The sequence below is a fragment of the Heteronotia binoei genome, chromosome 3, assembly GCF_032191835.1.
Source record: "Heteronotia binoei isolate CCM8104 ecotype False Entrance Well chromosome 3, APGP_CSIRO_Hbin_v1, whole genome shotgun sequence".
In the NCBI taxonomy this organism is placed as follows: Eukaryota; Metazoa; Chordata; class Lepidosauria; order Squamata; family Gekkonidae; genus Heteronotia; species Heteronotia binoei.
In genome coordinates this window covers 72,036,483-72,174,536 of record NC_083225.1, presented here as the reverse complement: position 1 = coordinate 72,174,536, position 138,054 = coordinate 72,036,483, and the positions used below count along the sequence as shown (strand labels likewise).

At 40.5% G+C, this 138,054-nt stretch overlaps 1 protein-coding gene across 2 annotated transcripts; it reads right to left on the bottom strand.

The window, feature by feature from the left end:
• Window positions 1–16,782: 16,782 nt before the first annotated feature.
• Window positions 16,783–126,092, bottom strand: CDKL5 (cyclin dependent kinase like 5). 2 transcript variants are annotated; one of them, XM_060234027.1, is made up of 18 exons: window positions 125,916–126,092; window positions 68,960–69,170; window positions 66,393–66,427; window positions 60,935–60,980; window positions 58,596–58,732; window positions 55,554–55,674; window positions 54,464–54,523; window positions 50,431–50,521; window positions 45,753–45,942; window positions 44,484–44,564; window positions 43,872–44,023; window positions 42,081–43,107; window positions 38,085–38,190; window positions 32,233–32,356; window positions 27,495–27,591; window positions 21,888–22,010; window positions 20,860–20,979; window positions 16,783–18,491 (listed from the first exon to the last, which is right to left on the bottom strand). In XM_060234027.1, the coding sequence occupies exons 2-18, from the start codon at window positions 69,021–69,023 to the stop codon at window positions 18,108–18,110; spliced, it is 2,958 nt and encodes a 985-aa protein (XP_060090010.1). In that variant the 5' UTR covers window positions 69,024–69,170; window positions 125,916–126,092; the 3' UTR covers window positions 16,783–18,107. The 2 variants fall into 2 exon arrangements, with proteins under 2 accessions (XP_060090010.1, XP_060090011.1); XM_060234028.1 differs by lacking the exon at window positions 21,888–22,010 and having other exon boundaries at window positions 125,916–126,012.
• Between the last annotated feature and the right edge of the window lie 11,962 nt (window positions 126,093–138,054).

The window sequence follows — 138,054 nt, the reverse complement described above, 5'->3', positions numbered from 1 at the left end:
GTACTTATTAGCTCTGAGGATATGTCCAGTATGAAGTAATGTATATGACTTAGAACACTCCAGAGAGTCATATACCTTACTCATACCCATGAGCTCCCTGGTTTCACATACTTGGTATGAGGTAACAGCAGAACACCCCTTCAAAAAATTTCTGTAGTGGTAGGGAGTGTGAGGAAGTCTTTGCATCGATACACTGCCATCATATTTGTTCCAACTCATATAAGATAGATGGACATCTATCTGATTTTTATCTAAGGAGTTTAGGGAAATATACATGATTAGTTTTTCTTCCCTTTTATCCTCACAACATCCTCTGAGGTATGTTAGGCTGTGACTGGATGAAGCACCCAGTGGATTCCATGGATGAATTTTCTTCTGCAACTGTGCAATATGGAATATTGGGCATGTTCCAAGTAAGTCCACAGTTCCCAGAGTTTGCCTTGCAGCAATCCTTTCATGATGTTCGATATTAATGGGGTACCTATATTAGTTGTAACAGCAATAACAAAAGAATAGTCTTGTAGCTCCTTAAAGACTATTTATGCATTTAGAAAATGTATATACTGCCTCTCCAGGACATACTCAAGGTGGATCACAAAATAAATATTACAATAAAATAATAACACAGCATTAAAACAACAGTATGTAGCCTAGATATCTTACCCATAAAACTAGCCAACCAATTTATCATTGCCTAAATTTCCATGCACTTCATCCCATTTTGTCAAATGCATTTGGGATTTTAATTCTATCGAAAGGAGACATAGTAAGAAACCAAACAGAGGTTTACTGGAGCAATAAGGAAATTAATGCAGTTTTTTTAAAAAATGTCTGTTTTGATTTTAATGGCAGTGACTGAAGCAAAATAGTTGAATGCCAGGCTCTCTGGCATCAAAGGCAATGAATAATGAATATGAACTGGAACAGCACATATTCTTCAAGCTCCAGTTCCTACAGTTTCTCCCTGTATATTACTAGGGTCAATGAATCCATTGAATGCTGCTGTAAGAGTCTTTACATCTCCTTCCTTTAATGTTGGAACTATGATACATTCATACTTATTAGCATCTCTGGGAAAGTAATTATGTCTAAATTAAAAAAAAAGTTTATGTTGTCACTTAAATTTGATATGGTAAATTGGAACAATCCTGAATATAACTGTTTCACTGTTATTTACTTCATTTGCTTTCAAGAGTTTTGGCCATTTTATCTCCCAACAAACCTGTGAGGAGAATTAAGCTGAAAGGACTGGCTCAGGGTCTCCCATGAGTCTTCACAGAGATTTGAAACCCCTGTGTCTTGGCCTGATTAGCAAAACCTACACCAAAGCCTGAATCCTATTTAAGTCCATGATGGTTACAGTGCTTATTCTCCCTGAAACATAAGGTAGAGGTAGTGTTTGCAGCTTTTTTTCTTTCTAGAACTGGATATTGCTTGATGAGTATAGTGGTGTCTCTCATTTGTCAAGCAGGCCCCAATTAAATTAGCACTGTGTATGGAAGGAAAGTGTACTTGTGCAGCATGCCAGGCAGACAGTTTCACATTTAAATGGCACCCTCAGATGCTATTCCTGTAGCCCACTGGCCCATTGCTTTCTAATGCTGTGCACCCAAATGAAAAGCTAGCTGTATGGAATACGGCATGAGTAAGGGTTTTGGTTTCCCCTTTTATATTGTAATTCATACCAGGCCTTAGAAATAAGTCAGTAATGAAACCAATTAATTATTGCTATCACTGCAATAGGAGATACACATTTCTGACCATCCAGACAAATATACATAGAGAGAGAATGTGTTTATAAGTTCCTAAGTCATCTAATTACATTCCTGGCTCCTCCCCTGACCTGTGCGAGCTGACGTGTGCTGTGAGTTCTGTGCAGAGAACTCAGTTCCAAGATGATGTGGGGGAATGTTTGGATCAGAATTGAGGTGTGTGGAAAGACTCCTGTACCATTTTTCCAACCTGAAAGGTCCTTGAGGCTATTTGCTCCACTATACATTCTATGTGTACTAATGCGGAACATGAAGGTTTCCTAACTGTGGCAAATATCAGCCACCTGAGGAAGTTTTATGTCAGGAAAAACAACACTGAGAGAAAGGCATGTTCTCTATTGTCTTTATGTGCTTTGGCCCCAGTTCAAATCAGACCCCCCACATGCCTAGGAATGAAGTTCCCAGCATAGAACTCATACCATAGCAGATCAGATCACAAGGACACAGTGGTCGTTTTCGCACTTAGCGTTTGCTCCCCTTATTCCTCGGTGCAATTATGTCCGGATCATTTTCCTCGTTTTCGCACATTGCCTCTTTAGTGGAGTCGCTTTCCATGAAGCCCCGGCTCAAATCGTTTTTGCACTAGCATCGACTTGAGTTCGATGCCCTGTCAATCATTTTTTTTTAAGCGCAAGTCTAATTGCGTAACAATGTAACAACGTGACAACGTAAACCACATCACGTGTGCCGCTTCTGCTTATGGAGTGCCTGCAGCTGTAGTATCCTCCACAGCCCTTTATGTATTAACAGAAGCATTCACAGTGGAGAATCCCAGCACTAGATTCCCCCCCCAACACAAATTCCAGAGTTGTGTGTGTGTGTGTGTATGTGGCAGCTTCTTCCTTTCCCAGCCTCGCTCCCTCCCGGGTGGTGAAGCTGGGATTTCCTCCGCGCTCTTCCCCCTCCCCGGCTGGCGCTTGCAGCCGCAACGGGGACCTGACTGACTCCTGCTGCCAGAGCTCCCCCCCCGCCCCATTCTCTCCTTCCCCTTCTGTGGTGTGTGTGAAGAGCGACCTCGCGTCTATTTTCCGGAGTTGCGAAATATCGCAATAACGAAGAGAGAGAAATGGAGGGGGTTTTGTGTGTGTGTGTGTGGCAGCTTCTTCCCTTCCCAGCCTCGATCCCTCTCGGGTGGCGAAGCTGGCATTTCCTCCGCGCTCTTCCCCCTCCCCGGCTGGCGCTTGCAGCTGCAACGGGGACCTGACTGACTCCTGCTGCCAGAGCTCCCCCCCCGCCCCATTCTCTCCTTCCCCTTCTGTGGCGCGTGTGAAGAGCGAGCTCGCGTCTGTTTTCTAACCGAGCGGAATGTAGCCAGGGAGGAGAATGCAGGACTCCAACTTCCCATTTTATACATGGCGATTTTGTGCAGGTCCAGAAATGCTGGTGGCACAGCTGAGGGAGGCATTGCCTTTTTAAACACACACACATGAACGCTTTGGCCCACGCCGGCACTAGATTCCCCCCCCCCAACAATGTATAATGTATAATGCAATTTCGAAGTTGCGAAATAACGCAACAGCGGAAAAGCAACCTCACATACCTGCCGCTTCAGGAGGGTTTTTTTTTTCTATTTGTTAATTTCGAAATATCGCTATTACGCAAGAAAGATGAAGTTTAAAAAAAAAATGGCCGTGCGGGCACTTTTGGGAAGCGCCGTGAACGGCTGATGATTGGCCAAGGGGGTGGATGGGGTGGGAGGACGGAAAGGGAGAGGGTGACGCCCACAAAGCAGTCGATCCGGTGTGGATGGATTTCCCACAGCAAACTCCGAGGAGTGGATCCGGTGTGGATCCGGAGGTTTTCAAAAACTCCGGAAGGAGCTGGATCTAGATACTCCGGCGTGAAACCCCTGCAGCACCGGAGCAAGACGCAGCGCCGGAGCAACAGGTGCGAAAACCAGGAAAAGATCCGGAGGTAAATGGGGTGCTACGCCGGAGTAAACGCTAGTGCGAAAACGGCCAATGTTTTCACTGGCCGTTTTCGCACTAGCGTTTACTCCGGCGTAGCACCCCATTTACCTCCGGATCTTTTCCTGGTTTTCGCACCTGTTGCTCCGGCGCTGCGTCTTGCTCTGGTGCTGCAGGGGTTTCACGCCAGAGTATCTAGATCCACCTCCTTCCGGAGTTTTTGAAAACCTCCGGATCCACACCGGATCCACTCCTCGGAGTTTGCTGTGGGAAATCCATCCACGCCGGATTGACTGCTTTGTGGGCGTCACCCTCTCCCTTTCCGTCCTCCCACCCCATCCACCCCCTTGGCCAATCGCGTGCTTCCCAAAAGTGCCCGCACGGCCATTTTTTTTTTAAACTTCATCTTTCTTGCGTAATAGCGACATTTCAAAATTAACAAATAGAAAAAAAAACCCTTCTGAAGCGGCGGGTATGTGAGGTTGCTTTTCCGCTGTTGCGTTATTTCGCAACTTCGAAATTGCATTATACATTATACATTGTTGGGGGGGGGGAAATCTAGTGCCGGCGTGGGCCAAAGCGTTCATGTGTGTGTGTTTTAAAAAGGCAATGCCTCCCTCAGCTGTGCCACCAGCATTTCTGGACCTGCACAAAATCGCCATGTATAAAATGGGAAGTTGGAGTCCTGCATTCTCCTCCCTGGCTACATTCCACTCGGTTAGAAAACAGACGCGAGCTCGCTCTTCACACGCGCCACAGAAGGGGAAGGAGAGAATGGGGCGGGGGGGGGAGCTCTGGCAGCAGGAGTCAGTCAGGTCCCCGTTGCAGCTGCAAGCGCCAGCCGGGGAGGGGGAAGAGCGCGGAGGAAATGCCAGCTTCGCCACCCGAGAGGGATCGAGGCTGGGAAGGGAAGAAGCTGCCACACACACACACACACAAAAACCCCTCCATTTCTCTCTCTTCGTTATTGCGATATTTCGCAACTCCGGAAAATAGACGCGAGGTCGCTCTTCACACACGCCACAGAAGGGGAAGAAGAGAATGGGGCGGGGGGGGGGAGCTCTGGCAGCAGGAGTCAGTCAGGTCCCCGTTGCGGCTGCAAGCGCCAGCCGGGGAGGGGGAAGAGCGCGGAGGAAATCCCAGCTTCACCACCCGGGAGGGAGCGAGGCTGGGAAAGGAAGAAGCTGCCACATACACACACACACACACACGCAACTCTGGAATTTGTGTTGGGGGGGGGGGAATCTAGTGCTGGGATTCTCCACTGTGAATGCTTCTGTTAATACATAAAGGGCTGTGGAGGATACTACAGCTGCAGCCACTCCATAAGCAGAAGCGGCACACGTGATGCGGTTTACGTTGTCACGTTGTTACGTTGTTACGCAATTAGACTTGCGCTTAAAAAAAAAACGATTGACAGGGCATCGAACTCAAGTCGATGCTAGTGCAAAAACGATTTGAGCCGGGGCTTCATGGAAAGCGACTCCACTAAAGAGGCAATGTGCGAAAACGAGGGATATGATCCGGACATAATTGCGCCGAGGAATAAGGGGAGCAAACGCTAAGTGCGAAAATGACCATTATGTGTAGTTAGCCCATCTGATAAGTGAGAAGGGAAAACTAAGAGAAAGACAATGGACAGTAAATAAAAAGTTGATTAATTGCTTCTACAGATGTTTATCCTATTAAAATACACATGCCTACAATGTGCATGTGCACACACACACACAGTATAAATACAGGAAAGAATTTTGCTAGTAGTAAGGATCTTTTTTTATTAATTTAGAGCAGCATGAAAGGTTTTTGGCTCTGTCTCATTTGAACACATTAATAAATTGTTTAAAAGAGAACATCTCTTCTGGCAGGACAATGGAATTTTGCTTTTGCATAGCAAGAGGTTGACAACAGCAGTTTTTCTAATGTTAACCAAATATGGAGTGTTCTGCCAATTTCTCCTTGCTTTCTTTTTCAATGAATGAATTATCTTTTGATTTGCATGGCAAACCCAGCTCTTTAGTAAAACATTAAAAAGCCTTCTCCCACCAGTATAGTTTCCTGTGTTGTGAGCTATGGGTTATAAAGTAGGGCTTGAATCCTAAGTTCCATTTCCACTCAAACTTCATATAGAAAGAGGGCTATAGAAAACAAGAAGGGCAAAGGAATCCCTCCAGTCATTGCAGTCTCCCACTGAATTAACCCCTATGGTGTCTGGATGGGTAGGTGGTGACCTATGAAGTACACTTTTGGGTAACATCAAAAGACTGCAGCAGGATGAGTGGATGGGAAAGTTCCACACATTCAGTAGGATTAAATATGCATTTTAAGCAGAGTTTTTATTGATGTCAATTAATCAGAGCTTATATATATGTATTTGTCAAACCAGGGCCTATGTGCATTGGCACCTAAATAGGTCCTCTAGCACAATCTCTTCGTTCAACAAGGGTGGAGGTGAAGCATAGACAAGGCACAGTGCACAGAGATGTATTTGTATATGCTTATTAAAAGTACAGTGGGCAGGGCCAGTCCTTCCACTAGGTGACTTAGGTGATTGCCTAGGGTGCTGCTGGTCCAGGTGCACAGAATTGGAACCTCCCAGACTGGTGGGCTTTCTTCCTGCTTTTGCACACTTCTTTAGCATCACATCCCGGTGTGCAAAAGCAGGAAAAAGATCTCTCCTCCCCCTAATGCTTACCGGAGACTCTGAGAAGTGCGAGCTTGTGGGGCAACCCTTTCTCTGGGGTCAGGCCACAGCAGCATTCTATCCCATGGGCCCATAGGATGGAATGGAGAGATCAGGCTGCTGCTGTGGCATAATCCTCCTCTAGCATCATGCTGTAGAAGTGGCCCGATCTGTCCATTCTGCCTTATGGCCCATAGGATAGAATTGACTCCTTTCTATCCTATGAGCCCATAGGATAGCATTGGTTAGTGCAGGGGCGGGGTGGGACACAAATAGTTAGCCTTGCCTAGGGTGTCAAACAGTCTAGGTCCGGCCCTGACAGTGGGAGTGGATATAAAACATAATTCCTTACAGGTTGCAGAACATACACAATGGGACTATATAGGACTGGACCATGAGCATTCTTTCTGAAGTGGAACTGTTGCCATGAACTAATTTTGTCCTATGGAAAGAAATTTACAGAAAAATAGGTAATATTAATATACAAGCTTTCTGTAGCAAAATGTCTTCCGTATAAATCAAGTATACTATACTAAATATGTGTGTGGGAGGGAGGTCCTGAACAGCTGACTTTCCCCTCTACCAGGTCAACTAGCAGTTTAGGGGGGCAAATTCTGTCAGAGAATGGGCACTGGGGGAAACTGACACTCTCTATCCCAGGCCACAGCTCCAATTCAGATGGTCCCATACATATTGTTACTTTTGAGCTTGTTAATTGTTTGGAGATCTGATGGCAGATTTGTCAACTTTTTCTCATGGTTAACTTGCTCTTCTTCCACGGAGCTCAATGACTAATTTCTCCTGCACATAATTGTCCAAACAACCTTGTAGTTGATGCTGAGAGAGTGTGACTTGAATTAGGTTGAGGTTCATGGTTAGGGAATGCAGACCTCTCCAGTCCTAGCCCACCCCATTAATACCTACACATGCCAGGCTCCAGCCAGCAACATGTATTGCTCAGCCCTCACTGAACTGAGAGCCACATTACTTTGAAATGGGTACTGCTTTTCAAAGGCTTGCTAACTTCCTCTCAAGTTTGTGTTTATTCATACCATATGATACATCTTCAGCCTATATCAGCCAATCCCTGCTCTGCTTCTGGTTAAGAGCAAATGGCTCTATGGAAAATGAGAAAAGAGGCTAAAATAGCTGGCAGCCCATAAAGCTTCAAAACAGCATATGTGAGAGGAAATCTAGGAACAGAACACAGCTTGCTGAAAATGTCAAAAGTGCTGCTGCAAAGTTGTAGGGAAATGGCATTTTCATGCTGGTGTCAGAAGGTATCGTTCCAGTGAGTGGCAAAGCAGAAATGGTGTGATATGGAGGCTAATTAAAAAGCATGCAACTCGCAGTCAATTTATGTATGAGGGAAAGCACAAGCTCATATCAAAAGAAAATGCCCAGGTCTCAGTTTATTTCAGAAGAGAACTTTAGAAAAAGGTGTTTTGTTTGAAAAAGACTCCCCTACCCAGTGGTGGAATTCTGCTAAAGCCTTGTAAGCACTTGGAGGATTGGCTACATTAGGCCTAATATGCAAAGGAGCTCCTGCTATTCCATCCCTGCCTCTACTACATGTGAATAAATGAGAGCCAAAAACAAACAGCAATCTTGTGGCATATATATATATATATATATATATATATATATATATATATATATATATATATATATATATATATATATATATATATATATATATATCAGCATAGAATTTTGTGAATTTGTGCTCACTTCATCAGATACAGTGAAAACATCACAGATAGCTATTTTAGCAGCTGACACAAGAGTCTTTCTTAACTGAGAAGTCAGCTTCTTCATCTTTTAACTTTGCTTTATGATGTTTCTCTTACTATCTTTGTGGCGTAATTGCACACTTTAGTTCACTTTGCTTTAAATACCTGGATGCTAATCCATGTACTGAAGCAAGTTGAATCCATGTGTGGAGACCTGGGTTTGAATTCCCACTCTGCCATGGTAAGTTGCTGGGCGACCTTGGGCCAGTCACACTTTCTCAGCCTAACTTACCTCACACTTATGAGGATAAAATGGAGGAGAGGAGAAAGATGTAAGCTACTTTGGGTTTCCATTGAGGAGAACGGCAGAATATAAAATAAATAAACATTTAGCGGAAACCACTATTATCATTACCTCAGACATATTAATTGCATGCCTCTAAATTAGCTTAAAATACAATTTAAAAACTTTCTGAATAATTTTACTCATTATCATATTGTTTTCCAATTCACTGGCACAGACTGTGGACCATTAAAACCAAACTGGCAAGCAAAATCTCAAACAGGAGGAAAAAGATTAAGAAATAGTGAGAAGTTGCTGGTGATCATCATGTGAATAGATTGTTCTGGATGACTAGCTGAATTAAGGAAGGAGAGAGAGAATCTCCATATTTGGATCCTAAACTGTTGAAAGATGATGCAGTCTTTGTTGACAATTCAGAAAGAAAAAGGTAACTACTGAAAATTGTCCTAGGTCAATTCATAGCGGCTTGTAACACACACATACACCCACACACATTTAAAAAGTAACAGCAGGAACAGCAGAATAAAAAATGAACCAAAGTAAGCAAAAACTCTGAAGAAATACCTGCTATAAGAAACTGATTATTAACAATGAAGTATTGTTTTATAAAATCCTTAAATTGGGTTGGTTAGTATTATAACCCAACAAGGATTTGATGCAACCCTGTACTACCATCACATAAGCAAGTAACTTTCTTGGATTTCACGTAACAGACATTGCAGTCCAAAGACTATCTCTTTGGTTCTAGATTTAAGAAAAATAAGGCCAAACTACCTAACTTGGATACACACCTTAACATGATGAGAAGGTTTGTGCGTTTCAGTGAAGCTGAAACTCTCTGACAAAAATCTAAAGTCCTAGTAGAGTTATTTAAGGTGGAATGGTCACGGCTGAGAAAACAGACTAAGAGGCAGTCACCCTATTCAAGAATCAACAGTGAGATTAGTGGAAGAGAACTGACAGCTCCGGTGGTGATGGGTACCTTCATAGGCAATGACAGTGATACTCCAACTAACCCTGGTTAGTGCGATGTAGAACAAGATAGTGGTAACCAATTCTGATCATTTCATACCTTGAAAGCCCTATGGTGAGAAAATCTGAAATAAAAGTTATAGTGCTGAAAGACAAAACTGACTGTTGTGGGAAGTATAACCAACAACAAAATGGCTGCCACAAGAGGTGGAGCTAACCAGATTGTCAGGGAGTAAGATCATGCTTAAATTTAACAGTGACTCTTTAACATTTCAAGGAGCTCTGCTCAACAGGATACCCTTTAAAATGAGTGTATTGTTTTAAAATATTTTCTTGCAAACACACAGCTTACTTAGTTGCACTCTGAAGATCCTTGTGCTTTGGAAACAGTTGCTGCTGAAGCAATATATTTTTTAAAAAAATTGCACAAAAATTTTGTTTCAATCAGAAGATATACTGGACAAAATCCTCATTCTGTAAAACCTCTTGGTAGACTCCAGCAATTAGATAGCACAGGCTAGCCCAATCTTGTCAGATCTCGGAAGTTAGGCAGGGCTGGCCCTAATTAGTATTTGGATGGGAGACCACCAAGGAATTCCAGGGTTGAAACAAAGAGGCAAGCAATGGCAAATTACTTCTGAAAGTTTCTTGCTTTCCACGGGGTCACCATAAGTTGGCGGGTGCCATGACACTCCATTGGGGATCCCTGCTCTACAAGATGGAGCCTTCTACATGACAACTGCTGCTAAAAGGATTACAAGGATGAAGAGTTTGTAGATAGTGTTGTTCTGTAGAAACATTCCAAACACATTTCATTAGGGCTAGACAACATCACAGAACAGCACATCTCACTACCTTGCCTAGTCAAAGACATTACACAGCCAGTATTCAGACTGCAGACTAAGGGTCCTGAAAAATATTTCTTCTCTTATCCCCTCCAACCCTCATCTTCCTCTTTTAAAAAACTTTCGTATTGAACATTCAAGCTAATAAAGAATTATAGCAAAGCCAAAAGATTAGTCATCATTATGTGGTATTTTGGTTGCACAATTAAATTACTTTATAGTCAAATAATATACATGTCTCAGAGAAGTTAGTTATTCCTTCACAAGTGCATTTATGTCTTTCTCAAGAACCCATTTCTAAATACCCTAAAACAGAACTGTAAGCAATGTATCAAGTCAGCAAGTCTGAAGCAAAGTTAATATGAATGTGCAACATATTTTAGTACATTAGGGATGACAATATCAGTTTTCTAGTGCAAAACCTGCTTTTTTTTTTTTATTAAAGACACTTTGGAAGGCCCATTCCAAAATACATTGTGCTCAGTAAAAATGAATAATTCCCATGCTGATAATCAAAGGTTAAACACAGGATAGTTTCTCTCTCATACTTGTTTACATATTAAAAATTATACAGAAGTTAAATACATGCCTGAAAACAAGGTAAAATAACAACATGATAATAATAAGTCTAGTAACACTTTATGATGATTTAACTTGCAGTAAAAATATCTTCAAACACCCAACAGATGTTAGTATTTTAATTCAAAGATTAAAAATGTTACCACATAACAACTCTTCAACAGAATGCAGGTAGATGTAAGAGGCTGTATGTCTGAGAATTTCTGAAAAAGAAAATATGGGTAATTTTCAGAGGTCTGGGGTGCTGCTATCAGAACTGGACCATTTTGATTATTTTCTTCTTTGTAAAATTTACCAAGTTTTCAAAACGTATTCTCTCCTCAGGTTTTTTTAATACTTTAAAAATCAATATTTTGACAAAAGACATTTAAGCAGTTCTGGATTTTTCCTTGAAAATTTTGATCTGCCTCCCCCCCCCCCCTTCCATAGAGAACCCAGTTTGATTGCACTCCACCCACCATCATTCTGTACAGCAGCACAGGCAGAAAAATTGTGTGTATATGTGGAAGATTTACAATCCTTGCTCTCTTAAGAACGTCCAACCAAACTTTATTCATTTAATTTACAATTTTGCTATTTTATGTATCAGATTATCTTACTTTTATAATTTTTGTATTTTATACATTTTAGACTACATCCTTATATTTAAATGGTTCTTCTGAAAGGAGAAATAATTATGTCTTGAGTTTTGTTTAGTATTTAGTTTGATGGTAGTGCTTCCCAAAAACCTGACAGCCTTTCCTTTAGTCACAGGACTGCCATTACTGGGCTTTTAGTTCCTAAATGAATCCAAAAGAGGAAGCAGAAAGTTCCTCTGTGTAAAATGTCCCAGGAAAATAATTCAAAATTTTTATACTGCATTCTTGCAATGTTTTGTGCTAGAGTGCTGTACAAGCATCGCGAGAGAATGCCAATTTAAATGGAACACCTTGTTAAGGATAGACTGTGGAATAATCTATCATATTGGCAGTGGCTTTAGTTCCTAAAAAGACGGCTGTGGAAAAACTGACTTCAATGGTTAATGAGAATTTCTTTTGAAAAATGAAATAGGAGTCAGCTAGCACATATACTAGATGCTTAGAACTAAGGCCAGGAAATCATACCAATCTTTCAGGTTCTAATAAGCTTTTATGTACAGCAATTGTAATAAAATCAAGCAGTTCTTGACAAATTCAGGTTAATATTGTTTATAGGGGACCATGTATGTGTGTCTGCACACATGCACCTGTCTGGCGGTGGTGGGGATATTTTTGCAATGTTTTCAGAACAGCTGAGCGTAAAGGAATAAGCCTGAAAACAGAGCAGACTAATTAGGTACTGCAAAATGAAGAGCCATGACTATGACTGATTTTGCACTAAGCTTGTTCTGGGTGGAGAGCCTTTTTGCGCTGGGTATTTCTCTCTGTTTTTGCACAAGCTGCCGCAGAGCTGCGAGTTGGTGCACCACTTTCCCACAGCAAGCAGGAGAATGGCATGCCAACTCGCTGCTCTGCAGCAGCTTGTTCAAAAACGGAGAGAAGCACCAGGCGCAAAAGGGCTCTCCACTCAGAACAAGCTTAGTGCAAAATCGGTATGTTTACTCGCAAAGACACTTGTATTAAAAATTATTTGAAAATCTGCTAAGTTATGTCCTAGACAAGAAAAATGGCTTTTGACCTAATTTGCTACAAATTCTGATACATGAGGGCCAAACTAGATGTTACGATAATCATGGGTTTGACTTGTAGACACTATCACCATTCTAGAGCAGGGGTGCCAAACTCATTTGTTATGAGGGCCGGATCTGACATAAATGAGACCTTGAGGGGCCGGGCCATGTTGGGTTGGGCCGAGCCATGTAGGGCCAGGCCATGTGTTAAGATTAGGTAGCACAGAACACAAACACAAATATATATTTTTAAAAAACTTAAAACATGCTTAAAATGTTAGCACTCATCGGTCTTAGGGATGCTTTCTTTTTATTTCTCCCATGGGATCCAGGGAACTCGGCAAAGGAAGCTCTGGCTCTTTCCTTCCTTCCTCAGAGGACGGGGGGGGGGGGCGGTTCAGCGAATAGAAGGAAGAGAGGTTTGGCTCAGTAACTCTGCTGTGCAACTGAGCAAGCCTTGCAAAGCAAGCTATGATGCAGATGGAAGTAAAAAAGAGGGAGAAGGAAGCAGATGATAGCCAGTTGCTCAGGGACCTGATAGGAGCCCTCTGGAGGCCTAATTTGGCCCCCAAAGTGAATGTTCAACACCCCTGTTCTAGAGAATACTACAAGGACCTGATACATGGCAGGACTTGGTAATCTTGAAAATGAGAGCAGGGAAACAAATGCCCAAATTCCCTTTCCCCTGACGTTGGACCCCATAACATATAGTCTGGCCCTGAGTCACTATTAGAGAAGATGGAATTTGAAGAAGAAAGGCACCAGATCCTGCAGTCTAGACTATTTTTAAAAAATAAATGAATGCTGAAAAATGTTCCTTGAAGACTACTGTACCACTTGTCCCTTGCTACATACACAAAGCTTATTAAGATTATGGCTGCAAAACTAAACACACTTCCTCAGGTGTAAGTCCCACTGAACTCAATCAGATATACATGTTTATGATTGCACTTTAAGTGTACTACAGACATTTCAGTGCAATAAAAGATATATCTTTGGGGAATACATACTGCTTGTCCATGGAACTTGATAAATTATTTCTACTACCAAGAAAAACCTCACAGCATTATGGGCATGCAACCATAAGCCTGAACAAACACACTGAACATGTTTTAGAAAACTGACCAAGTTTCATAATTCTATCAAAGCACCACTTGAATTTTGACATACTGACATATCTGTATTCTGCCAATTCCACATTTGTTTACAATTGTAAAATACTGTAGGCTAACTTGTCTTCTGATTCCTGGTTCTGGTTCTGCGTTGGTTTTTTTTTTACAGTATTTTCAAAAGACCAGAAACAATATTTGAATCCAGCTGGTGGTAAGATCTTGTCTGTTGCTCAAAATATAGTGTTAATGAGCTCAAGGGCAGAGCTATCTTTGGGGAAAATCTTTTCTGAAAAATCTATTAAATATCATGTTTCCATTTTCACTATTGCAGCTCTCAACTAGGGCAAAAATACAGTAAACAAAAAGCTGAAATTATTTAAGGCAACTTGAGACTGTGAATGACCACTGCAGTTTGCTAATACTTTGTATAATCTTTTTTTTTTAGCAGGAATGCACAGGAATGCAATTCCAGCTGGCTTTGCACCAGGGGTGTGTGGCCTAATATGCAAATGAGTTTCTGCTGGACTTTTTTGTAGAAAAAGCCCTGCTCTTTGGGTGTGGGGGAGAGATCTACATTCAACTACATTCTCAATAAGATTATCTACAGAAAATCCAAACGAACTATTAAAATTTCACCAAGTTGTATCTTTACATCTCTTCTAGGATGTAAGTTACCTAGGATTTCCAAAAAAGCCAGTTAAGAAAAGAGAACAAAATGTTGGTCCCCAAATTTTCAATAGATTGATAATAATAGAAATGGGAGAAATTTGAAATATATAAAATCGGTGGGAGGGGGAGAATTCATGAAAATCTTAAATTCAGACTTTGTAAACTAAGTAGCAAAGCTGTAGGAGAAAGTGTCTGTAACAGAATAATGTTAGTTCCAAGAAACCAGAAGCAGCTCTCACTATTTTCCCCTAAGTGGTAAGATCTTGTCTGTTGCTCAAAATATAGTTTTAATGAGCTCAAGGGCAGAGCTATCTTTGGGGAAACTTTTCTGAAAAATCTATTAAATATCATGTTTCCATTTTCACTATTGCAGCTCTCAACTAGGGCCTATAGATCTCAGAAACAGGTTCTATTTTCAAGAAACTATTTATCAAGCATGTTTGTACTTCATGGGAATTTGTGTACTTTTGAGATCTTTATTATATCTTAGGACAATTTTTCAGAAGTGCAAAGCAAGTGCAGTGGTAGAAGTGATGCTATGCATCTTTCAGAAGTGCACTGGTAGAAGTGATGCTGATGTAACAAGCAGGTAGGGTAATTTCTTCTGCATTTCCCTGCTCAGTGCAGCAGCCTGTACTGTGTAACTATCCATACACACAGTGGGATTCACTTCCATCAGCATCTTCTACTGCATAAAATCCTGCCCCTGAATTTTATATCACAAATAACTTCAATTGGATTAATTATAATAAATCATGGATTTGGGTCTAAAAGGGGAACTTCAACCTATGGTAGAACTTCTTTCATGAGTGGAAAGGGCATCTTTGGATCCAGTCAATTAAAGGATTCATCTGCCCATGGATATAAAAAGAAATCTAAAATCTCATTGGAAAACATACTATTACATAAACATAATCCCCTAGTGTATTCTTTTGTAATATCAGTATCATCCAAAAAGCAAAAATAACTAGGGTTAACTGCTCTTTCCTTGGCATTGCTACTGAGTACAGCAAATTACTTCTCTAATCTCAGTGAAGTTAAAAGCTCAAACTTGAATAAGAGGTTAATAGGCTTTTCCCCTCTTACAAAGCCAGCAAATCTCCATTAGCCTAATAAGATTTTTTTTTTGATATCTTAGCAGATTTACAAGACTTCTATGTTACAAAATTGGCTATATGCTGTTACCAACGCTTAAGAAAAAGATTTATATTCAAGAATAATGTGCCACTCAAATTTAAGTTTAACTAAATAGAATTATTTACAAAACATGAGGAAAGCATGCTTTCTTGTAATTTGGATCTCACGGGGGGGGGGGGGGGAGAGCACACATTTTCAGTTTCACACCACAAAATGATAATACTCATTTAAAACATTTGAAAGTACAATTAGTGATCTCTCCAGTGTCATTAATTAGATACTGAAAATTTCCAATTGGAAGCTTCCATAAATAAGAATAAATAAAATCATGCGAATTACCAGCTAGGTAGGACGCATACTCATTCACAGAAATCAGAGTCAACTAAAAAGCTGTATCTTGCAACATTCATACAGTACTGCTTAGAGTCCAAGTCTCAAAATTAATATTGGATCACTGAATCATTGGGGTAAATACAAGAGATCAGCTGTCAGAGGTCAGCTGTCTCTGTTCATTCTTAACATGGCTTTTGTATATAGGTTTCAAGATCTCCAGCACAGCCCCTTCTTGGCGAGTTAATTTTTCTGGTCAGCAGAAACTGGTTGAATCTAACCTTATCTTATAGAAGATCTCTAACAGACATCCATAGACATCCCATGATTGAAACACCCCATGACTCTAGATACTACAAAGTCCCATCATGCTCTCACTTCCTGTGCTTACCATAGATAATGCATCTGCTTATTATTTCATATATTGCTCAAGTACCTTAATTTCTCAAAAGCAAAACAGACATATACACTATTCTTGCAGTGGAAGAAATACTGGATTTGACTACGAACCCTGCTAAAATGGTTAGGGTGATTTTTTAAAAAAACTTAATTGACTATATTTGTAACTTTGCTGTATTGTAAATCTCAGCTTACATACCTCTGGAGTTCTGGCACACATTTTGTTGCTTTCAGAACTAGCCATGGTTATTATATCCCTGTGTGCTACTAAGTAGTAAAGTACTACCAGTTTTCTCCAGCCTCATTTTTGAGGGAAAAACAGAAAAGTGTTAGGAAAACATAAAAGATGGAGGCTAAATTATACATCCAGGAGCTGCGTAAATTTAATGAGTTAGAATGTGTTATTTTGACACTCCATGGCTCTTCATTTATACTAGATTTATAATGCAGTATGCATTTTTCAATTGTCTTTCCTGAGATATAATAAATTGTAAGCAAGAGGATTAATAGGTCCAACATATACTAAATTATAAAACCATCTTTTATAAAGTAATTATTCCAATAATTTCTGTAGATTAAAAAAAATCCAGCACTTTGAAGACAGTGAAGTTTTAATGTCCACAGAAATATTCTTATGAGAGGCTTAGAAGAAAGTTAAGCTTCAGAAGAAAACTATTTTTTCCAACATTCAAATATCAACATTACAAGTTGTATTACATCCTGGAAACAAATGAAAGTGCCACAGCCTCTCATACATTTAAATACAATATTTTACTTTCTGGTTAGTACAATTTCAAACAAAGTGCAAAGAATATACATAGGCCTAAAATCTTATACCATGATTTACAGTGCCGTGTCATGCCACTTTTGGCTCACCACCTGCAATTCATGCTGTGGCTCTTTGGTCTTCACCACAAGTATTGGAGTAGAAAAGCACCTGCTTTAATTCCTTTTTACCAGTCAGTTTTCTTGTACGGAATATTGCAAGCAATATCAGGATTCTGCCATCTTAATGCAGATGCTCTTCTCTCATTACCAGCAGTGGGGAAAGCGAAGCGCCCATTTATGGGAAATATTTTACGGTTTCATCATTTGATATATTTAAGCCATTACCTCCAGAGAAAAGGCCTATAACAAAGTTTGACAATTTTGTATTCTTTGTTATCAGTTTCACTGTGTCTAGTAGTAGCTGAGCAAAATTCATATTGTTACAGTCACACTTCTATTCACATTCAGTTCCCTTTTATTACAAGTATAATACTGCACTTTATATCACAAATGTATAAAAATATGGCATAGTGTCATAACAATACTTTTCTTTTAAATGAGTATATTTTTAAAAAAGACAATTATTTACCACTTTTTATATATATATATATATATTCATTTATGTGTGTGTATGTATATAATAAAATACTCCTAATGCAATATATGTTTGTTTTTATAGAAACTATGGTAGCTGTTGTACTGCCATCACAATGTTTCAAACGGCTCAAAATAACTTTACGTTGTAACATAAGATATGATTATAACAATAGATCATAAATAAATATTACAAATCCTATCAAATATGGAAATTTAAAAAACAAATAAAAGACAACCGAACTTTAAACCCCTATTAGGGATACAGGCGTTATCACATAAACCCCACTTTAAAAATTTAAATCTAGGCAGCAAGAATTTTCCTAAGGGCATAGGTCTAAAGACACATTTTTTAACCCCCAAAAGTGCCTACACATCTTTCAGACAGTTATGTGCACTAAGCTGGAATGTAAATTAAGAGAAAAGGGCAATGTTCATTTTCCCTGAAGTGCACATTCTGTTGACATGGGATTAGATGAATGGCAATTAAATAAAGTTCATTTCACTGTATGATCTCTATTGATGTGGTACTGAACAGTAGCTCGATGTATTCAATATTGCACATCTTTTATAAAGCTGGTCTTTCAGTCACTAACACAATCACCAGTACCATCATACCCCTTGATAAATCCCTGCCATAGTGTTTTTAGGAGTATTATTACAAGGCAGTCTCTTTTAAATCATTCAGATTTGGCATTCGAGATCGGTTTGTTCGGTTATACGTATGCCCATTCTGCCCACTTTTAGAAGGCATTTGGTCAGGGTATGAAGTCCCATCACTGGCACTCCTGTTCACTGGGGAAACATGCCAGCTTGGTTCCATCTGGCCTGGGATCTGGAGCATTGTTCTGCCTTTGGACTGGGACTCTTGCCGTATGTTGCTGCTGGTGGAACCCTGATTTATAGGGTGAATCCGAACTTCAGAAAAGGAAGCTTTAGCTGGCTGACTTGGTAAAGGCTGGAATCGGGGTTCAGAAGAAATTGAATGATTTGATGATGAGGAAAGGTGTAATAGTTTGCGAAGGGATTTTAACGGTTGGCTCTGAAACAAAAAGAATAAGCAAACAAATGATCATTTCCTGAATAACAATTGCATTGTTGTCACATTATTATTAAACAGGTGTTTTTTATTAAAAAATCATTTTCTGGTTTTCAAATGCACAGGTAACCTAATAACAAACAACCTGAATTATCATAATTCAAAAGTACAACACATACACAAATTTGACTTTTGATCATTTTAAAGAAAAATGCATTGTTTCCTTGCAGAAGATTCTCTGCTTTCTACAAAATGATCCAATTTTTGTTGTAAAGAACACAATTTCTCCTTCAGAAGGACACTACACCAACCTGCTTTTCAAACAGCAAGACTGAGTACTCCACCCCCCCAAACTCATAATTCTCTGTAAATTCTAAGTCCACTCCATACAAATGAAGTGAATTTACTCTTTCTAAGGGTTTAGCCCTTCTGACCAATGTTTTCTCTGTCTTGGATTCAGCTTCAGCTTGTTCTGCCTTAGTAACTGGACCACAGTCTCAAAACACTGCTTCAAAATTGAGACAGATGCATCTTGAATAAAGAGCTGCATGTCATCTGTGTACTGATGATAGTCAACCCCATGGGTTTGGATGATTAAATTCAGCAGCCCCACATAAAATGGTGAAAAGCACGGGTTACAAAATATAACCCTGAGACACTCTGCAAGAAGATCCCAATCCATTGATCCTGGTCTTCTAGCTGAAATCTTTGCAACTGGTCAGACAAAACAGACTGAAAGCATTGAGCTACTCTGATACGAATCCCATATTCCAACCAATGAATAATGATGGAGTGACAGATCTAACAAATATCCTCTGTTTTGAGCTGTAATCACACACACTAAATAATGCACGTTCAATCCACTTTCAATGCACTTTCCAACTGAATTTTACTGTGTGAACTGGCAAAACCCAGTTGGAAATGTATTGAAAGTGGAATGAAAGTGCTTATTCAGGTGTGTGTGATCACAGGATAGGTGAATATCATTCACCAAGCTGGTAACCAGACAAATATATGAAGGGCAGGTATATCATCCAAGATCCCTGGAGCTGCTCTGCCAGAATAAGTTGTATCACCTTCATCCCAAATGACAAACTGGAAATAAACATCTAATAGACCACAGATTAAGTGGCTAATTAATGATTTTTAAACAGAGGTCTAATAACTTATTTCTGCAAAGATTAAGGGATAGCCCCCTCAGTCAGCAAATCTTTACCAAATGCAGCAAAAGGCTCAAACATTTTCCCAGTATGATTTTAAAATCAGAATGCGCATGTATCAAGAGAGACCACAGTAGCTCTCATATGCCTAGAGACTATGTTAGCATCCATTTACAAGATCAGTCTGAATCTGTCCACAGAAAAAAGCATCTTCGGTGCTTTTGACACATCATCTTGGCCTTCAAGCCAGAAAGAATGAGGGATATTTTATCAGCAAAAAACATGGCCTGGGACTCATGTACTTGAAGGACCATTAAACCAAAGCTTTCCTTTTTGCTGAGGTTTTTAACGAAGAGTTTTTATCTTTTAAATGTTTTGTGGTCTGCTTTGGGCCTCAAGATCATTTTATTTACATCAATTTATGCTGTGCGGTATGCTCCACCATGACAGTTTTGATAATTAGTGCAGGGTCTTCTGCAGGAGGAAGTCAAATATCCCAAAACAGCTAGTGAATGAACAGTTTCACAAACCAGGTACAAATAAACTGTTATTCAATCACTTTTGTTTTAATTTTTAAACATACTTGTTTTAAGTAATTAAAATAAAGAGTTTTTAAGTTAAAATAATAATTATTTCTAGTTAAATATCCCAAAACAGCTAGTGAATGAACAGTTTCACAGATCAGGTATAAATAATGCACTTTATTTATTCCTGTCATCTTATCTGGACAATTTTAGAACTGCGGGGCAGAATGGGATGCAGAAATAACAAATCTACCTAAGCTAAAGAGAAGCCCCTGTGTAGGTGGTTCTCCCGTCCCTCCTCACTGTTGCTGTTAATCAGCAGACTGCTACTTCTCTTCATGGCTACACTGGTGGCACTCATGGGAAAATGGTTCTCCAGATTGCTATTTCAGCATCCCTCACCATTACAGATTCTACAGTCCATCTTCTGTTTGTCTCCTGTGTGGCATCATTTACTAACTATGTTAGCATACTTGCTAGAGCAAGTGGGAGAGAAGGATGGACTAAGAGGGGGGAAATGGGGAGAAGAAGCCACACTTACTTCGTCTCCCAACTCTGTAGTGGTTTAAAGTACATAGTTGTTTGGTTTACAATCCAGCCACCACCTCTCTAATTCACTGCAGGATGAATCATCTGCCAAGACATCACAGTGACCTTAAAATGGAATGAAGCAGTAACTTCACTTACATGACTTTGGATTTCTGTCATTTTGTCAGAATGCCAATCCTTCTGCCTGCTAGCTGGATGATTAGATGAGTGAATAGCTTTCTGTAATGCCAAAAGATCCTGACTATCACTTCCCGGCATCTGGAACACATATAAAAATTGGATGCTGATACGTTTCTAAGAAGAAATGTGCTTTGCTGCCTCCCTTCTCCTTGCCACCCAGATCCAAGCAATGCAAATTAAGCCCATTATTGCAACTGAATTGCAATATTCTTAATATCTTTAATAATCATCATATTTATAGATGTCATGCAGATTTGTTATAACCTCCACCCTTAAAGCATTCACATGCTGTTAGTCAAGTCACTGTAAGGAAGAGAGAGCAGTTAAATAAGTGCCTTGCTGTATTTATTCCTCATTTTAATAGCATTCCAAACAGCTGTTAAGTACATGAGCCACTTCCACAAAAACAAGGAAAAATGAGATTAAAAGAATGAATGAAGTTGGTGGATATTTAGCATTATATACACATTGAATGCTCTAACTCTCCTTCAGCACAAAGGAAGGAAACTTTAGGCAAAACAAAATCTAATCAGAAACAGTTTTTTGGCAATTTTTTTTGCAATTTATTCAACCACAGTCTCCTGCCCCCCTTCCATCAGTTAGCTTTTTAGCTAACTGATGGAAGGGGGGCAGGAGACTGTGGTTGAATAAATTGCAATGAATTTACTGAACTTCCTTGGAAGGAAGGAGGAGGTTCACTATGGCCTTTATCAGAATATAAATGTAGAAACTTGTTCCACCATTAAATAAAAAGGGCTTAGTCTTTGTTCTCCCAGCTAAAAGTAAAGAGATAATCAGAAAATTGAGTTAATAATGATTGTTTCTGAAATCAAAGAACAATTTCATTTGTGGAAAGGGCTCGGGATACTTAACATCTATGAATAGATTGTGACCCCACCCCTGGAAAAAAATACATGCTGCTGTGGTCAGTGAAAAAAAAATTACTGGAGTGTATTTTCAGTGTTACCATTCTTAAATATTAATACCATGGGTAGAGTGACTACAGGAATCTTTTTCAAAGAAGAGCTATGCTTTAAGTGATTCTTTGAATTAAAAAGAGGAAAGAGAGATTTCTTGATGCTTGGATTCTCCGCCTTGGTGGATTCTGTCTGCAATATAAGATACAAAAACTAATTGCATAAATAATTCTAATTCAGGAGAACTGCCCTTGCCTCTTAACCAACATATATACTAACAGATATTTTCATATTATATCTACCTTTTCATAACTGTGGCAAGATCAGATAAATTGTTCTGCTGAATTAGAACTCTTTAATATAAACACCATCTTCGCCCCCATTATATTTAAAGAAGATACATATCAAAGTCTGGGCCCTCCAAATGGGCAAGATCAACAATTGCCCATACAGGTCCCTTTTCTGTAGTGCTTCCCCTGGAATGGCTTGCCTGAAGAGGTCAGAAAGGTTCCCACATATCTGGTATTTGGCAAAATACGTAACTTAACTGATCAGGAGGGATCAGTTCCTTTTACAAAGGAAGATGGGCTACATCATCACAGATTGGTCCAGTATTGTGTTTCTGCTTATGTAGTACCATGTTCTGCATTGTTTAATATGTCATTTAGTTAGTACTCAAGCTTTGTTCAGATTATAGCTGTTTCAAATTTCTACAATTCTAGCTTTACAACATTCTTTATGAGTTGCATCATCTTATTAATTGCACTGATTTACACTGTGCAATCTGCCTTCAGGATCAGTGAGAAAGGCAGACTATAAATACTGAAAATAAATAAATGAATGTGATTTTGGATGCAAGAGAAATGCACATGTATACATTTTACTTTCATAAAGTGGGATTTAAGAGTCATAAAAGAAAAATGACATATGGGGTCCAAATTCAACAACTTGCAAGAAGCCACATACTGAGCTGTAGCTGATGTGAAATTGCTGCTGGAGACACTCTGTGTCCCTCTTTTTTGAAAATTGTGTAAAGAATCTATATAATTGAATCAATATTGGTCCCAGGTCTGATGAAGACTGGAGAGAAACAAGTACTTAATGGATTGGCTTGTCACCACACTACTTTGGGACTTGAATATACATGTTTTGGACATTTGGACTGATTTTTTATATGCTTAATAAATTGGTCACTAGCTTGCATTTTTTGTTGTGTGAACAGAGACATATCAAGGGCCATGTACAAAGTCTGGAGCAAATGAAATATGTAGCTACATGATATTGCTAAGCTCCAATTCTTATTTTAAGGAAAATGGCCAAAGAAAATACCTCTACTAACTGGAATTTCACACCGTGGAGAATTCCTACTACCTGGATACCTTGAAAGAATTTTAATAGATTGAAAGTACAAACTTGATGATCTAGTAAAATCTTGCTAATGACAACCTAGTTGTCTTACTTTTTAAGATATACAACAGACAAGTAAATGCCTTAATATTATGAAATCCTCAAACTATATACAAAATAATTTAGGTGTTACCACCCTTAGTACCTAGTTGAAGAAGGGGTAGTTTGCAGGTTTCAAAAACAGTTGCTAACAGGGCTGGCCCTAGGGTGCATAGCGCCCCAGGCAGCCTACCACCCTGCCACACACCCCCACGGCGCTTCCTCCTCCCTCCTCTCTTCACAATTTTAATGCCCAGAACATGCGGTGAAGTTCCTGGGCTCCTTAAAGGCTGCCCCCCCGATCAGCTGATCAACGGGGAGGCTGGTGGCTCCTATGCCCCTCCAGTGTGCTCACAATCAGCACTGAGCAGCAGCGGCAAACAAGCCGCTGAAAGAGCGGCGCCACCTTTGCCTCCTCCCCACTTCCTTCCTGGATGTCGGAAGGAAGTGGGGAGGAGACAAAGGCAGTGCCACTCTATCAGTGGCTCGCTCGCTGTTGCTGCCCCCAGCGCTGATTGTGAGTGCGCTGGAGGGGCATAGGAGCTGCTAGCCTCCTGCTGATCAACTGATCATGGGGAGGTCGGCCTTTAAGGAGCCCAGGAACATGGTGCTTCACCGCCTGTTTTGGGCATTAAAATTGTGAAGAAGGGAAAGCTGGGGAGGTAAACCAGGATTTGTCTGGGGGATGGGGCAAGGGTGGGGTGAGGCCAAATCAGGTGCCCCCACCCTGCCAGCACCCTAGGAAAATGCCTAGTTTGCCTAGTAGGTGGGCCGTCCCTGGTTGCTAAACCCCTAGAACAAGCAATAGTTTAAAAATCTTAGGAAACATTTTCACATTTGGAAATGTCTGTTTTACCACATTATTACACAAATAGTTGAGTAAATAATCTAAATGTAGTTGAATAAATAATTATTATTTGCAATCCTTTTTTCATATCAGTGAGAAAGGACTCAAGGCCAAAATTTCAGGGGAGAGTTGTTGAGAACCTTGAGCTAAGTCTGTGGCTATATATATTAGTGTCAACAACTCTTTTCTTTTTTAAAAAAAAACATCATCTAGTTAGATATGTGTTCAAGGTAACAGTGTCAGCTAGAATACATGGAAAAAGCTAGTGAGAAATATTCTGATTTAGTCTTTACTGAAAATGAAGCATTCTACTATAATAACAAATCCACTCCAATTGTATTGCCATCAATTTGTACGAGTGTACCTATAGCAGCATTCTGGATACTAATATATTGCAATCAGCTGTAGCCTCATCATAATGGCCTTTAACAATGTTTTGGTATGTTGGTTTGTACTAACTAGGCAGCTCTGCTATGGTCAAGAAGTCCAACTCACAGCCTCCAATCCTACATGAGTCACATCACCTCTGTTCCCATTTCTGTGTTTTATAACAACTATGCACAATGTATATCATTATGGGTGGCAGTAGCATTAATCCATAGTGTGTCACTAACACAACAGCTCAAACTGAGTCAAGGGGCTGCCTCAAAATTAACAGCTTTAGTCAGCGGAGCAGCTCATTGTCTCAGGCTGTGAAGTTGTGGTATTACTGACACTTACACGAAGTTAGGCAATCTTTACAGGCTGAATGCAATTCAATTTTCCTGACAATTCAGGCAGCACCTTTCCTTTAAAAATGCCTATTTGAATTTTGCCTGTTTGTCTTGATTTTCTTTTAATTCGGCATATGCACATGTTTTCATACTTATAACTACACTGCATAACATGTTTTTAGCCTTATAAACAGGGTTTTTTGTTTTTTTAAAAATGAAGATATTCTGGTGAAAAAGAGCAAAAACATCATGACTGAAATGCAAGTTTAATAGAAAAATTGCTTTAAACATGAGAATGTAACTATCACAGCAACAGATAACATTCATTCATGTGAACATCACATTAAGCACATTCATTTAAAAGCATGATGAATTTCATAACAGCTCAGTAAGTATTTTGAAACTGCATTATGTAATCTGTTTTATCCAAACATTAGCAGCAGGAGAGATGGTTTAATATTCAAATAGGAAAAAGTTCAATAGAATTTTATTATAGCTATGTCCAGGGTTATGTCTTGAAAGGGAAAGAATGAACTGGTAAAACTTAAATAAAACACTTTTATATTAGAAACATAATCATTATCTTGAGATACATTTTTTTTCTCCATGATGCCAGTAAGCATGACAACAATGTAAAAAATTAATTCTCAGTTTATTTCTAGTATAGCTACAAATTCCAACTACACATTGCCAACATAGTCATTCTTTTACTCTAAAGGCAATCAGCATATGTGCATGCATGCAGACAGATACATACATGCTGTGTTCAGATGTCACAACACACCTGTTTGTCCAGAACTGGTATAAACACAGCTTAATGCCAATTTAGAGTTTCAGATTTTGAGAAAGAAACAAATTCCACTTTGCCCAACAAATTCCAAAATGCCCAATTTGGCATTTGACTGAAGGCTTCAACAGTAGGAAGCCTCCAAGCATGCTCTGTGAATGAAGCAGAGGGTGGGCAGAGAAAAAGGAACACACAAGCATGGCAACAAACAATGTTTGTGCCCTTTACAGACAAACCAAAGGTTAGTTGTGCTTTCTGAATGCAATCACACACTTAATATGCTTTGTCAGATAACTGGTTTACTTTGCAAAAGCACTAAGTTTACTTTGCAAAAGCACTAAGTACTTGTAGTGGAAAATGCTGTTGAGTTGCAGCTGACCTGCAGGGTTTCAAGGTGAGAGATGAACAGAGGTAGTTTGCCATCATCTGACCCGGCAGAACCACCCTGGACTTCCTTGATGTCTCCCATCCAAGTACTAACTAGGGCCATTCCTACTTAGTTTCTGAGATCTGATGAAATCAGGCCAGTCTGGACCTCCACGTAAGGGCAAATTCATCTACTGCTCCATAACATTTAAATAAAATTGCACTATAAATCTCCTCACTATAAAACTCGTCTCATTCCAAGCATTTGTACAAATAAGTATTGGACAGACTAACCCATACTAAAACATATTATCTAAAGGAATGTCTTTGTCTTTAGGCTAGCCATATACTCACCGCAGCTTCCTGAGGTGAACAAACAAAAGATCCATTTTTAAACAGGCTCAATTCAAATATGAGAATATAATGGGACACACGTCTTTACAACCTTGTTTTAATTGGTTGCTGCACTTGTGGCCTTTGAACTAGTGCTTTAGTTTCATTGTTTCCTTGCTGAATGGCTTTTTTATTTTATTTTGAGCAAACTGACCCGAGTCTTATGAAAATGGTCAGCAATCAGACATATAATTTTTAGAAACTTTTCCTTATAGGTAATCTTTTTTTTAAATTTTTTTTATTATGTTCCTTATAGGTAATCTTAAGAACATAAGAGAAGCCATGCTGGATCAGGCCAACGGCCCATCAAGTCCAACACTCTGTGTCACACAGTGGCAAAAAATTTTATATACACACATACACTGTGGCTAATAGCCACTGATGGACCTGTGCTCCATATTTTTATCTAAACCCTTCTTGAAGGTGGCTATACTTGTGACCGCCGCCACCTCCTGTGGCAGTGAATTCCACATGTTAATCACCCTTTGGGTGAAGAAGTACTTCCTTTTATCCGTTTTAACCTGTCTGCTCAGCAATTTCATCGAATGCCCACGAGTTCTTGTATTGTGAGAAAGGGAGAAAAGTACTTCTTTCTCTACTTTCTCCATCCCATGCATTATCTTGTAAACCTCTATCATGTCACCCCGCAGTCGACGTTTCTCCAAGCTAAAGAGTCCCAAGCGTTTCAACCTTTCTTCATAGGGAAAGTGCTCCAGCCCTTTAATCATTCTAGTTGCCCTTCTCTGGACTTTCTCCAATGCTATAATATCCTTTTTGAGGTGCGGCGACCAGAATCTTCAACATATCTGCCACAGAAATTAATCTACTCTGTCAATATTATGCATGGAAGAGTGCAACGCCACAGGAACTTATCCTTTGCAGACGGTGCACTCCAAAATGACTGGCATGTTATCGTTCTTTGATATAATATTCTGGTGTAGCTCTTATGTCCTGTCTTAACTACTAGCATGCTGGTGCAGAAGGCTATATTAGAGATACTAGACAAAATTAAATTTCTACATTTAAAAAGTTATGACAAGACAGTGAAAAAAAATCTAAAGCTGCAGTTCTACTTTAAAAAAGAAAAAAAATACACACTAATTTTAGGGAAAAAAGCTACTTACAGACTGAGACTTCTTTTTCTTCTTTTTTATTGCCCTGAAAAACCCTTGCTTTTCTTTTTCCTTTAGTTGTTCAGAATGAGCATTTTCAGGACTTTGCCTAAACATAGAGGAAAAAATTAAAATGTTATAGCACTTTGCGCAAGCATTATGATAAACATCAGGACAAAAAAAAAATCATCAACCCATTTAGACTGTAAACTTTCAGGAAGCTCTAAAATGCATAAGGCTTGCTCCAAATGGGGGACAATTTATGACAGGCTTTAATGTTCATGAAATAATTCAGGGATGCTTCCCAGCATGCACACTGAGCTTAGACAGGGCTGCCAAACCACTGGGACCATAAAAGACTGGGCAGAGATGTCCAGGCATAAGTGCAGATTGACAGTATTTGCCACCACCTGGACTCAAAGGCTTTGCACAACCGGCACCAACTGCATTCTACCTGCTACTTAATCTGCTGCCAAGAAGCTACCAGCATGGCTACCAGCATCACCCCACATAATGTCTATTTACTTCATTTTATACCCTGCCTTTTCCCTTCGGGGGTATGTAAAGTGACCAACATATTTCTAACCTCCCATTTTATTAACACAACAACCATGTGAAGTTAAGTATACACTCTCATGCACAATTGGCCAAAGGTCATCCAGAAAGCTTCCATGAATCTGGGTCTCTCAGATCCTATACTCTAACCACAGCATCATACTGGCTTCTACAGAACTTATGCCTACAGGATCCAACATATTAAGAAATATACAGCAATAAATCTCCAATAAATAAAGCTGTAGATTTTGATAAAATACAGAAATTGGTCTTGAAACTTCCGAGCAAATTCAATTGTATGTAACTATTCAGCTTTTCTCCTGTATCTTTGGCTCTCTCATAAGGTATAACGTCATAGGCTCATTTTATCTGCTGGGGTGTAAATAATGTTAAAAATTACATTATAATAATCTTTAGATTGAAACTAAAGTAGTAATCTTCTTATAAGAGGAAATAATTATTGTCAATTCTCCCTCCCACTATAGATTATCTGGATCACATCCCACACAGTTCATATTTCCTCTGTCCTCAGGATCAGCATTTCAGGGCATACAACAGGAAGTAAGAGACAGGAAAGATCTGTTCCATGAGCATGGCCCTTTGGATCCAATAAGACCAGAAAAGATAAAGAGCAAAGGCTAAGCAAATTACATTAACAAGCTAACTAAAATCTTAGCTAGAAATTCAAAACGTAAAGAAATAAGATGTATTAATTCAGATTATAGCAAGCCTCTAATCAAAAATTTAACATCCACACTGGCCAAAAGGCAGTTATCCAAGCACTACATAAAAAAGCATTGTTTCAGAAAAATGAGGCCAGTTATCACCCAATCTCTAATCTGCCCTTTCAGGGCAAAATGAAAGAGCAGTAGAAGACCAACTCCAGGGCTTCCTGAAAAACTCATTTATTCTGGAAACTTTTCAGTCTGGATTCAGGCCAGACTATGGGATAGACAGCTCAGGTAGCTTTAGCAGATGACCACCATGACACTCTTTTGGGATTTAACTGCAGCTTTTGATACAGTGCCATCTTGTTTGGGTGTTTGGTGGCAGAAGCAGGTACTGGGGATGTATTCTGGACTGGTTCAAATTATTCCTCAGAAAGTCAGGAAGCAGGAGATCTTGACAGACATTGTGCTTCCCATATTCACTGGGGGTTCAGCTAACCCTTGCTTACTTGGTTATATGCAAAGGGATTAGGACGGATTCAGCATTACTGCTAAAGAAGCAAGTTAACACAGCTTTTTTAAAAAACATTTTCTTCCAATTCAGTTTGGCCCAGAAGATGGCCCCCTACCACGACTTGACCTGGATTCATACGGCAACTTTGAAACTAGACTAATATGCTCTAAATGTCTCCCGTTGCAGCCAACTCAGAGACTCCCAGCTGGCACAGAATGCTCAGAAGCTAGGCAGATTATGCATATTACTTCCATTCTGCAGTCACTCAATTGGCTGCCCATTAGTTACTGAGTTCAATTCAAGATAATGGCTATCACATACAAATGTGATATGGCCTTGGACCCTCTTATCTGTAGGTCCGCTTCTCCTCCCATGCTATGCCATGACACCCCCACCTGTCTGAGAAGGGTCATTTTGCAAATGTGAAAGATCAACAACTGCCTACAGAAGTGTATTCTCTGTTGTGGCTTCCACCTTAAGGAATGGCAGACCCGTAGTTATGAGGGAGCCCGTGGGGGCTCTGCCCCGACTTCTGGGCAGGGACCCTGATTTGGGGCCTCCAACCTGTGGCCTATGTTCCCTGCTGCAACCGCAGGCCTCACATGGGCGCTCTCCTGATCACGCAGCCACTGGCTTCTCCATCCATTTAAAAAGCCCATCGCCCAGCTGGTTGGCAGGGTCTTTAAATTGCTTGGTGATGTGTGTGACTGCTCCTGTCACTCTTTCCGCGCAATCTGAATCATCAGTGAGGGTGGGGCAGCCTTCAATCCACAGCAGTGGAGAGTGAAGGCCAGTGGGCTCTTTAAATGGAGGAGAAGGCCAGTGGCTGCTGTTCATTTCCTTAGAATGAGTATTTAGTTCATAGTAAAGTTAATAGAACGAAAATCACTTCGCTGCATTAGACCAAAGGCTACTGAATCAAGACTTTCCAACTGCATTCTGAAAGGCAAGACTGTGAATGTCTTCCCAGCTCTTTATACAAAATATCTTGTATACAATCTCTTTACTTGAACTAATACAGCTTAAACCATTGATGCGACCATGCTTTTTAAAACTGTCAAAGAGAAGTCATTCCCTGCAGCAGTGAATTTCCTAAATTAAACAGTCTCAGGGCAATGTCAGTCTGCAATAGAACAGTTAGATTTAAGTTAGATTTAAGCAGCTAAGAGACCAACAACATTTTGGGAGCGTAAGCTTTCAAAAGTCCAAGCTCCCTTCATCACCCCTCCCAAATGTTGTTGATCTCTAAAGTGCTACTGGACTCAAATCTAGCTGTTCCTAAATTAAAATATGCACTGTATGAAGAATTCCTTTTGCCAATACTGAATTTAAGGCCAATCAATTACCCAGATTTTATTCCCCAACTTCTCTATGGTGACACAGAATTTATTATGGGAGAGAAAAATGTTTCTTTATTCACTTTCTCCACCTTCCTGACAACTATATTAATCACAAAATATCCTAAATTATACATGGAAAGATGCATTTTCATCTCTTTTCAATAGCTGAGGTAGTTTTCTTAAAAATACCAGGACTCTACAAACAGCTTTAATGCCCCTAAAAAGCTATTTCTCTAGGCTAGCCACCCACACAGCACACATTCACACTATGTTATACTGCTAACATATGTTTAGGTAGAAGAAACAGTCAAAATTAAGTTTTTAACATCTTTATTCCCTGCATTTGCCTCATCTGGTGCCCAGAGAATGGTAATTCAAAACTGTACAAGAGGATTAAAGTTACTGTATGTACCTTGTAGTACTGGACATATACTAGGACATTCCCATTTTATGCAACTGCCAATTAAACTTAATTTAATTTTAACTTAACCTTGTAGTACTGGACATATACTAGGACATTTCTATTTTATGCAACTGCCAATTAAATTTAATTTCTCCTTCAACAGTCAGTAGTAGATAGAAGGAAACTAGACTTGTTTTTATGCAACTGCCAATTAAACTTCATTTTTACTTTAACTGTCCATAGTGGATAGATGAAAGCTAGACTTATTTTTTATCAAGTGACCCAAACTCTATTCCAAATACATTGCAGCCAAGAAAAACAGGAAAGATTGCTCAGACCACACCACAACAAACAAAGATTTTAAGAATGAGGAAATGTCCCACTTAATCTGATATTATATTTTTTAAAAGAAGACTAGGATTAACATTATGAACATATGAAGCTGCCTTATACTGAATCAGACCCTCGGTCCATCAAAGTCAGTATTGTCTTCTCAGACTGGCAGTGGCTCTCCAGGGTCTCAAGCTGAGGTTTTTCACACCTACTTGTCTGGACCCTTTTTTGGAGATGCCAGGGATTGAACCTGGGACCTTCTGCTTCCCAAGCAGATGCTCTACCACTGAGCCACCGTCCCACCTGGCAAACATATGAAGCTGCCTTATACTGAATCAGACTCTAGGTCTATCAAAGTCAGTATTGTCTACTCAGACTGGCAACGGCTCTCCAGGGTCTCAAGCTGAGGTTTTTCACACCTATTTGCCTGGACCCTTTTTTGGAGATGCCAGGGATTGAACCTGGGACCTTCTGCTTACCAAGCAGATGCTCTACCACTGAGCCACCATCCCTCCCCTAACATTAGAAAGTAGGCAAGAACAAACATTTGATTCTTACATTTCAAGGAACTGAACCTTCAATTTTGGAAACTACAAAATGCTTCAACTTTAGTTTGAGCAAACCAAAGAAATGGACAGGGCATAAGGTGCCTAAGGAACATATAAAGCTTATAACAGAATCAGACCATTGATTCATCTAGTTCAGTGTTGACTATTCAAAATGATTATTGTCCTCAAGAATCTCCAGCAGAAAGATGTCTTTTCTAACACCTGCTACCTGAGGTCCTTTGACTAAAGACTTAGGGACTATTTCTATTCTGTGAGCAAAATGTTTGCTCTGTCACTGAGACATAGTCCCTTCCCAAGTGCCATAAACACCTTTCCTATTACCACCCTTCCCCCCCACCGTTATTTCATGAAGATACCATTACTCTCACCAGGGATCAAAAGCAGTTTGTCTCTTTGAGTGACTCGTTATATTGCTGCTCTCTGCTGGTAGTGCAGGAATTCTGTTAGAGGCACTGTTATCTAGGAATGTTCCTTCTGGGCGTGGAGATGGAACTGTAATAAAAAAATACCAAGTTGGTGTTCATCCACTTTCATTTGAACTTCTCTTTTTTCACAATGCAATAAACATGATGGCTTCCTATTCATATTTGTTTGTAACTTAGAGAAAGTAAATACACTTTCCCCAAATGTGATCATCAGAATTATCTTTTTATTTTCTGCACTGTCAGTTTATGAAATACAACATGCTATCAGCAATGGCAACTGTATAACAACAAAGGGACTAGGTCTTAACACGGGAAAAACAGAATCAACTTGGAATCAATTTTTAAAATGATAATTACTTTAATATTCTGATGACATAATTCTCTCAAAAAACATCACAGAACATCCTGCTTACATGACAAATAAAGCTAAGTCTTTTCCGTAGTTAATAAAGCCAGATTGTGGCTGAGAAAATAAGTTTTGACATTATTTTATCATAAAGTAGATGCTCTAAGGAAGCATAACAGCAAATTCTGACGTATGTACAGAAGCACAATATATTTAACATTTTAAACAGTCCCAGCAGACACAAGATAAGTTATCTACTGATGCATGTAAAATTGTTCCTGCTTTTATTTTTTGTTTACAAATGCACATTTAAACACACACAAATCTACTACGCATCTCCCCCAAATATTTTCTCAAAAGCTAACAAAATATAGATATCAAAGAAAGGTAAAATATGCGAGAAAGGTCAAATTATTATCAGTGCTATCTGGACCTAGAAGAGTGTAACTGCTCAGTCAGGATGGCACTTTATGCAGAGAAAGCTGTAGGGAAAGAAAGAATGAGCAGTTGACCGGCCCAGAACTAATGAAAGTACACAAACTTCAGTAGTTACAAATCCACAAACGTATGCCAAATGCAAGTTTTGGTTCAGGGGTCTCCTTTTTACAAGGAATATTTCATAGTGCTCTGTGCATAGTGGAAGATCTCTACACAACGCTCAAGAGTAAACAATGGTAATACCTGCAGTGTTGATATACTAATATTTTTCCGCTAATGAAGTTAAACTCATGTTACCATACTTCGAAACTATTCATAAGAGTAGATTATACTAACAAATTATTAACCCAAACTATCTGGGATCAGGCAGCACACCCTTCCCTATCCTGGCTGTTGTAATAAAGTTCCAGATCAAAACAGCTGGACAACGTATTCTATTCAAAGACAAATACTAAGGACTAGGGCTGTCAATCAAATTTTTTTTTTGGTAATATCTGGAAATATTCGCTAATCCGGATATTTCCAAATAGTGGTATCCGGATATATCCTAATATATTGAGATATCTGGATATTTCTGGATATCTTTGGCTTCATTATACCCTATGGGCCATTGAAGTCAATGGCAACATAGGGTATATTGGAAGCCGCCTGGAAGGAAGGAGGTTTGGGGGAGAGCCCCCAAAATTGCAGCGGAGCTTCAAAGGGCTCTCCTCCAAGAAACCCCGAAGTCCCAAAAAGATTGGACCAGGGGGTCCCATTCTAGGGGCACCCGAAAAGCGTTCCCCTATCCTACCATCATACCCTATGGGCTACTGAAGTCAATGGCACAACATAGGGAATAATGGAAGCCGCCTGGAGAAGAGGGGGTTTGAGGGAGAGCCCCCAAAACTGCAGCAGAGCTTCATGGGACTCTCCCTCAAGGAACCCCCAAGTCCTAAAATGTTTAGACCAGGGGATCCCATTCCAGGGGCACCCGAAGAGGGTGCCCCTATCCCACCATTATACCGTATGGGCCATTGAAGTCAATGGCACAACATAGGGCATAATGGAAGCCACCTGGAGGGGAGGGGGTTTGGGAGAGAGCCCCCCAAAATGGCAGGGCAGCTGCAGACGATTCTCTCCCAAGACCCCAAAAGGCTGGACCTTACTGTGGGCACCCCAAAAGGCTTTACTAAGGCACACACAACTCCAACAAAACCAGAAAAACAGTAAAACACAACCAGCAGTTCAACAGGTCAGGTCACCACCAGGTCTGGCCAAACATGTCTCAGGTGCCAGAGAGGAACAGCCAAGCAAAGGTCAGCACCCAGAAACCAAAAGTAGTCCAAACCACACACATACACCCCAACACAACCAGGAAAAACAGTAAAACACCACCAGCAGTTCAACAGGTCAGTAAGCCACCACAGCCTGGCCAATGGAAAACAGAGGAAGAATCAGACCCCACACACCATGTCAACCAAAGTCTGGCATAATTTTAACAGGCAACTCCAAAAAACAAACAAAAAAATTAACAAGCAATTCCAACATTTTTAAGATTCCAAGAAAGGTTATAAAAATAACACAGATTAAATTAAATACTTTAAGCCAGGTCATGCAAGAGCCACCCCCTCCCCCAAGCAACCAGCCCCCAATAGAAAACCAACCACCCAAAGCAGGAGGAAAACTAAAGGTTTTAAAAAAGTTAAAAATAAACCTGCTTCTAATCTGAACAGAACTCCCCCCCGCCCCAATAAACACACAAAAAAGGGGTCATTTTACCAGATGAAGATCCCCCAGTCAAGCCAGAAACACCAGCAGCTAAGGCCAGGCCACAGAGAGCAGAGCACAGCGAAGGGCACAGAAGCTCACTCACAGTCTCTCTACGATAAGTTAGCAAAACAGCAGCAGCTTTCTTGCTGGAGCACACAACAGCTCCGAGGCATTTGGAAAATGCGTGGTTGTGATTGGATCAGGGGCCTCCCCCTCCTCCTCTCCCCAGACAGAGGTGGGAAAATCCCTGAGCATTGCATTTTGCAATATTAAGCAAATTCCAACGTGCTCTCATCACTAATACTGTCAGACAGGAGGATTTATAAAAATTAAGAATGAGAGCCAATGTCCTCTCATCATATTAAATACAGCCTTATCCCTATCTAACACATTTGAGCATCACAATCTCTGCATTCAGCAACCAATATCTGACTCTTGAGACACATGTTATGGTACTACTCACACAGACTAGGGAGACTGAAACAACCAGCAGCTGTAGCTTAATTTGCTATTGCAGTCTGTGTTATGACACCTCACTCCATCACTACATTTCTTGTCATTAGTTGCTGGCATAAAAAGGCAAAAATTGGCTAGTAAGCCACATGTACTTCTTTTCAGAAGCTAGCAAGGGAAGCTGCCATTGTTATTGTTGTTCAGCCACACAGTTGAGTCCAACTCTTTGCGACCCCCTGGACAAAGTCATACCAGGCCCTCCTGTCTGCCATCATCCTCCAAAGCTGCCATGCATGCATTCATGTAAATCTTCACAAAAAAATTAAGAAATTTGCTGCTGCCACAGCACACAAATGTAATCAAATATATCCACCCAAGTGCCACATCTCTTCAGCCTTCAGGGCGTTCACACATGTTCTTTGGTTGCAAAAGCCAGGCCAAACATTCAGGAATCAGACTCCTTTTTCAGCCTTTGGGTTTTTTTAATTTAAATTTCTAATTACTACCACCACAAATTCTAATCCTAAACTCCTTACTGTTTCTCATATTTCACTAAACCTATGACAGAAGTGTTTAGGATTGCCAGGTCCTACAAAAGAAATAACTGAGGACTTTGGGGGGTGGAGCCAGGAACAAGGGTGTGACAAGGATGACTGAACTCTGAAGGGAGTTCTTGCAAACACATTTAAAGGGACTGTATGCCTTTTAAATGCCTTTCCTCCATTTGAAAAGAATCAAGGATAGGGGCACCTTATTTTCGGATTCATAGAATTGGATCCCTTGGTCCAATCTTTTTGAAACTAGGGAGGTGTTTTGAGGAGTGGCACCAGATGCTATGCCGAAAATAAGGTCACTGATTCAAAGTACACCCCCCCCAAGCCTCAGATATTCATGGATCAATTCTCCATTATATATGGGAATTGGTCTCCATAGGGTATAGTGGAGTGCCCAGCAGACATTTCCTCCACACCCTTGCTTTCTGCTAACCCTGAAGTGGGGGGAGGGTCTCCACACTGGGAGATCTCCTGCCCCCACCTGAGGACTGGCAACCTTAGATGTTTTGCAGTACACAACTTAATATGCAGTATAACATAAAGACTCCCCCCCCCCTTTTTTTGGAAGCCTGGAGTACATCTTTCTGCTATATCTTCCTAACTCTTCTACAGGATAAACATTCTACTCTGCAGAGGCCAGAAAGCAACCTGTAGCTCACAAATTACCTACCGGAGATACCTGACCTAAGTCTTACCTACTCCCCACCCTCTGCCAATTTCTCAAAATTCTATTAAAAAGGCTCAATTTAATTGACTCTTTGAGCCAACACAGAAAGCAAAGTTAGGCAATGAATTTATCTAGCACCATAATGGTGTAATGGTGTAAAAAGAACTTCACAGAGTTGCATTTTTATGCCAAACAACAAAATAGGCATTGTACTTCTACTAAGGATCCCCAAGGGACTCGGTAATAAAACCAATGCTGGTGACTTGAGATTTGTTGAGCACTGTTATACCTGATGCTGGTAGCAGATACTGAACCCTTCCTACTCCACCCTGGTATTTTTATTTGTATGTCCTGGATGCTTTTCACTCCTCGCAAACACTACCTGCCAACCACATACCTAGAATATTTACATACAGAGTCCAAAACCACAACAAAGCCCCTAAAAGAGACTGAACATCCCACAGCAGTTTCAACTCGCATAAAAAGCACACAGCTGATTTATAGTTAATACACTTTACTGAACTGAGAAAACAAATACCAAGTCTCTGTGAAAGCTAACATAGATTGACATAAAATGAAGTGAGAAGGGCACTTAGATAGAGTTTGCAGGAAACACCAGGACAGGTAGGCAGTTGCTTTCCCTCCAGCCAGCCCCAGCCCCCTAACTCCACTATGAATGGGTACGTGTAAACAACTTTGTGGATGAAGAACACATGGTTAAAATAGTCATGGGCTCCACTGGTGTTTCCTTTGCCCTTAGGGATGCACTGAAGGAACCTGCCATGTTGCAGTGTCTTGTTGCTGCTGACAGCAGACTGAGATAGTAACAAATGTTCCCTCTAAACTGCAGAGTCTTGTGAACAAAAATTCCACTTTGTGAGTTACTGGTATTAAAGTTGTGAGGTACCGGCATTAAAGTTGTGAGCCACTGCATAAATCAGTTTGCTCTGGTGCCATTTTTCCTGAGCTAAGACAAAAATCTGTAAGCTGGAGCTAGAGGGAACACTGGTAGTAACAGGAGTCTGTTGCAAGGAAGACTTGGAACTGGTTTCATGAGCCTTTCTTGCCAGCTGATTCTGTAATAAAGTTGGGCATGGAGGATTAGCAGGAAAACCAGGCTTAAACCAGGATACTGCAATTGTACATAATGCAAAATTATAGTCAGGACCAAGTGTGGTTCATAGACTAGTTGCATATCCTGGCTTCAGTTAATCACAGTTATAGGTTCAGATGATCAATTACCTTTGATTATCTTAATTAAATCACAGTTTTGTGTTGTCTGAACTGACTACATTCTGGTTAAGAGAAGACAAGCTCTAAGATCCCACCAAGCCCTGAAACATCTTCCCTCAAGCAGAAGGATAAACTGAAAGGGAGAACAGAACAGGTACATCAGAACAGTGATTCTATCAGACATTTTTAAACCCTGCATATAGTTCCAAAAACAGGCGGCTTTCTCCATATCCCAGTTAAGGATTTCTTTGCCAGGGAGAAGAACAGTAATATTCAATCTATAATTAAATAGTGATCATATTTTATTAGAATAACAGTAGCAATACTGATTCAGTTTTATATGATAAAATACCTCTGTAAAAGCTACCAACTCTCCTTGGTACAGAATCATTATACAGAAGTCTATTTTCTTTCGTGGATGTTCCATCATCTGTGTGCGGATCATGGTATGTTCCACCCTAAATTTAATAAAAAAAATTAGAGCAAACAACTTATTAACTAAAAAGCTTAAATTGTTCTCCAGTGATAGGCAACAGGATAGTAATTAATCTGTGCACTTTGCTTTTAATCAACTGAAGTCCAACACAATGGAAAAAGGATCATGGTATAGGAATCTGAAAGAAAACCGTAAGTATAAAGTGATTCAAACTACAGACTTTTATGCATTGTTAAAGGATTTTGTGATTATTGCATCCATCCCTATTGGTTCAAGCCCCCACTTGGTTCAAAGGCTTGCCCCAAAACGACAGTCACAATCATTAGCTTCAATTTATGCTCAGAGCTTTAGCAAAACAGAAGAAAGTTCTAAGCTAATAAACTGCCTCTGAGCTGCTCTGCTTTCCTAGCGTTCAGACTTGACAGAAAGGCAGCAAACTTTTATTCAGCAGCACCTCTTAGATATCCTGACTGGATTGAGTGGCAAAGTAAGTTTTTAATACACATAGAACCCAAGCAATGGACAACTTTCAGTGGAATTATAAAAACATCTTCCTGAAAGTAAGCCTTGCTGAATAGTAGGATCCTGAGTAGGCCTGCTAATGAAACCACAGCCAGGAGGAACAAGCAGCCATGAGCATTTTCTGGTTAGAAAAGTAGAAAAAAAATGGTAGTTACACATACTGTGACTAATAATCAATATTAAAGCTACAAAAGCATCCAGAATCTTTACAGAGCATTCAGTGACTAAAGAAGTGTGCTTGTAGACAAAAGGTTATACCTTGAGTAAAACTTTTGTCTTAAAGGTGCCAGTGGATTCAAACTTTGTTCTGTTAATTACTCATCATTTACATGCAACAGCACATTTAATGGTATTCATATATATAATGTATATGAATAGCATCTAATATATAAATGTCAATAATAAAGAAACTAGTTAAATTTAACAGTTTGTTTACAGGAATTTACTTTAGTGGTAAAACATTTCACATTGTCCCAGATATTTAAGTAGTATCTTACTTAACTATACTGTACCATGCAATTTATTTTATACAGTTACTTTTTGCTCATTTTTACATAAGTATATGCTTGAACAGAACTCTAATTCAAACTAGGATCAAAATGCAAACCTGTCTGTTTATGCGAATGCAAAGAAAAATATTAGCCCTTACACAAAACATTTCAGAATGTATGAATAATTAAATGGGAGTCAGGAATCATTAAGGGTCTTATCTATTAATAGATTTGTATAATGGCAAAGCAAGAATATAAATCAACCAAATAAATAAAAAAGATTATGGCACAAGAGAGTTTCTTTTTTTCTTGGACTCTTTTCCTTCTGCACTCCAGTAGTGGTGGGGTCTAAGAGTGATTTTTACAAGGTTTCACTTGTTTGCCAACTGCAACAATTACTGGAGAAAGCTACTGTTACATACACTTTGGTAAGTTTTAAATTGCAATACTATATGTGTTTTATCAGTGGTTGCCTTTGATGGAGATTTGGAAACTCCAGATTGTTCAGAATGCAGCAGCCAGAATAGTATTGTGGTGCAATGCACATTATGCACCAACTTTATATCAACTATACTGGCTTCCAGTTTTGTTTTGGACCCAACACAAAATGTTGGTCTTTTAAGCCCCAAAGACCCTAAAGGACTTCCACCTACATATATCTGCTCCTGCACTGACAAAGACCAAAGAGGTGTTGCTATAGAAACTCATTATGTCTGAGTATATCTGATGGGACCAAATGCAAGGCTTCTGGACAACTGCTTCAAGACTTCATAATAGCCTTTACTAGGAATTCCAGTTTCCTCAATTATCACTTTCAAATTGAAGACTTCTAAAACATTTATAGACTGTTCCTTAATAATCATATTAAAATAACTTTTATCCCAGTTTTAGTAACAAATTTCTTCTTGTAGTTTGTATTTGCCTTGGGCATAATTTTATTGAAAAGCAGCACACAAATGCCTAAATAAAAGTTGATAAATGGAAAGAAAAGGAAAGAAAACTTGGTTACATGTGACTTCTATTCTGGAGTTTTCAAAATGTTTACTCTAGGAACAGGAGAAGAACACAAATAAAATACAGTAAGCAAAACACTACCAGAAGCTAAAGGCTCATGCCAAGTGCATGAACTCACTCTTGCCTCCTCTTCCTGCACAGTATGATTAGGCTGAAGACAGAGGTGTTCAACAAATTTTTACTAGCTGTGATACTCAAAAGCAGATTCCTTCACTGACTGCACTTTGCTTTTTCCCCAGTAATTAGGATTCTTAATCAGAATTAGATCTTGGTTAAAAATACCAGCTCCTGGGAAAGAGCCAATTATCAGTTAGTGAATGCAACTGCGTTTAGACATCAATACTAACTAGAGTTACTTGAAGACTTCCATCTTTGATCTTGGACCACCACATGGAAGAGGAAGGAAGAGCAAGGGAGTGTGAGAGCTTGGTAATCAATTTGCATAACCCGATACATATCAAGCAGTATGCAACCAGCAATCATATATGACAGCCCACTGAGACTCAACAGCTACCTGTTTTTCCTGCCTGGAAAGATTGTTAAATTCCACATATGTCACATTATGCAATGTTATGATATTGACTACATGGAAGTATTTATTGGAATACTGAACAAAAGTTATGCAGATTTCATCCATATTTCAAGTATCACCTCCCCAAAAAATAAGACCACCAAAAACCTCTTTTAGAAAAATATCAGTAACTAATATAGCAAAAATTAAACAGTTCTGCTTTATATTAATATATGGTACTTCTGATGGCTTTTAAAAATAAGACTAACCCATGACTGAAGCTAGTGGAAAATATTCTGAGTAAGTCAAGTTTTGATAACTGGAGTTCAATCAGGTTTTTAAAAATGCAAATTTGACTTGTAACTGTTAAATCTAGTCCAAGAAAAGATACCATATTCCCAAAACTCCATGCTTCATTTAAGTTTGACAACCACATTCAAGGAAGGAGATTTCAGACAACTACTGAAGCACTTTTTGTAATTCATCTTACATTTTAATTTTAACCTACATCATCACTTATTCCTAGCTTTAGTAATAGGACAAATTATTCTCTTTATGCAACATAATTTTAAATGCTTGAAAGACTGTCAGGACACTTCTCTTCTCTCTGTCTCTTTTGCCCCAATAGTCTAAACACAATCAGCTCTTTCTGCTTCTTCACAAGATTTATCTTTACAAACTCCTGTATACTTCTTTCTTGAACCCTTTCCAGACTATCAAAATCCCTCTTCCATCATGGTGCCCAAAATTAGATTGTGTACTTCAAGCTATTTTTCTTAAATTCCAAGCAAAATTGTACAAATATTTATTGAGATTTGGAAGCAACACTGCTATTAACGTCACCTAAACAGGCATTAGCCTATTATAACAACACTGGTCCATTTTCAGAAAGTTTTCAACCCTAATCACTGATATAGGAAAACTAATTAAATGTCCAGGGCTTCTTATGTGCTTGCCTGTATCTGAATCAGACCTGACCAAAAGTTATCCAGAACAACTGAAAACAACAACCCTTTAATTTTTCATATGTAAACATGTCTTTCTGTATTCCAATCCAAAATGCCACTCATTGAGAAAAATATGAATAAAAATAATGCTATAAAAGCAGACTAAAAGATGCATGACACACAAAATTCACCATTAAGAAGTCTCTAATTTCTAACATGACCACACACTAGAAATTGCCTATTTTATATAATAAATGCCATAATTCAAACTGAACCATTTAGGCTTTCCAGGAGGGGATCTTAGGTATTATTACAAAAGACAAAAATTCCTTTTCATAATTTGATCATGCATTCAGTCAACAAAGGGGAAGAAATGTTTAATAGACATGGGAAGAAGATTCTGCAACAGCCAACAATTAAAACTAACCCTATTAGGATCTTCTGTACAATCTTCACGTGAAGAACCAACAGATCTTGTAAGTGACTTATGCTGCGCCTGTGGAGATAACAGTTGCAGGCTGTTTGCTCTGGCTGCCATCCCTTGCCCTATGCTTAAGCCACCCTCTGAGCCCTTTGTCCTCACTCTGTCCCGGCTCACATACATAGAATGTCTATGAGGGCGCTGTTGTGAAGAGAAAGGACTTGTGTAACCTAGGCCATAAGAAAAAGATTCATGGGGAGCAGATAAGGAATGTGAATGGCTTCCCTCCATATGATCTGGCAATTTCAACTCCTCCATTGTTTTGGAATGTCTTGTAGATGGTCTTCGTGATTCAAGTGTACCATCACTTCTGTTGTTTCTCCCAGAAGGACTGAGCAAAGTTCTATTGTCTGCATGGCGAGGAGGTGTTGGTGTAGTTGGAGAGTTCAAGTCCAAACAGCTGGATGGAAAGTACCTACTGCTGTTTGAGTCTGCAACTTGAATTCTGGCCTCTGAAAGATTACCCACAGATTTAGAATCTGTCAGAGCCCCATGACTTTTTGATTTTGTCCGATACGAAGGGCTCTTTGAAGACTGAGGAATAGTATCAATGTAGCTGTGACGGCTATGCCTTTCACCTGGTTGCAGTGTGCCAGTTTTGCTCTGAGAACTCTCCATAAATGAGTGGCGGTTATGCTGAGATCTAGAATTTGACTTCAGGTATTTTGTACCTGGACCATCAGACGCTTTGGCTTCTGAACTGAAATCAAATTCAGTTTTTGTCTTTGCTTCCTTTGGACTGAGCAGATGTGGTATGTTGTTATTAGCTATATCTTTGCTGCCAGATCCAGAAGAATTGCTTGGCTTTTTTGACAGCATAGGACTATGTGAAGTTACAGGAAGGTTTCCATTTAGAAAGCTTTCATTTGGTGGAAGTGCCTCTTCTCTTTGGACTCCAACTCCCACATTCTGTATATCTTTGCTGTTTGATCTGTGATGAGACTGCACAGCAGTACTTTTGCTACTTTGATTTCTATAGTATAACAGAAAGAAAACACACATTAGTAATTTCTGTCTTTGCACATAGACTGTTTCAGTAACCCTCTTGCCATTTAATCTACTGCAGATAGAGCATGCACACAGCACGGACTGAGACTTTTGGCCTGAAGGTTGTTTCAGGCAATTGGTAAATTTACAATAAAAACAAAACCTCAAAGCCCAGATTCTTAAGGATCAATAAAGTAGACAGAAAACATGTATTGGATTTTTTGTTCATTCCTACTTTCAAAAACATAAACTAGAAAATGAGAGCTGAAGAAAATAATGGAAGGCCAGCCCCATTCCTTTTTTTCTAATCACCAAGGTCTATGAACCACTAGACTTAGGAAGAAGCATTTCTATTAGATATATAAATAAGTTGGATAAGTTGTTCCGCCAGGATCTACTGCCACTTCAAGAAAGTGACACAGCAACTTTGCTGCTGAGATAACTCCCTCTATTTTCCAGTGTGTCCAACAGGCAATAGGTTTGTAGGAGTAATCACTGGACCAATTTTACTCTATTTACCAGAGATATCACATGGTCTTAGCAGTTGAATGTAAAATACTGTGTGCACAATGGAGGTGGAACCAAATTTACATTACGTTTTATTAGAAAGCCTACCTAAGATATATTTAAACCTACATGTATAACAATGACTAGTATATTTGGAACAACTTCTCATTTCTGTCAGCTTTTTTAACCAGCTGAAATACGTGCTATACTATGACAATGATATAATAAGGTAAAGTAATTTACCTGTTAGATAAAGTGTTACTGTCTCCATGGTAAGGTTTTCTTTTAGTTGATCGTGAAGGTGAACGATCTAAGAGCCTCTGTGTTTGAAATGATGGGTGGTTCAGACACTGCTCTGTTAAATATCTGTCACTTGGATCCAGTTTTAACAAGTTCTTTTGAAAAGAAATTCAATTTTTAAAAATATTGGGCTGTATATAATATAGAAGCAAAACTATTAATCCCACTAAAATTTACATCAAGATATTTGTAACAAATATCATATTCAACTAAAAAGAATTTAAAGCTACTTATATAAAAACAGTTTTAAATAGTCTGTTTAAAAACTGAGTTCTAAAAATCTACTGCTAAAAAATCCAACAAATGTAGATGTTACCTATACAAGAATTTATTTATATTCACCTGTACAAAATCCTAGGTGCTTAAGTGACTTCCGGTGCTCCCAAACTGTGCCTAGCTATGAGTCCATGATACAGATATCAAGAACAATGTTCATTCTGAATCTTCATAAAATCTCATTGACTGTTACATTTTATTTTTTTTTAAATGTATCCCTCTATATTAATTTAAATTTTAGTAAGAATTGTGCTTATAAAACAACATCAATATTCCTACCTTCATAAGGTCAAGTATAACACCACTTAAGATTCCTAAATATCTCCTTTCCAAAGACTGCGGATGGTTGACTGCAGGGAACTGTACAAAAGCGACATACACATATATAATTGTAGTATTTGCAAAAGTCACCAAAATGCTGTTAATATATGATGACGTAAAATTATCCAGAAGCTTAGCTATTAGCTGCTCTCTTGAAGTAATAAGAAAATGACATACAGATAATCACATGAAACACCAAAAGTGCATTTCACAGATTTATAAACACAAAACCTTTTGGCAGTCAAAATAATGGAATCACTATGGTTATGTGAGGGACCATAGGACCTCAATGGACAAAAGGCGCGTGAAACAGGAGCTTCAATTTAGGCAAGAATGAGTGAAAAAGCTGGCTGGATCCAACCTCTATGTGCATATGTGAAATTATGTGTTTCTTGTAAGGTTATTTTTGCCATCGACAATGATGTTCACATGAATTCTGTAGCATAATTTAAAATTTAATAGAATTAAAACTTGATTGATCCTGTTTCTAATGGCAAGTAAATGAAGCTGTTCACCTGTACAGAGCTTACATTTAGGCTACTGGCACATCCTGTCCCAATGTCTCTGCACTTTTACTCCTCTTTTATTTCAGTCAATATTAATATTCAGGGCTTTTTTGCAGAAAAAGCCCAGCAGGAACTCATTTGCATATTAGGCCACACACCAGATGTTGTCATTGTTTAGCGCAGACAAAGATGAAGAACTACTTAACACTGCAATCTATTTGTTCCAAATTTCTTCGTAATGATACAACACTTGGAATGGAAATGGATACAAATGTCCTAAGGATCTTTTGATGGTGGCAACTGTCCTATGCCAAGAAGCATCTCAGAGAGTATGTTAAAATCTTATTTGACTAGCAGTGTTAATAGTTCTGCAAGCTAATGTCATCAATTTATAATAAATAAAGCACATAAATTTTTACCTGCTCTGTTTTTTATCCATACATATACATATTTAATCTACTATACAAACTAAACTACCAAATTTTGTAATCTGCAAATTTCAAGGGAGAAAATCCTAAGAAAATCAGCCCCCCCACATTTTAGAGCATAGTGGCCATTTACCATGAATTTAATTAGGTACCTGTGCATCAATGTTTCATTACTATTTTCCAGTAATTTCTCATCCACTTTCCAGGACAGTACTGAGGAATGTTATTTTGGCAAAAACATTCTGTGCATGCAGTTCACCATCTGAACATGCATAAAACAATTTAAGCATTACCCGCAGCCCATGGAAACGGGGATTGCTGTAGAAAAGCTTCATCTGCTCTGCAGGTAGCGGTCCGAGCACCTTCTGAATTGTATAAAGTTGGTCAATTTCACTTTCTCCAGGAAACAATGGTTGTCCATCACTAAGTTCCCCAAGAATACAGCCTACAGACCACATATCTACGGACTTGCCATATGGGGCTCTGAAAAGAAAGTATATGTATACTATTGCTACTTGCAGATCAATTAACACATTTCAAACAATCTATTATACACATTAACATTTAAGTAATTTTTTCCTGTATTGATCCAAGATCTTTTACCCTTAAAAAAACCCCTTTCAATTTCCCTCTAAATTACTTTATTACAACTACAATAGTATTGTTAGGCCACCAAAGTGGGAAGATTGTTTTTACATGCCTCCATTCAAAAACTGTTTTAGTTTTGCAGTCTAATTTACAGAGGTATACAAACTTTTTACAAGAAATCACATTAGGCTCTTTATTTTCTTTTCTAAAGGGACTTTCAATTGAACTAAACTGAGCTACCTTGGTACAATAAACATTTACGTCAGGATAGTAGTCACAGTTAATCACTTGCTTAAGTTAAAGGAAACTCAATTCTATATTTCAATACCATTTTTATATGAATGTCAATGTGCTGAAAAGCAAAATGATTTTTAAAAGGCAACCTTCCTACTAAAGGGCATGCCAGTCAGAGGATTGGCACATATCATATTTTACGGGAACTATAATGGGAGGCATCTGTAGGTCTAGCATAGTACTGTATTTGTTTCTTATATCACCTACAATAATTTTCATAAGAATACCATATAGTTCCTGACAAATATCTCAATAATACATGATGCTGAACATATTTTTGAGTATATATTCTAGTTGATCCAAAGGTACCAGAAATAGAGGGGAAAGTGCATCACATTTGTATATAGCAGGCAAATGTTTGGCAATCTGTCTCAAATGCACTTTGGTCTCTTTAGCTGAAAGACACAATGGCAATATTTTATCTAGGTGAATTAATAGGAAGTGAGAAATAAAAATTCTTAGGTTTGTGGTGGAATGCTTATTACATTCTAATACTACTGAGAGTAGTACTACATTCATATTTCTATGTTTAAAGCTCAACAGAATTCTTCTTGTTTCCATAACCATTTGGCCAGTCTTCTTATCTTTCCCCTCCTTACCAATTTCTAGTGACTGCAGCCTGTTGCTTTGTTATAAAAATGTAAAACTGTGCTGAAGCAGCCACAGACTTACAAATACCCTTTTTATTTTATGCCTTATGTTCCTTGTAAGGAAAAAGCCCCCTACTTTTCATACACATGGACATCGTAGTCACCCGTCTGGGTGCCAGAGTGCTTGGAGACAGAGCTCTCATACATCTGACAGAAGGACGTGGGTTTGCCTACCAAAATGGAAAGGACGCTAAAGCAGCGCCCAGTGTTCCTGGAAGAGCGCCAGCAAGGAAAGCGGATGGTTTCCAGTCGCTTTGGGCGAACACCATCTCTATCATGGAGCGGAAGAAAAGCGTGCTGTTAGGAGCTAACCAGACCAAGTGGTTTTCGGCCTTGACCATAGAATCCACTTTGGGAGGTTAACACCAGCTATTTTCCAGCAGTACCAAGACTCCATTTCAGGACAACGGGAGGCACATGTACACAACAGATGTGAGCCACCCATGGAACCATCAAGCTTATCCAGGCATGGATCCTGCCAGACCACCCAAGCCTTTGTCCAACGAAACCCAGGACAAAGACTGGTGCCAAGAAGAAGACTAAAGAAGAGGAAGACCATCTTCAGCCAGAGCCAAGTTCCTTTGTGTAAACCGGGTGTTACCTAGGCAATGATTTGGCTCTCTATTGTCACCCTTTTAGATAAGTTTAAGCATCTCCCCACCCAGTAATCTCTCCCATTCTTCTCCCCAACTGTCATTTTGGAGCCTCACCCAGGTCCATTGCAACCTGAAAGTCCAACCAGGTACTATGATTGGTAATTATCACCCTGTTTGTCTACCCATATGTTGTCACTATGTCTCTCTCTATATTTCCTAGGAATGTATGAATGATTTTGAGTATTTTATCTTGTATGCAAGCCTATATTTTTCTGGAATAAATTGTAATTGTTTTACTTAATTAGAGTCCCTAATATTTGTAAGCATTAATTTCTGGACGTGGAATTCTGTATACACAGATAAAAGATCCTGATTAAGCCAGGTGCCCACCTGACAATTCCCCAACCTCGTTTTGAGGGCATTTTGGCTTACATTCTACACTATAAGAAATTTCAATTTTCAGTCCATATTAAATAGAACATTAGGAATCATTGCTTGGATTCCACAAATTATCAGCATAAGGCCCATACAATCTTGGATCTTCCTGGTCTTCCAGCACAGGACAGTTTATTTTTGGGGTGTCAAGGGACTCATGGGAACTAATACCCATGTGGGTCAGGTAACTGTAGTGTGAAGAGAAAAAGGAATGAGGGCACCTTTTCTTCTCCTTGCATGAGCAAACTCTGGTTACAGAACACAAAGAAAGAAAATAAACCCTCTCACACATACACTGTAGTTGCCTGATCTTCAGGGCAATTAATACACACATGTCCCTCAACCTTGGGATCAAAGTTTCTTTAGACTAGAAGGGTTCCTGGGTAAAGGGACAGGGAAGATCCCACAGTCCTTGCACTCACAAATTGTTTCATCCAAACCTATGTGTGTATTTCTCTCTTTTGATGCTGCAAGCTGTACTTGAAAACCACAAGTGAATGCAATTAATATAGTTCTTGTTCTTCATCCACCCAACTAGAACCTGAGCATCATATCTAAATATGCAGCCAGACCTGAGAAGCTACATTTTGCTGACAGAAGCTAGAGCAAAGTCCTCTGAGAATACTTACAGAACAGTATTTGCACAGATGCCATGTCTGACCCAGCAGTGTAAATCTGTTCAAGAATAAGCTTGTTCCCAAGGCTAACCCCCAAACAGATGAATACATACAGAAATCCAACAATCACTGAAAAAATTAGAGGTCTTTTTACAAAGGTAAGAATGAAATATTCTGGTGTCAAATTAGTTATTCAGCAGATTTACCTATTCTTTCAGACATGCATATGGCACTGTTCTACTTCATGAAAAAGCATTAACTACCACATTTTGAAGAAAACAAAACCAGATTCCTCCTGTTGCCTAATAAAGCTAGTCCAGTGTCCTCCTGAAGAAAACAAAGGAGCAGGAAAACCACACAGATTCACAAGTTAAATACCACAGCTTATGTAAACTTGTCTCATCAAAGTAATTGATTAGAATGAAAATTGCTATAGCTCATCCCATAATATGGTGTAAGGTCCACTGAACTTAATGGAATTTATTTCTGAGTATACATACTTAAAAACACCTTATTAATTGATAACAAACTAAACATAATCCAGTTGTGCAATACGGTTCTAAAAAGCCTAATGCAATGTTGAGCTGCACTACCAGAAGCAGAGAGCTCAGAACATGGAACGTTACACCTCAACTCTCTGCACTGGTCAGACCTCATCTGGAGGTACTGTGCCCAGTTTCACATTTGAAGCAGGATGCTGACAAGCTACAGCAGATCTAGGGGAGGAGAGGTGACCAAGATAATGGGTAAAGACTGAAAGACTTGGGAGGCTTCCTTGAGCCTCAAAGAAAGCTGGCATAAATATGAATAAATAAGAATCAGGCATGTTTATTCTGGAAAGGCAGATGAGATTGCTATCTTTAGATATCTGAATGGCTATTGTCTAGAGAAGATAAAGACTTGTTTTCTCTTGCTAGAGAGGAGCAATTAAAAGAAAGCAAATTTTGACTAAAATGACACTGTGCTCTTCTCCCCCACAAAGAAGGCAATAATAAAATACTTTTTGAGACATATCTCAGAGGAAATTATTTCTGAAAATCTTGAAAGAATATGGAGGACGTTGAAGCCAGAGGACCTTCCACCTCAGGGCTTGAAGCAAACATTGTTGTCTGAACTCCACAGATCTCTCTCTCTCTCTCTCACTAATCTCAGATAAGCACCAAAAATGTAAGACAGTACCTCAGATAAATTAGAAATAGTGAAGGAAAAACCACTGAAGAAGCAATAAAGCCAGCAAATGAGAACAGAACAACTCCATCAACGGTGAAGAAGGAACTGAGGGGATGGGGCAATGCTCCCTTGAAGATTGTGACCATTTGGGTGGGAAATATGTTGCAATGGCTCTGAGGGGGAGGGATGCCCCCATGGTAAACTTTTAGCTAGAGAAAAAACTCTTCACAGCAGGCTTTCTCATGCACAGTCTCAATGTGGGACTGCACGGAAATTAGAAGATGAACACATGCATTCCTGGGACACTATGAAGTGTATGAACAGGTCCCTGATGTTTCAAGGTGACCATCTATGCTATGGCAATATTATATTTCTTCCTAATTCAAGTTGGTCAAAAGGTTTACGTAACAGTTTTCTTTCCTAAAGAAATAGTTAAAGAATTATTTTGTAAACACATAATTAAGGTTTAGGAAGAAAACAATCTTAGTTTAGCACTGAGCATCAAAATCAGCCAACTGTCACAAGAAGCAAATTATGACAGGTGCTTACTATGTTTAAATCTACTAAACGTATTAGAATAAATGCACAGAGGTGGTAGTCATCCCTAGAAAGATTACTTACCCAAGTAAGAGTTCAGGTGAACGATACCATCTGGTGGCCACATATTCTGTGTAATTAGCATTACTTCCTTCTGACAAATTCCGAGCAAAACCTGCATCAAAACCATTTGAAAAATTATTTTCTCTCTTACTCCCTTCTCTCTTACCACCCTCTTCTGTAAGCTTCCCCAAGGAGATTCATAGAAACTGATTTTTCTGCCATCTGGAAGTATATGTTCCATTCCTGATGTTTTTAGGGTTTTAATCTAAATTAATTATTGCCCTGCTGCCCTGAGCTCTGCTTGCAGGGAAGGGTGGCTAAGAAGTCCAACCTAATAAATAATAAAATAAATATTATATATTTTACTCATGGAGTCGGAGTCAGTGCATAAAAATTGTGAAGACTGACCAAGGAAGCCCTGATCTGGAAAGCCCAGGCTAGCCCAATCTCATAAGATTTTGGAAGCTATGAAGGACCAACCATAATAAGTTGTTTAAAAGTAGTTTTTGTCCTATAAAACAGCAGATGTACCAGAGTATGAAACACCCCAACATAATAGCCAAGTGCATCTGTCACAATTGGTCTATGCTCATTACTTTTTCTTCTATATTCCTACTAGTAAGATACCACACCCACACAACATGTGTCTAGGCAGTTATAGCACATGATCTTAAGAATTATAACAAGCACAGCATGGCAAACAAGAGACATTCTTATGCACTTTTGTGAAGTTCCTGGATTTTTTTTTGAGACCCAACAAAACCATATGTTTCGAATAATCCTAAGCATATTTACTGAGTCAATGGGACTTACATCCAGATTTCCTGGCAGTCATAACATGCTTTTATTATTACAACTGTACAGCACAGATTTTCTGCGTTTAATGATCCTTTTCCTTGATAAGGAACCTTCAGCACATCAGCCCAGGAACTACAGAGGGTTCAGGATACGTTTTAGAATGCACGTGAGAACATGGCAAGGCCAGCTGAGTTTGAAGTTATTCCACCCTTACCTGTCCTCTAGAACAAACACAACCCTCTCCTGTAGAGTTCTACAGTGCTAATGAACTAAATTAACTGTAAACTGTCTTTTTAAAAAATGCACCCTTCCCCCCAGGTTCACATTCTTAAAAAAAGAAGTAATGTTTAACCTGTCTTTTATAGTTTGTATACCATGAATGACTTATTTACTGGAGAACCCTGATAAGATTATAGGACTCAAAAGATTATAGGAAATTTAGCATTCCTAGAGCAACAGAATAAATGGTATTCATGCAGAGGGAAATTCAAAAAATACATGTGTTTTAAATACTCAAGGCACTAGAAATAAACTAAAAAGAAGATCTGACAAGTAATCATACTATGGTCATTTGTCATTGTAACTGTCTGGGATGCATAGCAAGTGACTTTCTACATTACTGGGATTCTTTCACTAAAAGTAAAGTACATTAAGGGAAAAGTATAAAAGTATAAAGTATTTAAGATGTTCTTAAAAGTATAAAAGTATTTAAGATGTCCTTAAAAGATTACATAAGAACAAGTAGAGACCCATAATACTTGCGGGGGGAAAGATCCTTCCCCTTATTGCTGCCAGTTCTCCACGCTTGATTCCCTCCTTAAGGGGGGAGAGTCATGGGGAAATCCTAACCAAACCAAACCAACCAAACCAGGCACAGGTCCAGGCCGCACCACCTACCACTGATCCCATAATTCTTTGCCGGCAGGCATGGAGTGGCAGCCGGTGTCCTTTGCCGCCCCTGTTGGACCTGAAGTTTTAGCTGGCATCCTTTGACAACATGGTCAAGCCAAAGTGGCTACCAGTGTTGTTCTCTGCAGCTGCTGGCATTCTCCACCGCCACGGCTAGGGCCAGAGTGACTGCCAGCATCTACTGCCAGTCTGGGCTGGAGTGGCTGTGTTCCATTGTGGTAACAGCATCATCTGTTTTACTTTGGTGTGGCCCTGATCCACTAATTTAGGTATCTGAAGATGGGGGGGCCACACATCGCTATTAGTATATCGGTTCATTGAAAAACTTATATTTTATTTAATTTTTTAATAAAGCCTTTTAAACAGATCATTGGCTTTTTAGGATTAATATGTATACAAGGAAACCATCTAAATAAATGTCCTTTTGATATACTGAAAACGTTGCAAGATAATTAAATCCTAAGACCTACAACTCTCTTTTAGATCACTAAATTTGATACACAGAACTGTGGCCTGAGTTCCACTTGTGCAGCAGAATTCCAGCTGCCACCTTTAGATCCCCACCCACTTGTAAGGGCTAGAAGGTCTTCTGGAATTGTATAGAATGCGGTATGGGATTTTGTAGCTGCCAAGGAGGGGGAACAGGATAGAATCATAGAATCACAGAGTTGGAAGGGACTTCCAGGGTCATCTAGTCCAACCCCCTTCACAGTGCAGGAAATTCACAGATACCTCCCCCCCGCCCCCAGTAACCCCTATTCCATGTCCAGAAGATGGCAAAAAACCTCCAAGATCCCTGTCCAAACTGGCCTGGAGAAAAATTGCTTCCTGACCCCAAAGTGGCAACCAGCATTTCCCTGGGCATGTAAGAAAGGGAACAAGAATTAAGCACTGATGCAACCCTTCCTGCCCTCCCTCTAATGATCTGCCTAATTTCACAGAATCAGCATTGTTGCCAGATGGCCATTTAAAAGCTTCCAAAGAAGAAGAGCCCACCTTAAGCAGAACTTTTCACATTGACTGTGGCATAGCAGCCTTCCTAATCTTTACTCATCTTTCACAGCCAACCTTCTCATTGTAAAAGTAACTGTGTCATGGTTGAAGAAAGGTGTGAAGAAATATAGTTTCTCCTGGGAGGCTGGCAAGGAGCAAAGCCTCCACTTTGTGTTTTAACGGGGGTTTTTTAAGGCAGAAGAGGGAGTTAATTTGCTTGTACCTCAGTCCACCTTTATATAAATACTAATGGGTCTAGTCAAAAGAGATGGTCAAGCTTCCCCCTCCCAGCCTTCTTCAGGCAGGGAACAAAGGTGGTGTTAAATTCTAGAGAGACTTGAAGCTCCTGCCACCCCAGCTGATTCTTATGGTATAGCTGAAAATCCTCAAATAAAAGGCACCCCCCCCAAAAAAAAATTGGCTTTTATTCAACTCTATTAGTAGTTGATGAGATTCTTTGTATTTGGTATTTTTCAGGTATTATTTTGGCTTGGTTATTATTTTCAGGTATTGACTTGGTTTATGCTGAATGCACACCCATACCCACAACAGCAACCTTGTGAGGTAGGTGGGGCTGAGCAAGGTCTGAGAAAACTGTAACTGTCCCAAAGTCACTGAACAGATTTCATGTAAAGGAGTGGGGAATCAAACCTGGTTCTGAAGATTAGAGTCTTCATCTCTTAAAACACTACACCATTATACTGCTCCTCTCAAAATGTGTGCAAAAAATGCAAGAGAATGGTGCCAGGTCCTTCAGAAGGCAGCAAAATACTCTGGCTCTCACAGGAGTTTGTCTAACCTCTGGGCTGGGAAATACCTGGGGATTTGGAAAGGGGATGGAGCTTGGGAAGGAATAGACCTCAGTGGGTTATGCCCTCCAAAGCAGCCAGAGGTACTGATCTTGGTCATCTGGTCAATTGGTCATCTGATCAACAGTAATAGCAGGAGATCTCCAGATGCCACCTGAAGGTTGGCAACCCTATGTTGAAGACCAGTGCTCTAGACCACAGCCTCAGGTAATTCAGGAAAACTTAAGGGATCATGTTACACTTGTACAACAAAATTAGAGACTTTCCATTTATGTTTTACGCATATGCATACATCCATATCTATTATTATATAAAATAACTGACTACAAGTATTTTCAGAAACTGAAGTATACTTAGCAAAACAGGTAACATACTGATTCACTTTTAAAAGACACAAAACAAAGGTTAAAATTAGCAATAATGAAGCACCACTATACAAAGTCAAACATAATTTGAACTGTAAATTAAGAGTTCTAACAGATAGCACTTAAAAATAAAACAGTACTGTAAATAAGCATGCACTAAAAGGAGAAAAAATAGCTTACCAAAGTCACACAATTTCAAAACATCATTATGACTTATTAAGAGATTTTCTGGCTTGATATCTAAAATATTAAATAAATATGACATTATGCTTTTTGACACTGACTAGTTTAACAGAATTGCAGAGATTTGTAGTACAATTTAACTGAAATACTGCAAAGTATATTCTAACAAATTTTACTCTCTAAAATAATGTCATAATCAATATGGGGTTTGAAAACCTAGAGCAAGATCAACCACAGTCATGAATTTCAGTGGAAGATTTTATACTGCTCCATGATATCACTTTGACTGGTTTTCTTTTTCTAAATATGTGTACTATTATACACTAAGTAATTCCAGGGAAGTTTATTTTAATGCAAATGGAAAGGTAAGTTCATACTATTCTGTCAATTAATTATGTTCTTACTTTATCCTGGAAAAAAATGTAAACTGTTAATTTTTTAATGCAGTCCAATGAAGATTCCACAGTGCACAAGCTCTCTCCCTTTGTTAATGAAATTTCAATTAGATGTTGTTTAAACTCTATTTCCATTGAAGCTATCCATTAAAATATTTCCACAGAATTATATACTGGAATAAGTAAACACACCCTAAGTACATAAACCTCTCATGCAAAGGATACATGACAAGGGGAAACAAGAACATCTCACCTTATTTCTAAAGGTGAATAAAAATGTTTTAAATAAAGAACATTAATAGCATTCCAAGAGCAAAGGAAGCTACCTTAGACTACTGGTCCCTCAAGGGGAGGGCGGGATATAAACAGAAAGTAAATAAATAAATAAATTTTGCATACAATACTGGCAGGAGCTTTCTCTGAGGTCTCAGAGGTCTTTCACATCTTGTACTAACTGATGCTTTTAACTGGAGATGCTGGGAACTGAACCTGCGACCTTCTGCATCCCCCTCTAAACATGTTTCAAAGAAACACTAAAACTAAAGCATGCATAAATTCCTAATCCTTGTTCCATGTTCATTGTCAAGTTATCCTGTTTTAAGAACACTACAAATGCAATCACTCTGTTTCCTGGTATATTTAAGATGATTCTAAATTTGATACTAAAAGTTTCTCATTTCTATTTTACTCACCTCTATGAACAATGTCATTTTTATGACACCAATGAATTGCTTTAATTAATTGGTAGATATAACTTTTTACTTTTTCAGGTGGAACTCCATTTGGCATTTCTTCTAGCAATTCCAGCATGTTCTAGGATTTTTTTAAAAAGATAGTTATTAGAAGCTAAAAGAAACTTGACCTGGAATATTACTCAAACACTTTGCAGTGACACGATTGTGCAAGTAACAATGTAGTTTATCACCAGGAAGCAACCTCAGAGAAAAATCTACATGCATTTGTTTCTCATCACAACAATGGATACAAATAAGACACCACAAATTAAACTGGGCAAATCTTTGGACTTTTCCCATCACTCATAGCACTGCTGAATTTGCATTTTGATGCTCCAAGCAGCTATAGATTCTAAATGGGCTTGGCTTTAACTGGACAGAAGGAGAAAGATCTATAATGGGATTCATTAAGTCTTTTTCCCAGTTGGCTCACTCAAATAGTGTGATCCGACTTGATTTAGGACAGGCCCTGTTTTTAAAGGATAGTCCAAAATCATGAAAATGTTCAAAGATTGCATTTAGTGGACGAACTGGATATTAATATTTCCTGCTCTAGAGTGTTTAGACTTTTATTTATCTTCTAGACTCCTAGTCCTATCATAAAATAGAGACTGTGTCCTGTAGTTGCTCTAGTCTTGCTTCAGTATTTTAAGGATCAAAGACTGTGTCATTACCAGTTACCAGCAAATCAAGTACTGGGGTGTCAATGAAGACCTGCAATTTATGCTGCTATTGGTAGCTGCTAGACTCTATACAGATATATTTATACTTTTCATCTTTCACATATTTGCATCTACATGTATGAAGTCGGTGTTAGCATATGCAAACAGACATACATTAAAATAAACTTCTGAACCACAAAAAAGTTTAATGTTGGTACCAGGGGTGCCAGGTCTGTGTTGGAAAATACCTGAAGACTTTGGGGGTGGAGCTGGGAGAGAGTGGGGTATGGGGAGGAGAGGGGAGGAGCCTCAGCACGGTACAATGCCATAGAGTCCACCCTTCAAAGCAGCCATTTTCTCCAGGGGAGTTGATCTCTGACAGCTGGAGATCAGTAGTAAAAGTGGGAGATCTCCAGTCCCCACCTGGAGGTTGGCAACCCCAGTTGGTACAAAAGTGATAGCTGTAGTAGTTTGAGAATACAACTGTATTAGGACATTTACAAAAAGACCGAAGTTACTTAACATTTTTGGACAGACAAGCCATAACTATGCTCAATCGCAAGAAGAGTCAACTATACTAATGACAAAACAAATTATTTTTAATTCTGAATACTTGTACTAGTCAATCTACTTTATGAAGATATGCAGATTTACAGTATGGTGTTTTTCCCATTATTCACTAGCAAAGAATAGCAGAGATTGCAAGGGGATAAATTTTTAAAAATCACAGCACAGGGATTTTTAAAAAGATGAGGAAGGGTAAGAAGCTAATATCTTAGAATCTTCCCCCATCCACAAAGGCTACATTCAGATTGTTTTGGTGGACACACATGCAGCACGTCCAGCTGAAAGCTTCCTGGTTTCAAAATGTTTAAATCAAGTACTTAATTCACCATGATAGCTGAATGTAGCTGCCTGACAAAACTGGAATTAAGTTTCTCCTCCACAAACTGCAATTCTAAACTGGAATTAAACTATGATGTAGAATCCTGGTGTGCTGGAGGGGTGGAGAAATAAACTCCAGCTTCTCCAGGCTCCTGAACTTGGAAAGCTTCAATTGGCCTCCATGCAGGACAAAATAAGGAAATACTGAACAAGCCAAAGAAAAACCTGTCCATCATGGATGATTCTGTTTGAGTACAACCAGAAAACAGTTAAAATCTATCAGTCAGTATATACTTGGTGATGATCCTTATAACTCATTTTGTTAAACTGTTTACATAGGGAAAGGATACGATAAAAGCAATCTTTTATTATTTGGAATTTTCACATTATTGCCAGAACTGTTTCATATTACCATGTATATTGGGTTGCATTCAGTAACTTGCTTGTGCAAGGATTGCAATTCTTCCTTGCTTTCCCCTCCCCCAGCAGTCATTTTCATAACCAGGAAAGTTACTTCCTGGAGTGATAGGACTCATTTGGAGTAACAGTTACACAGGTTTATGGGCTGCTATGAGTAGGGTTGCCAAGTCCAATTTAAGAAATATCTGGGGACTTTGGGGGTGGAGCCAGGAGAGTTTGGGGGTGGAGCCAGGAGACACTGGGGTGGAGCCAAGATCAAGGCTGTGACAAGCATAATTGAACTCCAAAGGGAGTTCTGACCATCACATTTAAAGGGACACCTTTTCAATGCCTTCCTTCCATAGGAAATAATGAAGGATAGGGGCACCTTCTTTTGGGGCTCATAGAATTGGAACCCCTGGTCCAATCGTTTTGAAACTTGGGGGTTATTTTGGGGAGAGGCACTAGATGCTGTACTGAAAATTTGGTGCCTCTACCCCAAAATGCAGCCCCCCCCAGATACCCACGGATCAATTCTCCATTATTTTCTATGGGAATAAATCTCCATAGGGAATAATAATTTTCAGCAGACATTTCCCTCCCCCCCCCCACTTTCTGAGGACCCTGAAGCGGGAGGAGGGCCTCCAAACTGGGGGATCCCCTGCCCCCACCTAGGGATTGGCAACCCTAGCTATTAGGAGGAGGAAGGGAACAAGCAGAAAGAAAAGGCAGGAAGGAATATTTCAAGAATCCTGTTTCTCCATAAAAAAAAACGAGGACCATATTTTTACATGCTTTATGATGGCAAGTAACCTGTTATGCTAATTGACTGAAAGACACCACCTACTTATTTTCCAGCCAAAAGAGAATTGAAGATTAAGGAGGGAAGAGTCCCCTTTCTTCCTTTAAAAAAAAAAATCTATCTTCCAGTTTTTGCTCAGTATTGTGGAACATGGTAAACAAAAATAACCAAATGCTTAGTAATATAATTTCCATTTAAAAGGTCTCATAACATACATAGAGCATCTGCATTTTTATGTTAAGCACAACTTACTTTTTCCACATATTCAAATACCAAATACAATTTTCCCCTTCTTCTGAAAGCTTCTTTTAGCTCCACTATGTTTTCCTGTTTCAAAGTCCGAAGCATTTTAAGCTCTCGCAAAGTGGTTTCTTTGACCTCTTCATTTTCTAAAACGTAAAGAAGAATGAAATGAGTACAACATCCAACAAATATTTTATATTCTTTTTTAGCATGGAACATCAATTAGGCAAAACTTCATTCAAATCTGACACCAAGTAAAATGTTCTATTATATATTCTACTACTCATGTAAAATTATTTCACAATTCGACCAGACAACTGTTCTTAAAGAGTTATAGAATTACTTAACATATTGTAATATAAAATAGCAAAAGTTCTTAATGGAATATGACTTTCCTTTCCTGCTTGGCTGTAAAACTACTGTATTAACTATAGCCACTGCCTAAGCAACATGCTGGACAGCTGAAAGACAAATAATGACCACCATGTTTCCTAATATATGCCACTAAAAATGCCAATAGGTTGCACATATCACACAATAATTATTGCATCAGATGTTCCATTTAACTGCAATTATATAATAATATGCAAGAACCAATTGGCACACAGCTCACCACTCCATTCTTCTGCAGGCTATCGTGGTTAAAAATGAAACCTGTTTACCAAAAGTATACAAATACAAGTAATCAGATTAACCAGTGTTAGTTCCCTCCCGCTATGATTCTAAACAGTGATATTCAAACATATGGTTTATTTATTTAAATATACTTTTTTAAAAGATATGTATGCCTGCTTTTTCCTGAGTATCTCAGTTCCAGGCTGGTGTGTGTGTGGGGGGGGAATAACTCTGGTTAACTCATGAGCCAGCGTTCTTATATTCTGGGCAACTGAAGAAAGTGAGAAAGGAGGAGCAAGCTTGTCAACAAGCTGGGTTTTTGTGCACATTTTTACTTCTCTGCTGTTCAGTACAATGCTGAATCTGCCAATGTGAACTTCACACATTACTTGCCAATAGTACAACAGCACTAGAACAATTTTTTTTAAAAAAAGAATAAATGTAATACAGAATATTACAATGTAACCTTATGTAATAATAGCCAAATAGTGCATTGTCCATGCAAGGTACCCTTGAGAAGGGGAAACCTGCAGTACTGATGGGAGAAAGAAAGCGATAAAGCCTTCCCTCTGACAATATTTTCCCTAAAACTCTAAACCAGAGGTGGCCAAACTGTGACAGAAAACAGTTGTAAGCAACTTTGAAAAATTATACATACATACATACATATATATATATGTATATATATGTCTAGTTTATATATATGTTTATATATATGTATGTGTGTGTGTGTGTGTGTGTGTGTGTGTGTGTGTGTATATATATATATATATATGTCTAGTTTAGGCCATTCAGCATCATGAGCCAAAGAAGGGCATATTTTAGCTGTTTAAATACTGCAAGTTAATTTTCACTTTACAGTAACATGACATCTAACTGATGAGTTTTTGAGAGAGCTGAAAAATAGTCTTGTCACTATTTGACACTTCGAAAGATTATACATACATATATAAGGAGCCTGTTTGAACTAAAGTTATACAACAAGGGGAGGACATTAAAGAAAAAGAGATTACAAGAAAAATATATTAAAAGAATCAAGATTCACTGAAGTGATGTAAAAAGGTAAAGGTAGTCCCCTGTGCAAGCACCAGTCGTTTTCAACTCTGGGGTGATGTTGCTTTCATGTTTTCATAGCAGACTTTTTACGGGGTGGTTTGCCATTGCCTTCCCCAGTCATCTACACTTCCACCCCAGCAAGCTGGGAACTCATTTTACCGACCTCAGAAGGATGGAAGGCTGCGTCAATCTGGAGTCAGCTACCTGAACCAGCTTCCGCTTACATAATTTCCGCTTATATTTCATATAAGAAGTTACAAAAGGATTCAATAGGTGTGTAACCCTTGAGTTCACCCACAGGTTTACATGTGTCACTTCCACAACCATATTCTTTCAGTATAGTAACAATGAAAGTGAAGTCACAGAAAGCATGGCATTACAAAATAATTGTGTATTAACTATGCAAAATCATAACTTTGTGTTGTTCAGAACAATTATTCTTGCTTAGGTAAAGGATAGACTGTTTCCCATATGTTTGGGAGTTTATGTTGTCTTGGGATACCGGAGATTGAAGATTAAAAAATATTTATCCACAGGATGGGCGGAAATAATGAAAATCACTCACTCTTGCATTCACAGACTATCAATGGGATCCAACCCATTGATTTCAATTGGCTTAAATTGGAATAACTATGGATTACATTGTTACTTCTCATACAAGAAAGTTGAAAAATTACCTTCACTGTCTTTAAATTTTTTAATAGCCACAATCTCATGCGTCTCCTACAAAATAAAGACATATTTCTTAGAAAGATCATGGTTGTCCCTTACAATACACACAGTTTTATTTTATGGAAGTAATTCAAAATAAAAAGCAAAAGTAGCATGAAAGAGTTCAAAATCATCATATTCTAAACAATGCAAGATAAAAAATACAAGTGATAAAACCACGTAAAAATCTTTAAATGGCATGTAGCACTAAAACCTGTCCTTAGTTCATTCAGTAATAAATATTAATCTTCATAACTTAGGATCATTGGTATTCATTCACGCAGATAAGAGGAAGTTTTATAATAGATCCAACTGTTCAGTCGAAAATATTAAAAAGGCAAAATCTAGATCATTAAAAACACTAACCTTCTGCTATAACCAACATTTCCTGTAAGATTTTGGATTTATATCCCACCCTCTACTCCGAAGAGTCTCAGAGCAGCTGACAATCTCCTTTACCTTCCTCTCCCACAATAGACACCCTGTGAGGTGGGTGGGGCTGGAGAGGGATCTCACAGCAGCTGCCCTTTCAAAGACAACCTCTGCCAGAGCTATGGCTGACCCAAGGCCATGCTAGCAGGTGCAAGTGGAGGAGTGGGGAATCAAACCCGGTTCTCCCAGATAAGAATCTGCACACTTAACCACTACACCAAACTGGCTCAGTCTTTTAAGCTGCAGTCTTTTAAGCAAATATTCTACTTTGTGAACTACTGGCGTTGAAGTTGTGAGCTACTGCATAAATTAGTGTGTTCTGGAGTCATCCTTCCAGGGCTAAGACAAAAATGTGTGAGCGGGAGGCTAAAAATCTGTGAGCTAGCTCACACTAACTCATAGGGAACACTGACTATAACTGTTTTTATTACTGTATCCCAAAATTTATGACTGCGGGGAAAATGTCTCTTTTCCTAATTTCAGTGAGATATTAGTTTTAGAGCCAGTTTGGTGTAATTGTTAAGTGCAGGAAAAGGTCTCTTTTCCTAATTTCAGTGAGATAATCCATTTATATTACCACTTGAAAACAGTCACTTAACTTTGGCAGTATCTATCATGTTAGATACCAGATTCTGAATGGTGGGTCCTTTTTGCAATCATGCAAGTAGAAAATATGCTTGGTTTTAAATATGTAGTCTAATAACTCTGTTAAATTACTGCTTTTATTTATTGTAGCTGTTCAATGAGCTCACTGAAAATCATGATGCTTTCTCAAAGAATCTGAGTATATACATCAAAAAATTGGGATTTTTTTTAAAATGCCTTTCTATAACTACTGCCTGTAGAAACTGAAATATCAAAATTACATAGGAAGTTATTTATGAGAACCAAGCCACAAAGCAACAGCAATTCCCAGATGGCTCTGTCTGTGAATTATTCTGTCCATAAACATGGAAGTATTCCATAATTGCCATAAATGTTAATTGGTTTCAATAAAATAGCTTGGTGCTTCGTTAAGATGCATGCCATGAAAGCTGGTGGGTTGGCAAGCAGACTACTGAATTTTAACAATAGTTTCTAAAACACAAAGCAATTCATATAGTCAGAACGGCTGTAAGAGATCAAAAAGGGCAAGCTTTCTTTTATTTCACATTTATGTTGACAAGCCATAGGTTATCTAATGCTTTGGTAGTCAAGGAACGGGCCTTAAAAGCAGTATAACATAGGGAATGATTAGGATTCCCTGTGCTTTATGTAAAGAAAACTACTAAAAGCACTTGGGGGAGGGTAGAATGGCAAGATTACAGTAATGGGATTAATAGTATTTGTCTAGCTCTTATCATTCCTTAACACCTTGTTATCCATTGAACCTCTCTTTCTTCCATTTCTGTCTAAGTAACAAAAAAGAAGTAACATTCATTTCTATCTTACCTGGTTTTTATGCACAACAGCCATATTTTAAAAAATTACTAATTATCTAAGATATTCAAATTCCATTTCTCATCTTAAAATATACAGGTTTCCCCCCTTATGTTGGCCTATACAAAAGTCACAGTAACTTTATTTTTATAGTCATGGTTTCCATCAAATAATCAGATTACCAGTTACCAGGGGTGCTTTTGTAGCACTCCCATATGCATTTTTCACTAAATGCATAAAATAGTGATAATACTTTACAGACTCATAATTAAAAGCTACCAGCAGCAGCTGCTACACTGATGATGGCATGCCTAAATTTAACACACTCCTACATTATTAGCAACATGTATTAACTGGTTCATATAAAAGAAATATGTATAGAATCTGTCAGAAAGAAGTGGTTGATTACAACTAACTTGCAATAAATGGTCCAGTCAGATATTTCTGTACTTGCAATACAAGACAGTACTAATGAATCTGCAAAACTTTATATATTAAAAATTAATTTGAGAAAATGATGCTAAGAATGTGCCCACAGTGTTGCTGGGGAAACTGATCTAGCAGCCTAATACTTTGAAAAAGCCTTTTACTTAACACCTTAAGATAATGGTTTCTCTGTCCCAGTACCACTGGAAAAATGGATGAATGTATTCAATAATTTCAATTAATTATAACTAGAAACCCAACTATTCCAACATCACATGCACTGTGCATAATTTCCTACAAACAAGATGTACAAGCTTGTTCTCTGCTGCTTGCTTTTAATGCAGCTTTAGAAACAAATATAATACACTTTATAAGCAGTTCCCAGGAATTTAGTAAGCTAATGTTTATTCCAGAGACTAGGACGACAGAAAGGAAAATGGCCTTTACAAGGGGCCTTGCCCATGGGCCCCCACAAAGGAGGGAGGAGCCAGGCAGCCCCACACCTTGCTCAGCCAGGCACCTCCTGTAAGTCTGCTGGGCAGAGCATTGTTATCTGCATGTTGTGCCCTATTTGCCTGCGCGCAAGTCAGCTGCACACTGCCCCTTAACCAGGCTAGAAGCCAGCCTCCCCCATGGGCTTGCCTGGCCCAAGTAGCAAGAGGCAGCCATTTGGCCTAATGGGAAATCCCCCAATTGCTATAATGACCAATCAACCCCATCTACAATGTTGGGAGTCTCTGAATAGAACAGATCCAAGTGGGCAGCTGTGTTGGTCTGAAGCAGTAGAACAAAGCAGAAGTCAAGTATCACCTTTAGCTACAAAGCAGGAATCAAGTATTACAAAGTTTTATTCCGAATGTAAGCTTCCATGTGCATGCACACTTCTTCAGACAAGGAATGAGATACGGTAAGCGGAACTACATATAGCTGATGGGGTTTAGAAATACCAAGTGATACAAAGTTAAAATCCAATAGCAGAATAGAAAAATTAACAAATTCAGAAAACCTTTGTTCTGGGTTGCATTAGCGTGGGAAACCAATAAACAGTAACATGTCAGAATGTGAGAATGTCTGTTAATAGAATAATTAACAGACATTCTCACATTCTGACATGTTACTGTTTATCTAATGCAATCCAGAACAAAGGTTTTCTGAAGTTGTTAATTTTACTATTGGATTTTAACTTGTACTACTTTGCATTCTAATATCCCACAAGCTATATGTAGTTCTGCTTACTGTACCTCATTCCTCGTCTGAAGTGTGTATGTACATGAAAGCTTAAATTCGGAATAAAACTTTGTTGGTCTTAAAGGTGCTACTTGACTCCTGCTTTGTTCCAAACAGAACAGATACTTGTGCTTCTTTAAACCAAACAAACAACACCCTGATCACCTCAAACTGCCTCTTCTGTGTTTTGACTAACTGCAGAACTGTACATTAAATATTCTAAATAAGGATGCCTCACAGGTGTATATGTCTCTCTCTCTCTCTCTGTATATAAGTAATGTAGTTATAATTCTTGTTTTGTTTTAGATCTATTACTTCAAATCAAGTAATGAATTATATTACCTTTACCTTTCCCATATTGCATTTACTTTTCCCTCTTTCAGCTACAAAAAAAGTGCAGGATGGGAAACCTTTCAATCCTTGGATATACTCTTGTTATACTGGCTGCATCATCTTGTAATAAGGGTGATTTTGCTATTTGTTCTGAAAGTTCATGTTAGAGTTTTCTTTTAAATATTTGGATGAGTATATTATCTAGCTTTCTAATCCTCATCTTTTATTATTTTTATGATAGTTATTTGTCCTGTTACAATAGAGCAAGTAGTTCTCAAGCAGGTGCCTCAACAAACTGATGACAAACCGAAATAATTCATTTACAAATCCATTTGTCCAAATATCTCTACAAATTTCAAAGATTTTTTTAATGTTCCACTTACATATTTCTGTTAATGGCCCTACTAACTCTCTGCCAATATCTGCTACTTTGCTAAAAATGTGAAAATAATTTCAAAAAAATTGTTCTTCACCTTCCTTCATGATCTGCTTTACTGAAAACATACATTAACAGTGCAAACCTAAGAACATTTTCCTGGGAGTAAGCCACACTGAGAAGACTTCAGTAGAAGTCTAAGTAGATCAGCTTAGGACTGCACTGTTCATTTGCCAGAGCCTTTACATTGCAATATTCCATTTCAAAGCAGAAAAATGTTAAAGAACAAAATGCCAGGTTGCATGGTTCTGCTGATCAAATCTTTAAAGATGATGTGTGTGAATCACATAAAACTATGGCATTTAATGTCTCATTCACGTACTGTACCTCCAGGTATTATATATGACAACACACGCATGCCTGTGGAAATGTTTATGTTTTCAGCAATCCTAACAATTAAAGATTTTTTTTAAAAAGTAGATTGCCTTCCAAAGTAATATCTACTTGGGATCTATACATATGGCATTCTTTTATCTCTGCTTATGTTGCTTTCCTAGGTAATGTCACAGGATGCAATTAATTTGCCTTTGAACTGGATTCTGAAATGGGATAACAGTGCATGGAGCATTTGTTTTGGTAGGGGCATGTATAACACATAGTAGTGTCTTCCAAATATGCCAGGTTTATATGCAGGATACAATTTTTCTAGACAATAAATGTTCAATAGTATGTAAACCTGAAATTATGGCCATGCAATTCATATTACAAGCATAAGAGACAGAAACAAAACACACACACACATATATGTTCTCTTTCAATATTATTGGGACAGTAAAATACACACTAATTAATTTCACACATATGCCCTTTTTATTAAGGAGCTATAATAAATGAATGCAAAGTCATTTATTATGACTTTGTACATATGACCAGCTAGAGAACCCCTTTTGGTACCAACAATGGCTTTCCTCCTTGTACTGGAGATTCCTTTCCTCTCTCTCTTCCCTTTCCCCAAAAAGTTTAAGGTTCAAAGTGATGATTGTTGAACTGGTTTTTGGACACTGTTAGAGGGACAACTTCTAAAATTACGCCCATAAGGGGTCACCTCAAAAGTTGTAAATGGCTTCACATGTTTTTTACAGTGAGTTTTTTTTAAAAGCAGCTTGGTCCCCCAATCCATCCTTTATGCAGCTTTTAAACATTTTGCTCACCTTGTGTCTGCACTTAAGTACAACTCCATAGGCTCCTAGACCATCACCACAAAAGAAGGGAAAAGGTAAAAAAAAAAAAGATTTTAAAAACATATTACCAAGCAGAATTTAATAAAACAATTTCAGTTTTTATAGGTTTTATACATTCAAGCAATGTATTATATAGATATTGTTTTCATATCTCTGTATTTTGTCTCAAGTCTAACTACATTAGAAGTAATAACTACTAGATGACTTCTGAAGTATGTTGTAGTTCTTTCCTTTGTGCATGCAATGATGCTAAACAATGTGAAAGAGTCTGCATTGTGAAAGCAAAAACAAACTCCAATAAGGGATTTACATATGCACACAAAACATACTTTTGGCTTTAAATGTTGTAATAGTTTACAATCACCTTTATTATCGGCAGAATTCTGAAAACTAACAGTTACTGAAGGCTGAAGCATTTAACTGCAGAGATTATGCTATTGTTTTTGCTGGATAAACCTGTAGAGATGATACCACTGAGCACTTCCTCTTAAATTGCTAAGATTAACATTATGTAGGAAAGGAAAGGTTCCCTGTGCAAGCACCAGTCGTTTCCAACTCTGGGGTGACGTTGCTTTACAAAGTTTTCACGGAAGACTTTTTACAGAGTGGTTTGCAATTGCCTTCCCCAGTCTTTTACACTTTCCCCCAGCAAGCTGGGTACTCATTTTACTGACCTCAGAAGGATGGAAGGCTGAGTCAACCTTGGGCCGGCTACCTGGATCCAGCTTCCATAAAAACCGAACTCAGGTCATGAGCAGAGAGTTCAGACTACAGTATTGCAGTACTGCTGCTTTACCACTCTGCACCACGGGGCCACTAACATTATGTAAGCCTGTTAAAACTTCATGTAATGTCATTGTAATTTATTTTGTTTCAGTTTAAAAATGGTTACCTAAAATTAAAAAGTTACCTAAAATTATGATACAGAGAACACCCACTTCCAGAAATCTTAACTATGGCTGTATATTAACACAGGCTTCATATGCTCTGGTCACTCTTCACAAAACAAAGAAACCCTGCACTGTGGCTGGGTGTTTTCGCACTCACGTTTTACTGGCGCCACGACCCTCCTGACGCCGGCGAATCTGCATGGATTTCGCAACAGAAGCGCCGGCGCTTTCCGTCGCTAAGCCAGCGCAAACGTTTTCCTGCATCTTTGCGATTTCCGTTTGCGCTGGCTTAGCGACGGAAGTAGCCGGCGCTTCTGGGAGCGCCGGAGCTTCTGGTGCGAAATTCATGCAGATTCGCCGGCGTCAGGAGGGTCGTGGCGCCAGTAAAACGTGAGTGCGAAAACGGCCGCTGTGTATCAGGAGCCTATAGATTCTGACTGGCTTTGCCAATGCACCAAATTTTATTCTTGATTCTGCTCCTCCCTAGAGGTCCTTGTCTGTAAAGTCATCCTTGAGCTCCAGAAGCTGAAGCTCATCATGACTGCAAGGGCAAGCAACTGCCCTTCTCCTCATTCCCTTGATGCTTCAGATACACTTGAAAACAATGACATGTTTACAAATATTTGTTGCTCAGCACTAGGGATGGGCATGAACCTTGTTACAAACCTAAATTTGTCACAAAAATTGCCGAGTTCATAGTTCGTGAGCTGAGGGTCATGTGATCCTGTCTGTAACAAACCTCTCACAAACTTCCACGGTTTTCATGGAAGTTTGCGTCAGCAATTCATGAGGGAGACACACTGGTGCTGATCAGTTAATAGCCAAAGCAACGAGAGGGGGGTGGAACTTCTGCAGCCTTGGAAATACCAATAGTGGCCTCCAAACCTTAACAGGCAGTGCTGGCTGCCAACAAGAGAACTCCCATTCAGCTCTATCAAAGCCAAATGGATATATACCCCCAGCACACACAGAGCTATTTTTACTTTACAGCAGACAGTTAGAGAGAAGAGAGGCAGAGAGGAAAAGGAACTAAAAGTCATTCCTCAGTGTGAAAACAACAGGGTTGGGGGGTGTTTGGTGCTTACTCAGGGCTCTGAGACACCTGTACTTCTGTTCAAGTCAAGGATAAAATAAGGGGAACGAAAATTAATACAGAAAGTGGCTTCTAAACCACTTCCATAATATATCTAGAATATATAATTTCATTTGTTATATAGAGTATATCACTCCATGGAAATCCTATGTTTAGAATGTAAATCATTTCATTAATCAGGTGCTCACTAACCAGCATAACCAGCCTTTTAGTATAGCACTCTGATTAACAAGATACAAAACAGACCGACATTTTTTCAGAATTATGAAGCTATTGCTGCCTAGAACAGATACATATTGTCCCATTAAAGCCTCTGGACAAGTATACAGTATTTGTAGAGCTTCAAAAATTTGTTGATCAGAAATAATTTGAGGACAAAATTGTTCCATCATCCCACCTCAGCAGCTCTCTGAATAACTGTTGTTTCTGTCAGTCATCAACACAGCAGTTGATCTAAAAGAAAGCTATCTAAGACAGTCATTTCCTCCCCAGTTATGCCAGTCAAAGTATGCACAGAGTCCCTGTTTAAAATGTGCTTAAGGATAAATGCTTACCTTCACCTACAACTCCAAGGATCTCAAATTTATTCATCACATTACCAATGTTAGGAATCTTCATGAAGACAAATTCCTCATGGGATAACAGTGGCACAACATAGCACTTCAGAGAAAGCCTTAAGTCTTTGCAGCAGATAGAAGACCAGTTTTTCTATATTAATTATACTATTTCATATTTCCAAATTAACTTCTGGTTAGTAAAAGATTCCTGTGAACAAAGAAATGGTACCATTAGATTTAGTCAACTTTGCTTCACGGTATTTTTAATGAAAAATAAATTATGGAATATTAGCATATATGAACTCTATTTTCATACTTTATTAATTTGCTATCTGCAAGTTATTTTACTTATTGAGAAAATTGTTCCAGATGAAATATATGACTGGTAAGAAATCTACAAGCTGCAGTTTTATACTAAGATTTATATACAATGAATAAAAAGTAGCACCATGTTCTTTGCTTCCTTAGGAAAGAAACAGGATTGCACTTACCTGTAACTATTATTCATCAAGTAGTCTTATGTACAGGTACACATACAGACTGTGCTTGCGCAAGCCTGCTGCACAGATCAGTTCCAAAGTACTCTTTAGATTTCCAGTACTCTCTAGATTAGAACATTTGGAGCACTCCCATCCCCGCCACCATGAACTGGAATTTTCCTGCCTTTATAGGTATGTGACAGAGGTAGGGAGGGTGCTGCTATCTTCAGTCCTCCCTTTGCCTCCACAGAGAAGGATCCACTGAGCAGAAGATACCACAGTGGGTAAAGGAAGGAAGAATGTATTGTCTGTACAGAAGACCGCTTGATGAATAACACTTGGTGAATAACAAGTGCAACCCTGTTTTCATCTTCATGGCTTCTGTGCAGTTCCACTTGGGAGAATAGCAAGCTCACTTACAAAAAAGGAAGTGGGTGTGGGAGCCTCAGAAATATATTTATTGAAGAACCACTTTCCCCACAGCTGTGTCTTTCTTGGAGTCAATGTCAATATCTTTTTTTAAAAAATATTTATTTTTAATTTTCAACAAAACATACTACATATAAACTTGTATTTATCAACTAACATATTACTGTTACCTCTACTAACAGTTAGAACTACCTCAATATTATACACTAAGTTTTCAATACTCATATTAAAAATAAATCCTAGTCCTATAATGAGTGTTTTTGGAATATTTTTTTCTGTCATATAAGCTGAAACGGAAAACCATATTGGTACTACTTTTTCTCCATAATGGTCTATGGGGCCTTAGAAATAAAGTCAATGTCAATGTCATTTATTTATTTTTAATTTATTTTATTAGATTTATATCCCACCCTCCTCATAACACACTCAGGGCAGCTAACAATCAATAAAACACAACATAGAAAACTTAAAATATAAACACTCAATAAATTACTATATCATAAAATAGACAGTTAAAATTACACAAGGATCTTATTGAATATGATGCTCATGATATTATTACAGTAACGTTGACCAAAATTATCAGTTCTGTGGCGACTTGACAGATATCTCCCATTAGTCATTAAATGCAAGGTGGAACAGTTCAGTCTTACATATCCTACTGTGGGAGGTCCTGCAGGCTCTGATGTTTTCCGGTAGTGCATTCCACAGTGTGGGAGCTGCCACGGAGATCATTAAAAAGATTTTGAGATTGTGAACACAGTGGTCTGTGGGGCACATGAGGGGAAAAGCGGTCCCAAAGGTAGACAGGTCCCAGGCCGTATCGGGCTTTAAAGGTTAACACTAGCACCTTGAAAGGAATCTGGAATGCCACAGGCAACATTTTCAGTGAATATACCCCCTCACATTTTGATTTGAAAATTTTTATTGGTTTTCTAGAAAGTTAAAGGGAGCGGGTAAAAGGGAAATAGAAAAATGGAGTTACAAATATCAGGGCTATAATAATCTAATCTGCATGTAGTATACTTTCTTAAGATACAAATATTATCACATGTTATTATTGCTTTACATTTAATCATCAGCATCTAAGTAGTATGTTTTAGTGATCGTAAGTTTTCTTATTAAAATGTCACCCAGTCTCTTACCCAAGAGAGCACTGAAGCTCTGTAATACAATTGCCAATCTGGGAGGCCCAAGCCTGCTCTCAGTTTAGAGTCTTGCAATATCTTTAGCTTAATTCTTGGTTTTTTACCTTGCTAAATATAGTTAGAAACCATCTTATTCAGTTCTTGAAAAAACACACTAGTTAGAAGAACCAGAATAATTTGAAATAAAAACAACAGACTTGGCAAAATGTTCATCTTTACTGAGGCTATTCTTCCCATTAGGGATAAATTCAAATCTTGCCATTTTCCCAGGTCCTTTTTAATTTCTTTAAGCAGTTTATCACACTATCCATCTTTAAGATGCTGCACTTATTTGAAATGTGTACACCTAAATATTTAATTCTTTTCTCTTAAGAGAATCCTGATTTTTGTTGGAGAAATTGAATTTGTTCTGTCGTCATATTCTTCGTCAAGAATTTTGTTTTATGATAATTAATCTTCAGTCCTGCCCAGTGACCAAATTGGTTAATCTTATTTATCAAACAATCAATTGAGTCTATTGGTTGCTCTAATATAAAGACCAGATCATCTGCAAAGGCTCTCAATTTGTATTGTTCACCTTTAATCATCGCTCCCTTAATACTTGTATTTTCTCTTATTTGGTTATTCAGTATCTCGTCTTGTACCCTTTTGAACAACAATTGCTTCTGTTAGTTCACTATTCACCTTTGCCCTTTGCGAGGAATATATTGATTGTATTGTTCTCAAAAAATTCTCACCACATTCCATTCCCTTCAATCATTGCAACATAAATTGCCAACGAACGTTGTCAAAGGCCTTCTCTTCATCCAGACATGCTAATTGTTTCATGCTAATTGTTTCTCTGGATGGTTCTCATAGTATTCCATTATGTTACATACTGCTCTAACATTATCTTTCAGATATCTTCTAGGAAGAAATCCTGCCTGGTCTTGGTGTACTGTGGTCTGTAAGACCTTCTTTAAGCATTGTGCCAATATTGCAGCGAAAATTTTGTAATTCACATTTAAAAGAGAAATTGGCCAGAAATTTTTTAAATCTTTCAGATCTTTTGGATTCGGAATTAAAGATATTGTAGCTTCTTGCCACGAAACTGGTATTTGGGCTACCTCTTGAATCCTTTCAATATGACGTTTAAATGGCAGCAATAAGGAATCCTCATAAGCTTTACAGAACTCTGCAGGTAAGCCATCTGGACCCAGTGCTTTACCATTCTTTTGAGATTCCATTGCGTCTCCCACTTCCCTTATCGTTATTGGTTCATTTAAATTTTTTTGTTGTTCTTCTGTGAATTTATTAAGATTATTTTGTTTAATATATTCTTCTAAGTCTTCCTTTTGGACTTGTCTTCATATAGTTTTTTATAAAATTGTTCTACAATCTGACGTATCTTCTGTCTTTGAAATTTCTCTTTACTATTTTCATCTTTCAATACCGGTATTATTCTTTTGGCATTCTCTTTTCTCAGTCTATAGGCCAATCACCTTCCAGGTTTGTTAGCATGTTCAAAAAAGTTTTGTCTGGCAAATCTTATTTTTTTTTCTCCATTTCCTCTACAAGCAGCAGATTAAGTTGGTGTTGTATTTTTTTTAACTTTACTTTGAAACTCCTGTTTTGTGGGCTGTGCTTTTAAATTCTTGTCAGCTTCTTCTGCTTGTGACATCAGTCTTTGAAAATGTTCAGTTCTTTCTTTCTTTTTCTTGGTGCTGTATCTGATTGCAAGACCCCTAAAATATGCTTTAGCAGTATCCCAGAGCACTTGCATCTTTACATCTTGAGTTATATTCTGTTTAAAGAAGGATTCCATTTCTACCTTGGATTCTTTAAGAAAGTCTTTGTCTTTTAAAACAGAAGTATTTAACCAAGTTCTTCTCAGTTGAGTACCTTTGAGTTTTATCATTACGGGACTGTGATCTGATATAACTCTTGTTTGGATTTCTATCTCAGCTAAATCTTTAACCAGGTTTGTAGACAGCCAACACATATCAATTATTGACCATGTTTGGTGGGTGGCAGAGTAATATGTAAAATCTTTTGAATTTGGGTATCTTGTTCTCCATGCATCAACTAACTCTAATTCTTCTACAAGCTTCCAAAAACTTGTTGGTAGTTGAAAACCTTTAGCTTTAATGTGCTTGTGTATTTTTTTATCCAATTGTCTATCAAGAACTGCGCTGAAGTCTCCTACTAAAAAGTATTCTGCATAGTCCAAATTTGATAACCTAAGATGTAAATCTTTGAAGAATTTTTCTTGGTGATTATTCGGAGCATAAATGTTTACCAATAATTTTTTTTTATTATCCACCATAACTTCCACTAGTAAAATTCTTCCATCTTCTGAAGCATACTGTAGTTGTGGATTAAATTTGTCCTTAATATATATTGCCATTCCCCTTTTCTTTTTATTTGTATCTGTTGCTGTAAACAAATTGGCAAGTTTCTTATTTTTCAAAAAATGTTGATCTTTTGCCAAAATATGAGTTTCTTGTAAGCAAATTATATCCATTTCCAGTTTTGCTAAATATCTAAAGGTCTTCTGCCTTTTTATGGGAGAATTAAGTCCATTCACATTCATAGAAATTATTGATACCATTATGGATTTTTCTTATCACTATCTTTTGTAGTCTGCAATCTTGTTGGGTATTTCCTTGATTCACTTGAATCGTCTTCGTCTGAGACTTCTTCCTCTTTGTCCTCCTTTTTCTTCCCCTCTTTTTTCTCAGCTTTCTCCAAAAAATTTTGAGCTTTAGAAATAGAATTTATCCTATATCTGTTCTCTTCATAGGTAAAGAGCAAGCCTGCCGGAATTAGCCATGTATAAGGTATCTCTCTTTCTCTCAAGAAATTTGTCAAGATTTGGTATTCTCTTTTCCTTTGTCTAACTGGCCATGGTACCTCTCTCAAAATTTTCACTATATTTCCTGCTATCGTCACTGGTTTATCTCTCACTTGCTTCAGGAATATTGTCTCTAGTCTTCTTTCTTGTGAGCTTCAAATGGATTTCACTAGGTAGTTTATTCCGCCTTGTGAAACTTGATGGTTCACACTTAACTTGGATCAAACTCTTCCTCCATCTTATCAGATGTCACGTGCAAAATTTCTGCCAGGGCTTCACTTAGTATTTTCTGTAAATCTTCAGTTTTTTTCTTCTGGTACATTTTGAAACCTCAGCATATAGGCTACTCTATCTATCTCTAACTGTAGAAGTCTACTATCATATGCTTTCTGTTCTTTTCCCAGTTGTTCCACCTTTTGTGTGCTATCTGTTACCTGTGTGTCTAGGACCTTTAAAGCTTTAAAGTCTCTGCTGTTTTCTGTTCTCTTGAAGCTCTTGTTTGATTTCTGCCATCTGCTCTCCTATACTGTCTACTTTACCAGTCAGTTGTGCTATGGCATTTAGTAGAGTATTTTGCATTTCTTTCATGTCCCCCTGCATGGCTGCAGGTGTAAACTTCCCTAGACCAGATGAAGAGCTTGGTGAAAGAGCTGGTGGTTTACCTTCTCAGTTCTCTTTTTTCCTTGGTACCTCTTTAAAGCCAGTAGCAGCTTTATTTTCCATCCTTATTAATATATTTGCACTCACAGCCACAAATTTTGCGTACTGTCATTTCAGTAGTCTGTTTTGGAACACGATGTTCCTATTTATATTTGTTGAGCTAGTACCTAACAAACACTTTCAATATTATACAAAGATAATCATTTGTTTAAAAATACAACCTTCTTACTTCTATCAACAATTTGACAGACCCCAAACAGCGATAAACCTTATATTAAACAAAGCCTTTTTACCACAACAATCTTTAGTATCACCTAGCCTAAACAGTTCAACTCACAGAAACAGAAACAGTTCACTGTTGCACTTTTTTCAGTATAAGTAGCTCAATGGAGTCCAAGTCTTAACAAGTTCATCCAACTATTCCAAGCTCTAAATTGTAATCCAGGGCTGGTCCAATTTGTATAATCCACAGGCAGGGGCAAAAATTAAGAATAACCAGAAAAAGATAAAAAATAAAACAATCCAAGTGAACCCAAAACGAAAATAAAAAATACAAATTCCACAAGGATAGAAGAGAAAAATAAAAATGGAGAGAAATAAATTTAAAAAGGTAAAAAGAAAAAGTGTTCAAACCATATGTTTAAAAATGAGTCATCCAGGAAAAACCATATATAATAAACACACAAGAATAAAAAGAAAGAACCCAAGTTGAAAAACTATATCCACAATATCCACCATCAAAAATTTATAATCCACTTAGGAAACTTCACAGCTATTCTTCCAACAGTCAACAATATAGCTGCATTTTATAATCCACTGCACAAACCCAGTGTGACCTTAAATGTATATTTAGGACCCAGAGACTTATTCGATATACTTCAACATAGGCATTAAACTCCTTCCTTTTCTTATATCTTTCAGAGTCACAAAGGTTTATATAACAGTGTATCTGTCCATTAAGAGTCAGTTCTTTATAGTATTAATTGGCAATTGAGAATTCTTAACTGTTCTTCTCATCCACATATGCTTGCAGGCAATTTTCCAACAGTAAGATCTTCCTCCTCCAAAAAGTTTAGGATAAATCAATTCAATTCAGCCATCAAGACTTTTATATCTTTAGGAAATGGTGTGAGTCAATCACATTTTCCAGGGTAACATTGGGAAAGTCATCAAGTCAGGCATTTGTTGCCAGCAGTTTAGACATTAATGGCTGTGTGTTGCATAATTTTGAGGGGACAGCACATTTACACTGTTACACTATTTTCCAGCACTGCCTTAACCCTACTGGGCACAGAGTTCACCAGAGCTTCACAGGTTGCCGCTGGCGTACACTTCCACTCCTCCATGACGATGTCACGTAGCTGGTGGATGTTAGAGACCTTGCTCACCTCCACCTTCCGTTTCAGGATGCCCCACAGATGCTCAATAGGGTTTAGGTATGGAGACATGCTTGGCCAGTCCATAACCTTTACCCTCAGCTTCTTTAGCAAGGCTGTGGTCATTTTGGAGGTGTGTTTGGGGTTGTTATCATGTTAGAATGTAGACTGACTACTTTACATTGTAGTCAAGTGTCATTTCTTCAGTGTTGTCACATGAAAAGATATACTTAAATATTTACAAAATGTGAGGGGGTGTACTCACTTCTGTGACATACTGTAGGTAGCTCCAATAGCAATGTTTGATGAATAGTGTTTGAAGAACATTAACGGAGAAGACCAGGTTACTGCTTTGCATAAGGTGCCCAAGAAAACACTGCCCAAAAATGCAGCAGAAGAAGACTGACACATGGCCAGGGTAGCTTTTAAGAGGAAAGGGCAGTCCGCTTTTGAGGCAGAGGAAGCTAGCTGCATTGCCCTGAGCACCCAACATGATGGTTTGTGCAGAGCCTACATGTCCCTAGCAGTGACCAGCAAAGCATATCAATAAATTGCCATCCTTTCAAAAGGATTCTGTGCAATCTAAATGAAAAAGTATCAATCCGAAGTGTGTAGTGTCCATTCTTTATCTGAGGTGGGAGAGGGGAAAAAAACACTGGCAGGATTATGTCCTGGGAAAAGTGAAAGGTACAAAGTGCCTTAGGGAGAAAGTCTAGACCAGGGGTTGGGAACGTCCGGTCCGAGGGCCAGGGATCACTTGGTCTGGCCCTTGAGGATTGCTGGGCCGAGCTGAGTCACGTGGTGGTCTCCAGAAAAAATGCCCTGGACCTAGACATCTACCTAGGGGTGAGGGGCCGGGTGTGTGTGTGTGCACCAAATTAGGCTGCCCCCACATGACTTCAATTAGGAAAACAATTATTTGTACAATTGTTTTTACAATTAATTTTGCTGGCCTGAATCATTCTCTCTCAGCGAAGCACTGTTTTTTAAGTTAATAATTTTGTATGGCCCATGAATGATGTTGTAAATATCCAAATGGCCCTTGGCAGAAAAAAGGTTCCTCACCCCTGGTCTAGACTCAGATATAAAAAGATAAAGGTAGTCCCCTGTGTAAGTCATTTTTGACTCTGGGGTGATGTTGCTTTCACATTTTCACAGCAGACTTTTTACAGGATGGTTTGCCATTGCCTTCCCCAGTCATCTACACTTTCCTTCCAGCAAGTTGGGTACTCATTTTACCCACCTCGGAAGGATGGAAGGCTGAGTTAACCTCAAGCTGGCTACCTTAACCCAGCTTCCACTGGGATTGAACTCAGGTCGTGAGCAGAACTTAGGACTGTAGAACTGCAGCTTTACCACTCTGAGCCATGGGGTTCTTCGACTCAGCTGTAGGACCACCTTATCAGTATGGAATCTAGTGAACTGCAGTGTACATTGGAGAGCCCTGAGGGTCTTGTAAGACAGTCATAAGTAGCAAAGGGCTCAAAGTGCAGAGAGCAGCAAGGAGAGGCTCCACTGAAGGACAGGAGGAACGGTCAGAGGATACAAATTAAACACACCCTTTAGAAATTTCTTTGAAATCTGGGCAGAAAAAAAACAAAGGTACCACTGACTAAATAATGGAAAGCCAAGATGGCAGACAATTGAAGTGACAGGCAAACTCCTCATTTGTTACATAAAACTTTGTTGTGGTATTGTTTGTGGCTAACAGAACTTGCTTGGTAACTAGGGATTCAAGAGAAACAAAAGCATACCTAACTGCCCTGAATTCTAAATGGATGATATATAAGTTCTGTTCAAAGGCAGACCTGGGACCACTATCACAATAGGAATCACAGTATACCCCCCCACCTTAAGAGGGAGGCATCTGTAAAACTTTAGATATAAAAGGAATTCCAGAATCGGAGCCCTGCAATAAATTCTCCCACAGGGACCACCAAGCCAAGGAACATGTTATCCTTCTGGGAATAAACAACCTGGTGAGTCTTTCTGCAGACTGAATGATCTTAAAAACCAATTCTGCAGAGGTCTCATTAAAAGGTAGGCAAAGGCAACATAGCTGTTGTTAAGGCCATGAGGGATAAAAGCCTCTGAACCGCTTTAGCTGATTGAAACCTATTGCTGGTAAATTTAAGCACCATAGCCTGTTAAAAAGCTGCCCTGTCATAGGAAAGGATGCTTTGATGTGAGTCTAATTGGGTCCCAATAAAAAAAATAGACTGGGTTAATTTGGAGGCCCAGTGAGGTCTGGGATATGGTTAGGCAATATTTCAGAAACAGGTGCAGTAAAGAGCCAAACATATAGGTAAGGATGTACAATGCAATTTTGCAACTGTAGGTGGTCAATAAAAACAAACATATATTTGGTGAATACCTGTGGTGTGTGGGCAAGACAGTATACTGATAATATGTTGTTCTGCAGTAGAAGTGGAGATACTTCCTAGAACTGGGGTGTATGGCAATATGAAAGCAAGTATCTTTAAGGCCCACTATAGCAAACCACTCACCAGGTTGAAGCAAACTCAGGAACCTCTGGAAGTGTGGTCATACATAACTTTGGGGCAATTAAGAACTTATTGAGGCCCCTTTGACCCCGAATCAGACAATTTACTCTGCCCCTTTTAACAAAAAAAATAACAAGAGTAAAACACATTTGTAACATTACCACAGGGAACAGGCTCAACTGACCCTTTATTGAGGAGCTAGAGAACCTCCTGCTGTAATTCAGGAGGGGGGAGGTGGTGTCCCAGAGCAGGGCAGACTCAGGCAGTAGAAACTAAGGATGACAAAACAGGGACACTAACCAAGTTCATGTAGCCAAAAAGTCAGTCCAAAAGTCATAAACAAGGGAGGCCAACCAAGAGTACAGGGAACAAGGTACAAGTAGGTCTCAGAAGCACAGTCGATCATTTCCATGTGTCAAAGCCAGGCATTCAAAAATCACAAGAGGTATCAGGGTCAGGTGCTGTGGTCCCAACGTCTCCAAAATGTTGACAAGCTGCTCCCATGCCTGTGTTGTCTAAAGTCCCAAGTTTGAAGAAGAAGATGATATTGGATTTATATCCCCTTCACTCTGAGATTCAGAGTCTCCTTTTCCTTCTCCCTGACAACACCCTGTGAGGTAGGTGGGGCTGAGAGAGCTCTCAAAGCTGACCTTTCAAGGACAGGTATACGAGAGCTCCTCTTCAGCACACACTCCATCTCCTCTTGAGGAGTTTCAAGTGTACCCATCACCTCCTGCATTGCCATGGCTCTGGGGAAAGGGGAGGCAAGGCAGCCTTTCCTGAATCCTGGGTTGTTGGCTTACCTCCTGTCGGGGTTGTCTCCTCTGTGGTCTCAGTGCCCATGGGGCTAGGGTCCCCACTGTCCTTAGTAACTTCAGCAAATGGTGCCTGAGGGCCTGCTTCTGCTGCCTCAGAGTCACTGACAGGGTGGTAACAGGCTCAGCTGGCTGCTGACCCATGACAGGTGGTGGAAAAAATGGTGAACAACAAACTGGTGGAACACAAAAACTTAATAACCCTGTTCAACAATATTCAGAACCCAAATATCATATGTAGTTGTTCTCAGCACATGCAGGTGGTCAGAAAGACTAGATCCCATGGGTGAGGAGACTCAGCCTAGTTATGGTTGAGACTTCCCCCTGCCAGAGGCTTCTTGAGGAGAAGTGAGGCCATGTTTAATATGCTGCTGTTCCTGATATTTCTTGCTTTTTAAGTGATGGACATAGAGAATATGTGGCAAAGTGTCAGAATAGGAGGACTGGTATCAGTAGAACAGTTGAAGTTGACAATCGACCCTATGACATGAGCAGTACCAAAACATGTAAGTCTGAGTGGGCAGACCAGTTATGCCAAGGGACCTTTGATAAGCTTGTTCTTTCGCATGTGGTCCAGAACACCATCAGTTTGAGTCTTGTCCTCAAAAGGTGAATCCTCAACTTTTGCTTTGGCGTTACTGAGGAGTGTGGTACATCTTAGTCAGGAACATTGCCGGAGAACTACTACAGTGCCTTGGAACTGCTAGCTGAGTCTGTAATGCTGAGTCTGCTTTCCAAGCTTCTGGACCACTGTCTGTATAACCCTGGGCTAAGTCTTTTTATTGTTGGACAAGGTGTCAATGTATGGGGTTGTACATTCCTACAAGAACATCTGATAACACCCATAATGGCATTATAATTGGCCATTTGCAGACTCAGAACCTCCAAAGTGTAGATTTTGCAACTTCCTTCTCTGTCCAATGGAGAAGAGTGGGAACCAGATTTGTGTGATTGGAATGACTTCAGTGACTATGGAGTTAGCAGATCAGTGGGGAAAAAGAAAGCCACAGCCTTCTTCATGGACCTTGTACATATTTTCTGTCTTTTTGGCTAAAGGAGATACTGACACAGGTTTGGCCTATATACCTTTTGCTATGTCAAGGAGGGCATGTAGCATAGGAAAGGCAACAGGTCCAGTGTTTGGGGGTACAGGACCTTCAGGATCAAATCCAGCATAGGAGGTTCCAAGCACACAATGTCAAGCTGCAATGACTTTGCCATGCAGATTAGCTGATCAGAATAAAGACAGAGATCCTTGGAGAAAAAGGAGAATTGCCTAGGGCTTCATCCAAAGGGGCACTGGAATTGATCGAGGATGCTGGCATGTCATCATCAGAGTTAGATGGGTTCAGTTCTGAAGTGAATGGAGTTGAAGGAAGTCAACACTGAGAATGAACAGTGGAAGGCAATGGCACCAGAGGGAGAAAGCTTTACTGTTACCATTGCATCGATCAGTAAACTGGTGGAGAAGGTGAGTATTGGAACTATTGTAGTGGAGGAAGTTTCCAACAATATGGAACCAAATGCCACCCAAAGCACTTGGCTTGGCTGGAGGGACCTCGACAATGGGAAAAGACAGAGTGGGCACTTCAGTGACCTCATCAGTGGAAGATGAAGGCACAGCATGACCATGGGGTTGGAGAGGGAGTATAAGGGTACCTAGGTGGTACTGGCTCCAGTCTCTTTTTTTGTTTGGGTTTTTTTGAGGTTTTCAAACTTTCTTAATTGAAATACAAATTAAGCTTACAAAAACCATATTCAATAGTGACAGACTATTACAAAAAAATGTAACTATACAATGATTTGTAAAAAATCACTCACTTCAGTGTGCTTTCGTTTTTAAAGAAAGAACATTTACATGATATTCTGTATCAGGGACGGCCAAACTGTGGCTCGGGAGCCACATGTGGCTCTTTCTCACTTGTGTGGATTTGAAGCCCCCATCGTCCCATTGGCCAGCTTGGAGAAGGCATTTCTCTCTTTAAATCACTTCCCCAAGACAAGCATAAGGCAATCAAGCAATCAAGCATATCTTAGGCGTGGATCCTGCCAGACCACTCAAGCCTTTGTCCAACAGAACTCAGGACAAAGACTGGTGCCAGGAAGAAGACTAAAGAAGAGGAAGACCATCTTCAGCCAGAGCCAAGTTCCTTTGTGCAAACCGTGTGTTACCTAGGCAATGATTTGGCTCTCTATTGTCACCCTTTCAGATAAGTTTAATAGTCTTAAGTATCTCCCCACCCAGTAATCTCCCCCATTCTTCTCCCCAACTGTCATTTTGGAGCCTCACCCTAGTCCATTGCAACCTGAAAGTGTAACCAGGTATCCATGGACCATGCTTGTTCATTGGTCAGTCATGGGCACCCAATTAGGTGCCACCAATTAACTTGCTATTGGCTACTGCAGAAGTCCAGCCCTTATGGTCAGTGCAGAGCCTCCCCATTTCTGAGGTCATGTACCAGCTGACCACCTGTCATCCACCCCTGTGCCTCCCATCCCCTAAGGGCTCAAGGTAGTCTATATAACCTGTAACACAGCTCCCCACATGTGTGCTTCTATCAGAATCCCAACTTCCGCTGCATAGATCCATCCCCCGATTCCTGATCAGTTTCGGGTCCCTTCTCCCACTTCCTCGCTTGTCGCCATTGGAACCTTCCTTGAAGACTACGATAGGTAAATATCACCCTGTTTGTCTACCCATGTGTTCCCCTATCTCTCTATGTTTCCTAGGACTGAATGTGTGTGTTTTATGAGTATTTTATCTTGTATGGAAGCCTATATTTTTCTTAATAAATTTTAATTGTTTTTACTTAATTAGAGTCCCTAATCTGTTAAGCATTACTTTTCTGGACGTGTTAATCCTGTATACACAGGTAAAACGATCCTGAGTGAGCCAGGTGCCCACCTGACAATTCCCAACCTCGTTTTGAGGGCATTTTGGCTTACAGAACAGTATTTTTTTTTTTATTTTAGGCAGTGGCTAGAAAACAGAAGGAGAAAAAAGAAGTTGAAAAGTACTGACCAACAGTTGAAGAGTCTGAGATAAACAGCAGCTAGAGAGAGAAGCATCATGTCTTAATGGAGGCAAAGAGAGGACTGAAAGACTCTTCCCCACCTCTGTTACATGCCAGTTTGGATGAGAAAACTCCAACTCACTTCAGAGGGGATGGAGAGTAGTCCAAATGGTCTAGAGAGAACTGGAAAGCTTTAGAACTGATCTCTGTGGCAGGTCTGTAATCCCCATGTGGCACTGCACAGAAGTCACAAAGATGAATTGATGCAATCTAGAGAGTTCTTTTAATTAAGCATACAAAAGAGTTTGTGTGCAAAGAATGGATCATATAACTTGTTTTCTACTTAGTGCTGTTCTTCACTATACACCACTGGCCATTCTGTGCTTTGGTAGCAGCTTGCCAAAAAGAGCATGAAGCTGCTTTTAGTAAAAGAAAGTATGAATCCCTGTAGCATATACAAAGTTTTCCAGTTGGAGTTACCCTTGGCAGTTGGAGTTCATGCCAGTATCATATTAATATCCCAAAATGTCTCCAAATCAATTCATAATTCCAGAGAACCTATGGCAAAATATATTTAATGGGTACCTTTTTCTTTGAAATTGGAATGAAAAGCAAACCAAAAGAATGGATTGGCATTAGTGCAAAACATCTTTTCATGTCTCAGTACCCCAGGGAACACAGCTACTCATGGGGAACAAGACTTCAGGGTAGGAATGAATGTAAATCATTAAATAAGCACATGGCTGTGGATCAATGAATGCTGTTTGCTGGTTTCTGCATCCCTAGACAAATGAAGCTGCATCACTATTTTTAGTGCTGCCACATGGTGTTGCAGGGAAAATGAGCTGTAAATCATCCAAGCAGAAACAGGGTAGAAAAAAGGCAGGAAAATCTTTCTAACACTGAAGTCACACTTGAATGTTAAGGAAAAGCTATTTTGACTTTAGTTAGTGAAAATAAATGTACTTTTCTAAATTGTCTAAAAACATTTTTTTCCCATTTAGTCAGAAAAATCTTTTTCTTTTTCCATACCACTAAAAACAACTTCTTAAAAATCCATAATCTCCTTGATAACGAATTTTTTTAAAAAACCATTTTCATTAATTTTATTCTCACAGACCAAATTCAGATACCTTTAAATACTGGCAAAGCTATAAAAGAAGCTCACTTTCAATACCACATAGTGTGGTCATCACTCCTACAAACATTCATTTTAACTGTGGTACAACCTCATCATCATCAATAAAACTGAAAATATCTACACACAGAGACAAGCACCAAAGGAGAAAGATTCAAAGTGTTACTTTCAACCACACTTAAACTTTTGAAGACACAACAATTTTTAAAGAGACAAAATATAATGCAGAAGCAGCCCTGTCAAACCTACTTTGCTCTTTTTCTCCAATACTCGTTAAACTATACATCAGTCCAATGTAGTTCTCCCATGTTGTTTGCTGAAACCAACTTAATGAGAATATATTACTTCTCTTAGCAGATATCCTCTACGATTGTCAAAAGATCAGAGACCACTGGACATTATTTTCCTGCATCAATTAATTCAAGGGCCTCTATTCTGTTACTGTTCTTAGCCAGGTCTGAAGCCTACATATAGCCTAACATGGCTTCATTTAATGATGGTCCACTTTTGCCAGAGAAAGCCTCCAAACTTGGATGAAAGTAAAACACTAGCTACAGTATGGAAGCAGCCTCCCATCAGTGCTCCAAATGCACTGAAGCACAGGTTTGTTTTCAGAGTTGTCCTGACATTGCTAAATCCAGAACTTCAAACTACAGTTTGCAGAATTAACATATAACACAAGCATCTGCATGTTTTGTATGTTACCAGTGAAACTTTTTACTAATTTAAAATTTATATTTCATACTTTCTAATCAGAAAAGGCAGATTTTGTTCAAAACATTATCTCCTTTTTTCCAATGTTTCCATATTTTTAATCATAATGTAAATAAGCAAAAACCAATTAGTACAAGTAAATAGACAGAATGGACTTTTACTTCTCTATCCTTCATAATTTCTAATGGAGAGAAGGCACAGAAAAGGTGTGCAGTCCCTTTCAGTGTGATGGCCAGAACTCCCTTTGGAGTTCAATTATACTTGTTCCAACCTTGCTCATGACTCCATCCCCAAAGTCTTCTGGCCCCATTCCCAAAGTCTCCTGGCTCCGCCCCCAAAGTCCCCAGATATTTCTTCAACTTGGCAAGCCTATGCCCTACAGCAAAGGTGTCAAACATGCAGCCTGGGAGCCGAATCAGGCCCTCCGGAGGGCTGTTATCAGGCCCCTGAGCAACTGGCTCTTGTCTGCTTCCTTCTCCCTCTCTTGCTTCCTTCTGCATCTCAGCTTGCTTTGCAAGGCTTGCTCAATTGCACAGGAGCTACAGAGCAAAACCTTAATTTTCTTCATTAGCTGAGGCTCTTCCCCCTCCTGGTCCCTTGGGGAGGGAGGGAAAGAGCCAGAGCTTCCTTTGTCCAGATCTCTAGATCCAATGGGAGAATTAAAAAAAAAAAAATCTTCAGTCGTTTTTCTCTGTGTCCTTTAAAAAGTTTATATCTCTGCTACCTAATCTTAAATTGGTACACACATGGCCCAGCCCAACATGGTCTCATTTAAGTCAGATCTGCCCCTCATAACAAATGAGTTCAACATCCCTGCCCTACAGTAATCACAGTTAACATCAAGAAAAAAATCTTACAATTTTCATATATACTTAGAAATGAAAAGAAAAAATACAATTAATTTGAGATCACTCTTTTTAAAAAGTCTGGCATCCATTTTTAAATACTTCTGAGACAGACAGAATCAATAACCTTGAAAGAAAGGAAGTTACATGCTTCCTGCAAATCAGTTCATGCCAATTCAAAACAAGCCCAATTAGGAGATTTCTATGGCATAGTAATTCTTAAGGAAGCAAACTCTGAGAGTACCGTTTCACAAACTAATAAGTTTGTAAAGACAGCCTCCCAAGCAGGACAAGCTAATTTTAATCATATTAATAAGGCTTATATTTTCAGAGAATTTTGCTGGTTTGGTTAAAATTAGCTTGAACCAAGTGGCTTGAGAACAGCCCCCCCCCCCCATTTCTATTAGAAACAGCAATGCAAGAAAATAGCTATGACTTAATTTTTCCTATAGCACACACAAAACTACACAATTTCAATACATTTGTAGTAAAACAACTTGTAAAATATGGTTAGGAGTCCTAACTTAGGACCTCAGGGGAAGCCATGCTGCAAGAAGGCTCTAGAGGTTCTATCAATCAAAGAAAGATGACTTGCTTGAATCATGGGAGAAGCAGTGTCCATAATCTGGACATCTATATGCACTGCACAATGAAGCCTATTTACATTATCCACTACATTCCAAAACCAGTTTTAAATATTTGTACCCTACTTTCCCACCAAATAGGGTTCACAGGCAATAGGGTTCACATTGCAACCAGCAGGACACTGGGGAGCAAATGGGGTGGCTGCTAGTGACAGAGTGACATCATTTCCTGGAAAAGCTCCAAGTGACATCATGCCTAGGAATCACCAGAAACTATGGTTTTACTGAAGAGATTCCAGGGATTCCTAGAAAGATGTCACTCCTAGGTTTAACCCAGAAGTGATGTCATGCCATTGTCACTTCTTTCTCCCACCAGTTGCTGGAGTGCCATCAGGCCTGGATGGAAAGAACTGCCTGAAGAACTCTGCTCATGCAGTAGGTTCTTCCTGGCACTGCTGCATTTCCAAGCCCCCCTGCAAACCTGTTTCTGGTGGTTAGAGGATTTTCTAGTACATCAGGAAGAGTAGGGAGATCTGCAGTGCCCCACTGCCAAAAAGGGACAGTGGATCCAAACCATTAATGAGAGAGAAGAATGCCTTCATTACCTCCATTGTTTCTATGTTACACTTGAATTCAGTTGCCAAAAATAACAGATGTCCATCAAGCCCCTGAACAAAGAAACCCTCTCAGTAGAGTGTGCCAGTTACAGACAGAGTCATCTTGCTGCTGCCATTGCTTAAAAAGGGCAGCAAATCACTACGGATAATTTCTCTGAAAACAAGCACATCTTCAGGAAAACTTACTGAATCTCCTCAGCAGACAGATGAAATGATAAGAGATGGGAGAAATTTATTTGTACAATTATTTCTTCTTGGGTTAAAGATTAACTATTTTGTCATTAAAAAGTATGCTAATAATGATTCATATACAACTCCTTTTCCTAAGTAACTGTATTTGTAAGGACAATATTTTATTTCCACAAGTTCAGCAATACACCTGAACCTTTCAGATAAATTAAAACCTTTTAGATAATCATCAGAATAAGCACCTTTTATTAAATTAATTGACCTATACATCTTAATAAATTACTTATATTTCAAGAGTGCCTGGCACTTCAACATTCTGCAGATTAGGAAAAGGTCGGGCCAATCCCTGAGTAAAAGAGGAGAAGCACTTAAACAACACTAAAAAAAAAATTCTCTCTTGGCCTCTGCAAGTAATATAAATCAGCCTCAGGAAGGGAAAAGGTTCTGAGTTTTTACTTGTGGTACTTATCGATACATAAAGGCACGGGTCAGCAGCATACAGGATAGACACACTTCCATTTCAACAGTACTGACAGATGCAACTATACATTTGTTTATTTTGGTTAAAAATAACCAGTGTGACCTAATCCTAATTTGCACTGATAATGCAACAAAAGTTTCACTTCCAAGTCCTCCTGTGCCAGTGAGACCAAACAGATGCCAACATATGGAACTAACACTGATACAGAGCATGGAAAATTTGTGCAAATCCTACACTGTCAGGAACAGATCCGTTGCCTTTAGCATTAACATCATGCCAGCAAAAGAGGCAATATATGCTAACATGTTCCTATTAGAATGGAGAATCTAGAATGACTGTCTCCTGTACCTCATAGAATCATAGAGCTGGAAGGGAACTCCAGGGTCATTGAGACCAACCCCCTACACAATGCAGGAAAACCACAAATATCTCCTTCCTCACCCTGATTACCCCTGCTCTAGACCCAGAAGATGGCAAAAACCCAAAACCCTTAGTCCTGATGCAGTCCTTCCTGCTCTTCCTCTCATGATTTGCCTAAGTCCACAGAATCATCATTTCTGTCAGAATCACAGAATTACAAAGCTGGAAGGGGCCATATAGGCTATCTAGTCCAACCCCTGCTCAAGGCAGGATCAGCCCAGAGCATCCCTGACAGCCACAGCTTAAAGACTGCCAGTGAGGGGGAGCTCACTACCTCACTAGGTAGCTGATTCCACTGTTGAACAGCTCTTACTGAAAAAAGGTTTTTCCTGCTATCCAGCTGGTACTTTCCCATCCTTAATTTAAACCCATTACTGCAAGTCCTGTCCTCTGCTGCCAACAGGAACATCTCCCTGCCCTTCTCTAAGAGACAGCCCTTCAAATAGTTAAAGAGAGCAATCATGTCCCCCCCTCAACTTCCTCTTCTGCAGACTGAATATTCTCCAAGTCCCTCAACCTTTCCTCATAAGGCTTGGTCTCCAGGCTCCTGATCATCCTCATAGCTCCCCTCTGTACCTGCTCCATTCAGTCCACATCCTTCTTGAAGTGAGGCTTCCAGAACTGTACACAATACTCCAGGTGCAGCCTGACCAATGCAGAGTACTGTAATACTATGACATCTTGTAATTTGGATGTTATGCCTCTGTTGACACACCCCAAGATCACATTAGCCATTATTGTCGCTGTATCACACTGGCTGAGCATATTTAACTTATGGTCCACCCATACCCCAAGATCTTGTTCACTGCTACTCAGATTATCCCCCATCCATTATGTATATTCCTCATTTTTGTTACCCAAATGCAGAACTTGGCACTTCTTCTTGAACTGCATCTTGCTCACATTTGCCCACTTTTCCAGTGTGTTCAGATCTGGCTAAATTCATTTCTCCTCCCAATTTGGTGTCATTTCATGGAATTCTATATCTTTGGATGTTTGCTTCTCCTTCCAATTTGGTGATGATTCAAATCTGCAGAGGCCATCTAGCCTCTGTTTGAAAACTTCCAAAGAATTTGAGGCCATCACAAAGCCAGAATGTTACACAGAGAAAACCTATTGAAAGACAATCCCAAAACAGACAATAACAGAACACCACTAGTGGTTGCATACAGCTTTCAACTCAAAAAAGTTCAAGGCATCAGCAACTTACAACCTCTACTGGATAATGACAGTTCTCTTTCACAAGTACTGGGGGGGAGCAAACCTTTCCTTGCAAACAGACAAGGCCCCCAATCTTAAACAGCTCCTCACTCACAATAATACAACATCTAATTTGAACATGGATACTGATACCAGAGCTTGCAATAAACCTAGATGCCAACTTTGCTGCTACATACACCCAGACAATACATTCACTGGACTTAACAACAGTAATGACACCATGCCAGGCGCTTGCTCATCTTCTAATGTTGTATATGCCATTAAGTGCCAACGATCAGTTCTGTACATAGGGCAAACAGGTCAAACTATACACCAAAGGATAAATGGACACACATCTGAAATCAAGAATCACAAAATTGAGAAACCTGTAGGAGAACACTTCAGCCCCCCAGGACACTCGAAGGGGCACCTCAAAATAGCTGTTCTATTGCAAAAGAATCTCAGAAACTAACTAGAATGGGAGATTGCTGAGTTATGAGTTATTATTTCTGGGGCAACAGAAAACAACTCTGCATCGTCTCCTTTATGATAGCCCTTCAAGTACTTGATGGTGATCATATCACCTCTCAGTAGTCTCCATTTCAGGCTAAACATACTTAGCTCCTTCAACCTTTCCTCGTAGGACTCGGTCACAGACCCCTCACTATCTTTGTTGTCCTCCTCTGGATCCATTCCAGTTTGTCTATATCCTTCTTAAATTGTGGTGCCCAAAACTGAACACAATACTCTAGGTGAGGTCTCACCGATGCAGAGTGAAGCTATTGTTTTGCTTGATCTAGACACTATATTTCTGTTGATACAGCCCAAAATTGCACATGCCTTTTTAGCTATCGCATCACACTGCTGACTGACTCATGTTCAGTGTATGGCCCACTAATACCCCTAGATCCTTTTCACACATACTACTGCCAAGACAAGTCTCCCCATTCTGTAATTATGCAATTGATTTTTCCTGCCTAATTGCAGAACTTTATATTTATTCTGGTTAAAATTAATTTGTTTTAGCCCAGTTTTACAGCCTGTCAAGATCATCCTGTATCCTGAATATGTCTTCTATTATATTTGCTAGCTCCTCCCTGTCTGGCCCCACAACAGGCCAAGTCAACTCTGTAGCCTATCATGGATTACTATCATGAAACACATACAAACATTCATAACTTGGGCTATATCTATTACCTCCATGTCTGCTGAGCAGGAGCATAAATGGAAATGTTGCCTAAACAAAAACAATCCAACAAGCAAGTGAAAATAAAGAAGTAAAGTGCTGATAAATAAATCAGCGGAGATAATCTTTTGAGGCCCTGCTACCACGGTGGATTTTATTTAAATCAAATTGATTTAAATTACAATTTAAATCACGATTTAAATCACTAGTCAGTAAGACTTGATTTAAATGACAGTTTTCTACATAAAGACTCTTTTACAGCTTGCTGCCATTATAGGTTTTCTCATCCAGGGAAAGAATAATGCCATAAACCTCGGGTTATACACACAAAAGATCCAAAGTCTTGTGCAGTATTCTGCTCAAAAAGTTTCACTTTCATTTTTACTGCTTGCCCCTCCCTCCTCACACTTAAGTTTCTTCTTGTGCAGATCTATTCCACTCCAGCAATCTTTTTCTATTCATTGAACTTTTTGAAACTCAGCACTTAAGGGGTTGATTCTGTGTACATAGGTTTGTAGAACAATGAGATTAAGGTCTTTTTCTCAACTCTGTTCATTTTATAACATCTTTGCTGTGTAGAAGAGGCATGTGATCTCTGCAGACACAAATTACAGTTTTGAGAACTGCAAAACCAAGCATCTGTGTTCTGTGATAATATCTTGTAGACAGAGAAACTCTTCAGTAATCTTACAGAAACCTCTGGAAGAGCATGACATTATGAATGGATTAACAGAATTTATTACCAAAAAAATTAAACATTGCATGAATATACAGCCTTATGCTTCAGAATTAAAAACTAATCCCTATCATGATGGAATAGTCTTTGGATGATAATATATTTTCCTCAAAAAACATTTGATTTAAAAAATCCGATTTAAATTTTAAAAAATCCAATTTAAATTTAAAAATCCGATATTTTTGATTTTTAAAAAAAAAAAAGATTGATTTTTATCCACCCTGCCTGCTACAACTCCCTCCATATTACACAAGGTGGGCCCCTACAAGAAATAGGGTTTTCATAGTGGTGCCACTCCAAATATGGACTGCCCTCCTCTCAGCTACCTAACCTAGTGTAGAATTCAACAAACTTCTAACACAAGGTGATGATGATGGTGTAAAGTCAGGTTTTTAAATAATGTTAGAATAGAGGTAGCATAAAGCCTGAATGTGCCAACCTACACCTCACAGACTGAACCCTAAATGCAATTATTTAAGTGCACGGAGGGAATTTAAATCAAATTGCAGTCTAATTAGTGTGGCTGCCTACTTACAGTTATGATGGCCTTAAGAGTTCTTCTTCCTTCTGATATTGTCTAGTTATATTCTAGAAATGCCTTGCCTTCCCAAGGCCTTCATATCAGACATGAGGCGAACAAGGAGACATGGGTGAATCTTTGGCTTTTTCACAACTTCAGGAATTCTACAATATAAGAGTTGCCAGACCCAGCCTGGCAACCAGTGGGAAGGAGAACATAGGGGTGGTCATTGGTGAACACTGTGATGTTACTTTCAGGAGAAACCTCAAAATGATGTCAGTCCCCTCTAGGAAACATGGAAAACTCTACAGCTTTACCAGAGTTTCCCTACAATTCCTAGAGAGGTGTGATGCCACTTCTGGGGGGAACTGAGTACCACTGCTCTGCACATAATGGTGATAACAGTGGATAGAATACATACTCAACTCTACCTACTGACATCACTGGCCAAACACTCATTATTATTTTTTTGCAGGATGCAAATTCAGGGCACATGGAGCTGAGCTCCAATCCAACAGACATCCACTTATCTTGTTGATTATATTATCTTCTCCAATAGGCATGATCTCAAACACAAATATCAGGGGTTCTGCCAATGTGACAGTGGAATACTACAATAAAGCATGAAGAATGAAAAACACTTAGCAATTAAAAATGTCTATTACAACACCTACTTATCTTCTCCCTTATTTCTCTTGTCTCTTTAGAGACAACCAGAAAGGAAATGAAGGAAAGTGTGTACCCATAGCCCTACACACAAAAGACTACAAGCAGTGCTGACAGCAACAGCAAGCAGCTGGAAGCCAGTTGTTTCCTCTGTGGTGCTGCCGTATTTATTTTTACAGAATTCATGTGCATCTCCAGAGTGCACAGCAAGCAACGATCTAACAAGTGCAGAGTGTTGAGGAAAGCTCTTATCTTTTTATTTTTATGGATCTCATGAGTACAAGACAGATCCATGATGGACAGAGGAACATCTCCATTCCCCCACGATGCTCTCACAATTTGCTGTTAAAAGAACTGTAACTATTTCAAATAATAAAGACTAGGATATAGTAAGTGCACACCATTCTGTTGTCAGCTCAGGCAGTTTGATAGAAAATTCGTGCATGATGGAGCACTCTACTACAATAGTCCTTGCATGAGTTTACACTCCGTATCTTGCCCATGAAGCAGCAGCAAGAGTAATGAAATACCCCAAGCAGCTTAGCATTCTCAAAAATATATCTTCCCACAATCACTGCTGATATAATAGGCCCAACACTTGGATTGCATGAAGCTGAGGGAGTGAATGATTTGAGAAAATAATAAAACTTACACTCTTCTACTCAAAGCAAAAAGGAAAACGGGCATTGTGGCTAGCATAAGTGTACGCTGACTGTGCAAAATGACAGGCATTCTGCAACATGAATATTTATTGTATTTGGTTTATAGACGGCCCTTCCTTGGAACAGGGTTCAGGGTTTTATTTATTTTTCGATTTCGATGTGGCTAACAACATAATAAAATACATCTTAAATTAAAAACAAAACAGTAAAAATATTCCTTATATTTTACTACAGATGACGAACATAAATTTTCAGTGCCTCCTGGGGGCAGCTTACAGGGAATTGGGGGGGAGGGATGAGAGTGCTGGTTGAGGACAGCCAGATCTCTCTTGGGCCAGGGACCATCAGTCGCCCTACACCCAGCCACAGAACCTCCGTCTTACTAGGATTCAGTTTCAACCAGCTCTGCTTTAATCATCCCACCACAGCCTCCAGACGTTTGGCTAAATTCATGGGAGCAGCATCCAGTCAGCCGCCCATCAACAGAAACAGCTTGGTATCATCAGGGTACTGGTGACATCCCAGCTCAAAACTCTGTTCCAGCTGGGCAAAGCGGGAGCATGTAGATGTTAAATAACATAGGGGAGTTAAGTGCTCCTTGGGGGACTCCACAAGGAACTCCACATAACATAAGAGAAGCCATGTTGGATCAGGCCAATGGCCCATCCAGTCCAACACTCTGTGTCACACAGTGGCCAATATACAAACACACACACACTGTGGCTAATAGCCACATTGTTTACAATGCTATAATATCTTTTTTGAGGTGTGGTGACCAGAATTGTACACAGTATTCCAAATGAGACCGCACCATCGATTTATACAGGGGCATTATGATACTGGCCGATTTGTTTTCAATTCCCTTCCTAATAATTTCCAGCATGACGTTGGCCTTTTTTATTGCAATAGCACACTGTCTTGACATTTTCAGTGAGTTATCTACCAACAACCCCAAGATCTCTCTCTGGTCAGTCTCTGCCAGTTCACACCCCATCAACTTGTATTTGTAGCTGGGATTCTTGGCCCCAATGTGCATTACTTTGCACTTGGCCACACTGAACCTCATCTGCCATGTTGACGCCCACTCACCCAGCCTCAACAGATCCCTTTGGAGTGCCTCACAATCCTCTCTGGTTCTCACCACCCTGAACAATTTAGTGTCATCTGCAAACTTGGCAACTTCACTGCTTACTCCCAACTCCAAATCATTTATGAACAAATTAAAGAGCATGGGACTCAGTACTGAGCCTTGTGGCACCCCACTGCTTACCATCCTCCACTGTGAAGACTGCCCATTTATACTCACTCTCTGCTTCCTACTAATTAGCCAGTTTTTGATCCACAAGAGGACCTGTCCTTTTACTCCATGACTCTCGAGCTTACTAAGGAGCCTTTGATGAGGAACTTTATCAAAAGCTTTCTGGAAGTCAAGGTAAACAACATCTATCGGGTCTCCTTTGTCCACATGTTTGTTCACCCCCTCAAAGAACTGTAATAGCTTAGTGAGGCAAGATCTTCCCATGCTGAGTCTTCCTCAATAACTTGTGTTCATCAGTGTGCCTACTCATTCTGTCCTTGATAATGGTTTCTACCAATTTTCCCGGTATTGAAGTCAGACTGACTGGCCTGTAATTTCCCGGATCTCCTCTAGAACTCTTTTTAAAGATGGGGTCACATTTGCTATCTTCCAGTCCTCAGGAACGGAGGCAGATTTCAATGAAAGATTTTTGTCAGGAGATCCACAAGTTCAATTTTGAGTTCTTTTAGAACTCTTGGATGTATGCCATCCGGACCTGGTGACTTCTTAGTTTTTAATTCGTCTATCAGGTGTAGGACCTCCTCTCTTGTCACCTCAATCTGACTCAGGTCTTTCAACACCCCTTCCAAAATAAGTGGTTCTGGAGCAGGCAAACACTTCTCATCTTCCACAGTGAAGACGGAGGCAAAAAATGCATTCAGCTTCTCAACCATTTCCCTATCCTCCTTCAGTAATTCTTTTACACCTTGGTCATCCAAAGGCCCCACTGCCTCCCTGGCTGGTTTCCTGCTTCTAATGTACTTGAAGAAATTTTTATTGTTGGTCTTTATGTTTTTTGCAATATCCTCCTCATAGTCCCTTTTTGCCTGCCTGATCACAGTCTTGCATTTGATTTGCCACAGCCTGTGTTCCCTTTTATTAATATCACTTTGACTAGCTTTCCACCGCTTAAAGGAGTCCTTCTTACCTTTTACAGCTTCCATTACTTTGTTTGTTAACCATGCAGGCCTTTTCTTATACCTGTTTGTGCCTTTCCTAACTTGTGGTATATATTTTATCTGAGCTTCTAGGATTGTAGTTTTAAATAGCCTCCAAGCTTCCCCAAGGGTTTTAACTGTATTTACCTTTCCTTTCAGTTTCCTCTTCACATGACTCCTCATCTCAGAGAATTTACCCCTTTTAAAGTTAAACGTGGTTGTGCTGGTCTTTTGGGGCAACTCTCTATTTATACAAATGGTGAAATCAATAACGTTATGGTCACTGCTCCCAAGCGGTGCGATCACTTTTACATCTCTCACCAAGTCTTGGGCGTTACTTAGGACCAAATCCAGGATCGTCCCACCCCTGGTAGGTTCTGAGACCATCTGCTCCATAGCACAGTCATCGAGAGCATCTAGAAACTCAATCTCTTTCTCTTGACCTGAACACCTATTGACCCAATCAATCTGCGGGTAGTTAAAATCACCTATTACGACACAGTTTTTATGTTTAGCCGCTATCTTTAATCCTTCCATCATATTATAATTGTCCTCCATCTTTTGATTTGGTGGGCGATAACAAACTCCCATAGTTAAATTTCCTTTCGGGCCCTCTATTTCAACCCAAAGCATTTCTAGAAGGGAATCTAATTCTCTGACATGAAAGTGGGTACCTTGGTGATACTTTCGCCCTAGTTCCACCCTCTGTCCCCAACTATGGGGAAATGAGGAAAGTCATTGTAGGGCTCCCCCACTGATTCCAGCGTCAGCTAGGTGGTGGGTTGACAGGTCATGGTTGAACACCACTATCAGGTCTAATAATATCAGCAGTGCTGACTCACCTTGATCCAACTGCCTGCAGATATTGTCCATGAGGCTGAGCAGCACTGTCTCCATCCCATGGCTGGGGTAGAAGCCAAACTGGAACGGGTCCAAAGCCAATGTGTCATCCAGGAATCTCTGGAGTTGTTCTGCTGCCGCTCTCTTACCCAGAAATGAAGGTTTGGAACTGGGCAGTAATTGGCTGGATCTATAGGGTCCAAGGTTGGTTTTTTAAAGAGTGGGATAACCACTTCCTCCTTCAGACCCCTAGGGGAGACCCTTGAGCGCAAGAACAGATTGTTAATGTCTTCCAGGGGGCCTTGTAGCCCCCCACCACTGGCTTTCACCAGCCATGAAGGGTATGAATCTAGGGGGCAAGTAGTCAGTCTAACAGCACCCAAACCCCTGTCAACATCAGTTCAGGAGAGCCAGCTGAAGTTGTCAAAAACTAAATCAAAAGATGGTCAAGGGACCTCCAGTTCATGTACTTTATCAACATTGGCCAAGATGTCACAGCGGAGCAACAAGTCTTTATCTGAAAAAAAGCTTGCAAATGCCGCACAACTTATAGCCAAATTACTACTTTTGGGCGGTGTTCTCTGAGAGCGATGTGAGAGACCTAAATAATTGTGCTGACAGGAGCTAGCAGATGAGATGGAGGCCACATGGACTTCCTTCTTTGTGGCTTTCACAGCCATTTCATAGGTTTTCACTCACGCTATATAAGATGCTCTTGTAGCTTCGCTGTGAGTTTGCCACCAGACTCACTCTAGTTGTCAAAGTTCTGCAGAATACCAGGGGGACGTTCTTTGCCAGAAATGAAGAGAACACTGGCGGCGGGAGGGAGGGCATTTTATCGATGGCTTCAGAAAGATGAAAATTCCAGTATTCTATCAGTTCATCCAATTAACCACCAGATGCCATTGGTTCCTGCAGAGAATTTTGAAACCTGATTGGTTCCCTTAGTCTCTGTGGGCAAACATAAATATGTTCATTGTTCAGATGGTGGTGGGTGGGAATATCCAGCCAGAACTTCAGGGTACAGCGATCTGACCATGGCACCAACATCTTGAGATGCATATGTAATCCCATGCCAAAGATTAAATCCAGCATATGGCCTGCTTGATGTTTGGGCCTTGATATAATCTGTGCAAGACCTAGTGCTGCCATGGAAGATACCAACTAACTGAATGAGGCTATTTGTACATGTACTAGCTATTCTAATGCTAGCTACACTGTGCTATCCTATGTGCTAGCTACACTGGAATCCCAGGTGTGTTCTCTTCTAGTCCTTTCTTCTGGGAAACTATAAGCAGTGAGCATACCTGGAACCTCTTGGTGCTAAACCCCTGCTATTCTACCTACTGTGCAAAACTACACAGAATTAGACTCCTCTAAGCTCACTTAGACTGATGTAATCCTTCTTAGGACTGCACTGACAAATGCCACTTTTGTGTTGGCCTATATGGTCAAACTGACAGTGGACTGAAGAGGAGGAAAAAGGGGCTTAGCACCTGGAAGATTATGAACCAGATCATTACCTTGCTGTCTTCTATATGCTTTTCTAGCTATGCAGTCATATGTAGCTTTGCAGAGTGGGAGGCCCAGGTTCCTGTTTTTTCTCCCTTTTTCACTCTGGATTATTGTTGAGTCTCAAAAAGAGAGGGCTTTTATCCTGTGATCTCCCCAGAAAGGAACTTCATTTACTTTGAGAATACCCTGCAGAAAGTCAAATTGATGACAGTCAGGAGGCCTGATATCACACAGAACCTGAAAGAGCCATACTTTGGGGGCATGTCACTAGTATAAAAATAATTTAAGTTTAGTTGTACAAGATGATGGAACACAACAATGGAAGGTCTGCATTAGCATAATCAACAATCCCCTAAAACGGCTGAATAAGCAGAACAAGGCATACAGATTTAAACAATGTTCCATCTTGAACAAGACTAAAGCCCCCCCCCCCCCATTTCTTAAGTACACCCTACAAAACTGTAGTGACTATCAACAATTAAGGTGACATTCTCTCTTTCCAGTCCACAACTGAAAACATCACATGAAAGGATGTTTTTATGTAACACTTCAAAAATCAGTACAGTACAACTTAAAGGTAAAGGTGTGCAAGCACCAGTTGTTTCCAACTTTGGAGTGACGTCGCACCACAACGTTTTCATGGCAGGCTTTTTACGGGGTAGTTTGCCATTGCCTTTCCCATGAAAATGCAAAACCAATAATTTGCTTTATAATATTTGCATTTTTAAACAGTAGAGGGCAACAGCAACAATTCCAATCTTACAAACTCTCTGTAGTAGAAGTTGCAACTATATTTACTAGTGTACCCTGGTGACTGCAGCAGCCAAATCACTCTCTTCCTTTTCATATGAGAATTAACAGCCTGTTCTTCGTTCTCAGCTGTACTCTAAAGGGCTATTCAAACATCAAAATATTTTCATTCTACCTTTCTCCCCAATGGGGAGGTGGGTTGCAACAAGAATATACCATAAAATATACCAAATTATAAAACTAAATCATATAGAACAAACACAAAATATTACTAAACACAAAGAACAACAGTCAGGAAGACAACATTATCATAGGGAAGTAGGAAAGCCCAAGACATATGGCACAGTTGCCTAGAAACTGTCAGAATGTGTTTTCACAGTTGCTTTGTGCATAATTTAAATCACTGGAAATATTAAGTGTTTCTCAGCTTTCTGTACTGAAGTGATTTTTGACTGTTTGATCAGAACAAATTTAATGTTAAAACTATTTTTCTCATGCAAGCTGTGTGGATGATTTAAAACACTGTAGACTTAGGGAGACTTCCTGGCCTCCTTTTCCTCTTCTGGCTGTCACTTAGTAAGGTGGGGAGAGATAGTTGAAAAAATCATGAACATAAGAAGAATCCTGCTGGATCAGATCAGTGGTCCAACTAGTCCAGCATTCTGTTTCACACAGTGGTCAATTAGTTGCTCTGGAGAGCCAACAACAGAACATAGAGGCTGAGGCCTTCCCTTGATGTTGCCTCCTAGGTCTGGGATTCAGAGGATTAGTGTGTCTGAATGTGGAGGTTTCCCTCAGTCACCATGGCTAATAGCCATTGATAAACTTATCCTCTTATTAATCTATCTAATCCCCTTTTAAAGCTGTTTATACCTATGACCATCACTACATCATCTAGCAGGAAATTCCATATTTTAATTGCTCTGTTTAAAGTAGTATTTCCTTTTGTCTGTCTTGAATCTACTGCCCATCAGTTTCATTGGATGCCCTCAAGTTCTAGTATTTTGGGAGAGGGAGAAAAGTTTATCTTTGTCAACTCTCTGTATCCCATGCATAATTTTATAAACCTCTATCATGCCCCCCCTAGTTAGTCTTCTCTTTTCTAAACTGAAAAGATCCAGACTGATCAGCCTTTCCTCATAAGGAAGATGCTCCAACCCCCTCATCATCTTGGTTGCCCTCCTCTGCACTTTTTCCAGCTCTACAATGTCCTTTTTGAGATATGGGGACCAGAACTGTATACAGCATTTCAAATGAGGCAGCATCATAGATCTATACAGGGACATTACAATATCATCTTTTTTATTCTCAGTCTCTTTCCTAACAATCCCCAACATAAGAGTTTGCATTTTTCTTTGCTGCAGCACACTGAGTTGACACTTTCATTGAGCTATCCACTACGACTCTAAAATCTTTTCCCCCTCTCAGTCTCAACTAGTTCAGACTAGGGTTGCCAAGTCCAATTCAAGAAATATCTGGGGACTTTGGGGGTGGAGCCAGGAGACATTGTGGGCGGAGCCAGGAGCAAGGGTGTGACAAGCATAATTGAACTCCAAAGGGAGTTCTGGCCATCCCATTTAAAGGGACAGCACAGCTTTTAAAATGTCTTCCATAGAAAATAATGAAGGATAGGGGCACCTTCTTTTGGGGCTCATAGAAGTGAACCCCCTGGCCCAATCCTTTTGAAAGTTAGGGGGTATTTTGGGAAGAGGCACTAGATGCTATACTGAAAATTTGGTGCCTCTAGCTCAAAAAACAGCCCCCCCCAGAGCCCCCAATACCGCAGATCAATTCTCCATTATTTCCTATGGGAATCGTTCATGGAGGTGCATGATGGCTGTGGGGTGGGGCTTCCCCCTCCGGCCAGCTGGCTGGGGGAGGGGGGAAGCCTTTAAAACCGGGGGATCCCCCTCTGGGACCTGGGGATTGGGAAGCCTAGTTCAGACCCCATTAGCTTATACTTGAACTTGAGATTTTTTTTCTCTCAATATGCATCACTTTACACTTACTAATACTGAACTTCATTTGCCACATTGTCACCCATTCAACCTGTTTTTAGAGGTTCTCTTGGAGCTCTTCACAGTCAGCTATGGTTTTCACCATCCTGAATAATTTTGTGTCATATGAAATTTTGCCACTACACTACTCATCTCTAGTTCCAGATCACTGATAAATAACAACCCTTGTGGGACTCCACTGCTTATTCCCCTCCATTGTGAGAACTGTCCATCGATTCCCAGTTTTTAATCCATAAGAGAACCTATCTTCTTATCCCATGACTACTAAGTGGTGTGTCAATGCCATAACATCACTTCCAGCAAGTGGCCAACAAACAACAGAGTTCTGGCAAATCTCAGAGCATCATGTCATCATGGTGGTGACACTTCCATATATTTGCCAGAAGAGATGTTCATGCTGTCATCCCTCTCTCTTCACCCCCTTCCTCTCCCAGTGGGCCTTATATGAATCACTAACAGTTAAGAGGAAAAAACCCCAGTATTTTGGTTTACCAATCCTGAACAGTTATTCCCGTTAAATCAACAGAACTCTGTTTAGGATTGTACATATTACATAGGGTAAAATAAAAATTGATGGTTTTAAAAAGAATTTTTTTTAAAAAAAAATCAGCTATACTAAGTATCACTTCTAAAAATAACTTAGTAAATTCAGAATCTATTTTAAATAAGAATGTTAAATTATAGTTGTATCTCTTAAAACTCTATAGGAATAAAACATAAGAATTAAAGTTTGCTTTTCTATTTGAATGAAAAATCCCATAGTTAAAATATTTGTGCTCCAAGATCTAACGTTATAAAGTGATACTACTGAAAACTATGAATGTTTATGACTATTAACTAAATGGCACTATCATTTTAAAAAATACTATCCTTCTTAAAAATGCTAGGCATTTACACTGACAGTCCAATATGCCAAAATTCATACTGATTTATCACACGTCTTTATGCAATCGTGCTTATGTTTATGATAAAAATGATATATACAGATCTCAGGCATACATTCAACTCCTTTATGCTAGGTTTTAGTCTTATTTGTAATGTGCCACTTTCATAAGGGCTGGAAAGAAATCTAAGATCTAGAATTTTATCCTCTGTGTGAGATGAGGAGTGTAAAAAACTCTTTTCCAGTTGCTAGCAGAAACCAATGCAAGTGTGGAAATGAGAATGTCATCCATTTTTGCCAAAAATTTTGAATGCCTTTCACAATTTGTAGATCAACTTCCTGGGGGGTCCTGCTTTACCAGTGTCGAATACAGTAATTAATTCAATTTCCATATATTCATTCCAGGGTGAATTCAAAGTAATTCAAAGTAATTAATTCACTTTCCATATATTCATTCCAGGGTGAATTCATTATATATTTTTCATTATACAATTAAGTCAGAGACCAACAGGCAAACTTGGCAGAGGGGATAAGTATTTATTAAATGTTTCCAAATGAATGTTCTTCTTGAACCTACATGCAACATATTTTACAGGCAAATTATAAACAGGTTTGACAAGACTGATAATACAAATTATCTAACACCACTGCCTTATACAAAGTCAATTTAACAATCAAGATTTACCAGTCTTGCTGTCTGTAATAACTGGGAGGAGGGAAAGAACTAAGGACAAGATCAAATAATTTATCTTAACTGTTCAAAGGATAACATATTTTTAAAATCCAGGTTATTTATATTTTATGTCAGCTTACAATTAACAGAGAGTGGTAGAAAAATAGAAAATTGCCAGATTTCCTTGTAGTGGCTAATATAAATTTGTTTCTTTTTCATATTAAAAAATTGTCTGAAATACAATCGTACTTGTAGGGTCTGCAAGACTACCCTCTTTCAGCTGGCCTTTTCTTAATGCAGAACCAGCTGTACCGTCGTTAAATGAGTAAGATCGGAAATTTTGAAAATGTAGCACCGAGTACTGGTTTTAAGAGAATTTTAAGGAAATTATAATGTTGTAGATTATTGTTTTATTATGTAACCTTTGTATTTTATATTATGTTGTGAGCTGCCCTGACCCTGCTTTGGCGGGGAGGGTGGGGTATAAATTAAATGTTGTTGTTGTTATTATTATTATTATTACAACAAACACTCATTCTTTCAAATGTTTTCAGGAGAACACACATCAAAATAAAAGATGGATTATTCACCATCCTTATAATTCTATTTGCCTTCTTTGTTTCTTCCTAGGTTTATAAGAATTACACAAATTAGTTTAAATAAAGAAGTACCTTACCCTTATACTGATGACACAGCAAATAATATCCAATGAATTTAGGGATGCCAGCACAAAGCAGGCAACCAGCAAGGGAGGGGCCTCACTGATGGCGTAATGATGACACTGGCAACATGCTGATGTTATTTCCTGTTGTACCATGATGGCAGCACATTGCTACTGATGCTCTAGTGTGAGGAAAAGCCCCCTTTCCGGACATCGTAGTCACCAGCATGGTTGCCAGAGCACCTGGAGAAGTAACTCACACACGTCTGGCCAGAGAGTGTGGGCAAACCTATCCAGGGACATAAAGGACTTATGTGTACAAGCAGCCACAAGTTACCTAGGCACCCTAGACCGGTACAAGAGTGCTTACTAGCATAACAGACGTCTTCCCATCGTCCTGTATGCCAGTCATGGAGCGGAAGAGACTGTGCCGCCAAGGAGCTATCCAGGCGAACGGTTATGAAGCGCTGACCATGGAATCCACCGTGGAGGGCTAACACCACACGCAGCCATCTTTCTGCCAAGCTTGACTCCATTTCATCGTAACAGAAGGCTCACGTACACACCAGATGTCACCTTTGGCTTACAAGCAACCCAGCTACCCCAAGAATGGTTAATTATCCAACAGTCACTCTCTTTGTTCAACAGAACCCTGGACAAAGACCAGTGCCCAGAAGAAGACAGAAGAAGAAGGAAGAACATCTCCAGCCAAGAGCCAAGTCCTTTGTCTAAGTTGGGTGTTACCTAGGCCAACATTTGACTCTCTACTGTCACCCTTTTAGATAAGCCCATCTAATCTTAAGTGTCCCCCCACCCAGTAGTCACCTCTATTCTTCTTCCCAACTGTCACTTTGGAGCCGCCCCAGGGTCCATTTCAACCTGAAAGTTCTCTCAGGTACACAAGATCCAGGCAAGTCCATTGGTCAAGAGGAAGCACCCAATTAGGTGCTGCCAATGAACTTTATATTGGCTACTGCAGTAGTCCAGCCCTTATGGTCACTGCAGAGCCTCCCCTTTCTCCTCCCTCGTACCTCCCATCCCCTAAGGGCTCAAGAGAGTCCTTATAACCTGTGGACTAGCTACTCACAGGTGTGCTTCTATCAGTATCCCACCTTCCGCTGCATAGACCCATCCCCGATTCCTGATCAGTTTCGGGTCCCTTACCCGCGCCCTCACTCGTTGCCAATTGGAGCCTTCCTTGACGACCACGTTAGGTAAATATTACCCTGTGTGTCTACCCTTTCTGTTCCCCTATCCATCTATCTATATTTCCTAGGACTGTATGTGTGATTGTATGAGCATTTTATCTTGTATGGAAGTCTATATTTTTCCAATAAATTATAATTGATTTTACTAAATTAGAGTCCCCATTATTTTAAGCATTACTCTCTGGACGTGTATCTTGTATACATTGGGAAAAGATCCCTAGTTCCCCAACCTCGTTTTGAGGGCATTTCGGCTTACACTAGTATTTGGCCAAAAAAATGTGATTTAACCACAGAGGCTGGCAATTTCCTTCTCATTTCACCCTCATTTTTCTCCTGCCACCCATCTGAACAGCCGCAGCAAGGGTCTGCTGAGTACAAGAGATTTCCTACCCTCAGTGGGAAAATGGTAACCTTACCATTTGGGATATGAAGCCTTAAAAAAAAACATCAACCCAAGGGGCTTGGTTTCTGTAGGGATCTCAGCACAGTGGCATAAGGATCTAACCTCATTCAAAGTTCATATCCTCTCACACCTCAGTTCATATATACACTACTAGTGGGTGGGGGATACAGATCTCCCATGTCAATTATAGTCTAAACTTCTGTGACAGCACTGACTGATCTAAGAATTATTAGATTTTCCTTCAGGAGCTTGAACACACAGTTTTGAATTTAAGAATCTAATCTGATTTACACAACTGTGTTCTCTAAGTGAAGATTCTTGGCATCAAGGCTGACTTCTAAACATAACAAATCAAGTTTATTTTTATACATTTAGGGAAATCTGCAAGCAGTCATATTTGAATTTCAATCCCACCTCAACATCTTCTAGGATTCTGTCAGGAGCTTGAGCAAGCTGATTTCTCCTTTCACCTCTCTACAATTTTTCCCTTTAACTGATGTTGAGCTGCTCTTAAAATTCCATTTCAGATCATCTTCAGAACTCATTGGGTCTTGATATGTTTTCTTGATCTCTAGTAGCCAGTACCAAAATGCAGGAGCCAGGTTCATTTTTCAGCCTACAGGGTTTTATATTATACTGATCACATTTTCTAATTATTGCTATTACAAAATCTAATACTACCCTATTTGCATTTCTGCGTAATGTTATTCAAACTATGATAAGTGCTGCAATATGTATAAAATGTAATGGTAACTCTGATTTTCTTCCTAAAACAACAACAAAACAACCACTAGTCCTAGCCTAATGTCTCCCCATTCATTATCAATATATCTAATTGTCAACAGGACGCCATCTGTGGATACTTAAATTTAGATACTGTGGATATGGACAGACAAGACATCTCTATCTACAAACATGAGGGGGAAAATGGGCTTGCAGAAAACTCTGAAATTTAAAACAATACATTGGAGGGTTAACCCACCCATCCCCCAATGATAAAAGTAGCATCAGTAGCTTTAGGGACTGAATACCATAGGGAATGGCCAGTTAGGCAACCTCAATAGTATAGTTAGCCTTCAAACCTTGGCTTCCATCAGTAAAAGGCAGGGCCCTTTCCAGGGCTGTTTTGGCCTCTGAGGGAAGACTAATTGGGGTCATGACTGGCAATAACCATGGGCAAACTTATTACCATGCAACTTGCATGACTTACCCAGGCCAGGGAGATTGCTAGTGTTCAAAAGGAGTCAGCCCACAAAAGTCAGTTTCAGATTAGGATCTGGAAGAACCCAAGTTCAAATAACCACTCTGCTATGGAAGCTTGCTGGGTGACCTTGAGCTCATCACACACTCTCAGCCTAATGTACCTCACATAGTTGTGAAAGAGTAAAATGGACAAAATGAGAATGATGTAAACTGCTTTGGGTCCCCATTGTGGAGAAGGTAGAATATAAATTAATATAGCTTAAGTTAGTGGGCAGATGGAAGCTAGGCTGGTTGGTGAGTGGAAAAGAGAAAAGACAAGTGAAGATGAGGATATGGGGCTACCAGGAGGGAAGAAATAATGTGGGGAGAGGGTACAAGGGAAATTTGGGATTCTGACAAATTCTTGCAGGCTTCTCACCATATGACTTGGGCCAACTCAGTGCTAATATGGCACTGCACAACTAGTCCAGACTTTTCCCAGGGAAAAACAGCCAGGAGATGGAAGGAGGGAAAGCTGAAGACACTGGGGAAAATAAAGGTAGGCTGGCTTGCGGTTGTGAAGGTCAGAAGGATGCAGGAAAAGAGGCAAGGTTTGGGGGCCTTCAAGGAAGAAAAAGATGAATTAGTAGGGGAGAAGAAAATGAGATGCCCCTCCCCTAAGTCCTTGAGGATCCCCACTTGTTACACTGAATTCTGAGTTAGAACATAGAGTACGGCTTTTTAAGAAAACCTACACAATGGGGTCAAGGACAGAAACTGAGTATTTTTATACAAGCCTAAGGAAAGAGCCCCGTGGCGCAGAGTAGTAAAGCTGCAGTACTACAGTTGGAGCACTCTGCTCACGACCTGAGTTTAATCCCAGCGAAAGCTTGTTTCAGGTAGCTGGCTCCAGGTTGACTCAGCCTTCCATCTTTCCGAGATTGGTAAAATAAGTACCCAGCTTGCTGGGGGGGAAGTGTAGATGTCTGGGGAAGGCAATGGCAAACCACCCCGTAAAAAGTCTGCCGTGAAAACTTTGTGAAAGCAACGTCACCCCAGAGTCGAAAACGACTGGAGCTTGCACAGGGGACTACCTTTACCTTTTTAAAGGAAAGTCCAGATTTGATGGGAAAAAATAAAATATAACAATAAAAATCAGAGGTTAGACCCTTCCCCCCAAAATCAAATAAATGATGTCTGCTTCTTTAAGAAGTGTGCCACTGAGATCTCACAAGCCTATGCTATGTTTACTTAGCCACTGTTGTCTAGGTTTCCATGCTTCAGTTAGAGTCAGCATGACTGGAGGGTGGACAGACTAGAAAGGTAAAAGATATGAGGAAGGAAAAGTAAAGACGGAGGGTGAAGAGCAAAAAAAGATAAACACGGAAAAGCTGGGATAGGGAGGGGACCACAAAAGGAGGGGTAGGGAGGAAGGAGGGGGGCAGAGGTTGCTAAGAGAGGAAACAGAAAAGAGTAGAGAGAGAAGGAAAGGGGAGAGGCTGCAGGCTCTGCCAGTGGTAGGCAAAGAATAAGAGCAAGAGAGCATAATGAAATGATGGTTCCCATAAATGAATCTGTAAAATTAAAGGGGGAAAATTCTCAATATGCATCAATTTGCAATTAAGTTCACTAATTCTCAAGTGTAATTCTGCTGCCCTGTCATCCCATCTGGAGAAGTTGCTTGGCTCTTTTCATAGTGTGCTTTGGATTTTGCAATTGTGAATAAGTTGTTATCTACAAGCTTGCCTACCTCACATTAAGTCCTGACTCCAGAAGGTTTGTAAACAAATTAAAAAGCAACTGTTTCAAACATACTCTTTAGGGACCTCATTTTTCCATTGTCTAGAATGGTTAACAGGAATTTGTCAGAGAGAATGTGATGCAATGGCAGCAGTAAGATTCACTGAACATTTTACTTACAATCTCCCTGTCATTCATATTTTTACACTCCCAATGCTGTACCCTGCAATCATTTTTTCCTACATAAACCACAAATGCCTATAAATCTACTCTAATAATAAAGAAGCATTGCCTGAAAGACAAAAAGAAAACCTAGAACATTACATTCAAATTGATGAAAATAGACATTCAAATTTTAAGAAAATCAATTCTTTATGTAATACTACTTTAAAAAAAAAAAAAAAACCTAAACAAAATGCAGAGATACTAGCCCAATATAATTTATTCTGTATAAGATGTTCAACCACAGTCATCCAGGATTTAATCCTGGACATGGAGGCTGACCTGGCATATATAAAGACCTAGTTGGATGATTCTGGGTTTTGAATCTGTGCCCTTGACTTTCCTCTGCAGGCTAGGCCGAGGGTATCAGTAGGTGGAGCTGAGGTGGTCTATCATGATTCCATCCATCTATCTAGATGCTTCATCCAACAGTCTACTAGGCAGTGGGTAGAGATTCTGCTGGTGTACTAGCCAGCAGGTTGCACAGCTGTCTCTTTGTTTGAGCTGAGATTTCATGTCCCAAATAATTAATGTCCCAAATAATTAATGTCCCCACATATTTAGGAGAGCACAATCTGGTCTATTATATTGACGGGGAGGGTGATCTGGAGGTGGGGCAAGGTTAACGCATACTCCCTTAGAGTTCAGACTTACTGCTTCCTCTTTCCTCCACAGGCATGGTGGACCCATTAAGATGGTCTGCCTGATGGATTCTGTTTCCTGTTGGGCCTTGAAGGTTTTTCCACCTTGGCTACTGATGATTTCGTCAAGGCCCTGATCACTCTCTGGAATAGGGAAATGGCCCAGGCTGTTGATATAATCATCCCTAAGTGCCTTCTAAGTGCCAAACTGTCTCCCTAATTTACAGGGGAACTGATGGCAATGAAAAATATTAATAATAATAATAATAATAATAATAATAACAACAACAACAACTTTATTTTTATATCCCGCCCTCCCCTGCCGAGGCGGGCTCAGGGCGGCTAACAGACATGGAGATCCCATGATTCATGTAAAACAATGTAAACAATTTTAAATATATCAATTGCATAATAAATTATTTAGAATAGATAAAATGTATAAAATGGGTGCTAAAAACTGTAATCATAATATCCACAAGATGGCTGGATGTCCACACGTCAGATTAATCGGGTTCTATCTCGAAAGCAAGCTGGAAAAGAAATGTTTTGCAAGCCCTGCGGAATTGGTTCAGGTCCCGCAGGGCTCGCACCATCTCTGGAAGGTGGTTCCACCAACGAGGGGCCATAACTGAGAAGGCCTGCTCCCTAGTAGCCTTCAACCTAGCATCTCTTGGCCCAGGGATTGTTAGTAAGTTCTGAGAGCTAGATCTCAGTGCTCTCTGGGGCACATATGGGGAGAGGCGGTCCCTTAGGTAGGCAGGTCCTCGGCCATATAGGGCTTTAAAGGTAATAACCAGCACTTTATAGCGAACACGGTACACAACCGGCAGCCAATGCAGATCCTGCAGCCCAGGCCGCGCAGGTTCCCACCGTGGTAGTCCCTCCAGCAGCTTGGCTGCCGCGTTCTGGACTACCTGAACTCTCCGTGTTCGGTATAAGGGCAGCCCCATGTAGAGGGCATTGCAGTAGTCTAGTCTCGAAGTGACCGTTGCGTGGATCACAGTTGCTAGGTCGCTGCGCTCCAAGAAGGGAGCCAGCTGCCTCGCCCTCTTAAGATGGAAGAAGGAGGATCTAGCAGTGGCGGCTATCTGGGCCTCCATTGATAGAGACGATTCCAGTAGCACTCCCAGGCTCTTGACTTTGCGCACTGGTACCAGTGGCGCACCGTCAAAAGCCGGTAGGGTAATCTCCCCTCCCGGTCCGCCGCGGCCCACGCAAAGGACCTCAGTCTTCGCCGGATTCAACTTCAGCCCGCTCAGCCTGAGCCAGTCAGCCACGGCTTGTAATGCCCGGTCCAAATTTATAGGGACATCACCAGCCCGGCCGTCCATCAATAGATAGAGCTGGGTGTCATCTGCGTATTGATGACAACCCAGCCCATACCTCCGTGCAATCTGGGCAAGGGGGCGCATAAAGATGTTAAACAACATCGGGGAGAGAACTGCTCCCTGGGGCACACCACAATGAAGTGGGTGCCTCTGAGACAGCTCCCCCCCAATTGCCACCCTTTGTCCCCGACCGTCAAGAAAGGAGGAGAGCCACTGTAAGGCTAGCCCCCGAATTCCTGCGTCGGCGAGGCGGCGGGTCAGCAGCTGATGGTCGACCATATCGAACGCAGCCGATAGGTCTAGCAACAGCAGTACCGCCGAGCCGCCTCGATCCAGTTGTCGTCGGAGGTCATCCATGTGGGCGACCAGGACTGTTTCCGTCCCATGGCCCGGGCGGAAGCCGGACTGGCATGGGTCTAAGATGGAAGCGTCCTCCAGAAATTCCTGTAACTGCACCGCCACAGCCCTCTCGATAATTTTGCCCCAAAAGGGCAAATTTGAGACCGGCCGGTAGTGTGCCAATTCGGCCGGGTCTGATGACAGTTTTTTCAAGAGAGGGCGGACCAATGCCTCTTTCAGGGGTGTTGGAAAAACACCCTCTGAAAGGGATCGATTTATAATATCCCGTATAGGATATCTTAATTCCTCCTGGCAGGCCTTAATTAGCCAGGAGGGGCATGGGTCCAGGTCACAAGTCGTGGATCGTGCAGTGCCAAGAATTCTGTCGACCTCCTCCAAGCTGAGCGGGTCGAAGCAATCCAGAGTTAAATCAGAAGACACGCATTGGGCTTCGAGTTCACTTACTGCCTCCAAATTGGCAGGGCAGTCATGGCGGAGCGATTGGACCTTATCCGCAAAAAATTTCGCAAAAGCCTCACAGCCAATCTCCAATTCCTTAGCTTTTAAGTTGCCTTGAGGCAGTGTAGTCAGGTTCCGAATTATTCTAAATAATTGGGCTGGGCGCGAATTTGCAGATGCAATCTTAGCTGCAAAGTATGTTTTCTTTGCGGCCTTGATTGCCATCTCATAGGACTTCATAAACTTCCTATAAGATGTTCTAGTCGCCTTGTCACGAGTATGCCGCCATTGCCTCTCTAGCCGTCTAAGGCCTTGTTTCAGCTGGCGTAATTCCGGGGTATACCACGGAGCCAGCTTAGTCCGAGGCCGCAGAGGGCGCCGAGGTGCGATCTCCTCGATGGCCCTAGAGAGCCGGCTATTCCAGGTCTCAATCAGGCCATCGAGGGAGTCGCCAGAGGGCCAGGGGTCCCGCAGAGCCATCTGGAACCGTTCCGGGTCCATTTGGCTCCGCGGGCGAGCCATAATCGGCTCCTTGCCTAAACAGGTTTGGGGAGGCATAACTACACGGGCCTTGAGGGCGAAGTGATCCGACCATGGCACTACCTCTGCGGTTATGTCGCTCACTACAATCCCAGCTGCAAAGATCAGGTCTAACATGTGTCCGGCCTGGTGGGTGGGGGTTGCAACAAATTGAGAGAGTCCCAGTGTCGCCATGGAAGACACTAGGTCCGCCGCCTGACTGGAGGACGGGTCATCAGCATGGACGTTGAAGTCACCCAGGATTATCAGCCTTGGGTGCTCCAACGCCCAGCCTGTCGCCGCCTCGAGCAGGGACGGTAAGGCGTTGGCTGGTGCGTTAGGCGTACGGTACACCAGCCAAATCGCCAACCCCTCTCCATCCCCCCACGCCAGACCGGCACATTCAATGCCCTCAATCTTTGGGGCCGGGAGCGCCCTGAAGGAGTAAGCCTCCCGTGCAAATAATGCCACTCCTCCCCCCCCGCCCGCTAGTCCGCGATTGGTGGAAGACCGAGTAACCTGGGGGAGCTGTTTGCGAGAGGGCTACTGTATCACCCTCCCGGATCCAGGTCTCAGTCACGCAAGCCAGGTCCATATTCTGCTCGAGCATAAACTCTCGGAGAATTGAGGTCTTATTATTAATGGACCTGGCGTTGCATAACACCAATGACGGAGGCGGGTTACACCTGGCCCTACTACCTGTCACCCTTGGGATGGGCCGCAGATTGGAGGGGGGCCGAGCACCAACTTGTCTCTGTCCTTCTCCCTTATAATATCTGCTCCCACCGCCATACCTCCCCCTCCCCAGGAGCACTGGAATCCCTGAGCCGGCCATTCCTCGCTGGCAGCAGCTGCTATAAACCACTATCAAGGCTGGTATCTAATCGCTCTCTCCTCACTCCGTCTAACTAGACCCTAATTCTAATCAACCCAAGAACCCCCCCCCCCAATTCCTTATATATATTTGATATAAATTAATTCCAGTAGCAATCAATTTAACTCCCTCACTAATTCCAATCAATTTGCTAAAAATATTTATATAGTCCAATTCAAATATATAGTAATAAATAATCAATGAGTTAATTAGTAATAAATTAATTTTAAACTAGTAAATTCCGGAGTGGAGTTAGCAGTTATTAAAGTGCGACGTGAGTGCAGTTTTAGACGCTCCTTGTGAGGTAGCAGACACCAATGAGGTATAATGGGGTGTTGCCGATGAAACTACAATCAGCATGGAGTAAAGTGCACAGTGCAGAGTCCAGAACCGAGTCTCAGTAGTTTTGCCCAGAAGGGCCGTGTGAGTGCGCCAGATAGTTCCGAGAGGTTGTAGGCTCTGGGTGCAAGTGTAGGTCTCGTGGTTGGGGACTTACTCGTTGTATCTTGCGCCGGCTGGTGAGCCCGCGGTGGGTAGAAACCCCCCTCGTACTCCCCGCCGCGCCGTGAGGCCCCTCCTTCATTAACTATAGGGACAACCAATTCATATGGAGCCCTATTATGCCTGTGCGGCCAGTTGTTAGCTTTAGGCACCCAGGTCACCTGCATCAAACTCTCCTGGGCGTCGGCCCCTCCGTCGCTCTGGCACTCCTCCCGTCGCTCCTAGTTTGCAAGCGTCGAGGGTCTCCCACTGTGCTCTGTGCTCGCCGCTGTTCTTCCGTCGCTCCCAATTTGCAAGCATGGGGGGGTCTCTCGCTGCACTCGCCCCCGTTCTCTACTCCACTCCACTCCGCTCCACCCCGTTCTCGCTGCACTCGCCCCCGCTCGACCGCCGAATCGCCACCCCGTTCTCGCTGCACTCGCCCCCGCTCGACCGCCGAATCGCCAGGCCGCCGGGCCGCGGTGTTGGTTTCAATCCCGGCCCGAACGTCCGCGTCACTGCCGCGATCGGCTGCAGTCTACTCCGCCGCCTCGGCTGCGTTCGCGGTCAGGTAGGCCAACGTGGCCCGCGCCCGGTTTGACTTTGTTTGATGTTGGGAGCCCGGTGTCGGCATCGGTGGCACCCTAATTTTCTGCGGTCTCCGGTGTCTCGCTCCTCACCAGGGTCGAATACCAGCCTGTCAGGGGTTCTCGTAGATGGTTAATGGATGATAGAAACCCGGTTTTCGGGAGCTCTAGCACCTGAGCTCCTTCCTAGGTCGCCATCTTCTTGACAGGCGGGACAATGGCTAGAGCACTGCTGGCAGAAAACTCAAAACAAGGCTGACCAAACACAGCATAGAGGCCATATTAGAACCTATGCCGTGGTGGTGATGGGCAATACTTCCCACCATCATTGTTTTCTAAACGTAACTGTCCTGATGAGCCGTTTTGTGCGGTTTGGGAACTTTTATATCACTGCTCCAAAGAACTGGACTCTGACCACGTAATGGCCCACTGTGATCACTTTGCAGACAAAATGATCCAGATCCAGTCCAAGTTAGATGCCAATATGGTTGCATATTCAGATGATGTATTTTTGGCACCTGCTTGTTTGATTTATATGGATCCCTTTCAGTTTGCAAAACCCATGGATGTGGAAAAGATCCTTGGAGGAGACCTACCATTTGCATTCTCAAACCTTGCTCATTCTGGCTGATGAAAGCTGCCAGAGGGGCAATGGCCATGTGAGCACGTAGAGTATTAAATGCTTCCTTGAGGGCAGGAGTTGTCCTCCCCATGCTCTAAGAGGCAGTGATTATTCTTATTCTGGGGGGAGGGGGAGTCCGAAGTCCCCTTCTATGTTGGAGAACTTACAGCCAGTCTCCAATCTTTCATTCTTGGGCAATGTGCTAGAGTGGGCTGTTGTTCCTCAGCTCCAGGGACTCTTTAAGAGATTGATTTTCTGGACCCATTTCTAACTGACTTCAGGTTGGGATTTGGAACAGAGACTGCTTTGGTGGCCTTGGTTGATTCCCTCTATCAAGAACTAGACAGAAGAAAAGTAACTCTGACAGATCTGGATCTCTCAGAGGCCTTCAGCACTACTGACTATAGTATCCTACTGAGATTCCTCTCAGCACTGGAACTAACAGGCACTGTATGTACAGTGGTTTGAGTCCTATCTGGGAGGATGGTCTCAAAAGGAGGTGCTGGGAGATTCCTGCTCTTCCTGATGGCCACTGGCCTCTAGGGTTTCATAGAGTTCTATCTTATCTTCCGTGCTATTTAATATCTATATCAGGGGTATCAAATGTCTGGCTTGCGGGCCAGAAATGGCCCACCCAAGGTTCTTTTCTCCCCTCTCATCCTCACTCTTTGAAGCTCTGAGGTTGTCAAAGTTCCCTGCTCTTTCTGCCTTGTCTTTATCAGCTACAGCAGGATGCAAGACTGCAAGAAAACCTGGAATGGATTTTCCATTAAGGTCTCTGTGCCCAGATAGATAGCGTGACCAGGAGGCACTGCCTGCCTCATATGGGAGCATCCACAAGCAGTACAGAAACAAAATGGATGCTGCTTGTCAGAAACAGGCCAAGTGAAGCCACGGACAGAGAAATACATCTGGGCTTCTTCAGATTACAACATAAGTGTCCTCTTAGTCTGGCCTCTGTCCCCCTCCCAATGAAATGTTCATAACAAAAGGGTTCACAGGTAAAGTATTACTTATCTCTTAATCCCAGGCTAGCTGTTAATGGCTCATCTGCCTGCCTTCCTGCTACAACTCAGCTTCTTTTGTTTACTTTTATGCTAGTATAGGACCTGTTGCCCAAATCCTTTGTCCTCCACCCTGGTTTCTCCTTAAAGTATTAAAATTAAATTACTGCCAAACATTAAACCCATCATGGCGCATCCTGGCAAACATTTAGAGTAATCTTCATTTGTTGTTTTGGGCTGGGAATCCATTCAGGTAGAAGAAGACTGCAGATTTATACCCCACCCTTCTCTCTGAATCAGAGACTCAGAGCAGTTTACAATCTCCTACTCAAAACAGACACCCTGTGAGGTGGGTGGGGCTGAGAGAGCGCTCACAACAGCTGCCCTTTCAAGGGCAACTCTGTGAGAGCTATGGCTGACCCAAGGCCATTCCAGCAGCTGTAAGTGAAGGAGTACCCAGGAAAGACACATAATCGACCATTAAGAGCCATCATAGCTCTAGGATCTTCACCCCTCCAAAGACTATAAAACATAAGAGCGAGCCACACCTCCTTGTTCAATCTGGGCACAGAGGTTGTTCCCACATTACTCTAAGTACTGGGCCTCAAACATGGCATGACGGCCATGCACGTCGCTATCTAATTTATAAATGGACATCTGCACATCTGGAACAGGTAATATCACCCTCTTCAACAATCCCTAAAATTCCCTATCGCTCATCTCTATTTTCCTAGCTCTTAATTGTGTGTTTTTGTATTGCTTGTGTGTGTGATTGTATGTGTGTGATTGATGTCAAGACAGTGTGCGTTTGCAATAAAAAATGCTGGGAATTATTAGGAAGGGAATTGAAAACAAATCAGCCAGTATCATAATGCCCCTGTATAAATCGATGGTGTGGTCTCATTTGGAGTACTGTGTGCAGTTCTGGTCGCCACACCTCAAAAGGATATTATAGCATTGGAGAAAGTCCAGAAAAGGGCAACTAGAATGATTAAAGGGCTGGAACACTTTCCCTATGAAGAAAGGTTGAAACGCTTGGGACTCTTTAGCTTAGAGAAACGTCGACTGCGGGGTGACATGATAGAGGTTTACAAGATAATGCATGGGATGGAGAAAGTAGAAAAAGAAGTACTTTTCTCCCTTTCTCACAATACAAGAACTTGTGGGCATTCAATGAAATTGCTGAGCAGACAGATTAAAACGGATAAAAGGAAGTACTTCTTCACCCAAAGGGTGATTAACATGTGGAATTCACTGCCACAGGAGGTGGTGGCGGCCACAAGCATAGCCACCTTCAAGAGGGGTTTAGATAAAAATATGGAGCACAGGTCCATCAGTGGCTATTAGCCACAGTATGTGTGTATATATAAAATTTTTTGCCACTGTGTGACACAGAGTGTTGGACTGGATGGGCCACTGGCCTGATCCAACATGGCTTCTCTTATGTTCTTATTTTTACAAGTTTTTCTTAGTAAACATTTTAAAATATATTTACTCTGGAGTCTTCTTTTCTGAAAATGGATCTTTGTATCATAGGTGGAAAAGACCTCTGCTCAAATCGGCTCTACCTAAGTCTCCCTCTAGCTAATTTCCCCATAAACAGAGGAGACCCCCAACATTCCCCATAACAATAGAGCCCAGCAATCTTAATGGAAAATCTATTCCATGTTTTCCTTGTAACTTTGTCTGTGCTGCAATGTGTTTTAATTAAGTGTAAATCAGTTTCACTTTCAGTGTTCCATAACTTTTAGCTGAAGCTCATGCTTCCTGGGTTGCGTCCTTGCAAATGAAGGGTTGATACTTTGAATCAGCTTGTCTCTGTTGAATGGACCTGACCTAGTGAGTACTCTAACCTGGGAACACACAGCCAAAGGGGAATATTACACTGGAGAGTCACTGCCAATCTGAGGAGACCCCAGGGGGGGGGGGGGCAGGAGGAAGCTTGCAATGCCATTTCATTGTTTTCCTAAGCTCAGAGCATTTTATATTTTTAGTCTCTGATGTGATCCTTGTGATTTTTCTTGATGTTTTATTTTAAAAATTGCATTGCCAAATCCCACTTTCCCCCACCTTTCCATTTTAAACAAAACATTTCAAGAGTTTTAAGCATATTGTTATTTTAAGTTAAAAAATAATCTTTGTGTTTGTCTGTGTCCTTTATAAAGTTTATATCTTTGCTACATCACATTACATTTTATTACATACACAGCCTGGCTCCACAGAGTCCCATTTGTGTCAGATCTGGCCCGCCTAACAGTTTTACACCCCTGGATCTTTATGAAGCCACTGGAAGAGATCATCAAGAGGTTCGGAATGCAGTGTTGTTCTTCAGACAGGTAGCTATGAACCTGTCATCACTATAACTGCCTTCTCCCATGCAAACCTACACACTCCAGTCATCTTCTAAGGCCCTGCTTCAGTTGCCCCAACACCTGAAGATAGACATAAGAGCCTTCTCCATCATAGCACCAAAACTTTGGAACTTCTTTGTTTCACCTGCATACAGTTGATAACAGTTTTGGCCCTCTTCTTAGTATCATTTGAATTTTATATTTTTAACTATATTTTAGTTGTTTAAATGTTTTTATGTTCACTACCTTGTGACCCCTGACTGGGTGGAAAGGCAGCATTATGTTTTAAATAAATAAAATACGTAAATAATACCCAGCTTTACCATACCTTTCCACCTAATTCCAAGGATGTTATTAATGTTCTGAACGAGTGCTCAGGATCAGAGAGTGAACAAGTTGATACTTAACCCTGTCTTGATAGAGGTTCTCTGGGTTAGCAGAAAGATAAAACAGAGAATTCAAACCTCTCTTGTCTTGGATGAGGTTATACTCCCTTTGAGAAGCCAGTTTCGCAGTCTGGGTGCACTACTCAACACAGCAGCAACTTTAGAAAACCAGCTTCACCCATTCTAGGCTCAGCCTAATCTTGCAACAGTATTCTGTGCCTTAGTTACATTTAGACTGAACTACTGCAATGTACTGTTACTATCCAGGTACTCGTACACTACATTTTTGTAGTGCTGGTCCTCCTGTACCAGGAGACATTTTCTTCTATCGTTACTATGCTTTTAACTCTTTTGTTCAGCCACTTATTTTTTTAAAAATCTGCTTATGGCACAACTCGCCTCAAAACCATTCCAAGTTGTATATTTGTTTTCCAATAAAATATTACAATTAACACAATCCCCCCTCAAAAAAGAATGTTTGGAAGCTGCAGCTAGTATAGAATGCTGCAGCTAGACTGCTTATTGGGGTCAACTATCAGGAGGATGTGACCTCTGTATTGTTGTAATTACATTGGCTACCTATCTGCTCCTGAGCTCACTTCAACATGTTGGTTTTGTCCATTAAAGCCCTACCTGAGTCCAGGTATCTGAAGGACCATCTACTCCTCTATGCTCCTACTAAGGAATTAAGATCAAAGGGAGAGGCCTTCCTGACTGTTCCAAATAAGGTTGTTTCTGAATACACAAGAAAGGGTCTTCTTAGCAGCCCCAGAATTACTGAACAGCCTGCCCAGGAGGTGCACTTGGCTCCCTCACTTTCAGTGGAAGACCATTTTATTTGGAACTGCATTTTTATTAATTTGGTGGCAGCCTCAAATTGTGATTGTAAATTCTGGTTTTTACGATTGTTATTTTATTCATATTGTAAGCTGTCTTGAGTTCTATAAAGTGGAAAGGCAGCTAATAAATGTTTTAAATAATAATAAATAACAATACTCTTATTTAGATCCACAGCATACATACATTACAAGCACTCTTCACATTCCGTTTAAAGATTCTGCCCAAGCTATTCAACAGCACCTGCTAGGAAAAATGCAGTATCTAACTCAGTTGCTACATACTACCCTCCACCCATCTCACCTGCTGCCACTAGTACAGTACATATCTTATAATTTGTTCATAAATCCTAGTTTTATCCCACGCATCTTCAGTTAAAATGCCTCAGTCAGAAAACCCACTGGCTTATCAGAAAAACAAAAACAAAAAAACAGTCAAGTCAGAATACAGTTATGGGTTAGATTAGCTATCACTCTGATTTTGTATAATATAGTTTGTACAAAACATTAAGAACACTGAAAGTATTGTACACTTACACGAGGATGACAAATACTATATGATACGTATAACAAAAGTTCTTTGTATTCATTCTTTGTAACAACAATATACAATGGAACTTTCTGCAAATGGTACTTCAAAGATAAAGACTTTGTTTATAAAGACCGAGGTTCACTGCTGTACAAGATCACAAAACCAAATGCTACTATCCATGCACTGTTAGACATTACAATAAAGCAAAGAAACAAACAAATTTTCAAATAAAAAGAAACAAGACTTAGCCAGAGCCTACAAGACTAATTCACAATATTTTTTAGTAATTCATATTAATTGGTTGGGCACAGAATTACTACTGGAGAAGCAAATTAATGTAGCTGCAAAAATCTTTTCTTTCATCTTTATTTAGCCTGGAAGATGGCTCCCTACTTTGACTCATGCAATCAAGAGACCTGGATTGTTGCCACAGTAACATGAAGACTAGACTACTATAGTGCACTGTACAGGGATTTGCTTAAAAGTTAACTCAGAAACTTCAGCTGGCACAGAGTGCCACTACTCAGTTATTATCTGGAGACATACAAATCACACTCATTCTGCAGTCACTTCACTAGTTACTGATCAGTTACTGAATTCAATTCAGGCTATCATCTACAAAGCCATCAATGGCCTTGGATCCACATTATTACAGGACTCCCTCTCCTGTTATGCTTCACCACTACAGCTTTGTTCATCTGAGCAAGCCTTCTAAAGGTGCTACCCCGCAAATGGGTAAGATCAGCAATGACATGTATGCCTGCATTCTCTGTGGCACCTCCAAAATTGGGCCAGTCATATACCCTTAGCCTAACCTACCTTTCAGGATTGCTGTGGGATTAAGTTGAGGAGAGAAGAACAATGTAGACCACTTTATGTCCCCACTGAAAGAAATGGAGATATAAATTAAGTAAATAAAATAAAAATTAAATTAAATTAAATACAAGCATAACAGGACTGCCAAGTGGGGCTGCAAGACTCCCAGAATTTTAACTGTTCTCTAAACTACAGAGATCAGTTCCCCTGGATAAAATGGCAGTTTTGGAGAACAAATCCTATGGCACTGCATCCTGGCTGAATTCTCTCTCCAAAGCCTTGGCTCGACCCCCAAATTGCCAGGAATTTCTTAAGCTGGAATTGGCATATAAGTGCATGGCCACCCTATAACATAAGCACAGTTGCCCCTACAATTAACATTTTTACTGTAGGACTGAGCAATAATAAATTCAAAGATTTCAGGTTTTCACGGCTGGTAACATCATTAGGGTTTGTAGAATCTTTTGGGATCAAGTGCCGTGTTCTACTGGAGAAAGTTTTCCTTCCAGACGTTTCGTTCTCAGCTGCGGAGAACATCCTCAGTGGCGTTGCAGCCGGAGCAGGCGCTCAGACCTTCTTGGCTGCTGTGCATTGAGTGGGGCCAGGGCTGCTGGAGAGCTGCTATTTGTAGGCTGGAGGGGGTATGATGAAAGGGCAATTGGTTTGTGGATGTGCCCATTGTTTGGAAGGGTAGTGATAGGGAAACTGGCTGTTGAATGTGACCATTGTTCTGTGTTAATTGCTGGGAAGGTTGGAAGGGGTTTGAAGATAAGGAAGATGGTTGTTGACTGTGCTGGTTGTTCTGAGTCTTTCTGCAATTTATAGTCTGTAGGGTGTTTTGCAGAGCTGGGTACCAAGATTGGTGGATGAAAATGCCTTCTTCCTTTCTGTTAAAATTGTGCTGGTGTTTGTAAATCTCAATAGCTTCTCTGTTCAGGCGGGTATGATAATGTGAGACCGTAGAAAGGACTTCAGTTCTTTCAAAGTGGATGACGTGGTCTCCTTCTTGAAGTGCATGTTCAGCTACAGCTGATTTTTCTGGCTGAAACAAGCGACAGTGTCTCTTGTGTTCCAACCTTCCCAGCAATTAACACAGAACAATGGTCACATTCAACAGCCAGTTTCCTTATCACTACCCTTCCAGGAAGCCCCACCAAACAATGGGCACATCCACAAACCAATTGCCCTTTCATCACACCCCCTCCAGCCTACAAATAGCAGCTCTCCAGCAGCCCTGGCCCCACTCAATGCACAGCAGCCAAGAAGGTCTGAGCGCCTGCTCCGGCTGCAACGCCACTGAGGATGTTCTCCGCAGCTGAGAACGAAACGTCTGGAAGGAAAACTTTCTCCAGTAGAACACGGCACTTGATCCCGAAAGATTCTACAAACCCTAATAATAAATTCATTGTTGGTTCTAGATCTGAATGAGTCTTTAAAAAATTAATTCAAAAAGAGCATTATCAAGAAACTATCTTAAATTTAAACCAGACACTGCACATTATGTAGAATAAATCTATGTATAGTAATACTGTAAGGTTCTGTTGGGGTTGGATCCCAATCCAGAGCTGTCTCATCTTCCAGAAGCGATTTTTTTGTGTGAATGCCCCAGAAAGAACCTTCAGAATAGAGCAAGTAGAGGGTTCTCTTCACCCAGTTCCCTCAATCTGCCCAGCTGAGCCCCAGCTTGTCCCTTCCCTGGGAGAGCATTTAAAAGGTGTGGTCAGGAAGGAAGAGCCAGACTGACTCCTCCAGCAGCCAGGTGTTCTTGCCCTCCCTCAAGCCACTGATGGGGACCTCATCTTGCTTTGCATCAGCTGGGCCGAGCCAGATTCCACCACTAGGTATACAGTTGGAGGCCAGTCAGGTTCCTCTAGGCTGGCCAACAAGTGAGCTGATTCTGCTGAAACCACATCCTGAAAGCCTGACTGGAGGCTCCCCAGCATCAGGGCTTGCTGACATGTGTTTGGTGGAACTTGCAGCCCCTGTAGGTAAGTGTGGGGGTGGAATCACTAACCCTAAACAAATATATAGAGGAAAACCCAACATGAGACAGATTGACTCAATAAAGGAAGTCATTGCCCTCAGTTAGCAAGAGCTGAGAAAGGCTATTAATGATAGGATATTTTGAAGGTCATAAATTCATAGGGCAGCCATTAGCTGGAAGCAACCTGGCAGCACATAACACACTCACCCACCCACAAACAATAATTAAACATTAGTAATAAATGTAATACCAAACCACCTCGAAATATATAGGCACGCATAACTGAAGTATACTTAGAACCCTTAAAACATTTCAGACTACAACTTTCACATTTTATATCCTGAACACTAGACTGAAGTTCAAGCCATGTTATTGTTAGTGTAAATGGACACAGAAAGTTTATTTTTAATTCTCTCCAAGCTCACACTAATTTAGTAGCTCACAGAAATAAGGCTAAGATCCTTTAATGTAAGAATGCTTATAAATTGTTACAAGCATATTTAGATATACTGAGAAAGAAAATAAATATAAAACTGGGAGGAAAAAACAATTCTAAGCAAAATTTTTAAAAGACACTTTACAAAATTAATCAATTTAAAACCAATTACCATTACCCATAAAAGCAACTTTTATAAGTTTTCAGAATGTTTCATTCAAAGAAAGTTTGCTATATTGCAACATAAGAATATAACAGAACATAAGAACATAAGAGAAGTCATGTTGGATCAGGCCAATGGCCCATTAGTCCAACACTCTGTGTCACAAAACGGCAAAAAAACCAAGTGCCATCAAAATATCCTATCATCAGTGCTCCCACTGTGCCCCCTCAAGCACCAAGAATACAGAGCATCACTGCCCCAGACAGAGAGTTCCAACAACAAGCTGTGGCTAATAGCCACTGATGGACCTCTGCTCCATATGCTTATTCAATCCCCTCAACAAATATTAATAAATTTCAAATCCCACAATGTGTATTTTAGGTAGAAATGCTGAAGCTATTAAGGATGTAAATCTATTCTGATTTAAAAGCAAACAACTATGGTATACATATTTTCCTCACTGATTTTTAGTGGTACTGCGTTACACTTGAGACTACATTGCCTCAGTTAAGCCGAGCTCTGGGAGACAAAACTCCCTGAAACTGAAAGATAGCATAATTCAAGAAATTATAACTATAAATAAAAAATGTATTATAACATCTACAAGACTATCAGTGCAATCCTAAATAGTGTGTTACACCTTTCTAAATCCAGTGAAATCAAAGAGCCCAGAAGGGTGTTAAGCATGACATAGTGCCATTCTAAGCAGGCCTACATAGAATGCTACTCAAGTAGATTCACTGTGGCTTACTCCCAGGAAAGAGTTCTTAGGAAGCCACTGTAAGCTAGGAGTCAGGAGTCCTTGGTTCAGATCTCAGAAGAGCCCTGTACAGAGTTGGAGATAATGCATGTGTTGTGCTTTGTGTGAACTAATACATGTGAAGAGCTTTGGATGTTTTGGTATTACCAAGAAAGAGCATGTTACACTTATGCTCCAAGAATAATAATGGTTATTTATTAAATATATGTTATTAGGCTTGATTCAAGCCTTTAACATTCTAAATGGTTTGCACCCAAGATACTCAAGGAAATTCTAATAAAAACTCTTATTTTAGTTAGGATTCATTGGTGATCCTTGTTCAAGATTCCATATTAGGTATACAGGTGGGAGGCCCATAAGACTTGTGGGAGGGGGCAGAGAGAATACTATCTCTTTCTTCCCTCTCATGACTGCAGGCAACACCACCTACTTACAGTGACAGCATCAATATCAGGGAGCCACTCTGTGCCCAGACTGGCTTCTGGAGTCCTCCACCAGCACGACTGCCCCTCCCAAGAGTTCTTTGCTGTGAACTGGGATCAAAGTGGCACCCAGAGCACTCCACCATGGCAGCCAGGCAGGGAGCAGCTTCCAAAGTGCTCCACTGGCACAAACAGGCCTGGAGCCTCTGCCAGCATCTGTTGCAGCAGCAGCCAGGCCCATAGCTGCTCCTGGCATTCTCCACCATGGTGGCTGGTCTGGAGTTCCCATCTGCAGCAGCCACCTCCACCACCAGATCAACTGGTAAGGTTTTTAATTTGGGGAAATTTAACCCCCTCGGTGTATTTTAATTTTTTTTTTTTGCCTTTTTCTGCAACTCTGGGGAGTAATCCAAGCTGGCAGAAAAAATATCTTTAGCGTCAAGTGTGCTCCCGATCATTGGATTTAAGGATCCACAAATAGGGGGCACAGTTGGGAATTAGATATGCAGATATAAGGCTGCCATTCTCCAGAAGCTTTTCTGTGGGAGTGGCAGAGTAATACTCATTCACTGGGCATCTGACTTAAAATAATAAGATCTAAACTAAATTAAGAATTGGAATTTATCTGTTTCCTTTTCATTGTTGATTTTAGAGTTACTTATTATTCTTTTTATTTATATTCCTTTCTGCGGGCCAATGTTAACCACCAAGACAGCTGAAAACTAATATAGAATTTCCATCAATGGAACAATATAGTATCAATATAGATATAAATTCTAAATAAATAAAAAATAAAATAAAAAATAAATGTTATAGCGTTTTTTATAATCAAAATAGGAGTCAGTTTTAAAAAAAATTAAACCATCGGCATTAAAATTGCATCCCAGAAGATGAATGAAAAAGGCAACTACATATTAAAAGCATAACAATCATGATCTATTCATATGGGTCAATACAGTATATAAAACCCTGAAGGTCAAGAGGCAAAATCAGCAAAAAAAACCCTTTTACAATAAACAGATTCACTCATACATTTCATATATTATGAACTTGTTGACTACATGGTTATGAACAGTTTCACTGTTTTTGTAGTTGTTTTAAAATTGTACTTAATAGATAAAAAGATCACAAGCAAGATGGTGCTGTGAACTTTCTTATTCAATAAACTCCACAACCTGTGGGCCATGCATATCAAGACACTGAATAATGACCTCTGCAGGTAGTTGTTTCAAGTAGTTGGTCAGTCATTTGGCCTTTTAAAGTCAACACAGCATTAAAAATAAATAGGCAACCAGTACTTGTCATCAGTGCAATAAGTACCAGCCAGAACTCTTGCAGCTGCATTTTGAACCAACTCATGTTTCCAAACCATCTTTAAAGGCAGCCCCATAGAATTTAAATGGAGCAGTTTTTGAAAAGTAAAATATTAAAATACTGGATATAATACACTAATATTTGCTTTTACAAAACCAATCATGCTCCTTCAACTTCCAATGAAAATCTTTGTTGACAGGGAGGTCGTGTTGTCAGATAATTTTAAGGGCTTTGTGGCAAGTCAAGTTATACACTGTTGAAGAGATGGTAGGTTTAGTGGTTTGCCTCCATCATGCATACAAAACATTTTACGTTATTAGAAATTCTGGCAACCCTAACTGGGGTCACTAAACAACTATCAAGAACAGCTTATATCTCATACAGTAACTCAGCTATTAAATGGGAAAATTACTTATTAATTCACAATATTTATTCCATGTTTTCGTACAAGGTTTTCAAAGATAGATTCCAAAGAATAACGCCATTGTTTTATTAATGAATGTCTATTAAGTACAATTTTAAAACTACAAAAACAGTGAAACTGTTCATAACCATGTAGTCAACAAGTTCATAATATATCAAATGAATGAATTAAAGTTTTAATCTAAAACTTAGCGCAACAGAAACCAGATAAGCATCTTGGGAGAGATATCCACATTTCTAAAGGCAGAGCAGATTCTGAAGACAATGCTAGAAATTCATATTACTGTTCTTATCTATAATTGAATTAAATTGGTTGTTTGAATTTTCTCATCAAATAAATAGAGCTAGGAAGAAACTAGAAGATAAACTCCATCCAGTGAAAAGAGCTGATGGAAGAAAAGAAGAGGATCTATAAAATATTTTAATCAATACTAGAAGATATTATATGTCTTGTGTCAAGCAAATATACAGCCCTTGCTAATTTGATTCTCTTCTCTGGGGCCAAACCTGGAAAATCACCAACAGCTACACTAGCTGTCAGTGCAAATAAGACAGGTGGGAACCACAGGCCGCAGGCATTCAAAGATCCACAGAAAATGGGATGAGACATAAGAAACTGTGAAAATTAAATGTATTATTGCAGTTCTGTCCTTTCTTCTTGCAGGTCAAAACTCCAAGCCTTCAAACATAATTTGCACCAGGGCTGCCATGAAAAGAAATTACAGGGTTGCTTTTTGTTGTTGTTGTTTAATTTTAAAGTCAATTTAACATTTTCTTGTATTTATTTCAAAGTGTACAATATTTTCACTGTGGCTGGATTGACTGAAATATTAGCAAAGATTACGGCTTTATGAAAAAAGATGTGCTAGAAAATTTAATGTATATCACCTGAACTAAAGAATGCATGCACACTGCATTTATAAAATCAATCACTTTCCATGGAATATGTCTACTGTGAACAGAAAATTCACGTTTTTAATCTTTAAAAGAGCAACAAATCACAATAAAGCTATTAATTATCTGACAATGTAAACATGCATGAGAGATAAGTCAATTGATGTTACTATGAGGGGAATCCTAGACCTACCCTTCGGAAGAAATTATGAAATGAGATTCATTCCTGGTTATCCTCAAGACATTATCATTGCATCCAACTACCACTGTGAATCGTTTCAGAGATAACACCACCTGTAACCTTTTCCCCCAAAGTCTAACACAAAAGCTGTATCAAATGTGGAAAAACCAATCCCAGTCTCTGATACTGTTGACAGACACAAGCCTGCAAGGGATCCAAGGTTTGAAAGAAGCACAAATCCTAATCATGCCAGCATCCAGACTTAACATGAAAAGAAAGTATGGCACAGAATAAATTAAAACGATGCAAACCTTCCAGGCCCAAATTACCATTACTATAAAGATATGGCAGGCAAAGGAAGCAAAGCAAAATAGAACACAAGTCTGTAGCACTATTTGCCTACATAATATTAGTCATACCTAACTCATGGATGGAGGGGAGGACATAAATTTCTAAAAAGAGAGGACCACATGCATAACCTACCACAAGGATTCAAATATGCGACAAGGAAGTCAGAAGGGATACGAAGGAGGGTGGCTCTTCTCGCCTTAACCTGAAAGCCCCTGGGAATCCTGAGGCCAACACCAGCTCCGAAGAGAGCAGCAAGGCAAGCGTCCACAGCCGCTAGCATCACTTCTTGAGGCATACAGGACTGGAGTGGCCCTTGCACTTGTTCTGGCGGCGGCTGCTGAGCCCGTGATTGATGATGAGGATGATGGAGGAGGAACAGCCGGACACACACACAAGGCACAGAGGGCAGGGGAAGCAACGGCGGTGTGCGGGAGAAGAGCAGCGGGCCCCTCAACTCGTGTCACTTGTGCTGGGGGTGGGCGGCAGGAGGCAAGGCGAGGGGGAGGGAAAAGGAACAACAGTCACGGCAGGCAGATGGAGAAAAGGAGGCGGCATCCTCGGGGGCTCCAGCGCGTGTGCTCGGTGGGTCCCCTGACGGCGGGTGGTTGATGTGGGTGGGATTTGAAAGGGGGCGGTTACGTGGTGGCTGCAGGGAAGGTGCAGGGGGAGAGGAGGGGGCGACAGGTGGACCACTCAGCCCCTTACCCAGCTTCGCATCCCCTCCGCTCCGTCAGTCCCTCCTTGTTGCTGCCTTCGTTATGCCCGCCCGCGACAGCTTCACCAGCTCGCTTAAGCTCTCACCCGAACCCACTACCCACTTGCAAGGGTTTGAGGGAGGGGTTGTTGAGGTAGTCTTTTTCTCGCCCTCCCTCCCCCTATTTTGGTCACTGACACAAACCCCCACCAATTGGAAATGGGCACAGGGAGGAAGAAACCACGCCTTCGTCGAAAAGGAACCAATAGGGACAGGCGTCCCCCCCTTGCTGCATGGTGGGCGGGAGTGGGGCGTGCTTCGCCATTACCATCGCCACCATGACCCCACCCACCACCGCCTGCTTCGATTCCTTTGGCTCCGCCCACTGCGTGCCCAGGCTCGGTTGACTGTGCAGCTCCAGAGCAACCGAAGGGCAGTGATGGAGACGGGAGGCTGCTGGGGTTTCGCCTGCCCTCGCTTCTACCTGGAAGCTGGAGCCTGAGGCGGCTGAGTGAGGAGCGAGGGGCGGCGACAGGAGCAGTAGCGCCAGGACAGTCCTGACTAGGAAGTAGCAGCTGCTGCCATAGGAAGAGGAAAGGGAGAGGAGGGAGGAACGGGATGGATGCTCGTGCTGGAGGAATACGCAGCCTCAGCAGCTGTTGCTGTCATGACTAAGCAGCATTTGAGACACAGGGAAAAAAACAGTGGGAGCTAAGAATTTGGGGTGAGCTGTAATGTTTAGGAGAGAACTGTGCATCCACTTCTTATATATTCTTATATCTTCCACTGTTGGTGGATGCTGCTCCATTCTCTGTTCCTCTTTCCTTTTCTGGTTTGTTCCTGATTTTGCACAGAAAAATGAAGAGCAGCTACCCACCCCAAAGGCAACGTGCAGCATAATCACTATACATGTTCAGTAGTGAGCCCCATTGAACGGCTCACAGATCATATTGGTCAGAAGTCTGCAGGCTTAATGTGCCCTGTCTTCCAGTATTTTCAACCTATACAATTAACACTGGATCGTCCATCAAAAGCTTTAAAGGTAGTAAACACATAGCCATTAACTCTTCCACTAAAATCAGTGGGGGTTTGCTATTTTTTCTTTGGAAACAACATTGTCCCCAGAGGATATGAATGAACTTATACACTTCTGTTTGGAAGTAAGTTCCATCTAAATCAGTAGTCACAAAGGCTGAAATCCTAAGAGAGTTAGCTAGTCTCAGTCAAATCAATTGGCCTTCTATATTCACATGCCTGAGCCCTGTGGCGCATAGTGGTAAAGCTGCAGTACTGCAGCCGGATTTCTCTGCTCACGACCTGAGTTCGATTCCAGTGGAAGCTGGGTTCAGATAGCTGGCTTCAGGTTGACTCAGCCTTCCATTCTTCTGAGGTTGGTAAAATGAGTACCCAGCTTGCTGGAGGGGGGGGCGGAAAGTTTAGATGACTGGGGAAGGCCCCCCTACTGCTTTCCTCTTGATGAGATTCAAAAGCACACACACATTCAGAAACACAAACAGTTATAAGCCTCTTCTAAACCTGCTGAGGTTTGAAGGCATGTGGTGGCTGTTGGGGTTCCCCCCATTGGCCAGCTGGCTGGCAGTTGGGAAGAGCCTGAAAAACTGAGGGATCCCCCACCTGAACCTGGGGACTGGCAAGCCTATGTTGAACAGAATCAAGCAGCTCCAGCCTGAGTGAGTGATAGGTTTATAAATTTATACCCCGCCCTCCCCCCCCCCCAAGGCAGGCTCAGGGCGGCTTACAACAATAGTCATAATGACAATACGATAATAACATGTTAGTGCATCATATTAATAAAATCAATTAAATTTTAAAACAATTTAAAACAGTTGGTGCTAATAACATTCTGGTGTTATTCAGTTTCAATGATGTCAGTATTTCCTGGATTCCTCCTGCTGTTTTAAGTCTCAAAGTCATCTGAAAGCAAGCCGGAAAAGTTTTGTCTTAAAGGCCTTGCGGAACTGGCAAGGTCCTGCAAAGCTCTAACCTCTTCCGGCAGCTGGTTCCACCAGTAGGGGGCTGCTACTGAGAAGGCGCTATCCCTGGTAGCTATCAATCTCACCTCGCTCAGCCCGGGGATCATTAAAAGATGTTGAGTTCCTCCAGGGAACGTGTGGGGACAGACAGTCCCTCAGATAAGCAGGTCCTCGGCCATAAAGGGCTTTAAAGGTAATGACTAGCATCTTGTAGCGAATCCAGTATACTATTGTGTTACTGAGAGGTGCTGCCTGATAAAATGGAGTACCCCAGTGCAAATAAAGAGAGAGGGTCTCTTACTTCTGTGAAACAAAATGGAGTCCGACCAAAGACAGGCCAAGACAACACTCCATCTAAACAGGTGGAGTGGACCCAGTAGAGAGCTTGTTTTGGTTGGCGCCTGCAGTCTGTCTCTCAGCGTAATCTCACCCATTCCCCCTCTAGTGCCTCCGCCCAAACAGGAGGCATAATAACATGGGAACTGAGGTAAGTATTACTCTCACTCTGATCTTCTGCTACTTGCCAATTGTCTCATCCTCCAGTCTATCACCTCTACCTTGCTAAATCTAATCAAATGCATAACTTGATTGATCCTACCTTTAAAAGTCTTTTGATCCCTTTTCAGAGTGTCAGACAAAACCCAATAACAAATTATGCAGTCCTCCAAGCTTATCATCCTAGCAAAATGTGTGAAGTTTTCCAACATAGTGATTCAAAATAGCCATCAATGGAACATCAAAGCCCCTTTGGTAGCTACCGACCCCCATCCACCGAACCCCTATATAGTGTGGGTCAAAAACCCACCTGGGTGTGCATTCTGTAGGATGCCATTTGTAGTCTGTACCACCCATTACTCCTATAATTGGGACTACAGGAAGCGTTACGCTGGTCGTTCACGTTGCTCTCCATGTATTTTTCCATGTATTTTTCCATGTATTCCTCTCCATGTATTTTTCCGACTCCTCTTCTAGATCAGGTGAATATTACCTGCTTCAACAGCCCTTGAACTCCTCTATCGATAACCTCTATTTTCTTAGGCTCTTGTTTGCTTGTACAGAGATATATGTGTGTATAAATCCTCTTGCTACATATTCTAAGTAAACACTATAAAAGATACAATTGCTTGGACTATTCTTGGCTGAAAACCTAAACTTTGTATCATTGAAAGAAAAGATCTTTGCTCCTAATTCGCTTTACCATGTCTCTTAGCTAATTTCACCATTAAAAGCACTGCCTGTAACTGCAGCCGGTGCAGTTCTTGCAGCGCTGGCTGTATGTGCTCCCATCTGGGCAGCTCCAATAACAACATGGCCACCGCGTTCTGCACTAGCTGTAGTTTCCGGATTCGTGACAAGAGCAGCTCCATGTAGAGGGCATTACAGTAGTCCAGTCTTGAGGTGACTGTTGCATGGAACACAGTTGCCAGGTTGCTACGGTCAAGGAAAGGAGTCATGCAAGTACCATGGTATCAAGTTGGTCCGGGTACCACCAGACCTAGCCATATTGAGTCCACTCCCTCAAAGGCCAAAAGAGCCCTGGAAGGGGCCTTGCCCCTTCTCTTCCCTTTTCTGGCAAAAACCAAGGCTTGAAGTCTCAATAATGATATGGTTGCCTAGCAATGTATTTGTTTTTAAAGCTACAGGCACAGCTTCTATTATTGGGGGAGGGGTTATCCCCACCTACCATATGTGTGTTGTTGTAGTTGGAAATTTCTGAAAGCCTGGAGTTTTTCTCAGATTTGTAGAAAGATTGCTCTTGTCAGTTCATGGCCCCCATATTTAAGTATCCACAGATGGGGCCGTATTGTGAATTAGATATATTGATTTTAGAGGAAATTACAGATTTAAACTTGTCATGCTTCAGTAAACAAATTTCCAAAATAGACTTCAGCAAGAGCAGCTCCGATTTAGATTTAATGCTACTACACTTGGACTCAGTAAAGGTTAGAAGTGGTTAGTTGACTACAGAAAATAAATGTAAATTAATTTTATTTTGCCAGTTCATCAGTAGTCAGAAGTGTCCATAACCTGACTGATTAAATTGCTTATGTTTTGGCTGGATATTCCCCCCACCCCTTTGTTCTCAGCAATGTAATTATGCAATGTAATCATGCAGCACATCTGTGTCTTAGAATTTTTGGCCTTTTAGTCTCCACTCCCACCTGCCTGCCTTTTGTTTGTAACTTTGTGTGTATTTATGTAGTATGTAATCATTCATCTTATGAAATGGATTGAGGCTTCCAAAACTTAGTGCCACTTCAGAGTAAATGTGTTTAGAATCTGGCTGTAAGGATCCTGTAGAGCAATCATTCTAAATGACAAGTCAGCTATTTCAAGTATTTCTACATATTTTATTTTATTTTAGGCAATTTATAGCTCACCCTTTCCGAAGGATGGGCTCAGGGCGGATCACAACATTATAAAAACTGTATAAAAACAACAGTTAAAACCAGAGTGATGTGGATAATACAATCTGACAGATCATAACAAATTATAAATGGCAATTATTGGGCAAACAGACGTAAAGAGCACCAACAGAGGCACAAAACAGCATGATATCTGATGGCCTCGTGATTAACAGAGGGATGGAGGAAGTCAGCATGGTGCAGTGGTTAGAGGTACCTATCTGTAAATGTATGCAAATTGGATGCAAACTTCACATATATGAAGATTTATGAGATATATAATGGTACTCTGAGCGTAACTGAGTGAGGAACATAGTATCAAACACGTAATTTAATGTACTTTAACACTGTCCATGAAATACACTTTTATTTCAAGTATGCTTTAGATTGTTTTCATGAGAGATACAAATAAGACATTTTATTCCTCACATGGATTAATTTTTAAATTGACGAATCTGCATGGTACACAGGGAGCCGCCATTATTATAAAAGTATTTGATACACATATTGCTGTTATCATAAGCAATCGTAAGGATGCAGATAAGTGGAGGCTGTTGTGTTTTCTCATAGAAAAAGTCATAATGTAGTCTATTCTGTAGCTATGTAAAGTTTCTGTAGTATAATCAAGAATGTGAAAATACAAGTGTTCAAATATGTAATGTGGATTACAAACATATCTTCATACAGCCTCACAACAAATTCAAACAGCAAGTTAAACATCAGTTGTAAAACAAGTTAAACATAAGTTGTAAAACTGACCTCTTTTCCTTGATGATATTTTTTTCCTGTCATTTTCTTTATGCAGTTCCTATAAACTAAACTGTGCAAACAATATTAGCATCTTTCAAATTTCACATGAGATCTAAAACGCAAACTGAATTTGTCCATCATGTCTAGCAATACAGATCTTGCAAAGCAATTTAATATTGTTAATGTCACTGAGCTAATTCAGTAGAATCCAACAGCTTGTTTCTTTCATAACAATGTCTCTGTAGTGCTAATCAAACAATGTTTTTGAAGAAGCATTTAAGGCTACAGTCTTTTTTTAAAACTTACTTTACATAGGTTCACTGAAATCAATTTGATTAGTCTGTAGAGAGAGACTTAAGTACTGTGCTAATCAATGGAAGCTTAACAACAGGATTCATTAGAGTCAGAACTAAATTTTACACTATAATCTACGAACTTTGTATTCAGACATACTTATACTTAAGTCACTTAAGTGTTGCTCTTTCAGCTGCTTCTTCAAAAATATGCTTTAAGCACCTTGGAAATTTACATTTTCTGTTGGAGAAGCATTTGTCTCTTAACATAAATGTGGTTCTTCATACAGTAATATCTTTCAGTCTCCAAAATTCTGGGAAGCAATAACATGGTGTTAGAAAATACCTGGAGACTTCTGGGGTTGAGTCCGGATAGGGTGAGGTTTGGGGAGGGGAGGGGCCTCAGCATGGTACACCATAGAGCTCACCAAAGCAGCCATTTACTCCAGGGGAGCTGATCTCTGCCAGCTGGAGATCAGCAGTAAAAGTGGGAGATCTGCAGGACCCACCTGAAGGCTGGCAACCCTAACTGCAATAACTGGTTCCTAGCAAGATAAATAATGTAAATGGTAGCCTCCGCTGTTTCTAGGTGGCATAAAAATATTCCCTCACCATGACACCAGCAAGCAGCATAATACAGAGAGGAACAAAACATACATGCCCCATGCTCACTCTACTTACTCTGCTGCTGTTCCCCCCTTCCATGTTGCACCTGAACATTGGGCAAAAAATACCCACAGCCTGCAACCCTTCTTTAAAGGGTAATTTTTTATTTCTCTCTTTCTCAGCTATGCTGTAGTGCTGTAGTCCTACAGTGCAGCTCAGTAAAGAAGAGGGGGATCTCTTTAAAGTGCTAAAAAGGGGACAGGGAGTCAGAATCATAGAGTTGGAAGGCACCTCCAGGGCCAACTAGTCCAACCCCCTGTACAGTTCAGGAACACAAATACTTCCCTCTGTTGATCTTCCGCGTTTAGTGAGAGAGGGTCCTGAAGACGCAAAGGAATCCAGTCTTGTACACAGCTTTGATTAGACTAGCTATATACATTTATTTACAACTATAATATAGACTAGCAAAATGCTCCGCACACAATTCACCATCCAACCTCCAACAAGTAGCAGAGTACTACTGTACATTTATACATGTCCTCTAGGTAAGTGACCAATCAGGTTTAGTGCTGAGTCATGGTCACATAACTCTGGCAGATGCAATCTGGCTGTCTTCCAGATGCCCCTGTCAGCCAGATCAGCTAATGTCAATTAGATCCTTTGCTGTCAGCAGTGGTCTGTCACCTGCACATACACTGACACCCCCCCCCACACACACACACATCCCCAGTGATCCCTGCTCCATGCCCAGAAGATGGCAATAACCTCCAGGATCCATTGCCAAACTGGAGAAAAATTGCTGACTGACCTCAAAGCAGCAATCAGAATTTTCCTGGGAATGTAAGAAAGGGACATGAGAACTAAGCACTGATGCAACCCTTCCTGCCCTCCTCATTATCTGCTTAATTAACAAAATCATCATTGCTGTCAAATAGCCATCTCGCCTCTGTTTAGGAACCACCAAGGAAGGAGAACCTACTGTTACTGAGAGGTGCTGCCTGATAAAAACAGAGTACCCCAGTGCAAGTAAAGAGAGAGGGTCTCCTACTTCTGTTAAACAAAATGGAGTCTGACCAAAGACAGGCCAAGACAACACTCCATCTAAACAGGTGGAGTGCACCCAGTAGAGAGCTTGTTTGTTTGGCGCCTGAAGTCTGTTCCCAGCATAGTTTCAACCATTCCCCCCCTCCAATGCCTCCTCCCAAACGGAATGCATAATAACATGAGAACTGCAGGTAACTATTACTCTCACTCTGATCTTCTGCTACTTGCCAATTGTCCCTTCCTCCAGCCTATCACCTCTACCTTGCTAACTCCAATCAAATGCATAATTTGATTGATCTTATTCCTAAAGGTCTTTGATCCCTTTCCTAGTGTCAGCCAAAAACCGGTAAAAAATTATTCAATTGCTCCGAGCTTATCATCCTAGCAAAATGTGCGATTCAACATAGCGATTCAAGATAGCCATCAATGGAACATCAAAGCTCCTTGGTAACTAATAACCCCCATCCGTTGAACCCCTATACAGTATGGGTGAAAAATCCACCTTGGGGTGCAATCTGTAGGGCGCCATTTGCAGTCTGTACCACTCGTTACTCCTGTAATTGGGTCTATAGGGCGCGTTACGCTGGTCGTTCATGTTCCTCTCTGTGTACTTCCCATTGAACGGATGTCTCCTCTTCTGGATCAGGTGAATATTACCCGCTTCAACAACTCTTGAATTCCTCTATCGATAACCTCTATTTTCTTAGTCTCTTGATTGCTTGTACATAGATCTCTGTGTGTGTAAATCCTTTTGCTACATATCCTAAGTAAACACTATACAATATAATAGCTTGGACTATTCTTAGCTGAAAACCCGAACTCCGTATTATTGAGAGCAAAGATCTTCACTCCTAAATTCACTCTACCAAGTCTCTTAGCTAATTTCCCCGTTAAAAATAAGAAACTTAAAAGCATTGCCTGTAACAAATTGGTGGCTGCTCTAACTATTAGAAACCGCTCTGTCAGGAAATTCTTCCTAATGTTTAGCTGGAAACTCTTTTGATTTAATTTCAATCTGTTGTTTCTTGTCCGACCTTCTGGGGCAACAGAAAACAGTTCTGCACCATCTTCTGTATGACAGCCCTTCAAGTATTGAAAGATGGTGATCATATCACCTCTAAGTTATCTCCTCTCCAGGCTTAACATACCCAGCTCCTTCAACCTTTCCTCATAGGACTTGGTCTCCAGACCCCTCATCATCCTTGTTGACCCATCACCATACTCATTGTGGAGCTTGCGTGCTCTACTCATGATTAGTTTCTCTAGAGTAGAGGGCAACAAATGGAAGTCAGGCAAGTCAGACACTCCACATTTACTATAGGGGGTTTCTGCTAATGGGGTTGGGGGGTGGGGTGGAATCTTCACATAAGGTTGCCAGGTCCAACTCAGAAAATATTGGGAATTTTGGGGGTAGTGCCTGGAGACCTTCCCATTCCCTAAATAAATAAGTAAAAATACAGCAGGGTTGCACACACATTCATAAAGTAGCCAGAATAAACACAGTTTGCAAGCCCACATTTTTGTGATCTCACCTGGGGCAGTTTACTCACAGGAGTTGTTGAATGTATCAGTTTGCTGTATTTCAACCAACTTCTTCAGGACACAGGAAAACAAAAGTAATGGAAAAAGCAGTGTAGGGGTGGAATTTTCCTCTTTCCCATCAATTACTAGATAATCAATTTCTAGTTTACTCCTTGTTATCTAATTTGCTATGCAAACAACTTCTGAAATGAATGCAAAGCAAATGGAGGGACTGTGCTGGCTTTCTGTCTCACAGCTTCACACACTCACCAGAAAGAGCCGTATAGCTCTGCCTGCTCACCCCATCCAGCTTTCCTCCTATTGAGATTTACAGTGCAATCGGGGGGGGGGGGGGTGAAAGTGCTGTGGAAGCGGACTTACTACTATGCCGGCGGTATGGAGACCTATGCCGGCAGATCCTCCTCTGTGCCAGAAGAAATGGGGCGTGCGCCATTCTCCGGCTGGCGCAGCATGCCGCCGCCACAAGTTGATGGCGGAGTGCCACCGTGTCACACTTGGGACACAGCAGAGGTGCAGGGCAGCGCATTGGCGTAGGAGGGGGCTGACCTAGGGACGTGGCTGCTGCTGGTCGGCTCCCAGAGAACTTTTGGTGCAGGAACGCGCGCCCCCCCCCCCCCCCCCCGCCAGGCACAAACTTGCACCACGCAAAATGCTGGCGTACCCCATAGGCACTATTGGAAGCAGAAAGCACACTCCGGTGGTGGCGGCGCGGCAGCACACAAACCCATTTGGGAGCCATGTTATTGCCCCACCAATCCCCTCCTGCTCCGGGCTGGGCACGGCCCCCCTCCTGCACCCAATCAGTGCCCCCCTTTCCTACAAAGGTTTTGACACCTGCCATGCACAACTCCACAAGGAGGGCAGGGCACATGGCACGGCACTTTGCTCTGGAGGGCCATGCCATGTGAACTTAGTGTGAGGAGGGGTGCACTTGGTGGAGGGAAAGGCACAGAGAAAGATGTTAGTTAAGTTAGAGCAGCTGGACTTGTGGGGAGGTGAGCTATGTTTGGGCTGCCTGCTTAACCACTTGTGCTTTCCAGTCCTAACAGGTCTCGCTTCCAAAGCCCCCCATATGGACGGTAAGTCCAGCTAGGAGTCCCCGTGGCCCCCAGCCCCCAAGACCGTCCAGCGTGGTTGTGGCTTCAGCCAGGGTGCTGGCCACCACACATGTGCATGTGGGGGTGTGCCCTAGCCATCCATCCCGCTGGCAGCCCCTTCCACCCCGTGTCTCTGGCATCCCCATGCCGGGACGAAGGGGGTGTGACACATGTCCCAGCTTTCTGCAGCCCAGACAGCGACTCGCCATCTAGGGCAGGTCCTGCCGCTCGCACCGGCCCCTGCCGCGGCTGCTGTGATTGCGGCCTCACATGCGATTCAGCTGGCCCGTTTGCAGGAAAGCTGGAATTGTGTGGGATGGTTCCATTGGCGGCAGCCAGAATGCTCACCATGCTCCCCCCAGGCTCGCCCAGGGGTGGAGTCCTATGCCTGCAGCCGGCAAGGCTCCCCCTCTGTCTCTCTGTCTTTCAGGTGCATGCGCTGCACTCCAGTCTTTGCGGCCGCTGGAGCACAGCTGGCCGGTCCCATTAGCCCCGCAGCTGTTTGTGCGTCCTCTGCAAATGGCATTTTGGACTGCGGAAGCCAAGAACCTTCACGCGCGAGCTTACTCTCCCTGCTTGCAGATCAATAAACTTAGCCCAGCACGCCCATCTCATCTTCTGTGTCTTTCACTTTTCCCACCTCGCCCCGGCCCCCTGTATCCCCCGCACACTCTGCTTGTGGCCGTCCCAAGGGCATGGCTCGGTGGCTGGGGGAACTCTCGGGGCACCCACTTAGTGCAGTTACCAGCTCTCTTACGTCTTCAAAATCTCCCTTATTCTTTTAAAATCGGATATCTGTTCATTATTAATAGTTACATGTTTGTTTACCCACAAACCACCCCCTCCCCCCAAAATTCAGGAATCCTTCATCCCAATGATTAAAAACGTTTAAGTTCCTTTAATTTCCGCATCCATATTACATCAGAGTCAGCCCATTTGACCACAGCTTGCCTTTTAAAATCGCATACCACTTGTTAATCAGAGTTCCATATCCAGCTATTCACACACACACAAAAAAAATCCAAGGTCCTTCTTCCGGAAAGCTTTCCACATCTTAATTTGTTGATTGGAGTATACTTTTTCTCTTCTCAATATGACTTGCCCCCTCAACAACGGGAGGAAGAATTCAACACTATTTTTCCCTCTCCGCATGACTTCACTGGATCTTGATTTCCGGTCTTGTTTTAAAACTGCGATATAGGAGACCATTTTAATTTTCCTTTGTTTATTTCAGAGCATATCACTTTCCCATTCCGATTTCACAGCCGTCAGCATACTCTCTTTAGCACTCAACTCCTGTAGGATTGCAATTTCATTAGCTTTCAGCATAAAACAACTCGTTTGGTCTTTAATGAGCTGCATAAATGAGGCAAGATCTTGTTTCAGAGAGATGACATTTAAAAAGATATCTTTTTCATGAGACATTTTGCTAGACAGTGCCAGTTTTCTCTGATAACAAACTCAGTCTCTTAGTTCACATTGTAAAATAGCTTCAAGCTCCTGCTAATCCACATTCCGCAACCGCTCCAGCTGAGATTTCAAATGCCATTCTTTCAAATATAGTCAGGCAATAGAGGCAGATCTCTCTGGAATATATTTCCTTTGTGTTCAGATCGTATTGCAAACTAATAATAATCACTTTAGTATAAGTCCAATTATAATCCGGGTCCATTTTAGTAGTTATAGTCAATCCAATTTAAATAGTTAAGACTTCTCGTAACTTTCCGAGGCCTCCTTTGTCTTCTTTTGAGCTAGTCTCTTGTTGTTATGTAAAGTGACCCATCAGGAAATGGAATTGGAAAAGCACCTACTTGTTAAATAGAATCATCACATTAGGAGTAGAAAGACACTACTTCAAAGATGTGCTGGAGAAAATGAAAGCAAAAAAGCAGTCGGACATTCTTCTTTTTCTGCTGGTGCGCCAGCTTTTCATGGCTGCAGAGCTTTAGAACATACAGGAAACACCGAGGCAGCCGCCACTGAACCCCTCTCTCCCCATAAAAATCCCATGCCGAAGAAAAAGCCTCTTCCAAGCTTTTTCTATGGGGACATCACTTCTGTGACATCCCTCCAACAGCCAGACTTAGAGTTGCTGCAGGAGGACGATCTGCAGACCCCTCTGAAGCCAAGATGACAGAGCCCGGAAGTCGACTATCATTATTTGTATTTCCTATTATTTAAGTTCATTTTAAAACTATAATTTTTTGTATCATTCCATAGAATACACTCTATTTTGCTTATTGCTTTATGTATATGTCCTGAAAACCCCACAAAAATTGTGTGTGTTTTTAAAAAAATATTCTGGTACCAAACAAGAAGGTTATAAATATTCCTAGTTAGTACCAAATTATCACAGCTTAAATGGTAGGAGTATTTAAAATAAGATTTGTCATAGTGATCACTTGTTTGAAGTAGCCAA

What these genes read in the sequence shown, in the direction of transcription:
- CDKL5 (XM_060234027.1), bottom strand. Translation starts at nt 69,023, where the DNA reads ATGAAGATTCCTAACATTGGTAATGTGATGAATAAATTTGAGATCCTT. An exon ending in TACTTAAGTGCAGACACAAG is followed by an intron (nt 60,981 to 66,392) that starts GTGAGCAAAATG and finishes TTTATTTTGTAG; the next exon opens with GAGACGCATGAGATTGTGGC. An exon ending in AGTTGGTAGCTTTTACAGAG is followed by an intron (nt 32,357 to 38,084) that starts GTATTTTATCAT and finishes TTTTTATTACAG; the next exon opens with TTCCATCTCCACGCCCAGAA.